This window comes from Hyperoodon ampullatus, assembly GCF_949752795.1.
Source record: "Hyperoodon ampullatus genome assembly, chromosome: 13".
In the NCBI taxonomy this organism is placed as follows: Eukaryota; Metazoa; Chordata; class Mammalia; order Artiodactyla; family Ziphiidae; genus Hyperoodon; species Hyperoodon ampullatus.
Window position 1 is genome coordinate 70,068,727 of NC_136926.1, and position 144,179 is coordinate 70,212,905.

The window sequence follows — 144,179 nt, forward strand, 5'->3', positions numbered from 1 at the left end:
CTTGCTATTCAGTTATTCCTCATGCTGTATTTTTCAAAACATCCAATTTTTAATTGAATGTTTCTAACTTAAAAGTTCTTTTTATTGAAAAGTTTTAAAATTCTGAAGATATACACAGAAAACAAAACAAAAATGTATCCCACTAATTGAATGATAACCACTGTTAATGTTTTGGAGTGTTTCAAAATCTCTGATAAATGTCTATGAATGTACTTATGAGATTAAAGGATATGGTCTCCAAAATATGCATTCTGAGCTTGGAAATTATATGACCCACCAATTTTTATGCCCACATTAAAAAAAGAAAAATAAAGCAGGGTTAGCCTTGCCCAGTGATGATGGAAAAGGTCTTTAGGTGCCAATAATTTGCTAAAAGTGCATTAGATACAACGTTATAACAAGATATTACAATTATATAATATAAAAATATAATGTTACAATGTGTTCTATCTCCTACAAACAGAGCTACCTTCCCCTGTAGTCGGGTCTCAGAGTCTCCCAACAATTCATGTGTAGGAGCCCAGAAGTTCAACCGTCAACAACGACCCACCTAACCAAGAAGAAGTGAACTTGGATGGCCAAGTAACTCGGTTCAAGTTACGAGGAAATTAAATCAGTATGAAGAGGTGCCTAGAAATCAAGGAAATGCATGAGAATGCCTAACAGAGATAGCCTAAGATAAAATCAGACCGGTGGCCTCCAAATTTCCTTCGTTTCACCACTATCAGGAAAAGTATTTTAGCATATGCTTTTAATATAGGGGATCTTATTATAATATGTGTACATGTATCACTGCATTGGTATACTCTAAACGACAGGAAAAATAAATATTTTTAATGTGATGAAATTAATTTAAAAATAAATGTTAATGGGGACTTCCCTGGTGGCACAGTGGTTAAGAATCCGCCTGCCAATGCAGAGGACACAGGCTCGAGCCCTGGTCCAGGAAGATCCCACATGCCGCGGAATGACTGAGCCCGTGTGCCACAACTACTGAAGCCTGAGCACCTAGAGCCCATGCTCTGCAACAAGAGAAGCCACTGCAATGAGAAGCCCTCTCACTGCAATGAAAAGTAGCCCCCGCTCACCACAACTAGAGAGAAAGCTGGCGTGCAGCAACGAAGACCCAACGCAGCCAAAAATAAATTTTAAAAAAATTAATTCCTTAAAAAAAATTAAAAATAAATGTTAATGTTATTTTTCCACACACCAGTGGATCATTGCATATCCTGGAATACTTTCACTCTCTTATTTAGAAACTACTGATGAGTTGACTGAGGCAGTCTATGTTTTTAAGGATTGTTCCTGCTTCTTTTCGATTCAAGCCATTTTGCCTTACGGAGGTTTTGCTCATGGTAGTAAATAAAGTCTAATTTTTTTTTTCACAGTTTTACCTGATCCAGATTTTTTTTCACATAAGAGTCAATAAAAGACTGATAATGCCCAAAGTGCTGTGCTGGGTCCCATATCACAAAGTCATTTCATGTCATTCCCCAAAACCAAGAGAGATTAAGAAACTTCTCTTTTCAGATGAAAGGATAAAGAAGATGTGGTATATATATAGACAATGCAACACTACTCAGCAATAAAAAAGAATGAAATAATGCCATTTGTAGCAACATGGATGGAACTAGAGATTATCATACTAAGTGAAGTAAGTCAGAAAAAGAAAGACAAATACCATACGATATCACTTATATGTGAAATCTAAAATATGACACAAATGAACATATCTATGAAACAGAAATGGACTCACAGACATAGGGAACAGACTTGTGGTTGCCAAGGGGGAGGAGGGGTGGGGGAGGGATGGATTGGGAGTTTAGGATTAGCAGATGCAAGCTATTATATATAGAATGGATAAACAATAGGGTCCCACTGTATAGCACAGGGAACTATATTCAATATCCTGTGATAAACCATAATGGAAAAGAATATGAAAAACAATATATATATATGTTTAACTAAGTCACTTTGTTGTACACCAGAAATTAATACAACATTGTAAATCAACTATACTTCAATGTTTTAAAAAAATAATCACCTCGGGCTTCCCTGGTGGTGCAGTGGTTGAGACTCTGCCTGCCAGTGCTGGGGACATGGGTTCAAGCCATGGTCTGGGAAGATCCCACATGCCACGGAGCAGCTAGGCCCGTGAGCCACAACTACTGAGCCTGAGCATCTGGAGCCTGTGCTCCACAACAAGAGAGGCCGTGATAGTGAGAGGCCCGCGTACCACGGTGAAGAGTGGCCCCCGCTTGCCGCAACTAGAGAAAGCTCTCGCACAGAAACGAAGATCCAACGCAGCCAAAAATATAAAAATAAATAAAATTAAAATTAAAAAAAATAATAATAATCACCTCAAAAAACCCACAAAACTTCTCTTTTCACAAATCAAATGAATAAGTAATTAACTGTAGGCATTAATAGGCAATTCAAAAAAGAAATAGAAAAATTAATCAAATCATTAAAAGAATAACCAAAACAATCTTGAGAAAGAACAAAGTTGGAGTACTCATATTTTCCAATTTCAAAACTTCTCCAAAGCTACAGTAATCAAGACAATGTGGTATGCTACCACATATATATGGAATCTAAAAGAAAAAAAAAAAAGGTTCTGAAGAACCTAGGGGCAGGACAGGAATAAATATGCAGACTAGAGAATGGACTTGAGGACACAGGGAGGGGGAAGGGTAAGCTGAGACAAAGTGAGAGAGTGGTATGGACTTATATATACTACCAAATGTAAAATAGATAGCTAGTGGGAAGCAGCCGCATAGCACAGGGAGATCAGCTCGGTGCTTTGTGACCATCTAGAGGGGTGGGATAGGGAGGGTGGGAGGGAGATGCAAGAGGGAGAAGATATGGGGATATATGTATATGTACAGCTGATTCACTTTGTTATAAAGCAGAAACTAACACACCATTGTAAAGCAATTGTACTCTAATAAAGATGTTTGAAAAAAAAGACAGTGTGTTACTGGTATAAAATAGATGTACATATCAATGGAATAGGATTGAATGTCCAGACATAAACACATACATTTATAGTCAATTGATTTTTGATGAGGGTACTAAGACAACTCAATGGGGAAAGAATAGTCTTCAACAAATGATGCTGAGACAACTACATTTTCACTCCCCAAAGAATGAACTGGACCCTTCCTTTACACCCCACATGAAAATTAACTCAAAGTGAATCAAAAATTTCAGTGAAAGAGTTAATGCTATAGAACTCTTAGAAATCATGAAATAATATTTAAAATCACTGACAATCAAAAATTAAAATAATTAGAAATTATTTTCATCTCTCCAACTGATTAAAGAAATTCTAAAGACTAGTACAGGCTAGGTTTGGAGGAAAAGGAACTCTGATGTACTTTTGATGATTATGTAAATTGACAGCTTCTGGAAAGCAGTTTGGTAACATGGGCCAATGTTAGAAGGTAATCCACTTTGACTTAGTAATTCCACTCGAAGGAAACTATCCTTTCAAAAAAAAAATTGATAAGAATACAAAATTGTATGTGTGAAGATGCCCATCTAGGCATTGTAAAGAAAAAGAAAACTGGGAGTAAAATTGCCCATCAGTTAAGGTTTGGTTAAAAACATGTATCCCACAAAATAATAAGCAGCCATTAAAATTGTTGATGAATACTATATGTTATTGAAATGGAAAGATGCAGACAATCTATTATTAAGGTTAAAAAAAAAAAGTAGGCACCCCCAGGCCAGATAGGGAATACAGAAAAGAGAAATTAACACCCAAAGGGAGTATCCAAGGCGCTAAAGTTGAACATTGTGTTCCTCTCTGCTTTTTCATGGGTCAGACCTGTCTGTATACATCTTCCAATATGTTAAAGGTTGATTTTTCCCTTATCAATATTTCCCAGGTGGAAACAATTTGAACATTGGGACCAACAATCATAGGCTAATGTAATAATTCTAGATTGTCTGGCAGATACTAAGGAACGTGGATGCATGATTAGACAGCTTTTTCCAAATACTCTAGCCAGTGGCAAGAGGTTCTGATCTTTGGATAATTGGGACTGATGACCCTAAATTACCAGATAATCCCAAAGATTCTAAATCTGTTTAAGAAAAAGAAATAGTAACAGCCAACGTTCTCAACTAAATGGTGGTACTCCTTTGTAGTATAAAACATGAGTCTGAGGAATATTTCCATGTTCACGCTTAGTTAGAACCCTCTGGAGAAAGGGGCTGTCTGACCCAGGGATATATTTATTCCTCCCAACAAGTTCCCAGGGGACAAACATCTGTCAATACAACTATAGCCTAACCTCCCCCAAATGGAGCAAAAGTCAATAACTATGTTTCCTAGCTCCTTCAAGAGAGTGCTTAGAGTATTAACACAGCCCATAAAAGATTAGAGATCAACTGTTTTAACACTTGTCAGCTGCCTGAGCTACATTTTGTAACAATTTTGGTCTTACCTCCAAGAGTCACCAAAAGTATTCCCTGGATGAACTACCTTATGCTAAAGTCCAAGGTATCAAGGAGCTTGGAAAGCCCCAAAGCAAGAAAATGCTGAGGACCTATCTCAGACACTCTCCTTCCCTCCTAGGTCTTAGCCCAGAGCACACACTCTCATAAATTATCCATGTATCTCCCAAGCAAAAAGGAGCTAGAAATTCCAGGGAATCACTCAATCAAGTGTATATTTAGTTTCACTTCTGAAATGCTCAGTTAAATGTGGCTGTAGAGAGGAGACCTTCAAGATGGCAGAGGAATAAGACGTGGAGATCACCTTCCTCCCCACAAATACATCAGAAATTCATCTACAGGTGGAACAACTCCTACAGAACACCTACCAAACGCTGGCAGAAGACCTCAGACTTCCCAAAAGCCATTGGGATGACAGGGTCTTGGTGCACTGGCCAGGTGTCAGGCCTGTGACCCTGAGGTGGGAGAGCCGAGTTCAGGATATTTGTCCAACAGTGACCTCCCGGCTCCACATCATAGCAAACGGTGAAACCTCTCCCAGAGGTCTCCATCTCAATGCTAAGACCCAGCTACATTCAACGACCAGCAAGTTCCAGTGCTGGACACACTATGCCAAACAACTAGAAAGACAGGAACACTACCCCACCCATTAGCAGGGAGGCTGCCTAAAATCATAATAAGTTCACAGACATCCCAAAACAAATGACCAGATGCAGTCCTGCCCACCAGAAAGATAAGATCCAGCCTCATCCACCAGAACACAAGCACTAGTCCCCTCCACCAGGAAGCCTACACAACCCACTGAACTAACCTTCACCACTGGGGACAGACACCAAAAACAACGGGAACTACAAACCTGCAGCCTGTGAAAAGGAGGCCCCAAACACAGTAAATTAAGCAAAATGAAAAGACAGAGAAACACACAGCAGATGAAGAAACAGGGTAAAAACCCACAAGACCAAACAAATGAAGAGGAAATAGGCAGTCTACCTGAAAAAGAATTCAGAGTAATGATAGTAAAGATGATCCAAAATCTTGGAAATACAATGGAGAAAATACAAGAAATGTTTAACAAGGACCTAGAAGAACTAAACAGCAAAGAAGCAATGATGAACAACAAATACAATGGAGAAAATACAAGAAATGTTTAACAAGGACCTAGAAGAACTAAACAGCAAAGAAGCAATGATGAACAACACAATATGAAATTAAAAATTCTCTAGAAGGAATCAATAGCAGAATAACTGAAGCACAAGAACGGATAAGTGACCTGGAAGATAAAATAGTAGAAATAACTACTGCAGAACAGAATAAAGAAAAAAGAATGAAAAGACTTGAGAACAGTCTTAGAGACCTGTGGGACAACAATAAACACACCAAGTTTTGACTTATATGGGCTCAGAAGAAGAAGAGAAAAAGAAAGGGACTGAGAAAATATTTGAAGAGATTATAGTTGAAAACTTCCCTAATATGGGAAAGGAAAGAGTCAATCAAGTCCAGGAAGTGCAGAGAGTCCCATATAGGATAAATCAATGGAGAAACACGCCAAGACACATATTAATCCAACTATAAAATTTAAATACAAAGAAAAAATATTAAAAGCAACAAGGGAAAAATAACAAATAACATACAAGGGAATCCCCAAAAGGTTAACAACTGATCTTTCAGCAGAAACTCTGCAAGCCAGAAGGGAGTGGCAGGACATATTTAAAGTGATGAAAGAAAAAAAACCGACAATCAGGATTACTCTATCCAGCAAGGATCTCATTCAGATTCGACGGAGAAATTAAAACCTTTACAGACAAGCAAAAGCTAAGAGAATTCAGCACCACCAAACCAGCTTAACAATAAATGCTAAAGGAACTTCTCTAGGCAGGAAACACAAGAGAAGGAAAAGACCTACAATAACAAACCCAAAACAATTAAGAAAATGGTAATAGGAACATACATATCGATAACTAACTTAAATGTAAATAGATTAAGTTCTCCAATCAAAAGACATAGACTGGCTAAATGGATACAAAAACAAGACTTGTATATATGCTGTCTACAAGAGACCCACTTCAGACATAGGGACACATGCAGACTGAAAGTGAGGAGATGGAAAAAGATATCCCATGCAAATAGAAATCAAAGGAAAGCTGGAGTAGCAATTCTCATATCAGACAAACTAGACTTTAAAATAAAGACTATTACAAGAGACAATGAAGGATAATACATAATGATCAAGGGATCCATCCAAGAACATATAACAATTGTAAATATTTATGCACCCAACATAGGAGCACCTCAATACATAAGGCAAATGGTAACAGCCATAAAAGGGGAAATTGACAGTAACACAATCATAGTAGGGGACTTTAACTCCCTACTTTCACCAGTGGACAGATCATCCAAAATGAAAATAAATAAGGAAACACAAGCTTTAAATGATCCATTAAACAAGATGGACTTAATTGATATTTATAGGGCATTCCATCCAAAAACAACAGAATACACTTTCTTCCCAAGTGCTCATGGAACATTCTCCAGGATAGATGATACCTTGGGTCACAAGGCAAGCCTTGGTAAATTTAAGAAAACTGAAACCATATCAAGTATCTTTCCCGACCACAATGCTATGAGACTAGATATTAATTACAAGAAAAAAATCTGTAAACAATAAAAACACATGGAGGCTAAATGATACACTACTAAATAACCAAGAGATCACTGAAGAAATCAAAACCAGAAACAAATGACAATGAAAACATGATGACCTAAAACCTATGGGATGTAGCAAAAGCAGTTCTAAGAGGGAAGTTTATAGCAATACAATTCAACCTCAAGAAACAAGAAACATCTCAAATAAACAATCTAACCTTATACCTAAAGCAATTAGAGAAAGAAGAATAAAAAAAAACTAAAAAGTTAGCAGAAGGAAAGAAATCATAAAGATCAGATCAGAAATAAATGAAAAACAAATGAAGGAAATGACAGCAAAGATCAATAAAACTAAAAGCTGGTTCTTTGAGAAGATAAACAAAATTGATAAACCATTAGCCAGACTCATCAAGAAAAAAAGGGAGAAGAATCTAATCAATAGAATTAGAAATGAAAAAGGAGAAGTAAAAACTGACACTACAGAAATACAAAGGATAATGAGAGATTACTACAAGCAACTCTATGCCAATAAAATGGACAATCAGGAAGAAATGGACAGACTCTTAGAAAAGCACAGCCCTCTGAGACTGAACCAGGAAGAAATCAAAAATATAAACAGACCAATCACAAGCACTGATATTGAGACCATGATTAAAAATCTTCCAACAAACAAAAGCCCAGGACCAGGTGGCTTCACAGGAAAATTCTATCAAAGATTTACAGAAGAGCTAACACCTATCCCTCTCAAAATCTTCCAAAATATAGTAGAAGGGGGAACACTCCCAAGCTCATTCTATGAGGCCAACATCACCCTGATACCAAAACCAGACAAAGATGTCACAAAGAAAGAAAACTACAGGCCAATATCACTGATTAACAGAGAGGCAAAAATCCTAAACAAAACACTAGCAAACAGAATCCAACAGCATATTAAAAAGATCATACACCATGATCAAGTGGGATTTATCCCAGGAATGCAAGGATTCTTCATTATATGCAAATCAATCAATGTGATACACCATATAAACAAATTGAAGGAGAAAAATGATATGATCATCTCAATAGATGCAGAAAAAGCTTTTGACAAAATTCAACACCCATTTATGATAAAAACCCTCCAGAAAGTAGGCACAGAGGGAACTTACCTCAACATAATAAAGGTCATATATGACAAACCCACAGCCAACATCATTCTCAATGGTGAAAAACTGAAACCATTTCCACTAAGATCAGGAACAAGACAAGGCTGTCCACTCTCATCACTATTATTCAACATAGTTTTGGAAGTTTTAGCCACAGCAATCAGAGAAGAAAAAGAAATAAAAAGAATCCAAATCAGAAAAGAAAAAGTAAAGCTGTCACTGTTTGCAGATGACATGATATTATACATAGAGGATCCTAAAAATGATACCAGAAAAGTAGCATCTAGTAGCATCCTAAAGATGATACTAGAGCTAATCAATGAATTTGGTAAAGTAGCAGGATACAAAATTAATGCACAGAAATCTCTTGCATTCCTATGCACTAATGATGACAAATCTGAAAGAGAAATTAAGGAAACACTCCCATTTACCACTGCAACAAAAAGAATAAGATATCTAGGAATAAACCTACCTAAGGAGACAAAAGACCTGTATGCAGAAAATTATAAGACACTGATGAAAGAAATTAAAGATGATACAAACAGATGGAGAGATATACCATGTTCTTGGATTGGAAGAATCAACATTGTGAAAATGACTCTACTACCCAAAGCAATCTACAGATTCAATGCAATCCCTTCAACCTACCAGTGGCGTTTTTCACAGAACTAGAACAAAGAATTTCACAATTTGTATGGAAAAACAAAAGACCCCGAATAGCCAAAGCAATCTTGAGAATGAAAAATGGAGCTGGAGGAATCAGGCTCCCAGACTTTAGATTATACTACAAAGCTACAGTAATCAAGGCAGTATGGTACTGGTACAAAAACAGAAATATACATCAATGGAACAGGATAGAAAGCCCAGAGATAAACCCATGCACATAATGTCACCTTGTTTTTGATAAAGGAGGCAATAATATACAATGGAGAAAAGACAGCCTCTTCAATAAGTTGTGCTGGGAAAACTGGACAGCTACATGTAAAAGAATGAAATTAGAACACTCCCTAATACCACACACAAAAGTAAACTCAAAATGGATTAAAGGCCTAAATGTAAGGCCATACACTATAAAACTCTCAGAGGAAAACATAGGCAGAACACTCTATGACATAAATCACAGCAAGATCTTTTTTGACCCACCTCCTCGAGAAATGGAAATAAAAACAAAGATAGACAAATGAGACCTAATGAAACTTAAAAGCTTTTGCACAGCAAAGGAAACCATAAATAAGACCAAAAGACAACCCTCAGAATGGGAGAAAATATTTGCAAATGAAGCAACTGACAAAGGACTTATCTCCAAAATTTACAAGGCGCTCATGTAGCTCAATATCATAAAAACAAACAACCCAATCCAAAAATGGGCAGAAGACCTAAACAGACATTTCTCCAAACAAGATATACAGATTGCCAACAAACACATGAAAGAATGCTCAACATCACTAATCATTAGAGAAATGCAAATCAAAACTACAATGAGGTATCACCTCACACCAGTCAGAATGGCCATCATCAAAAAATCTATCAACACATGAAGAACCTAAGGGCAGGACAGGAATAAAGACACAGACCTACTAGAGAATGGACTTGAGGACACAGGGAGGGGGAAGGGTAAGCTGGAACAAAGTGAGAGAGTGACATGGACATATATATATGACCAAATGTAAAACTGATAGGTAGTAGGAAGCAGCCGCATAGCACAGGGAGATCAGCTCGGTGCTTTGTGACCACCTAGAGAGGTGGGATAGGGAGGGTGTGAGGGAGATGCAAGAGGGAGCAGATATGGGGATATATGTATATGTATAGCTGATTCACTTTGTTATAAAGCAGAAACTAACACACCATTGTAAAGCAATTATACTCCAATAAAGATGTTTTTAAAAATGTGGCTGTATGTTCTTAAAGTCAAAAACAAACAAACAAACCAGACCTGAATAAAGTGAATGTTCCCAGCAAATACCACGTCTTCAAGGGTCAGCTATCTCCCAAGGAAGAGGAAGAGGGCTGCATGTCACGTAATTCCAAGAATCACTAATGCAGAATCTTTACCTTCTGAATTCTTCTTGCCAACAACTCTATTTTGAAACCCTATGGATTATTGGGTATGGTATTTTTAAAGAGAATCTCTACTTAGGCTGACACATTTGGGAGAGGGAGTTATTTATTGTTGCATGGGAAGCACCTGAGTTCCCATATTTCTGTCCAACAGGAGATCCATTTTCAACTCTACTTCTGATCAGGAAGCCAATTTTTCTATCAACAGCAGTGAAATCCTCTTCTTCCAAGCACTAAGTGTAGCTCATGGAAAACACAAGAGCCAATGGCCAACGCCTTGAGAACAATTGGAGCAGAGGATGATAAAACTATAGGAACAAATGGCTATTAGCCCATTCTTGGGATAATAATAATCAATAACCAACAGTTTTGCTGAAAGTATTATTCATCAAGAATAGAGTGGATAAATACTGTAAGTAAAATAAATAGGAGCATCTTCTTCAAAACAAAAACTTAGTATTTTCAACTAGCTAGGGCCATGATAGAAGCAAGTGAAATCTCTGGGTACACCAATATGGAAAAAGTGCAGTATAAAAAATACATTAGAGGATAACCAAGATTTATGTAATGGTGGGACAGATGTCCAGATTAGTCAAGAACAGGGCCATTTCTCTTTACATTCACTCCTCATTTCCTTAAGAGGAAGAATCAGACCACAGCCCTACTATATATCACTTTTAATTGGTTTTCCATAATTACTTTAAGAGTATAGAAAACCTGTGCTTCTTTCATCTCAAAGTACGAGTTCAGTCATTATGAACTAATACATCTTCACAGATTTCTGAATTAAAAACTACGTCCAGATAGCATGAAAAGGGGATATCTGAATATGGTGGACCCAAATGACTATGGCAGTCAGGATTTTTGTACCTGGTGGGGAAGGCACCAGCTACAGAAAGAATAATCCTAGAATGTCACCCTCTTCTTAATATGTTACCTTAGCAGGTTTTTAATCTAAGAATACTCTTTGCATTTAGTTTGGTACTTAGATGACAAAGATGTGATTCTGATTCTTCCTTCTAAGCAAGGCCTAGAGAAAAGAAGTCCTATATCTTAAAACCTGATCTGCCTATGTGAACAAGCAAGGTTTCCAGCAAGTGGAGTTCTTTGTACTGACTTAAGTGACTTAGTGTACAAGGGGGGTCAGCCACTGAGATAAACGACAGTCTCAGGAGTAACTGTATAGTCAAAGCATTTCAATGAAACAGCCGCAGTTTTTTTCCTCCTCTTCCTCCTCCTCCCTATCTGCCCTCCTCCTCCTTTTTCTTGTCTTTTAGTGATTCCAATGCTTCAGAGTTATTAATATTCAAATACAGTCACAATTTCTAAGTCAAATACTAATTTTTAGTATCTGATATTTTAGATGAATAATGTTACTGCTGCCTCTCTAAAAAGAGAGAACCTATGAGTGTTTCACCCACTTTTTATAGACTTTGCTCAGATGTCAAATCCCTGTTCCTTTCTAAAGGTATCAGTAACTGTGCAGTTGATTCCCAAGTCTTTCATCCAACAAACTTGTGCGAAATACTCCTATGTGCTAGGCCCCACGTGCATAAAGATGAGGAAAACAAAATTCCTGCCCTCCAAAATTTTTAGGGGAAACCATCAAAAACACAGATTGTATTATAGAAACGTAAGTAACATAATAGAGCTCTGAACAAAGGCATGAGAATATGGAGGAGTTGATGATCTGAGTGTCTGTTTTAATGTGGTTTACCAGCTGTAGATAACATTCTGGATCCAAGAAATAGTTCTATGCCATTGTTCAGGGTTCTGCAGGAATGCATCTGCTTTCCCTTTGCAGGATTTTACTACCAGAGAGGATTACAGGCTCAAACCAAGCATAATACCACTATTACTATTCATCACGCTAAAAGGTCATTTTTCTGGGATTCATCCTTAGGTGTCTTCTCTGTTAATTCAATCCTGGTGAAGTCTTTGACTTCATAGGGATGTGAAGTGATAGATTTATATGAGTTGGTAGATGAATAAAAAGAAGTCATTCCAGATTATAGACTTAAAGAAATTAGAATGAAATGGAGAAAAGAAATGAAATGGGTGGTCAACAGCTCATTCAGAAATATATTAATAAGATGCCCAAAACTACTACCTGTGCAATCATGTCTCAAGTTATGTATTACATGCCATCTCAGAAACTGGGTTGTGAATCAACATTTGAGTCAAATTCTATTTGAAATGTATCCCAGGGCAATTTAAAGAAATAATTTAGTAAATCTCCTTCTAAAGCAAAGACTCTTACAATGTGAATAATCACGTCCTCATTTTATGTCTTGTAAGCTGGAGTTTTGTCAAGTTTACTTAATGCAAGGCAAACCACACCTTGTAGTTTATGTAAAAAAAAAAAATTACTATGAAGGAAATGGCAGCACACTGGCCGACTTTATGTCCATATGCATTCTAGTCACTAGGTTCATGAGATCAGTTGTTCTAGTTTTTAAATCACTTGTACCAGGTAGACGAGTACCCCAGGACAGAGGCAGAATAGGAAGAGGAAAACTGAGTTGTAGACAACAAAGGTAAGGAAAGAAAAGGAAAGGAAAAGAGAGGAGAGGAGAGGGGAGGGGAGGAGAGGGGAGGGGAGGAGAGGAGGGGAGAGGAAGGGAAGGGAAGGGAGAGGAAAGGAGAGGAAAGGAAAGGGAAGGAAAGGGAAGGAAAGGGAAGGAAGGGGAAGGAAGGGAAGGGAGAAAAAGAAAGAAAGGAAGGAAGGAAGGAAGAAAGAGAGAAAGAAAAGAAGAAAGAAAGAGGGAGGGAAGAAGAAGAGGGAGGAAGGAAGGAGGGAGGGAGGAAGAAAGAAAGGGAGAGAAACAGGGAAAGAGAAAGGAAAAAGGGATTATCTAAGCCATCACTTATCAAAATTTAATGCACACGTGAGTCACCTGTATTTTGTTAAAATGCAGATTCTGATTCAGGGGTCTGGGGTGAGGCACAGAGGTACTGCTTTCTAACAAGTTTCTGGGTGGTACCAATGCTGCTGGTCCATGAACCATACTTTAAGTAGCAAGGGTCTAAACTGAGTCTCTAAAATAATGGTTAGAAGGATACCTTATACTATGCAGTTTATCAGCAACTTGAACATCCAGGCAAAATGACTTTGAGGTCTTCAAACCATATCAGTGACAGAAAAAGATCAAGAGAAAAAGGGAACTCACTGAGACAATATTTCCTGTTCCTCATTTTTATTTTCTATTGCACTTCCAACCCCACCCCCACTTTTGCTGGGGAGGGCTTTATTTGAAGCAGGAAGTGAGCTACCATAACACTTTTCAGAGGAGTCTTCATAGTATTTCATAACAGCAATGAAAAGGCAGGGCATAGTGGGGCTGGTCAAAGGTTTTAGCTTTGATCTCGTGCAATATCATTTCACTGAGCCACCCAAGCTCACTCTTCGAGCAAAATTAAGGCAGTGTCTTTTACTCTGGCTCTCTCCCCCTCCTGAGATGCCTCCGGAACAATAGTGCTATATATGTAAAGTTTTTCCTTTGAACTAAGGCAAAGGGAGTACATAAGCCCCAGAACACCTTTGGGTTCCAAGCACTGTATCAACTTTGAAACTAACTATGAGACTATAGCTCTACATTTTTAGAAACACATATTTACTGAAAAATTGTAGGTATGCTATTGCACCAATTTTTTTTAAAGCCTTGGCCCAAATAAAAGCTTATAAAGAACTTCCCCTTATCAGGGCCTCAGGATAATTTCTACACCTTGATTTCCTCAATAGCCAAAGAGAAATACATAATTAGTTGTACTTCACGTTGCCATTATAAGGCTTCCACTTCTACATGGTTTAGAGAATTCCCTAAAACCACAAATCAGCCATAACATTCACTAGGATTTAACTACCTACATAGTAGAAGTAAATTGGCAAAAAGGATACACAAGGGCTTCCCTGGTGGCGCAGTGGTTGAGAGTCTGCCTGCCGATGCAGGGGACACGGGTTCGTGCCCCGGTCTGGGAAGATCCCACATGCCGCAGAGCAGCTGGGCCCGTGAGCCATGGCCGCTGAGCCTGCGCATCTGGAGCCTGTGCTCCGCAACGGGAAAGGCCACAACAGTGAGAGGCCCGTGTACCGCAAAAAAAAAAAAAAAAAAAAAAAAAAAAAAGATACTCAAAATCAAAATAGCCCCACTTAGAAATTGCACATAGCTCTTCTCCAAGCTGATGGAAAAATATCTTGAAGTAGAAATAAATCAGTATATCAGAATTGTTATTTCAAATATATATCAGGCAAAACTAGGATATGACCACAAATGATCTTGCAAAATGGCATGCCATGCCAATTAGTTCTACATTTATTTCTTCTTAAAATCTCCTGTGATGTATGTTCTATGCTTCAAAATAAATCTGGGTTAACACAAACCAATTTCTATTGCTAAATACCCTTTCCAGGTCCATAAAACCACTATAAGTGAAAGTACAAGTAAAACCACCATAAGACTATACATATTCACTTAGGATAGTTATCAGTGTTATACATACTAATATACCCTATAGAAGCTTATAAATATTAAAGATATACAGAGAAAGATACAGGAACATAATTTTTATGTTACATTTTTTATTAACCTGGTCTTTCTTTATTGCAAAACATACCCTGAGTGTTTCAATAGCTATGACATATCTGCCCTCTGGTGGAAAGATGGGTTTAGCATGTCAGGCACCACTGTTCTGGATCCTGCAACAGAAATTTGCCTGCAACAAGAGGGACATCTTTGGGCTTCCCTGGTGGCGCAGTGGTTGAGAGTCCGCCTGCCAATGCAGGGGACACGGGTTTGTGCCCCGATCCGGGAAGATCCCACATGCCGCGGAGCGGCTGGGCCCGTGAGCCACGGCCGCTGAGCCTGCGGGTCCAGAGCCTGTGCTCCGCAACGGGAGAGGCCACAACAGTGAGAGGCCCGCGTACAGCAAAAAAAAAAAAAAAAAAAAAAAAAAAAAAAGAATGAAGGAAACAGAAGAAGGCTGGGAGAAACTAGTTTAATTAAGGATGGAACAACCCAGTCTTCACAGAGAATAAACCCTACAAAATCTTTAGTTGTATAAACTTCTAACATACAAGCAACCTGTCAGCATCTTCATAGCATTTAATTGTTCCCACCACTGGAATTCATGTTTGGTGAGTATATTTCAATAGGGCCTTTCATTCAGGTACCTGATTTCTCCGTTGTGTAAACTCTATCACAATTCCTGTGATACTGGTCCCATAATTTTCCACCTGTAAATCTTTCCTTGCTACTTCTTAATGTCATTTCCTCCACAGTGCCTGGCACAGAGTAAGGGACCAATAAGTTTTAAACAAGCACATTTTTATGAGTGAAATATTTTTTAAGGCACAGAAGGAAAACCATTTGAAAAACTCCCATAGAAATCAGGTCTACCTTCACCCCTCCTGCTGTTCCACCTATTTCTTTAGAATTAATAGACCATCAGGAATATCCCAGGAATGGGATGTATCAAAATCACAAGATGCTGAAATTCTCTTCCATAATTCCTGCATTATCCAGGTTTTCTAAAGTAAGCATGTAGTTACTCTTAACATCAAAAGCAAAAGCATTTCAAATTCTCCCAGCTTAATTACTTTCCCCAAAACCATTTCCATCTACTTTTTTATTCTCTGTTAACTTGGGGCCACCGCCCTCCCAGTCACCTACTGTCAAAACCTCAACTTTCCCTGGATCCTCCCTCTTTCCATTGCTTGCCTCCCCTATGCAAAAACATCTTCAGATTTCATTTGTTTTTTTCCCCTCCACAAAGTCTCTTGCAAACATCTTTCTTTCCATTCCTCTGCCACTCAACATCCTTATGACCTAATCTAGACTCTAGCTCCATCCTGAAAAAACTGCAAAGCTAACCTTAATTTAAATATATATGTATACATATTTGCTTTGTTTTGAGCAAATCACTCCACTCAAAACTGTCACTGCCTTGAGTAAGAAGTCCAAATGTTCTAGCCTGACAGCTTGGCTTTCACCTTCCCCTCTGGCTTCTACACCCCACCACTCCACCCCAAGCATCACCACCTTCTGGGAACCCTCTGATCCAGACAGATGGATCTGCTCTTGGCTCCTTTATACAAACCCTTGGTTCTTCCCTCATTATATTCATGTTCACCCCCTTTTCCACACTTCAACATTTTCTCCTACCTCCTCTCACCATACCAAATCCTCCTCTTTCTTCAACTCCTATAACAAGGTGCCCCTCTCCAGAGATTCTGTGACCCCTCACCTCCTAATGATTGCATTCTCCTCTGAAACTATGACATTTATAGTTCATGTTAAACATCTGACAGTTTTCCTTAGTGTGACTGTATGTCCCGGTGTGTGGGGGACCCTCTTATTTTGCACCTGTATTTCTGGTGAAATACGTAATAGCGCCCCCTTTCATGCTCAAAAATGTTTCCGGGGCTTCCCTGGTGGCGCAGTGGTTGAGAGTCCGCCTGCCGATGCAGGGGATGCGGGTTCGTGCCCCGGTCTGGGAAGATCCCACATGCCGCGGAGCGGCTGGGTCCGTGCGCCATGGCCGCTGAGCCTGCACATCCAGGAGCCTGTGCTCCGCAATGGGAGAGGCCACAGCAGTGAGAAGCCCGCGTAACGAAAAAAAAAAAAAAAAAAAAAAATGTTTCCGCCCAGATGATAAAACATGATCACCCTACTTATCAAACCCAGCTTTGCGAGAATATTGCCTCCTGAGCAGGACTGTCCATGACTCAGTGATGAGAACTTTATCACATTCCTCTGACACCTCTGCACGTGCTGCACACTTGCCCAAAGTAGCAGCTCAAACAGCCCTTGAAAATCAACGGGTCTTATTGGACAGTGGGCAAGCCAGGAATGCTTATTTTGCTTATCAACAGTCTGCCCAACAGATAATTCTATGGGGAATTACCTACTCTACTCCTCACCACCCTCCCCTACACACACACACTCACACGCACACACACTCACAGTCTGGCCAGAGTACATGTCTGAGCTCCTTCCACAGACCCTATCTTTACTGTGTGCCTCACTCCAGGTGGGTGGGGCTAGGGGCACCTCTGTGTCTTGCAAAACCCAGAACTTCTAGATTGTAAATATCTTTACTAAGGATTGGTCTGAAACATAATCCTAACAGTTTGTCACTGATGACACTCGTTTCCTGTTTTAGCACATCCACTGGCTCCTTCATTCACAAAACAATTGACGGGCATCTGCCATGTGAGAGACACCATGCAAGGTGCTGTGGACTCAAAAAATAAGCAGACGTCCTTCCCTGTAGGAACTTAGAATTTTGGTGGCCGAAGAGACACCCAGTCAGGACTCTGTGTGGCACGTGCTATTGAGAAATGTATAATATGCTACGGGGACACAGAGCAGAGAATACCTAATTCTGATTGGTCTACTTGGATGAGTTGGAGAAGGTTTCACAGAAGGGACCTTTGAGCTGGGGGACCAGAGAATTACGAAGAAAAGCCACACCAGCAGATAGTTGCAAGAACAATGTCCTGCACGGGAAGGGGAAGCTGGGACGAAGCGAGAGAGTGGCATGGACATATATACACTACCAAATGTAAAATAGATAGCTAGTGGGAAGCAGCCGCATAGCACAGGGAGATCAGCTCGGTGCTTTGTGACCACCTAGAGGAGTGGGATAGGGACGGTGGGAGGGAGATGCAAGAGGGAGGGGATATGGGGATATATGTGTACGTATAGCTGATTCACTTTGTTATACAGCAGTAACTAACCCACCATTGTAAAGCAATTATACTTGAATAAAGATGTTTAAAAAAAAATGTCCTGGAAACATGAACTAATTCAGTGTATAACGAACATGCCAGGCATGAGGGCTGGATGTGAAGGGGGGAAAGGGCAGAAAATATGGCTGAAAATGTGGACTGAAGCCAGGCAGCGCCTCGGATAACATGCTCAGAGTTTTGAGCTTTACCTTACAGGCAAAGAGAAACCAGTAAAAGTTTATTAAGTTGGGGAATGATGTGATTAAATTTATGCTTTCTTGCAGAGAAATCCAGAATTCATATACAAGAGGTTAAGGGCTGCTTTTCTGTAAGGAGAGGTTGGATAAGTATACTTAGAGTGTCTGTTTTCAGGGTATGACGGGTTGGGAGGTGTGGTTTAATAAAGACTATGGAGAAGCTAAAGCCCTTCCCACCAAGTAATTACCCATTCTACCCGTTTGTCATTTATCATATAGAGTCTTTGTTACTGGGTGGATTTTGAGGGGAAAGCAGTAGTGATGTGGGGAGTAGGAATGGGGTGGGGGGAGATTGAAAAAAAAGAAGAGAAGCTTCTAGCTTGGGCCACTAGATGGATTATGATGCCGTTAACAAAGTTGGAGAATACAGCAGATCCAGATTTAGGAGGTATGATGATGAGCTTGGTTTGGGACATGCTGAATTAGAAGCACTTGTCAGCATTCCAGATGGGAAAATCTAATAGGTTATAGAACTATCACTGTTAGGGGTCAGGGGGAAGATGTGTTCTGGAGATAGAGATTGGGGTGTTTTCAGCTTATGAGTACTCATTGGAACTGTGGGAAGGGATGATGTCATCCAGGGAAATGATGGATATCAAAATGAAATGGAATCAAGGATTGTAGGAGAGGCACAATCAAGGCAGGCTGAACGGGAGGTATCATCCATCCTGTCTACTTTGATCAACTGGTGGTGTCTGCTTGGAGCCCTGAGAGAGCATGCTAGGGCCACAAACAGGTGCCAGGATGGATTCACAAGGTCGTTAGTGGGGAAGGAAGTGGTGACACCGGTGCCATGAGGCTACTGGGCCAGGTTTAGGAGGTTGTGAAACGCAAAAGTGCAAAAGGCCAACAAGAAAGCACGTCGGAAAGAAATGTTCAACACTAGCAAGTGCCCCAGGGAGAGCTCATAGAATTAAGGGCTGAAAAAAGGGACGCTGGAATTTGGACCTTCGTGATCTGAGAGTTGTCTCAGTGATGTAGTGGGGGCAGGACTGAAGAAGGTTGAGGAGTAAATGGGAGGAGTTGAAACTACTTCAATAAGGAGAGACTACGGCTCAAGAAACTCCCAGCATCCTTCACACGCTACAGTGCCTGCCCAGGGATCTCAAGTTCTCCATCGCCACCTGCCGGTTCAGTGTGTCTTGTGCCTGTTTATCATTCTCTCCCCCAACACTTCCACACCATCTCCACCGCGCCCTAAAATTGAAATATCTTTTGATAACATAACAAAAGAAATTAGGACTTTTCAACGTTGAAAAACAAAGGCCAAAATGACAGATGTATACAAAAGGGAACACGCACACAGACACACACACACACACATACACGGGTTCTTTTACTACAGGGGAAAAAAGGGGGAGTTAAAGTGAGGTGAAAGGGCAACAGGCTTCTGCCCACCCTGGGGGTGAAGCTTGGAAAGGACAGTGGGCAACCTTCCAGGTTCCAACAGAACAGGTGAAAAGCAACATATTTGAAAACAGCACAAACAGTCCTGAATTTCAAATTAGAGCTGCCTTTGATGGTACATGTTTAAAGTTACATTAAAGGAAAATGGCCATCTGGGGGACTGTTCTGGAGCCAGCCTCGGCAGGAAGTAATGGGACCGGTCCCTCATTATGATGAAATAGGGACAAAGCTGTGATTGAAATCTCTGGGATTCAGCTCAGCTGCGAGCCTTGGCCATGTTTTACGTTGCACTGACCCCTAGAGGTTCTTCATTTCCTTCAGAACATGCTAGGCGTTTGGCCCAGGGGAAAAGAAATAAATAAAGTATGGGAAAAGGTTGCTTCGCTTTCTTAAAATCAGAAAGGGTGTGGAGAGTAGCGGTAAAGCAGAGAGCGGGATCTCACTGCCAAGTGCCATCAATTAAAACCGCCTTAATAGGAGCAAACTTCATCAGCGTATTTCTCATGACCCGAGCGCCAGCAGTTAAGCTTGCTGCTGTATTAGTCAGACAGATTGGAAACAAGCGCTTACTTTTTTTTTTCCGGACGCGCAGGCTCAGCGGCCATGGCTCACGGGCCCAGCCGCTCCGCGGCATGTGGGATCTTCCCGGACCGGGGCACAAACCCGTGCCCCTGCATCGGCAGGCAGACCCCCAACCACTGCACCACCAGGGAAGCCCAGCGCTTGCATTTTAAATGTGCAACTTTGATTTCCTGCCCCTTGTAGCAGCTGAGACCCTTAGGCTAGCTGCCAACCATTCCAGTCCCTTCCAACACAGGGAAGGCAGCCGGAAGCTGTGTTCCTGCGTGGAGGCTCCGGGCTGCCCGGGATGCGGCATCCCTCGCATCACCCCTTGCCTTGCTTCATTCCTCATCTAGAAGAGAAGGTTGAGTCACACTAGGTTGAAATACCAGCGCTGCCACGGAGGCTGGGGGCGCGGCGGACACAAGTTGCAGCATTGCCACCGAGTGGGGGGAAAACAGCTGTGGCGTGTCAGCTTCTCCCAAGAATCTTAATGACACACTTCTGGCAACTGAAATTTTGATTTGTAATACACAAATCACCCAGAGATCTGTCCCCATATATAGGGGGATTGAAGGAAAAGAAGCACATGGAACACTGAGGGAGCTGAGATTCTGAGTCTGCAAGTCTAACTTTGAGGGATGGGCGATTTTGGGGGTGCATTCTAGGGTTGCAATAAGGAATGAACCCCCCGGGGGCAGACAGTCCACGTCGATCAGTCCAGAAGGAGCTGGGATTGTACTCTGAAATTCAAATGATCCGCAGTTATGGTCAGGGAATCTACATAGTGTCACAAATAGGGACAAAGGAAAAATATAAGGAACTTTGGAAACAGCTCCAAAACCATAACTCGATCACCCTCTAAACGTCATGTAAAGCCTCTTTATCCTTGAAGCAGCCCAGACCTACCTAAAGGGGCTCTCCCCTTCCAGGACATCTCTGGTTTAAAGCGGCTTTGTTTGCACCTGGTCGTACACCGGGGCTCAGGGTTACCTGATTGGAACTGGAGGATGCTCCCCAAAGGGGTTGCCAACTAACCTGGAGAGGTCATTGCAGTCCATGGATGAAGCAACATGGTGTCCACTCCCCTCGGTCCTCGATTGTCTTGGTCTGAGCAGGCAAGAGTGCGGATGAGGTTTCTAATCTATTTTCCTCTGGGCAATAAAACTCTCACCTACAAGATCGCTACCTTAAAGCTCCTTTCCTCAGCAGTGGTAATCGTTAACATCTCAAACAAAGCCAGCGTCTCCAGAGCATACACCTGGGAAGAGGCTGAATTTATTGAAAAATGGTGAGTCTGAGAAATACAATCGCAGATAAATCTCTTTATCCCTATGAACTGTGGAAGAAGGAATTTTAAGCCGGTATATACGTAGGTGACTTTTTTAATTTTTAAAAATGAACACCTGTGGGGGGAGAGGGGATGACTTCTCACCTAGACACTTGATTTGACACCAAAATTAGAAACATAGACGGTAATTAAACAACTCGTGTCTTGTGGCTAAACCAGTTACCCATTTCACGAAAATAACAACTGTTAGTGTCACTATCCTTGACGTTATCCATTTGGAATTTCAGGCTGTCTTTACTACTGATAGTCTAATAATTGATCAGGCAGTGATCTGATTCGATGGGGGACTAGCTGAAATAATTGGATTGACAGTTTCCACAGATGAGCTTACACACCATCTTTTGCCCATTAGGATCTCATGCATTTCCTTCAGTAGATCCATAGAGCATCATAATTATTCACAAAATTTTCCAGTGCCCCACAGCAGTTGTCACTCAAAAAGTATGTCCAGAAACCAAGGAAAAGAAATACATAAGTATGTGAGCATTTATCAAATGTATCCACCTTACTGCCAGTCTAAGGGTTCCCACTTTCATATACAAGGAATCCTGATGCAGTCAGTCCTAAGACTTATAGCACTGATTGTGCCTTCAAATATATCCCTTTTCCCCATGTGTAGTTTGAGTTCTAAAAAAGTATCAGAGCAAGCACTTGCTACCAACTTGTAAGCCTTCATAGTTATGTCTATAATTTCTAAAAAAAACCTGGGAGAATACCAATCTTCCCAAATTACAGGAAGATGTGATTTATACTTACTTTCCTTTTCAATTGTGTTTTGTTAGTTAAGCACCTTTTGCCCAAGGGAATGAGGCATTCCTAGTTGCCCTCTGGGCTTGGAAGGTAGAAGAAAGTAGAAAATACAGCAGCTAAGTAGGCGGAAAAAGCAAGTGCTAGTTGGCTAACTCCTCTACCCACCCCAGTCCAAGGATTCAATTTCTCCTTTAATTTCATCTTTTGGACTAAAAATGATAGAATGTTGTTGGTTTGCATTCTCGGGAGTTCCCCTGGTGAAATTCAAAACCGGCCCCAGTATGCAGAGGACAAGGAATGACCATAGGCAGGCTACTCCAGATTGGTAGGTGGCAGGTGTAATAAGCAAGAGAACTTACCTACAAGGCTTGTCTTGAGCCGCTGCAAGATGAGTAACTCTCCGCACCTGCCCACCAGAATCTTAAGTTTATATAAAGCCCTTAATGGAGTTCAGTCACATACCTGGTCCAGGTGGTCTCAATCAGACATTACTCTCTCAAGACTTGTTCCTTGAAACTGCTGCTAATATGAGAAGAGTGGACGGGTGGAACATACACCCCAAGGACAGGGGACGGGGTGAGGAGCCTCTGATGTCATGGTCAACTCGTGGCCATATCCTCTCTGTGACCTCCTCCAATTGTATTTAAAGAAGCCTAATGCATGGACATACATACACTACCAAATGTAAAATAGCTAGTGGGAAGCAGCCGCATAGCACAGGGAGATCAGCTCAGTGCTTTGTGACCACCTAGAGGGGTGGGATAGGGAGGGTGAGAGGGAGACTCAAGAGGGAGGGGACATGGGGATATATGTATATGTATGGCTGATTCACTTTGTTATACAGCAGCAACTAACACACCATTGTAAAGCAATTATACTCCAATAAAGATGTTAAAAAAAAAATATTACCTTCCTCACAGTGTCCCTGTGAGATTAACTGAGTTCATATGTGGAGAACTTGAAAGAGTGTTGGGTACATTATAAGGGCTGTACAATGCTGTGTATGAGTGTGTTGAATGTGGAGACAAAATGTAGAGTGCTTGTTATTTATGGGAAAGGTATTCTAACAACACCACCCGTATGTCAACCCCTAGACCCTAGCATTTTTTGCACTACAAACGCACTAAGAGTCTGATGGAAGTGTGCTCATAATGTAGAACACAAGTTTTGCTTTATGATTTCAGCATGTTTATGGACCCCAAGTAGTCCATGGGCTCTAGATAAGAAGCCTCGCCTTATGCTGAAATCAGGTTTACAGTGAAAACATGATGACACAATGAGCATTAAGATATTTTTAAAACTTCAGCATCTAAGATGTGGTATCAAGGATGTAGGGAGCTATGGACTGAAATGTGCCCCCCCCCCAAATTCATGTCCATCTGTCTAGTCATAGCCCCCGGTACCTCAGAAAGTGACTCATTTGGAGATAGGGTCTTAAAGAGGTAAATGACTTAAAATGAGGTCATTTGAGATGACCCTAATCCAATCTGATTGGTGTCATTATAAGAAGAAACTGGACTCAGCCATATAGAGAAGGAAAATGATGGGAAAACACAAGGAGAAGATGGCCATGTACAAGTCAAGGAGAGAGGCCTCAGGAGAAATCAAACCTGCTTACAGCTTGATCTTGGACATCTAAGCTCCAGAAGTGTGGGAAAAAAACATTCTGTTGTGTAAGCTCCCCACTTTGGGGTGCTTTCTAATGGCAGCCCTGGCAAACTAACACACAGGGTAATAGAAACAGTGACAGCATTGGGGTGTGCTGAACCGAAGAGCTGAAAAAGTTACAAAAAAGAAGGGGGACACTTATTCCTTTACACTTAGATGTGTGAATATGGAAAAGAGGTGAAGAAAAACAGTTGCGATTATGAATTTTACTGAGACCTTGTTTGAAATACTACATCCTTGTTTTGAAATTCTCAAACTGTTATCCCACATGAGACTCTATGAGACTGTCCGAATGAACCAACAATAAATACAAAACCTTTGTATCCGGATGAATTTAATTACGTGGCAAGAGGAAAAGATTCCATAGGCAAGTGTATGCAAGCATGAATGATGTAGATGCAGGTGTTATGTTTCTGAGAGGGGGAAAACTGTCGCTGTCCTTTGTCAAAACACTAGTCACGTTTGGCCAGAGAGCAGAGATTGAAATCTCCCTGTACAATACTCAAGCTACGGCCATGCATAATTGAAGGTAATGGTAGGGCTGCTACTGCAGGCAGAAAGGACATGAATGTTAGCACCAAATGTTGCTTCTAGGAAAATAAGAGCCCAAGTCTGTAAGCCAGGTTGTTTTTCTCTTTCAGAACAGGTCCTGAAACAAAGCCCTGCGTGCCGTGGTGATGACTAAAGAGAGGGAAAAGGAAGAGGAGAGAAAAAGCAAAGAAGGAAGAGCAGCCCCATCGTGTCAAGGCTTCCCTTTGATCCAGCCTGGGCAAGAATTGCCTATTAGCTCTGGAAAAGACTCAGGACAAAATTCTGAAAGATTATGGTAAATGGAAGCTCAGAAGAGTTCTCTTGGAAACTCAGCACTGACTTTTCAACACGTGCTTCTTGGAGCACATTTCATTGTAAGTATTTCGTGGACATGGATGCATGAGCTGGCAATGCTCCTCTTAAATTTTCTTGAATAAAAACAATTCAGGAACTAGCTTGCATACATTTTGTATATGATTTTTAGAAAGAATGTAGCATTCAGGAAATATATTACATTGATGACTTATTCCCAAGAGTACAGAAAGTTTCCCATTTACCCTGCCTGGGTCATTACCTCGGCTTGGCCCATCTGAACCTGAGCTATCTGGACAGCCAGTAAAAAATGAAGGTAATGAGGCTGCCTCTCCAACCAAAGGCTAGGAAAAGTGAAGCATTAAAGAAATAAAGCATGCCATTTGAGTGAAGATGCAAAATGCTGCAGAAGCAGCATTTTCTAAAATATCTAAATGTGGCTTCTTTCAACATGGGGCTCTTGCTCCTGTTTTCTTTCAGATTTTTTTTCTTTTTTTTTTTAGGGTACGCGGGCCTCTCACTGTTGTGGCCTCTCCTGTTGTGGAGCACAGGCTCCGGACGTGCAGGCTCAGCGGCCATGACTCACGGGCCTAGCCACTCCGCGGCATGTGGGATCTTCCCGGACCGGGACGCGAACCCGTGTCCCCTGCATCAGCAGGCGGACTCTCAACCACTGCGCCACCAGGGAAGCCCTCTTTCAGATTTTGACACAGGCTTTTTCTTTACAATTTTCTTTACCATTCCCTGTTTAAAAAATATATATATATATATTATTGAATATGAATTAATATATATATATTTCTATTTCAAGTCATATTTTCTCACCTTTTCTCATTCTTTTCTCATTCCCAGGTCCACTACTCCACTCAGATATCCCTACTTTCCACTCATTTGAGTTCATGCCATTTCTCTCCGTTCTGGGGTTTTTACAGAAATGTTGCCAAAAAGGTTGTTCTCCCACTTTAACATAATCCATTCCTCTCTAGAATTAGGGCACTCCCTCATGCTGTTCTTTCTGTGAATATGCTAACCCGATCCACAGAGACAGAATGGAGAGGTGAAAATGGTGTCCTGAATGGACTCTGGCACCAGCTGGGTGGCCTTGATGAAGGTCCTCTAAGACTCAGTTTCCTTATCTGCAAAATGGGGATAGTAATGTCTTTCTTGCAGGGGATATTGTGAGTCTAAAACGAGTGTATGTAGACATCTGTCATTATTATATGTTATTTCATAAGCTATCTTCTGGGAGTTCTCCAACTCAGTAAGGACTGATAAGCCTTTTCCATGGAAAGAAAAACAGATTGTAATAGGAAACAGAGTAATGCTTCTCCTGGAAGTGTTTGGTCTGTGTCACTTCCCTCTGTGCCAGCAGAACTACATGGAAGAAGGTGCAGTCACTGCAAAGATCATCTCCCTTCCTTATGTGGCATCTTAGTGTGATCACAAGGGTGACCCTGGGTTTATGCCCCATGGATCCATACCCCCACTCATTTGTATCTTCATACACAGTTCTAAACATAATTGGATCTTTTGAAAGCCCATCATTGGGTCAAACTGAAAGTTAATTATTAAGTTCACTAGTCTAGCCTGACAATTTTCCATTAAACACCACCACAGAGTGTGAAGTCAGAAGTCAGCATTTTTCTTCAGGAATTAACCAAAACTGCCACCAAAACCATCCAACAAAAGAAAGAAACTGGTCACAAGGAAGGAAAGAAATTTAAAAACTGAAATTTACAATAAGGGAGATGCTATGGTAACATAAGTTCCATATTTGACAACTGCTGACCAAGATCCATCTGGAAAGTCTGACTCTTCATGGAGATTCAGGAGGGTCACACACTGATAGATGAGAAAGGCAACACACTCCTTTGCAGCCAGATCAGCTGGATCCACCCTCTGGATCTACCCTCTGGATTAGCGGTATAGGAGATGTTGCAGCCAGAAAGCCCTCCTATCCATGTTTGTTTAGTACTAGAGCAGCCAAAGAAATTCTGATTGCCAAGGGTGAAAGTAGCTAAAACAAGAAAAATGTCACTCAGAATACTTGGTAGGGAAATGTTCAGGTGAATATACAGTTATGATTCCAAAAGAATATCATTAAGGTTATATGACAGTGTTTTTTCTTTTCCTCTTTAGACCCACAATGACTGTGATTACCAAGCAAACAGCATTCCCATATTATGCTGGGTTAGGCCAGAGGACAAAGATGGTGTCTAGCTCATGTGCTGCATTTGGAGAGTATTTTGTACTTTCGTTACTGTATCCAGCACAATCCTGAGCATATATTAAAGTGCAACTCTCTGAAACAAAAAGCAGAATGATTAAAAACAGAGCAAATGTCTCCTATTTGAATTTGACTTACATTGAATTTGGAAGTTCACTATGCATAGAATATGATGCTACTCTTTTGTTTGAACCTCTCAACCATAAGATGTGTTAAGATGATCAAGTTTTGATCCTAAAACAAAGTGGAGTAATGTCCTTCAACAGATGAATGGATAACCATGGATGAACAAACATCCACAGCAATAAAAGAATGAACTTTCAATATATGACTTATTCTCAGTTGTATTATGCTAGGTGAAAGAAGTCAGTCCTGTAAGGCTACATACTGCATGATTCATTCATATGACATTCTAGAAAAAGCAAAAGGCTATGGACATAGAGAACAGATCAGTGGTTGACAAGGGTTTAGGGTAGGGAAGTGGTTAACAACAAAGGAATTTGGAAGGGTGATGATGATAGAACATTTCCGTATCAACTATGGTGGTGGACATATGACTTTCTTCCTTTGTCAATACTCACAGGCCTGCACATCAAAAATTTTAGTGTCTATAATTTTTAAAATAAATATTTTTTAAAACCAAAATTACATGTAATCCTCCAGGCAAGCAGGAGCACTTTAGAATTCTCTACCCACCCACCCATCCACCAACCCCAATTCACATCTAGAGAGTGACATGTACTTGAAAGGCAAAATGCTCAGATATATCTACATTTTGACCATATGTACCTTGGAACCTCAGGACCCCCCAGAGATCATGACTCTATTGTAGAAATAATGTGTCAAGACTTGTTCTCCTGTCCTATAACCTCACTTATTGGTTTATCCCTTTTACTAGATTTTTATGACTAGCATCATAAGATTAGCATCAAGAAAGTTCTAATGTGATATAGATGAAAGGATGGATTTTTTAAAAGGTCTAAAAAATATTGAATTAGAGGTAGGAAAGACCTATTACTTTGTAATTGCTGCAATAATTATTATTGTTAAAGGTTAATGGAGATTATTGCTTTTTCCTCCTAGGAGGTAAAGTGTTTGCATGATTACTCAGTCTGTGGCCTTGTTGTTTATTCCTACACCATTTATTTGCTACAGATTAAGAAAAAAGAAAGCAATTATTTCTTAATTATCTTATATAACTTGTGAAGAAAAAGCAACAGAGAGATACTCTTGCTTATTTTACATTACAAGGGCAAGGAATTATTCCTGTATAATAAGAGCAAAGTTGAAAAATAAGGTTTTAGTGAAATGGCACAAAATGCTAATTGCTGTTTAAGTATGATCATTCTATAGCATATCTAAATATTAATTTGATTATCACAGTTCTTTGCTGAAGGCTCTAGTAATAACCAGGTTAGTATTTGTTATTACTAAAATACTTATCATGAAGTGTGTAGTAAAGAATTTGGCCTTGCCTAGAGAAAAGAGTGGCCATTGCCCTTGGCTTCTGGGAGGTAATCTATGTATACCTGAAGGGAGTCTCTCTTTTTATGGGAAGTCCTGGTCACAATAGATTTTAGAATGGGGCTGACCACGCCACACTCTCTTAGGGGGAGAGGGGCTAGCCACAGCAGAAAGAACCAACCGTGTGAATTGGGTAGAGGCTTTGGGTCAAGCAGTATCGTGGAGACTGAGTTTGACCACGTGGGCAATCAATCAATCAGCCATGTCTAGATAGTGAAGCCCCAATGAAACAAAGAACCCTGAAGCTCAGGTGAGCTCTCTGGGTTGGCAATACCCAGTGCGTTTTATCACGTTGATGCTGGGAAGGTAGTGTGTCCTAACTCAGCAGGGAGAGGAAAGTGGGGATTTTGCAATTAATGCCGGGTATTAAATTGACAAACTCACCCCCAAATTCACTGCTCACATCCTGGAGGAACTTAACACTAGTTAAGATGAGAAACATTTGAGGAATGCGCCATATGGAGTCACGTACAGTGTGTCAGTCAGAGTCATGCTATCTGGAAGGGATAGATTGGAGGGAGGGATGCATGAGAAGCACTCTGGAAAGCAACGCGATGTTCTCGGGCTTAAAGAAGATATAGGACTTGGATGATTGTGAGAAAAACAAGCTAGTTTCTTTTACAAAGAAACAAGTAAAAATGAAAGCACAAATGTGGGGAAAGCATGACACAGAAGAATAGTGAGTCGTTTGAAGCAGGTATTGTGGTTGACTCCTAACAGCCATGTCACTCCCATATGATTAATCTAAGCCATTTGGGGTAATTCCAACCCCCTTTTTCAGTGACTAGTTTAGGAATGGGCAGGTACCCAAATCCAGCCAGTGAAGTAGGGAGGAAAGTGTTTGGGGCTTTTAAAATGCAGATGTAGGAAGAAACAGTCTATCTTCTTCCTCTGGCCACTGTCATGTCTAAACATGTCATCTGGAACCATCCTGCTACTGAGATGAGGATGTAGCTAATACATGGAGGGGAGGCCAGAATCAGAAGACTACACAGAAGCAAAGCTGCGGGGCAGCTTTGATGGTGTGCCCTGGGTGTCTGTCCTCCACTAGGATTGTCTTTAATATACATTTAATATTTAAACCACCTAAGACTGATTTTTCTGTTACTTGTAGCTAGCAGTATGTGACAGACAGAATGGCCCCTTCAAAATGTCCATGCTCTAATTCTTAGTAGCATCAATATAATAGGTTCCATGGCAAAAGGGATTTTGCAGATGCAGTTAAAGTTGCAGACCTTAAAATAGGAAAAATTATCCTGGATTATCTGGGTGGACTCAGTCTAATCAAATGAGCTCTTAAAAGCAGAGAACTTTCTCTGGCTGGAGTTGGAGACATGAGGCAGAAGGGGAGATGAGAGATACAAAGCATAGAATGGATTTGACCCACTTTTACTGGCTTTAAAGATGAAGGGAGTCATGAGCCAGGGAATGTGGGCAGCCTCTAGAAGTTGAGAATGATCCCTGGCTAACAGTCATCAAGGGGGACCTCAGTCTTATACTGCATGTACCTGAATTCTGCGGACAACCTGAATGCACCTGGAAGCAGATCTCCCCCAGAGCCTCCAGATAAAATCTCAGACCAGTCAACACCTCCATTTCAACCATAATACTCTGAGCAGAGAACCAGCTTGTCACAGTGTGCTGGGATTTCTGACCCACAGAAACTATGAGATGATAAAGAGATGTTTTAAGTTTCTAAAACTTTAGTAATTTGTTACCCCAGCAGCAGAAAACAAATACACAGTGTCTGAGCTGATGAAGGGGTTTAGTTAGGAGTATCCTCAGGTGAGGTGTGTCGACCAAGGGCCAGACGTCATTTGAGGAATACACACCTGGTCCAGAAGGATAGAAGCCCACTGTAAACATGACCGAGAACATCAGATTATCTAAGAGGTATAGGTGAAACATCTGGCAGCAATAGGCGAAATGGAATGGAGCTGGAAAAACTAGAGGCAGGGACAGCAGATAGAAGTCACTGCAGGAATCCAGGCAGGGGTTAACAAAAGCATACGAAACCATGAGAATGAGAAGGAAAACTGGGTGGGGCTTCCAGTGACTAATTGAATATGAGTGTTCAAAGCTGAGTCTAAAGTTTGGGTACGTACTAATTAGCAATGGCTGCTGAAGATCTAGGCATCTGATCTTAATTAGGAGCATAAGAGTGGCACCAGTACATCTGTGAATGGCTATCGGGTTAGCCAACCTTCTCTGTCTGCCACACATCACATGGTTAAATAACCAAATAAGAGGTTTCCCTTTTTTGGGACTTCCCTGGTGGTCTAATGGTTAAGACTCTGCGCTCCCAATGCAGGGGGCCCGGGTTAGATCCCTGATCAGGCAACTAGATCCCACATGCTGCAACTAAGAGTTCTCATGTCACGACTAAAGATCCTGCGTGCAGCAACGAATCCCGCATGCTGCAACTAAGACCAGGCACAGCCTAAATAAATACATTTTTAAAAAAAAAAAAAGAGGTTTCCCTTTTTATTTGAGAATATGAGCCAAGATTTTTATAGATATTTGAATAAGCAAGTACTAAGTGGACATATTTGTGAGAGTGTACATTTCTTCACTGTCACATTTGTTTCTTCCCCAAATGTCCTCTGCGATATCTCTATGCCAGGTAGAAATCTCCTTGAGTGGTTTGAGTTATCTCCATTCTTTACCTCTCACCTGTATTTCCTCTTGCCTCTCAATTGGTCTTTAAGGATATGGCAGTGGAGCCTATCAGATTTCATTTTAAAAAAAAATTCAGAAGAACAAAGATTGTGATCATTCCCTTGAATGAATTTAAAGTTCCAGGAAAGTTATACGTGTTTTTGACTCATTGAGTAATACTGCACTTCTCCCCAGCATTAAGTGTTTTCAGGGTTAGGTGACTAATCCATCCCCTTCTCACAGCAGATTCTGATAAACTAAAATCTGGCTTGCTACAAAGAGCCACAATGTTATTTTTTTTAAATAACAGTCATAGCTGTAAGCCTGTGGTTTTCTCATTTACAACATTATACTAAGTGACTTTATGTTTTGGGGCTGATGAAGAAAGGCTTTAAAAGAAGGCATTTATTCCCTTCATAAATAGAACATTCTACCATGCTGCTATTCATATCTTTCCCTTTAAGTTTCCAAATGTTTCTATTTTCACACAACTAGCTATTGTTGGGTCCAAGGCTCTTCAGTGTAAATCATGCTGCGATCAACAAGGCACTCTGACAGCTGGGCACCAACCTCCCACCAACACACCCAACTCCCCGCTTTGGCTCTCTCTTGCTCCAAGAGGTATCTGTCAAGTCAGCAAAATTCAGGATAATTCCCCCCAAAGCAGATTCCAATCCAGAAAAAATCATCGGGGTGTGTTTTGAGGGAAGGGGTTGGTATCATTTATGAAATACGGAAACTGTGATATGTATTCCCTATTGAGAATTTTATGAAAGCTCTGGATACTAGCCCAGGAGAAGGGCACATCGCCACAAAACTTTGCACTTCATGGCAAGAGGTTGGTGGGCTCCTTGACTCCGGGGTACATGAACCCCAGATGAGGAGTCCTGCACTGGAGTAGTGGTCTCAAAACTCTTTTACTTTTTTTTTTTTAACATTTTTATTGGAGTATAATTGCTTTACAATGGCATGTTAGTTTCTGCTTCATAACAGTGAATCAATTATACATATACATATGTTCCCATATCTCTTCCCTCTTGCGTCTCCCTCCCTCCCACCCCCCATCCCATCCCTCTAGGTGGTCACAAACCACCTAGCTGATCTCCCTGTGCTATGTGGCTACTTCCCACTAGCTATCTATTTTACGTTTGGTAGTGTATATATGTCCATGCCACTCTCTCACTTTGTCACAGCTTACCATTCCCCCTCCCTATATCCTCAAGTCTATGCTCTGGTAGGTCTGTGTCTTTATTCCCGTCTTACCCCTAGGTTCTTCATGACCTTTTCTTTTTCTTTTTTTTTCTTAGATTCCATATATATGTGTTAGCATACGGTATTTGTTTTTCTCTTTCTGACTTCACACTGTATGACAGGCTCTACGTCCAACCACCTCATTACAAATAACTCAATTTCGGTTTTTTTATGGCTGAGTAATATTCCATTGCATATATGTGCCACATCTTCTTTATCCATTCATCTGCTGATGGACACTTAGGTTGCTTCCATGTCCTGGCTATTGTAAATAGAGCTGCAATGAACATTTTGGTACATGACTCTTTTTGAATTATAGTTTTCTCAGGGTATATGTCCAGTAGTGGGATTGCTGGGTCGTATGGTAGTTCTATTTGTAGTTTTATAAGGAACCTCCATACTGTTCTCCATAGTGGCTGTATCAATTTATATTCCCACCGACAGTGCAAGAGTGTTCCCTTTTCTCCACACCCTCTTCAGCATTTATTGCTTGTAGATTTTTTGATGATGGCCATTCTGACTGGTGTGAGGTGATACATCATTGTAGTTTTGATTTGCATTTCACTAATGATTAATGGTGTCGAGCATTCTTTCATGTGTTTGTTGGCAATCTGTATGTCTTTGTTGGAGAAATGTCTATTTAGGTCTTCTGCACATTTTTGGATTGAGTTGTTTTTTTGTTATTGAGCTGCATGAGCTGCTTGTAAATTTTGGAGATTAATCCTTTGTCAGTTGCTTCATTTGCAAATATTTTCTCCCATTCTGAGGGCTGTCTTTTGGTCTTGCTTATGGTTTCCTTTGTTGTGCAAAAGATTTTAAGTTTCATTAGGTCCCATTTGTTTATTTTTGTTGTTATTTCATTTCTCTAGGAGGTGGGTCAAAAGGATCTTGCTGTGATTTATGTCATAGAGTGTTCTGCCTATGTGTTCCTCTAAGAGTTTGATAGTGTCTGGCCTTACATTTACGTCTTTAATCCATTTTGAGTTTACTTTTGTGTATGATGTTAGGGAGTGTTCTAATTTCATACTTTTACATGTACCTGTCCAGTTTTCCCAGCATCACTTACTGAAGAGGCTGTCTTTTCTCCACTGTATATTCTTGCCTCCTTTATCAAAGATAAGGTGACCATATGTGCGTGGGTTTATCTCTGGGTTTTCTATCCTGTTCCATTGATCTATATTTCTGTTTTTGTGCCTGTACTATACCGTCTTGATTACTATAGCTTTGTAGTATAGTCTGAAGTCAGGGAGCCTGATTCTTCCAGCTCCATTTTTCGTTCTCAAGATTGCTTTGGCTATTCGGGGTCTTTTGTGTTTCCATACAAATTGTGAAATTTTTTGTTCTAGTTCTGTGAAAAATGCCAGTGGTAGTTTGATAGGGATTGCATTGAATCTGTAGATTGCTTTAGGTAGTAGAGTCATTTTCACAATGTTGATTCTTCCAATCCAAGAACATGGTATATCTCTCCATCTATTTGTATCATCTTTAATTTCTTTCATCAGTGTCTTATAGTGTTCTACATACAGGTCTTTTGTCTCCTTAGGTAGGTTTATTCCTAGATATTTTATTCTTTTTGTTGCAACGGTAAATGGGAGTGTTTTCTTAATTTCTCTTTCAGATTTTTCATCATTGGTGTTTAGGAATGAACGAGATTTCTGTGCATTAATTTTGTATCCTGGAACTTTATCAAATTCATTGATTAGCTCTAGTTGTTTTCTGGTAGCATCTTTAGGTTTCTCTATGTAGAGTATCATGTCATCTTCAAACAGTGACAGCTTTACTTCTTCTTTTCCGATTTGGATTCTTTTTATTTCTTTTTCTTCTCTGACTGCTGAGGCTAAAACTTCCAAAACTGTGTTGAATAAGAGTGGTGAGAGTGGGCAACCTTGTCTTGTTCCTGATCTTAGTGGAAATGGTTTCAGTTTTTCACCATTGAGGATGATGTTGGCTGTGGGTTTGTCATATATGACCTTTATTATGTTGAGGTTAGTTCCCTCTATGCCTACTCTCTGCAGGGTTTTTATCATAAATGGATGTTGAATTTTGTCGAAAGCTTTCTCTGCATCTATTGAGATGATCATATGGTTTTTCTCCTTCAATTTGTTAATATGGTGTATCACAATGATTGATTTGCGTATATTGAAGAATCCTTGCATTCCTGGAATAAACCCCACTTGATCATGGTGTATGATCCTTTTAATGTGCTGTTGGATTCTGTTTGCTAGTATTTTGTTGAGGATTTTTGCATCTATGTTCATCAGTGATATTGGCCTGTAGTTTTCTTTCTTGGTGACATCTTTGTCTGGTTTGGTATCAGGGTGATGGTGGCCTCGTAGAATGAGTTTGGGAGTGTTCCTCCCTCTGCTATATGTTGGAAGAGTTTGAGAAGGATAGGTGTTAGCTCTTCTCTAAATGTTTGACAGAATTCGCCTGTGAAGCCACCTGGTCCTGGGCTTTTGTTTGTTGGAAGATTTTTAATCACAGTTTCAATTTCAGTGCTTGTGATTGGTCTGTTCATATTTTCTATTTCTTCCTGGTTCAGTCTCCACAGGTTGTGCATTTCTAAGAATTTGTCCATTTCTTCCAGGTTGTCCATTTTACTGGCATAGAGTTGCTTGTAGTAATCTCTCATGATCCTTTGTATTTCTGCAGTGTCAGTTGTTACTTCTCCTTTTTCATTTCTAATTCTATTGATTTGAGTCTTCTCCCTTTTTTTCTTGATGAGTCTGGCTAATGGTTTATCAATTTTGTTTATCTTCTCAAAGAACCAGCTTTTAGTTTTATTGATCTTTGCTATAGTTTCCTTCATTTCTTTTTCATTTATTTCTGATCTGATCTTTATGATTTCTTTCCTTCTGCTAAGTTTGGGGTTTTTTGTTCTTCTTTCTCTAATTGCTTTAGGTGAAATTTAAGTTGTTTATTTGAGATGTTTCTTGTTTCTTAAGGTAGGATTGTATTGCTATAAACTTCCCTCTTAGAACTGCTTTTGCTGCATCCCATAGATTTTGGGTCATCGTGTCTCCATTGTCATTTGTTTCTAGGTATTTTTTGATTTCCTCTTTGATTTCTTCAGTGATAACTTCGTTATTAAGTAGTGTATTGTTTGGCCTCCATGTGTTTGAATTTTTTACAGATCTTTCCCTGAAATTGATATCTAGTCTCATAGCATTGGGGTCAGAAAAGATACTTGATATGATTTCAATTTTCTTAAATTTACCAAGGCTTGATTTGTGACCCAAGATATGATCTATCCTAGAGAATGTTCCATGAGCACTTGAGAAGGATGTGTATGTTGTTGTTTTTGGATGGAATGTCCTATAAATATCAATTAAGTCCATCTTGTTTAATGTATCATTTAAAGCTTGTGTTTCCTTATTTATTTTCATTTTGGATGATCTGTCCATTTTTGAAAGTGGGGTGTTAAAGTCCCCTACTATGATTGTGATACTGTTGATTTCCCCTTTTATGGCTGTTAGTATTTGCCTTATGTATTGAGGTGCTCCTATGTTGGGTGCATAAATATTTACAATTGTTATATCTTCTTCTTGGATCGATCCCTTGATCATTAGGTAGTGTCCTTATTTGTCTTTTGTAATAGTCTTTATTTTAATGTCTGTTTTGTCTGATATGAGAATTGCTACTCCAGCTTTCTTCTGATTTCCATTTGCATGGAATATCTTTTTCCATCCCCTCACTTTCAGTCTGTATGTGTCTTTTGGTCTGAAGTGGGTCTCTTGTAGACAGCATATATACAAGTCTTGTTTTTGTATCCATTCAGCCAGTCTGTGTCCTTTGGTGGGAGCATTTAATCCATTAACATTTAAGGTAACTATCGATATGTATGTTCCTATTCCCATTTTCTTAATTGTTTTGGGTTTGTTATTGCAGGTCTTTTCCTTCTCTTGTGTTTCTTGCCTACAGAAGTTCCTTTAGCATTTGTTGTAAAGCTGGTTGGGTGGTTCTGAACTCTCTCAGCTTTTGCTTGTCTGTAAACGTTTTAATTTCTCCATCAAATCTGAATGATATCCTTGCTGGGTAGAGTAATCTTGGTTGTAAGTTTTTCTCCTTCATCACTTTTAATCCTGCCACTCCCTTCAGGCTTGCAGAGTTTCTGCTGAAAGACCAGCTGTTAAACTTATGGGGATTCCCTCATGTGTTATTTGTTGTTTTTCCCTTGCTGCTTTTAACATGTTTTCTTTGTATTTAATTTTTGATAGTTTGATTAATATATGTCTTGGCATGTTTCTCCTTCGATTTATCCTGTATGTGACTCTCTGTGCTTCCTGGACTTGATTAACTATTTCCTTTCCCATATTAGGGAAATTTTCAACTATAATCTCTTCAAATATTTTCTCAGTTCCTTTCTTTTTCTCTTCTTCTTCTGGAACCCCTATAATTCGAATGTTGGTGCGTTTAATGTTGTCCCAGAAGTCTCTGAGACTGTCCTCAGTTCTTTTCATTCTTTTTTCTTTTTTCTGCTCTGCAGTAGTTATTTCCACTATTTTATCTTCCAGGTCACCTATCCGTTCTTCTGCCTCAGTTATTCTGCTATTGATCCCTTCTAGAGAATTTTTAATTTCATTTATTGTGTTGTTCATCATTGCTTGTTTCTTTAGTTCTTCTAGGTACTTGTTAAATGTTTCTTGCATTTTCTCTATTCTATTTCCAAGATTTTGGATCATCTTTACTATCATTATTCTGAATTCTTTTTCAGGTAGACTGCCTATTTCCTCTTCATTTGTTAGTTCTGGTGGGTTTTTACCCTCCTCCTTCATCTTCTGTGTGTTTTTCTGTCTTTTCATTTTGCTTATCTTACTGTGTTTGGGGTCTCCTTTTCACAGGCTGCAGGTTCGTAGTTCCCATTGTTTTGGGTGTCTGTCCCCAGTGGCTAAGGTTGGTTCAGTGGGTTGTGTAGGCTTCCTGGTGGAGGGGACTAGTGCCTGTGTTCTGGTGGATGAGGCTGGATCTTGTCTTTCTGGTGGGCAGTTCCACATCTGGTGGTGTGTTTTGGGGTGTCTGTGTAGGCAACCTCTCTGCTAATGGATGGGGCTGTGTTCCTGTCTTGCTAGTTGTTTGGCATAGGGTGTCCAGCACTGTAGCTTGCTGGTCGTTGAGTGGAGCTGGGTCTTGGTGTTGAGACGGAGATCTCTGGGAGATTTTCACCGTTTGATATTACGTGGAGCTGGGAGGTCTCTTGTGGACCAGTGTCCTAACCTTGGCTGTCCCACCTCAGAGGCACAGCCCTGCCGCCTTGCTGGAGCACCAAGAGCCTGTCCTCCACATGGCTCAGAATAAAAGGGTGAAGAAAAGGAAGAAAAAAGAAAAGAAAGAAAGAAAGAAAAGAAAGAAGAGGATAAAATAAAATAAAGTTATTAAAATAAAAAATAATTATTAAGAACAAAATTTTAGGGCTTCCCTGGTGGCGCAGTGGTTGAGAGTCCGCCTGCTGATGCAGGGGACACAGGTTCGTGCCCCGGTCTGGGAAGATCCCACATGTCGTGGAACGGCTGGGCCCGTGAGCCATGGCCACTGAGCCTGCGCATCCGGAGCCTGTGCTCCGCAACGGGAGGGGCCACAACAGTGAGAGGCCCGCGTATCGCACACACACACAAAAAAATTTAAGTAAAAAAAAAAAGAGACGGACAGACAGAACCCTAGGACAAACTATACAGACAAAATCTCACACAGAAGCATACACATACACACTCACAAAAAGAGTAAAAGGGGAAAAAATAATCTATCTTGCTCCCAAAGTTCACCTCCTCCGTTCGGGATGATTCGTTGTCTATTCAGGTGTTCCACAGATGCAGGGCACATCACGTTGATTGTGGAGATTTAATCCGCTGCTCCTGACGCTGCTGGGAGAAATTTCCCTTTCTCTTCTTTGTTCGCAGAGCTCCCGGGGCTCAGCTTTGGATTTGGCCCCACCTCTGCGTGTAAGTCACCGGAGGGCGTTTGTTCTTCGCTCAGACAGGACGGGGTTAAAGGAGCAGGTGATTCAGGGGGCTCTGGCTCACTCAGGCCAGGGGGAGGGAGGGGTACGGAAGCGGGACGAGCCTGCGGCGGCAGAGGCCGGAGTGACATTGCACCAGGCTGAGGCGCGCTGTGCGTTCTCCCGGGGAAGTTGTCCCTGGATCCCGGGACCCTGGCAGTGGCGGGCTGCACAGGCTCCCAGTGGGAAGGTGTGGATAGTGACCTGTGCTTGCACACAGGCTTCTTGACGGCGGCAGCAGCAGCCTTAGCGTCTCATGCCCGTCTCTGGGGTCCGCGCTGTTAGCCACGACTCGTGCCCGTCTCTGGAGCTCCTTTAAGCAGCGCTCTTAATCCCCTCTCCTCGCGCACCAGGAAACAAAGAGGGAAGAAAAAGTCTCTTACCTCTTCGGCAGTTCCAGACTTGTTCCCGGACTCCCTCCCGGCTACCTGTGGCGCACTAGCCCCTTCAGGCTGTGTTCACGCCGCCAACCCCAGTCCTCTCTCTACGCTCCGACCGAAGCCCGAACCTCAGCTCCCAGCCCCGCCCACCCCGGCGGGTGAGCAGACAAGCCTCTCGGGCTGGTGAGTGCCGGTCGGCACCGACCCTCTGTGCGGAAATCCCTCCGCTTTGCTCTGCGCGGGAATCCCTCCGCTTTGCTCTGCGCGGGAATCGCTCTGCGCGGGAATCCCTCCGCTTTGCTCTGCGCGGGAATCCCTCCGCTTTGCTCTGCGCGGGAATCCCTTCCGCTTTGCTCTGCGCGGAAATCCCTCCGCTTTGCTCTGCGCAGGAATTGCTCTGCGCAGGAATCCCTCCGCTTTGTTCTGCGCATCCTTGTAGCTGTTTTATCCTCCGCGGCCCCGGAGCTCCCCCGTCCGCCACTTGCAGTCTCCACCCGCGAAGGGGCTTCCTAGTGTGTGGAAACCTTTCCTCCTTCACGGCTCCCTCCCTCTGGTGTAGGTCCCGTCCCTATTCTTTTGTCTCTGTTTATTGTTTTTTCTTCTGCCCTACCCAGGTACGTGGGAGTTTCTTGCCTTTTGGGAGGTCTGAGGTCTTCTGACAGCGTTCAGTAGGTGTTCTGTAGGAGCTGTTCCACGTGTAGATGAATTTCTGATGCATCTGTGGGAAGGAAGTTGATCTCCGCGTCCTACTCTTCCGCCATCTTCTCCTCCCTCAAATTAAGAGTTTAATAACAAACCCTTTTAATAATAATAAGCCCTTTCAAAAACAAAAGTATATGTCCCCAATTTATGAATATTTACTTATAAATCATATACATGTACTACTTTCATAATGTATTATATCTTTAATTAAATACTCACAAATTAAAATCTCAAACAGATGAGATGAAAACAAATATTAAAAGGTCAGATATTTTCCTGTAACTGAACAGGACCCTTTGGGGTCTTCCTGGGACAGACCCCCTCCTCCGTATCCTCAGCTGCAGCTCCTCTCTGAAGTATTTAGAAAATAGTATCTGATGCAGATTTCCTGAGTTTTTCAGATGCTAAAACCACCACCAAATGGAAGAAATTAACTACTTGATGATCATGAGCATGTAGCCCCCATAGCTACTGGCACCTAAGGATTGATAATGTCGACCCTTGTGACACTGCCCTGTTACCTGTTTTGAGCACTAGCTGCCCTAGACTCCTTGTCTAGCACCCTGCAATAAACATTGCACTTTGCCTCACCAAGACCCAGTGTCAGTAGATTGGCTTTACTGCACTCGGGTGGGTAGACCCAAGTTTGGTTCAGTAACATTCCCACCCCCATTGAATGCTTTTACACAGCTCTAGATGCACGTGCCCCACTTTGCAGCCCCTTCCCCAGGCCCTGCGGTCCAGTTGCATCTTGATGCCAGACTTCTCACAGCATCAAGCTCATGACGCAAAAAATAGAGAGTACTATAGCAGAAAGAAAATGCTAACCCCCTCAGATAAAAATAACTCCCAACATTCTGCGACTGAGAAGCTGCACCTCTTCCCACCTGTTATAAAAGATTAATCTTAGTAAAGATTTCTCAGCAGAAGAATTCAATGGAAAAGCTTTGACTATTCAGACTGAAAAGAACCAGGTTTCGCATAAAGAGTCACTCTGCCCTGTGTAAGCTTTCAGGCTACAGTCACGCTGTACTTGATAAACCAAACTGTTTTGTTCTCTGTCACAGAGAGAAAGGCAGCTTCAGATGTGAGTGGAGAAGAGTGTTGGAAGGTTGCATGGCGTTCTAGAAACAGAAGACCTCTGCATTCAAATGCCCCTCTCTGTATCTTACCGCTTGAGTAAGTAAGTCATTTAACCTGTCTGCTTCTTAGATTCCTCAACTCTTAAATGGGGGTAATATCATGTGTATATGACATGGCTTATATGTAGCTTGAAATTCAAACATGACATTCATGGAGGTAAACATGCTCTATAAATCATAAAATGCTATATAAATGAGAGGAAATAACAACTTGGGTCCTCCAGTCATAAAAACAAAAGCCAAATATTTGACACAGTAACTTACATGTGCCCTTCTGGAAAAATCAGTATGCAACTGGAAATTTTAAAGTCCACCCCAGACCCTTTGAGACATGCAGGCTTGATAAGCCACTGCTGTGATTCGCAATCCCATAGCTAATGCTATTTTGACTGATGTGATGACTCCACCTGTGGATTTGATAGCCACTGAAGTAGATTTCGTATAGGGGTCATATATGCATCCCAGCAGTGAAGGCGGGCAGGACAAGGGAGCTATGACAGTCTTAGTGGAGGTTCGGAGGCTATGGCCTCACGAGGTCAAGTGTGGCCGCCACCTGATTCTGTGGAGAACCCTTCCAGACCTTTCTGTTCACTAAACATGCCAGCAGCATGACTGAGCACTTTGTCTCAGTAACAAATGAAAGCAGTATCACTGGATAAGCTTGAAAGCTTAGGGGCCCTAACCCCAGTCTGAAGCTCCGATGTCTGGGAAACACAGGTCCTAGATGTTCTCCATAGATTAAGTCATTGAAGATAACTTACACAAACAATTTTAAAGCTTCAAAATTTATTGCTGTACATTTTTGCATAGCATTTACTATGGAAATACTAATAGTGCAAATATTTATTTTGGACTTCGTAGCATTTGAGGGATCACAAAGCTTTTTGATATCTTTTGCAATCATTTATGAAGATCTATATTGTTCAACTTATTTTAGAAATTCAAACAAGTCATCTTCTATTCAAAGAGATTACATAATGCTTTCTAGATCTCCTCTCTAGCACAAAAAACTACCCCGGAAGCCGCCAGGGGCATCCCTTTCTGTAATAATACATACGTCTTGCAAGATTTTTCCAACTGCAAGACGCTCTGTTCACTAATTCATTCAACAAGTATTTATTGACAAACCGTTACATGCCAGGCACAGCGCTAGGCTCTGGGGACATGAGGATGAAAAGATGCAATCTCTGCTTTCACTGTGCTTACAGTCTAAAAGTAGAAACAGACATCCAAACAAATTTACAATACAATACAGTAAAGTGCTTCCGTGGAGGTATTGACAAAGTGCAGTGGGAATTTGGAAGAGGGGGAAAAGAACATCTGCCTGGAGAAACCAGGGACAGCTTCAGAGGATGGAGCTGTGACTTGACCAGTGCTCAGGAATTGGCCGTGTAGACAGGCAGGCAAAGGGAACGACAGGCGCAAAGACACAGAGGCCCAAGGGGCACTTCAAAGGAGCAGGTGATGTGGTTTTTCTTGAGCCGAAGGTGCAGTGGGGACAGTGGCAGGATAAGCTAGACAAGTAGGCAGGCATCAGATCGTGAAGAGGCTTTTGATCATTTGTCCATTTATTCAACACGCACTTATTGAGTGCTCACTGTGTGCCAAGCACTAGGCTAAGCGCTGGGGTGATAACAGGGAAAAAGACAGACACATCCTTGCCCTCATGGAGCTTACATTCTAGTAGATAGACAGACAAAAAGTCAACAGATAAAATGCAGATTTAGAAGATTTCTACAAAGGAAATACACAGAGTGCCAGGGCAGAAAATGAAGTATTGCGGGTACTTATAAAGTGGAGGGTAGTTAGGGTTATCAGCGAATGCCTCTTGGAAGTGACATAAAATGACACCTGCAGAGATAATAGCGAGAGCGCCCACTCCAACATGAGCCCTCATTATGCGCCAGGCACTGTGCTAACGCTTGACAAACAGTATCTCCTTTCGTCCTCACAACGACTCTATGAGGTAGGTATTATTATTCCTATTTCACTGAGGAGGAACAGGCTCAAAGACATTGAGCAACCTGACAAGTCACACAAATGGCAAAACCAGGGTTCAGACACAGGTTCTCTCCATTTCAAAGTGCTCCTTTTTAAGCATGATTCTAAACTGCATACACAGAGAAGTGAGGAATTTCGAGCAGGGAAATGATAAGGTCACATTTGCTTCCAGGACCATTCTGATGACTACATGGAAGAGAAAAAGGAGGGATGGAGAGGGAAGAAGGGAAAGGGGACAGGTGAAAAATAAAAGGAAGCCGCTGAAAGAGCAGAGGAAAGGAGGCAGTGGTCGCAGGAACGGAGAAGAGATGTAGATGAAGGTGTGAGAAACGTGGTTAACAATTCTGACAGGATTGATGGGCTATTGGAGGCAAGGGGAAGAGTGGCATTTGGGGTCACACCTGGGCTTCTGCCTTGGGCAACTGGATCAGATGATTTGCTTTTACACGAGTTAGGGAATGCAAGATGGTGGTAGGTTTGGGGGATAAGATGATGCATTTATTTTTGGACATGTCCGGCGGGTATACTGGGAACACCTGGACTTATGGGATAGTTCCCAGCTAGACACCATGTAACGGCTTTCAAACCTTGTTCTCTACCTGAGCAATGTATATAAGGACAAAAATCAAAGTTTTGTACGTGTGTGTTTTTCCTTTTACAAAATTTGTTTATAAAGGCATGTACATCTTGGTTGGATTGCTTTGTGAAAAGAACATATGATCACCAAGGTGAAGTAAAGACTCGTGAACTTTGAGGAGTCTAAGCAAAGCCTTTGGACATTCATTCTAACTAGTCATAATAACTCTTAAAAAGAAATCAATATTATTGTAATTTCCCACTGCCACCCCAACTGGGACAGTCGGGAGGGCCCAGAGCGGGCACCCTCTGCCACTTGTCTTCCCAGAGTCTGCAAGTATCTCTGCTTATTTGCTAGCAGGATTACTCTGTGGAAATAGGTGGCCTAAAGCCCAGAGATCAAAGTTGCATGTAAATCAGGAATTCCAAGAAGGTGATATCTATGTAGTTTTGCATAAGGTCCAGAGAGACAGCAGCTCAAACCTAGCCAGTCATATTGCTTTCACCGTTTTCTTTTCTTTCCCCTCCTCGGAAACCGGAAGGGTGCTGGAGGTAGTGATAAAAAAATGTACAAGTGACATTTAGAGGGGTTTGGTCACATCCTTGATCACATCATTCTGCGTCTGATTTTGAAAGAACTCAGAGTTAAGAAGTGCATAAACCCTTCGTACAGAAAGAAAACATGTTTGCTCTATTTCTCAAAATGTACTTAAATTTGCTTATAACCACTCCCTCCTTTCTTTGGCATCAGATTACCTTAAGTATGTTTTGATTTTTAAAACCCATTTCTCAATGCTATGCCAGTTTTAGTAATTAGAGATCAAGGAATTTAACTGGTAATGAAGTTAACACTTGTGAGTTTCAACAGAAAAAAAGATGTTAATACTTTGGAGGCCGGGTAGTAATTAGCAAAGTATTACAATCTGGTTCATTAAGCAACTCTGCCCAGAAAAATGCCTCTCTTTGTGGCAAAGGGTCTGACCTGAACCTGTTAACTCTGTAAGCCAGTAGACACTGGAAAATGTAAAATGTTCTAGAAAAACAGACATGGACTTCCAGTAACATCTGAAGCACACCTGTGTACCTAACTCATGCCCAAGGGAAGAAAATGCCTTATTTTTATAGAACTAACCAAAGTACTCGTTACAGGCAAGGGAAAAAAATTACCCATGCTACACAACAACTTATAATTCTGGTGAAAGCAGCGCAATTCTCATGATATCCAGAGGCATACTGCAAATGTATGAACTATTTGCTACTACCTCCATTTCAAACCTAAGTCCCAGGGATCACAGTTGAATGTGAACCAGGAATCCTAAGGAGGGGCTATGTATTGTGTGCTCCTTAACAGAAAGAATTCCAATCAGTCTGTGAATAGAATCATTTATTTGTCTTTACAGTGATGATGGAAGAATGTACAGGTGTCCTCTTTCAATAAAGTATAAAAATCTGTTTATATACAGTGAAGTCACAATAAGCTTTCATTGGGAAATTTATTTGGTACTCCTGATCCGTTCATATTAAAATTGCGGGGGGAGACGAATATTTCACGTTAAGTGCTACATTTCCAGTAGATTGCACCTGGCATGAAAAGCTCAGCTTCATCTTCAGGGTCCTGCTTGACAGATATTACAAAAGGCTAATTTTAAGTCCTGGGACTCAAAATAAACATCATTTTTGAATAATAGATATATACATCAAAAATACATCTAAAAAGGCATTGGTTAGTGCTATTAAAAAGCTCTATGTGCTTGGGTGCATTTTTTTCTTACAGGCAAAACCCAGTGGAAACGTTTTTGTTCAATTCTAGGAATTTTCTCTTGGGGAAAGTCGGTCAAAAGTTACCTGTAAGAAAAAACAAACAAACTTAAGTGATTCAGTGATTTCTCAGGTGAGGTCAGCAAAACCTGGAAAAGCAGTTAGAGGCCAAATTTCACTTAGAATAGGATTTTTAGAGCCTGATAGCATTTAGTTACAGCACTTTGTACATAAAAAGTACTCAACATTTCCCTTCATTGTTTCAAGTGTTTTATTTTGAAAATAACCCTTAATACTCACTTCATTTTCAAATAAATCATATGTACCCCTTTGTATGCTTATGAAAATATTTTCTATCATTAATTAAATCAGCATAAAAAGAGAAATCACAGGGCATACAAATGAAGAAAACATAATAGACGTAGCCAAATCCAAACATACCTTGAGAAAATTTAGGAAAATTTCTAACAATGATTTATTTTATTTCACAATAATTTATTTTACTTCTCAGACTTTACGGATGATAGAAATGTACTGAAGTTTTATTACTGCTTAACTTGGGTGAAATGGTACTGTGCAACTGCCAATTCAACTACATATGTATTTGATACTCTAGCTCATTTGTAGCTAAATGCTTTAACACTTTTGTTCTTATAGTTATCTTCTTCTTGCAGTCACTCCTAAAATGTTTGATAACCTGGGCACTCCTCTTGAGTGTAAAATCTTAAGTAGCACAGCAAACCTCAACCTGCTATTGATGGTGTGTGTGTACACACAGACACACACACGGGCGCACGCACACACGCGCACATGCATGCACGCACGCACACATGCCTGCTCGCCCCGACCAATAACAGCCTCAGCTCCGTCCTCCCCGACGGGCTCATGTGTTCCGGCAATCTCTGGAGCAGATTCTGGCGGAAGGGACACATGCAGAGGTGGGCTGAAACCACAACTGAGCCCCAGGGGCCGTGTGACTAAGGAAGAAGAGCTGAAATCTCTCCTTGCGACTGCACGAAACTTGGAGTTACACCTCCGCTGACAGCTTCCTAAACTCCTCGCCTGCCAAATATATATATACATACAAATTAAGGTCCGTTTTGCTAATAAGGACCATCAGAAAGAGCATCCATGTCATAATGCGGTGAACAGACCTAAACAGAACCGCATGTTACAGGTTCCATCTCTTAGCAGCCATGTGAACTTGGCCACGTCCCACCTTTAGTCAAGCCAAGTCCTACCTATCCCACAGGTTATTATGAACACCTAATTAAGTCTTGTGGCAGTGCTCTGGTTTATTAAACACTTCAGGTGTACGTGGGGCTAAATTAGTGATTTAGGTAAATTTAATTTTGATAATTAAGAAGTACATCTAAATCTTCCACAACCTACAAGTCTAATGGCCTGGTCTAATAATACCATTCTCAAGTTTAGAATATGATACACGTAATGCAGATCTCTCCCTAGCACCATGCCAAAGTGATGGCTACTCTTTAAGTACATATTAAAACTTTAATCCCTCAACTTTAGTTTGTTCGTGCATTAACCACAGGCTCGCTTACATAGATTAGGGTGCTGCCCTGATGTCAACCTGCAAAGTAATCTGCAAAGTAAGTGAGGGTCTCGTAAAACCTCAACTACATGACCCCTGATTATTCTAAATTGTTTTCAGGGAAAAAGTCTGAAAAACAACAAAAAGCTCTGGAGAAGAAGAGGGCTTTCCCAGAGTCAGTTCTGATGTGGTGCAGGCGCAATGGTCCAGATTCCCACACTGCACTGAAGTCTCTGGAGAAAAGAAACACGCTGCAGACTTGCCTCTGAGAGACTTTACACACATTAAGTACGCTCATCAAAGTCCATAAAACACATCCTGATCGGAGTGGAAAACAAGATTCAGTGTCAACACGGCATCTTCCTGTCCTCAATATGGAAAACAAAACAAAACCACTTGAAATAGCACTGAACTCGATTTAAAAGGTTCTGCGTTGTCAGGAAACTGTGTGACCGAAATGTTGCTGCTGTCCCTGACTATGTAAATGGAAGACACTGTGATTATCACCTGATCTGTGTCACTGTGGCATGGGCCACTCCCTGAATTAAAACAAAGCACTGATGGGAAGGAAAGATCGTGTTAACAATGAATTCATCCCCCTGCATGCAACACCCTCAGTAGGACCCTCTGAACAGGACCCCTCCCCATCCACCCAGTGGCTCCAGTAAAACACCTGGAGTCATTCACCCCACTCTCTCACCCTCACTAACAGTCAGTCACCCAGTCAAGTCGATTCTACCTCCAAATACATCTCAAATTGGCCTTTTCCTCTTTTTCTCCACATCTGCTGCCGAGACCCTCGTGAAGCCACCATCACCTCTTGCGGGACTACGGCGGCCTCCTAACTGGTCTCCCTGCTTCTAAGCTTTCCTTAGAAAGGACATCCTTTTTCATGCAGCAGCCGTAGGGATCTTATAAATAAGCACATCTAATCACTTTACGCAGCCTTCAGTGGATTCCCAGTGGTTTTAACGATAAAGCTCAAAATCCTTAACAAGAATCCACAAGGCTCACCATGGTTTGATTCATCTCCACACTTTCCGACCCTCCCCAGACTTCCTACGTTCCAACCATAGTGACCTTTCCTTCGGTCCTTAAAGGAACTGAGCTGTCTCTGCTGTTTCTTTGGAGGAGAACACGTTTCCCCTAACTTCTCCTGCTCACTCCTACCCGCCTTTCAGGCTCACCGTTAATGCCACGTCCCCAGAGTCTTGTCGGCCCTCACATCGCATTAGCTCCCCTGCCGGCGGCTCTCCCAGCACCATCATTTCTCCTTTATCGCACTGATCACAGTTGGTGATCATACAGCTATGTGAGCATTTGTTTCATACAACTGTATGGTAAGCTCTGTGAGCGCGGGGACGTCCCCAGGACCCAGCACTGAATGCAGGACCGACTATGAGGACGAGGTGTGAGGGGCGGAGACGGGCTCGAAGGGCGCCACGCGGTTAGACTCCCACTCGCTCCGCTCGCTCTTCTCGGCCCCTCCCTTTCTCCTTCCCTCCCAACACCACCACCCACCGCTCAGTTTTGCCTTCAGAGGATGCAAATAAATAATTGGCTTGGGGGTGGCAGAAAGACATGGCCCCCAAAACGAAGCCGGAGAGAAGTTGGGAAGCAAGCTGCCACATAAACCCTCGGAGGTTGGAGTGTGATCATCTGAAGAGAATATGTACCCGGTGGAACAGAGACTGTGAGACTCCTACGTGAGTTCAGGACAGGGTCATGATTTGTATTTTTTAAGGTAAATTATCATACTTTAAAACGTCCTCTCATTCTCCCTGCTCCAAGTCTGTGCTAGAGAGAACAGAAACGGAGGGAAAAAAGGAGGGATCTTTGCCTACTTTGTGACCATAATTTTACAGAGGGGACAACAGACCCCAGAGAGCTACAGTGGTAGAGGTGATGGCGCCTTCATCTCCTGCAGCTGCTTCTCCCTCCCTGGCAGAGTCCTTTCCTCCTGCTTCTGCTTTTCTCTAGTGACACCTTGGAGACCAGATCCCTTGCAAGTGGCTGCAGGGGTGTAAACATCTTCACGTAATGAGAACAAAAGGATGCATGCTTATATGGTCCTTAAATACAGAGGGGGCCAAACAACAGCACACGCACAAGATTTGCAGAGGAGAAGGCTTTGTAGGCACTGCTGAATCAGGCTACAAGGGCAAAAGCAAGGAAATAAAAGACCTTAAGTTCCACGTCTCTCTGGTGTTGCTTTACCTGATGCTAATCTTAGGCTTCATCTCCACTGTCCATTTCAATGTCCATCTCCTCCGTATCAGCAGCCCGTGACAAGATGTCTGCCATCAATGCTTCTTCCAATTTCTTACGTACTTGTTGTACTCGCTCTTCCTGTTTCCTTTTTAAAAACAGAGTAAAAAGATACTAAATAATTTGGCCAGTACTGGAACAATGAAGCTGCCGAAATGGTTTAGCTTTACTTCAAAGTCATGAAAATTCCTGAGAAACATACATTTCCTTCTCCTTAGACTTTGCAAAAGTTGCTTCTACCTTCACAAAACCAAGTCACATGGGGAATGAACTCTGTCAAAAAGAGGGACATTCAGACAGGCAGATAGCCCTCATCTCACAGAGAATTCCAGCAGGAGTAGATTTATTTCAGTGACCTTTTCTACAACTTCACAAACTTCAAATATGTGAAGATTCAGGGTTATTCCTATAAAGGATAATTAGAAGTAATTTAAAAGCAGGGAAGGAATACAGAAAATAAAGAAGGCGAAGAGACTTGCTCAGTGAAGCACTGAGAAAGACGGAGGAGGTGGAGGCATGATGGGCTGGGATCTCGCTGCCGCTCTCTGCTGCGTCAGGGGAAAGGTAGTTGGAGTTCTCCCCGGGTTCCCCGGCCTGCTGGGAGCAGGCCGTCAGGAAGGAACCAAGGCCACGTGATCCTGTACACCAAGGACAGGGAATGAAAAGACTCCTGAACTGAGATGAGCTGAGTAGGTTAAGAATATGCCACAAGTTTCCCTGTGTCTTGGGGACTCTAAAGGAACCTCAAAAGTGAGAGTTAATAACACCGAGTCATAAAAAAATTCAGAACCATTAGGTGAAAAACAAAGCACAGGAAGAAAGGCTATTGGTATACAATTCATCTTAAAAAAGCAGGAAAAAACGGAGACTAGCTCCTTGACAGGGCAAGAGAGGGATTCCTAAAACAGTTCTAGCAAATGAAGATGGTAAATAGAAATTCGCCTCCAGAACCCAGTGGAGAGGCAATGGTTGAAGACACAGGGAAGGGACGAGACTGGCTAAGTAAAAGACTTAGAAAAAAGCAAGAAAGGGAGAGAGGCAAAGGCCCAGCTGGGACGATGAGCCTTGATTAGAGAACGGGACGAGTCACCTCCTGAGACCAAAGGAAAGGTGGTTAGGATGGATACACAATGGGAGACGGAGCAGCCCTGGGACAAATAAGAGATGCAACAAGGAATACTGGTGGCTCTACTGAAAGAAGTGATTTTCTCCATCATTAGGTGAGGAAGACAAATTGTAACAATGCCCCAAACCTGGGAAAGCAGAAGGGTAGAGGAGCAATGTTCCAGAAGACTCCACTAAGATGCCCTGAGTATTCACCCCTTGGGCACTCAACCAGTTGTAAAGTCGTGTTTACTGCAGTCTAGTCCCCACGTCTCTCTATCTCATGAGACCATGTCCAAGGCAGTAAAATTAACACATACTGTGTAAAAACAGAAACTTTAGACGTCATCTTTACTCAACTCTAAAAACAGCACAAAGAGATAAAAGGTTTGGACTTATACGTTTTAAATGAATTTTCAAAAAGAGGGGATCTGTCACTGAATTAATCGAGCTCTGTAGCCTCGATCATATTAACAGAAACTGAAGTTCAACCGAGTTTCATGCAGTGGAGCGGAGTCATGAAGAACGCAATGTTTCTTTCTTATACAGTTAGCCCTGCCACTGGCTCAGTGACTCCGGCTTTATGATAAATGGCGTATCAGTCTCATGGCAGTCTCTCATGCCTAGTAACAGAGTATGAGAGTCTGCCAACTGCCCTAAAGTCACCCCATCAGGAAGACAAAGAAAATGGAAGGAATGGTGCTTTTGGCTAGAGAAGTATATCTGAAACTCTTGACATTGGCCACTGTTTCTCTTTTGTCTTGAGCACTGCTTCCCACATTTATGAAAACTGAAATTAAAGCATCTGCTGGATGTGGTAGGCAGAATTCTAACACAGTCCCGAAGATGTCCCCACCTGCCCCTGCTTAGATGCCTCGTAAAATTCTCTCCCCTGAGGGCAGGCAGAACTTATGAATATGACTGAGCTATCCTTCTATGATTAGGTTACTAATAACTGGCCTTGAGTTAATCAAAAGGGATTATCATAGAGGGCCTGATCTAATAAGAAGAGGCTTTAAAAGGGGCTGGGCCCTTCCAGAAAGAAGCAGGAGAGGGGATATGAAGGGAGCCATGGGGCAAGGAAATGCTGGCAGCCTTTAACTGCTGCGAATGGCCTCATCCCACAGCCAACAAGAGAACAGGGGCCTCATTCTTACAAGTACAAAGAAATGAATTCTGCAACAAACTTAGGAGAAGCCCAAGCTCCAGAAGGCCTGCAGTTCTACTGACACTTTGATTTCAGCTTTGTAAGACCCCGGGAAGGGAATCCAGTCATGCCTGTCCCGGACTTCTGACCTACTGAACTGAGAGCTATATATAGGTATTGTTTTAAGCTGTGAGGTTTGTGAGAACTTGTTACTCAGTATTAGAAAACAAATATACCTGTGGGTGAAAACAGTATCAAGACTGATGAAAATATATATGCTTAATGTTGAGATTCTTAGTTGAAGGTTTAATACAAACAGATTATTGGCTACCCAATTGGAGAAAGGCTAACAATTCCATTTGCAGTCATGTGTTTTGAACCTGTACTAATTCAACAAGAAATGTTTGCTTAATAATTTCTGTTATGACAATGAAATCAAATGGACAACTTGTTAGACAAGTTTCCCCTAAAAGGAAAGCATGCACATCTGGCTTTGAGACAGCTTCGTCCACTGTCAAAAGATCTGGTGTTGAAGCCGTCAGCATTCCCAGGACATCACTCAGAGAACCTCAGTCAACCCCCATAATGACCCAGCGGAATCCCTGCTGATTAACTGGGTACTCATTCCAAGACAGACAGGAATTTGTCTCCTGAGTAATTTCCTTCCTCAAAGGTAAGAACTGTCCAAAGAGCAAGTTGATTCCCTTCCTTGATTTTACATTTTGTTTTTCTTAAAAAATAACACTGATCGTAAATTCTATGTAATAAAGGCATCTGAATGCAACTTTGAACCATTCTACATCTTTGCAAAAGAAACTACTTTAAAACCCAGGAAAGGCTTTCCAATTATAAACCTAGCTAGACTCAGGCATTTAAAAACATTCTCATGCCAACTTTCATGGATTTAGAAAAAAAATACAAATATAATACATATTTTTTTATTCCAAAGTGCCTTCTTCCGGTTTGGTCTAGGAATAATACTCCAGTAAAGCTTTCTGGTTTATATTCAGAGGATAGAAATAGTGAAGTGTACACACTGCCCTATATTTAAAGAAAATACAGTATACTATACAATCATTCTAGAGTAATAATACTGAAGTTCATAAATCCCATATAAGAATTTCTTTGTGGTCTTAAATATCTGGAATAGTTTTGTTTCTCCTGAGCAATGGTTTGCTTATACTCCTTGGGCATTATCAATCTGAGCTATATGTCTTCCTTTCAAAATTTGCTGCTAAAAACCTAATTTGTGGCCCAGCCTTAGAAAGAGTAAAAGATGTTAAAAGATGCACCTTGTGTCCGCTTCTCATTCCTGGCTCTGTTTTATTGCTTTACGCTTTGCTTTGTCTTTCTTCTCATTTGCTTCTTATCTGGCTTCACTGTGTGTGTCTGTGTGTGTGTGTGTGTGTGCATGTGTGTCTCTTTGGAGCTACCTTAAATCTTTACTTGAAACAGGTTGAAGTAGAGATAAATAAATCTCTAAATTGAGCTTAAGTGAGGTAAATATAATCAAGATAAGTAAACTGAATTTTGAAAACACAACTGAACTTAAAGTAGCACGGCAGTGATCTGCTACTGCAGACAAACCAATGCAGTTAGCAATCACAAAAGGCATAACTGAATGAAGGGGTTCTTAGAGCAGAAAGGCAGAACCCCAGATTTCATAAGACATTGCAAAAATGATGTGGAGAGAGTACAACTGATCTGTCCTTTGGACATCATCGTGATGATATGCCTTATACACAGTACTGCTACCTTTTTCAAGCATGTATTTGTTTTAAATGTTCTCTATCACCTTTCATTAGTTTCACAAAAGCTCTGTAAAAAAAAAAGTATAACTTTCTGATTGATTCATCACTTACTAGATGTGCCACGGAACCTAACAGGCAGTATAAAATGTAACAAGTGTAAAAGACAAGCTTTTGAAGTCATGTTAAGCTGCCTTACCTAATGTCTTCATCTGTGACAATGAAAGCCTTGCAGAGGGGTTGAGATGTGTTAAGCCAAACAGCGGGGTTCTTTTCCACAGCAGCGGAGACTTGCCCTGTGATCGGTGCAGAGCTTGTGTGCAAAGCACTGGCAACAGCAGATAAAAGGGTCTCATCATTACTACCTGGACCAACTCCTGCAATTAGAAACATATATGAGTTAAAGGAAATTTCTAGATGTGCTGAGCAAACCTTATGTAACCTAAAACAACGGATATCTTTATATTCATTTGGGATCAGCTATTTAAAACTGACAAAAGCCAAAGCAGCAAAGGATAATAGCATATCTATTTAGTTATTATACACCAAAGAATTAACATTAAAGAAACAGTAACAAAATACCTGAGTATTACAATAAAACTTTAACATAACTTAAAAACACATTTTCCAAAGTATTAAACTTTTAAAAAGTTGGCTACATTTCCACAAGCAAGTTCAATTATTTTAATGATCTAAGTCCCTTCTAAGGTCATATTACACTCCAGTATCCCTATTAATGTGTCCCTAGGAGCCTGGAATAGTTTCCCCTATAGCTGTTTAACATTCATTTCTAGCCATATCTCAAAACTTATCTTTTTGTGTAGGGATTTCAAAGGAAAAGCCAATGCAAGTATGCTGTACCTGCACCTTTAACAGCTTTCTCAAATACCTAACAAAATATCCAAATTAAGAGAAGTAATAATTGCACACCTTGACTACATGTAGGAGACTGGAACCATGGCTACATTTAAGTGCATTGCTTAAAGTCCTAAACTTGTTAAACCAGTTAAAGCAATAATTTCCAAGAGCATAGAGGGATGAGACAATATTCTAACCATGAATTATGAGGATTTTTGAGCAATCTACAGTGTATCAAGTTTTAGAAGCCAAAGTTCTAATACTTGAAAAATAATGCTTCTCTAGAAGTTGGAATTAACATATGATATGACAAGCACACCAGCAGCTGAGCTCTCCACCCCAGATCCCACTCCCTCCTGTCACTGGACCAAGGGGCATCTGCTCCCACTGCTACTTGCAGCAGCAGTTTGGGGAGGGAGAGGCAGAAGGAGAGCTGTTGGCTGCTCTTCTGGTAAGAGGAGGAGAGAAAGAGCATGCGCTGGGGCCAGATGCTGCTTTGAGCAGGAAGCTTGGGACATTCTGTCATTCAGCTGCATTTGGTTCTAAAAGCAGAACATGGGTTAATTTACATGACGAACCTAACTAATCTAAAGCCAAAATGTACACGCAGAAAAAAATCTTAAGTAAGACACTGCCCTGACGCATCCCTGCAACGTACAAGCTTTTCAGGTACATTTCCTCTGGGTTTACTAAAACCCAAGAGGTACCTCATCCAGCAAGGCATACAGTCCCCAAAGCAAAGACTTGTCTCAATCATGTCTGACTCCACTGCACCTAACACAGAGCCTGGCACATAGTAGGTACTGCTCAACTGAACTTGGATAATACCTTGAAGACCTTTAGGTAGTTCCATGGTTTTTATAATTTGTTCAGTTACATCTGATGCACTAAGTCCTTGTAGCCTCTTCTCCCAGAAAAGCTGTAAGGCAAAACATCACTGTTAATAGATACATTCTTGGGACAAGAAAGTAGCACATCGATGCTGTTGAATAATGAAATTGAAATCATTTCAGTAGTTTCCTAATTTCCCCACTTTTTCCTTACAAAAAGCTAAATGATATTCCAAACGTGACTTCAACACATCATAATTCTTTCAAGTTATATTACTCAAAAACTTTTGTTATTCTATGCAACCTATTCACTTGTTACATACAATAGATTGTTATGTGCTATGTACTATATATAGTCCTTTATAAGGTATCTTCCAAAGAGTATAACTTGAATTTTTTAAAGATTCATTTGGCATGAAAATTTAATGTTATAATTTACCAGGAAAGAGAAAAACTATATTATGTAATACCTCTTAATCCAATATTGTTTGGGAAATAACTCCTCCACCTATGTGATTTTTCCAAGACACTGAAGTTTAGCCCTTTAGCATACTTTAAGGGGAGAAGGGCCATTTTTTAATGGAAACTTTCCTAAAATGTCTTACATACTTCATTGCTTTTTAAACAGGATGTAATGTTCATGAGTGACTCTCTTCCTGTTGCACAGAGCCTGGGTTGCCTTAGCCACTCGGGGGCCCCAGGTCACCCTTCTGACACCAGTGAGCACACTGAAGTCTCTTCACACCCTCTGGGGCTAGTGAGGTACACAATTGCTTATTCAAACACTAAATGGTCCAGGACAGTTCTGTTTGATTTTATACCCTTCCTACACTTAGTTCTCTCTCCTACTTGGCTATTACTTCTCACTAATATCATTCATCCATTCGACATGTATTTATTGAGCTCCTACTATGTGCTGTGCTTGTCCTGTGGATGCAACAGTAGATAAGATAGACAGTGTCTTTGTCCTTAAGCCTCATCTCTTTTCTAGTCTGTTTCATATTTACTACAGCCCAAAAAACAGATAAAGGAATTCCTCAGGATTCGATATATCTGTCTTTAACCCTGGATACCCAGGGCCTGTCACGTGGTAAATACTGAAAAAATATTTGTGTGAATGACTGAATGTGGGAGTAAATGGACTCAGAATCAGGATCTTGAGGGACACACAAACCCAAGTTGAGAGCCCAGCTATAGATGTATGACCCTGGATGAGTTCTATAACCTCCAGAGTTTCAATTTCCTCTTCTGTAAAATGTGGCAGCAATGACTATCACATAAGATTACTGTGGAGATTAAATAAAGCAATATATGTAAACACCTGTCACAGAGTAGGAATAAGGTTCATTACATTTACTTTTAACAAATTTTGACCACTCTGAGGGCTTTTCAGGCTTATATTCTAACTTCAGGATATATGAAAAGTATCAAATAATCACCTTCCAGACAAATGAAAAGATACAGTAAAATAATTCTATTTATGGCAGAACAATAATATGTTAAATTACATAATAACCACAATGCTAGCACCAAGAGTAACCTGCTTCACTGTCCTTTGAAGACCTCTGGTATAAGGTTAACAGCTCCTTGTATCTCCACACAAATTACATCAGCAGCAGAATATGTGGTCAACACGTATGAGGACATGAATATATCAACCGTCATGGGAAAAATAGTTAGGTGAAGGTAATAATTAATGAATGTGATAAATGTCCCAAGAAAGCCTTCCTGCTTTTCCTCTTTGGGGAAATAACAATCATCTATGCTTTGACTATCACAACTATAGGAAAAAACCAAGAAAAACCAAAGTGCAGTTAATTCCTAATGAAAAAGCATACAGAGGGAGTCAGTGAATATGAGATTAGTAAGTGCTTTTATAATAAAATTATATATATGTATATATATATATATATAATTTGTAAAAATAACACTGCAAAAAACCAAGTTTGAAAACCTTGTACAGAGATGATTACTAACAAATTACATCTAAAAATTCCAATTCTAGATAGCAAAAGTTAAATTGTTTACCCTCTATAATTTTTAATGTTTAAATTCCTATTAATTTGAAGGAAAAAAATTTAGAAAGAAAAATTTTGCAAAATAAATCTTGGATTGAGAAACAAGTGTACAGCTCTAGATTACAAATCCTGGTACCACTACGCGTCATCTGATAGCCCTCAACTAAATGTGAAGTTGAAACTGAAAGATTGATGAGCTCTTTATAAATGAAATGCTTATGCCATGAAAATGGAGATACATGTATTCATGAATGTATAAGTGTGTATGTGTGTATTTCTCCCTGCCCCTACCCCCCACCCCCGAGAAGTGGGGAGGTAGTGGGAAAGTTCAGAGCAGGAAAGGAGGCTAGTTTGAGAAAAGAAAATATTTAACTGGTCAAGGGTACCACTGCCCTCCTCTCCATCCTGTCCACCATGCGTTCAAAGCTAACAAGCTTGCCTAGGTTCCATGAGGACTGGAACCATCTTCATGAGCTAGATGTCTGTTTACATTTCAATATGTCCCTAACTCACTTTCTCTACACCCATCTTCTCAGGTTCCTACTTGTTTTGTTTTGGAGAGGGGGGATTCTTTGTACTTTAAAATATGTTTAAAATTTACACTGAGCAGGCATTATGCTAAGTGAAGGAGTCCAGTCTTTTACATATTGTATGATTGAATTTATATGACATCCTAAAAAAGAAAAAACTATAGGGACGGTTGCCAGGGATTAGGGGTGGAGGGAGGGTCTCACTGCAAGGGGTTAGCGCAAGGGAATTCCTTGGGGTGCTGGAATTGTATGCTCTGTTTTTTTTTTATAAACATAAACTTTATCCCACTGATACAATTACCATTTTTTTCCCCAAGCCAATTGCTCAAGGAATGATCAACATGCGCTATCTCCATTCTCCCAGGCCCAGTTCAACTTTATTACCCCACGCCCTATTCCATGAATTTCCATTAAATTTACTGTAAAACTTAGTCAGCTCCTCTCACCAAGTTCAGTGACCTTTCTCGTTATCTCTGGTTACTTTATAGCCCTGAACGCTTTGGAGGGGTACAGCGAAAGGGAGAGGTCTTCCTCTGCCTGAAATTAAAATTTCTGATCTACTCATTTATGTATTCCACGTGTTTACTAGGTGATTAACTGTGGTAATCTGGAGTTCTTTTTATTGAATTTCCATTAGAAATCTAAAGACAGAAATATCGAAAAGATGAATCTCCCTAAATGTGTAAGGAGTCCCCCACTAGGACAGCTGTCTTCTCCACCCTACTTTCATGAACACTATTGCTTTCATAAATCCTAATCCACCCAATGAAAATCTGATTTCACCTGCCAAATCCAATAGTTTTCACGGCTTAACCCTGCTGCCTTGGGTGAGGTCAAATAATCAATGTAACACTTTTAAGGATCGAATATTTGGAGAAACTCCCTAATGTGCTCTCCCTCTCAGCTATTCTATCCCTTTCTAACCCCCACTAATCAGACCCTCCTCTAATATCATGTTTTCTTTGTCACCCTCCAGTATATAAGAGAACTGGAGAGCTCCCATGTGTGCATCGCTTTATATTGCCAACGATCTGGGCAATGCCCTATCCAACAAGCCAGTTGATAGAGAAGCACAGGATGGGATTAAAAGTTGTCCAAAACCATAAAGAGTGCCTAAAATATCACTGACAGGGACTGTGCAGCTTTGGAGAAACCATCTTACTAGAAAGTGGAGTTCATCTCTACACCTTTGCTCCACACATGAATGCAGGAAATACCTCTATAACATCATTGGAAGCACAGCTGCAAGTACTTTATCTATCTTAGAGTCCCAGAGGACAAGCATGATGATGTGTTATAACTGGGACTTCGGCAGACTCTTTCAACGTGCCTTACAAATGATATCCAAAGATGAGGATGAGGAAGAAACGGGGATGTCAAACAATTCCTCATATCATACACAAACACACATCCCAATTCTGATGTGCTGGGATGCAAGGCTGATCATGTTTATTAGGACTGTCCTCCATCACCCTGAGCTTAATAATATGTACTCTGAAGGGATCTGTGCTCTTCGGAGGAAGTCAGAACAGAAGGTTTTATTGGAAAAAAGCAGTAGAGAACCAATCCAAATTACAGATACTCTTTTAGTGCCCATTATACACAAAGCACTTTGCTGGGCACCAGGGATAGTTATTAGGGTAACTGGCAATCAGGCAATCACCGCCCTCTAGCTGCTTACTGTTTGGTGAAAAACTAGCAAAACTCTATGAGGTAGACTGTAATAATTGCAATAATGAAGATACAAAATTAACTTCAATTTGGGAGAATATGGAAGGGCTTTTAGGAAGAGGCAGCATTCAAGTAGAAGAGGAAAGACTACTCCAAGCCAAGGAAATAGCTTAAGCAAAGGCAGGGGAGTGAGACGGAGAGTATGGGCCAGTATTTCTAAATGTTTTTTATACACAAGAATAACCACGGTGGCTTATTTTACATGCATGTTCTAAGACCTCAGCCCCAGAGATTCTGTTCAGTAGGTCTGGGGTTAGAGAGCTGGCTTTTATTTTATTTTTTTAACCAGTTTCTTAGGTGATTCTGATACAGGCCGGGGATCTCAGTTTGAAAAAGGCTGGTCTGGTCTGTGCTGAGAGAACGGCAGTACACACACAGGGCTGTGTACACTGATCACCAAGACCCCCGAGTTATTCCTGATTCTACTAGAAGATAAAAAACACATCATGCTATCCTCTCCTCACAGAGAACAGGAGGAAGATATTTGCCTTTCTATTTTTCACTGCAGGAGGACGTGTGTCAAAGTATATTTAAGAGTATACCAAATTATTTAGGTGTAAACAGAAAAAGGGCTTGCCCAAAGTTCTGTTTATGCCCAGGCATATTCTCTTGGTGGAATAAGAGGAGAAGGAGGATGACAACTCCCACTTACCCACTGAACCCTTTCCTTCAGCCTGGCACTGTGCTCAGGGCTTTACATACAGTAATTCGGTCTTTCCTACAGCATTTTGAAGACTTCATTGGTCCCACCTACAGTAACTCACTAAAGGTGCACAACTAGTCAGTGGTGCAGCTGGAATTAAAACTCAGGTCAGTGTGATTAAACAGTCCTGATCTTAACAGTAAAAGCTCTGGAAGAACACTTAAATGCATGGCTCTGTGTTAACAGTAACAGGCCTGAGACCCTTGTAGTCATGAAATCAAAGGCAGATGAAAGATCAGTAACTGCTAAGAAAACTGTCAAGTTGCTCTTAATCCATTTACCAACTAAGTAATGCTGTGTAAATTGCCCACTGTAGGTGACTGGTGCCGACACCTGCCTCCTCCTCATGTAGAATTAAGAGGCCTGGCCGTGTAATGTATTTTGGCTAAAGCTGGCACAGGGTTTCAAGATGATATCAAGGGACATCCCTAGTAGTGCAGTGACTAAGACTCTGCGCTCCCAATGCAGGGGGCCCGGGTTCGATCCCTGGTCAGGGAACTAGATCCCACATGCATGCCACAACTAAGAGTTCGCATGCCACAACTAAGGAGCTGATGAGCCGCAACTAAGGAGCCTGCCTGCCGCAACAAAGACCCAGTGCTTCCAAATAAATAAATAAATAGATAAATATTTTTTAAAATATTTATCTATTTATTTATTTATTTTTGGCTGCGTTGGGTCTTTGTTGCTGCACGCGGGCTTTCTCTAGTTGCAGCGAGCGGGGGCTACTCTTCAATGTGGTGCACAGGCTTCTCATTGCAGTGGCTTCTCTTGTTGAGGAGCATGGGCTCTAGGCACGCAGGCTCAGTAGTTGTGGCATGCAGGCTTCAGTAGTTGTGGCTCATGAGCTCTAGAGCACAAGCTCAGTAGTTGTGGCACACGGGCTCAGTTGCTCCACAGCATGTGGGATCTTCCCAGACCAGGGCTCGAACCCGTGTCTCCTGCATTGGAGGATGGATTCTTAACCACTGTGCCACCAGGGAAGTCCCCAAAATAAATAAATATTAAAAAAAAAAGATGATACCAAACCATAATGTGGGGTAGCTCACATGATAAAAACCAAAGAATTGGTATAAAATATATTCTCTACAAATTAGCTTTCTTAGAATTAATCGCAAATATCGATGACATTGAACAAGGCATTTTTTATTTGGTGGATAAAAATTAAAGACAGAAACCCGTACTCCAAGAAAACTCTTTCAGGTAAGTCACGCTAACAATGGAGTGTTAGCTCCAATGGATGTTTCATAAAACAGGAGAGATGGAGTGATTTATGAAGCTTATAGAATGGAAGACTTTTGAGTTTTTTCTGTAAGAGTACTATTTTAGGTTACTTATGCGAATACCTATTTCTCATGAACACAAGGAAAAGCATCTAGATCAAATACACATTTTCATCCACCATTATATTTCATTTGAAAAGCACTGTGTAGTGTTTTAAAACAATTCACTGATTAAAAGAAATTGACCTCCTATGTATACTCATGACCTTAACTTGAGAGTCAACTGGACAGTAGGAAGATTGAACTTCTGAGTAGCTGATTGAACGGGACTGGCCTTCAGAGTCAGACCAACCTAGGTTCAAATCCATTCTTTGTCATTTACTAGCTTTATAAACTTAGACAAGTAACATAGCCCGTTTCAGCTTCCTACCCTATGGAATGGGACAATAAAAACAATCTCAAATGGTTATGGACACTACATGAGGAGGTTTTATAAACACCTGAAGATAACCCATAGAGAGCAAATATCAGTTTACTACTTAATTTTACCCACGGCGTCTAGCACACTGTTCATCACACAATAGCACCTAGTAAGTAACTGGTCATCTTATTAAAATTAACAAATATAAACACAGCAAAAAGAGTCAGCTCGGAAAGGTGCATATTTACAAAGGAAGACTGAGACATGCATTCCAGTCTGCCAGTCCCGCCCAGATTTTCAGCGGGGGCCTTCTTGCTACTCTAAGTATCTTAAAACCCTTCCACTTCCTTTTCTCATCCAAGCCAGTCTGCACCCCTCCTGGGCCCAAGGTTGGCTGGGAGAACTCTGGTAAGCTACACAGTTTGCGAGGCCCAGTACGAAATGAAAATGTGAGGCTCTTGTTCCGAACGTTATTAAGATTATTTCATGATGACAGCACAGCACTTGACCAGGCACGGGCCCTAGTAAGGAAGTGCTCAGGTCACATGCCCAGGAAGCCAGAGGGATGGTAACTACCGTGCCGGGTGGAAAGGAGGAGAGACCAGCAGAGACAGGAGACCCCCGTGCCGTGTAGCAGTACTTAGGGAAGCGCTGTGGTATGATCTCATTCTGTGAATTCCTGCAAAGCAGCAGGGCAACAGAAAATTGTTCTGGCCGGATCTATGCAATAACGAAGGAAGCTTCCCCTCACTCCGCGTCAAAACAGCCCAAGGATTTCTCTTCCCTCTTGTCACTCCTCATTTGGAGGACTGGAGAGAGGACCCCCTGCCAAAGCCTCTGCGACTGAGCTGTACGGTAGGAAGGAGGGAAGCCCAGGGAATGAGGAGATCATAATGCGGAAGAAGGACGGAAGCCTCAAGAGGGATGAGAATTTTGTTCTATTTAAAGTACAGTGAGTGGATAACATGGAAGCTTTTCATTAAGATTTCCTGAAACTGCAATTTTCTTGTTATTTTTACTCCATCTATTTCCATCTTGTGACGATAGGAGAGCCCTTAGAGAAACCTCAAAGGGCTATGAGCTTGTTTCAAGAACAGAAGGTAGAAAAGAATCTGGAAACAAACGACCTTTCTGTTCCTCAGTGAAGCAAGAAGGCAAAAAACTCAAACCAGTAGCAGGAGCCTAGAGCTGAGTTTCTCAATCTTGGCATTACTGACGTGTCAAGTTGGATAATCCTTAGTTCTCAATGTTTAGCGACATCCTTGGTCTACACCCACTAGATACGAGTAGCACCACCCCAGTTGTAACAGCCAAAATGTCTCTGGACACTGCCAAATGTCCCCAGGTATTTGGGGTCGGGGCGGGAGGACAAAATCAGGTCTGGCTAAGAACCAGGGGTCCAGAGGAAGAGAAAGGGGAGAGGAGACAGGAGGTTTACAGTGGCAGGGGCCCAGATCTCACAGCTGAGACAGAAGGGAGACCCTCCCCTGGCATATGCATCACCACACCAGCCCCTTTCTCGACTTTCAAAGAGTCTCTATCCCAGCTCTCCATTCCCGGCCCTTACCAGAACCACACTAAGTGGCCTGGAGCTGGGTGCCTCTTTCGTCACTGCCAGACAGCCAGAGGGTGAGAAAGATAAAGCAGAAGTGGGAGAAACACTTCTTAAGAGTTGAAATTGAACACACTTCCTGATAGAAACATGGTTATAAACAGTAATTATTTTTAGTAATTCAGACACACTTTAGATTTAATTGTCTTTTATGGGCTGGTCTAGGACACTAGAACCATATTTCTGTTGGAAGATGTGGAGTTCCAGATGCCTGAAACACGACATTTTATATCCCAACCTGTAAGTTGAAAAGCATCTGTGTGTACAGATTTTAGAGGGAGTTCTCTATTATTACCACAGGATCAGAGACCATATGTATGTGCAAAGATGTCACTGACTACTGAGAAAAACACAGCGCCATTCAGAATGACTTTAGGTGTTCAAATATAGGTATGGTAACAAAACAGAACCATGGGTTGATCTTGAACATTTTAACTTCCACAAATTCTTAGTATGTAGCTATCAGTAGGGCCTGGCCAATATTAAATTAGTAGTCCAGGGAAAAAGCATCCCACCAAACTGAGCCATACAAAAACTTAAAAACTTAGATCTTCATATAATTTTCATATCTTGTCTTAAATTACATCTTCCCTTCCCTTTTGAAATTATAATCTCCATTAGGAAAAATCAAACTGACTATATAGAACACACTGAGATTTCAATAATGAAACTAAATTCATCTAAAACTGCTATATATTCAAACTTCTATTTCTTACTGCTCATTTTAAATACCACAAGCTGAATATTAGCTCCTAAGCCAAGAAGCCTGTAATAATTGACTCCACAGCTGACTAGAAACACCAGCAACTGAAGCCTAAAGGCCCCAAATTTCTTCAGTTATCCTCCCTGCCCCACGGATCGCCCCTGGACCATTTCGCCCTTCCTTTGCTATTCTCCTGTCTCAGAGGAGTCAGTATCCTGCCGTCTTTCTGAGAGCTTCTCTACAATGATGCTGGGTCGTATCTTCTCCTGTCTCCTTCTGATCCCGCCCAGCAATTTAAAAAATCCTCCTCTCACACTTTCCATTTTACCCCTTCTTCTCCTTGGGCTTATTCCCCGGAAGTGACAGATACACTGGAACATGGCTAACATAAAAAGTGTCCTTATTTAACTACATCTCCCTCAAACCATCTGTCTTCCTCCTTCCACCAGGAGAGAAACTTTCTTATTTCCTCACCTTCCATTCATTCTTTCCTTCTAACCTCGACCCTACTCCTACTATTATATTAACACTGACCTGCCCAAGGTCACAGTAACCTTCTAATTACCAAATCCAATTCCTGATTCAAGCCTCCTTTGCCCTACTTCACTGCTGCCACTGCCTGCTGTCAGAAGACTTATGCAAGTCTGCCTTTTATGATGCTTCTCTGTATGTTTCTGTATTTTCTATTACTGTTAGGCAACAAATTGACAAAAGACTTCTAACAAAACAAAAGACTTCTAACAGTAATTATCAAAGAAATAAGACTACAAGCAATTTTTCTAATAAAAACAAATATTTAAAATGTATGAGATGAAATATACCGGGACTTCCCTGGTGGCACAGTGGTTAAGACTTCGCACTCCCAATGCAGGGGGCCCAGGTTCAATCCCTGGTAAGGGAACTAGATCCCACATGCAGGCCGCAACTAAGAGATCACATGCCACAACTAAGAGTTCGCATTCCACAACTAAGGAGCCCACCCGTGTGCCGCAACTAAGGAGCCAGCGAGCCACACCTAAGGAGCTCTTGAGCTGCAACTAAGGAATCTGCCTGACACAACTAAGATCAGGCACAACCAAATAAATAAATAAATATTTAAAACAAAACAGAACAAAACAAAATAATTATCAACATTAAAAAAAAAAGATGTAATATACCTTTTAAAGTATTTGAGCACAGAAGTGTTAATACTTTGTAAAGTAGAAGAACCAAAAGTTACCTTTAAAATTTAACCATTTTATGAATTTTAACTTGCACAGTCTTCATCTCTGTCAAGAGCATGATGCAAGACACTCAAATTTCATGGGATGAATTTGTGGCTAAGTAGAGGGAATACAGGGTAACAGGAAAACCACTGGTTTAGAAGTTTAATGCTTTGGTCCTGATTCAACCATTAAATAGATGTGCTGTCTTAGGGAAGTCACTTAATCGCCTTTGGATGTATCTTCACAAGTAAAATAGAAATACTAATAACTGCCTTATCTACCTCAGAAGATAAACACTGATAAAAAACGAGGAAGTTCTTTGAAAACATAAAAATTTTATTGTATTGTTTAGAATATTTTCCAATGTTAGGATTTCGTAAATTCGATGAATATCTTATTCACTTTTCTAAGGCTTTTGCTAAATCTAATCAAAGAACAAAGGAGCTTGTCATGTATTTGCAGACTAAACCAAAACCCCAAAAATGTACACTTTATATTCAGTGATTCATGAAAAGCTAAATATGCAAGACACTGGGTTAGGGCTACACAGAAGAACAATGTTTCCTGCCCAGAAGGAATTTGCTGTCCAGTTTATAAACTGCTCTGTTTCAAATCAACCCCATATGATATCTGAGTTGCTAGTTTTGGTCAGCAAAAACAACTTAACTTAAATACCATGGCCTGCAGACATCAAAAGACAAACATGAGCTACCCTTTCATTTTGGGGAGTGGGCTAGGAAGAAAGGTCTAGATAATGACAAGAAAATTATTATGTAAATCAAGGAAAAGCTTGACTCATGTGGCTGTGCAAACTACAGTGAGATCGCTTGTGAAGGCAAAAGATAACAATGTGGGCTGGAGAGGAGAGAAGGATGAAGCAAGAGGCAGCGGAGCTGAGGAGGACGGAGGTGCAGGAACCGTCCGCTGCAGCTGCTCGTCTGAACGCTGTCATGACGCCACTTCACTTACACAAAGTGGGTAGGTAATACTTGCCAAGTACCTGAAAAGGTACTGTTACCCTAAGATAACCATGGAATAAGAATACTTGCTCATGAGGCCTATAAGTTTTTCATGTGCTACTCCCACAGGAAAAGTTGTAACAATTTTCTTATTAATATGCAAGTCCATATAAGGATGTAGCTATGTTCCTTTATTTCTTGTATGTCACATTTCCACACAGTTGAAATTATTTGTTCAGTGTTTGTTTTCCTTATTAGATTGAAAGTTTTATAAGGAGAGGATGCATGACTGATTTGTGTGTTTGTACAGCACCTGTAATAGAAGCAACAATATACTCTGTTTAATAAATGAATTAATGATTTCAAAACCCACTCAAGTGCAAGAACTTTAATCTCTGATAGAGAGCTATCACTAGTTGTTTATCAGAAGAGCTTCCCTGAAACTAATTTCAATAGTATAAAGTAATTCCTCATTTTTATAGTGGGACATTAATAGATAATATTTCCTTTTTAATATCAATAAATCAAGAAATAGAAGTACATACGTACTATTTAAAACATGACACGAGCAATGATTAGAACTAAAATCAGGTTACAAATCCTCAAAATTATCAGAAGTATGAATTTAAGTGGAAAACCCAGACCTCAGAACAAAAATATTAATACCAGAAAATGACAATAAAATATTAAAAACAGTATATAAATAGAATGATAGAATCAAGACCAAACATATCTATAAAATCAATAAATATAATGGTCAACTCAGCTATAAAAGAAAAAAAGACCCTCAGGTCAGATAGGAAAAAAAAAATCAACTGTATGTTTTATGGAAAAAAACAATTTCTAAAAATAAAGGGACTCAAAACGCTGACAATAAAGAGTAAAGAAATGGAAAGCAAATATAGACAATGAGAAAACAAAGCCTCCAATATTACTAGAAAATTACTTCAAGGCAGTAAGTGTCAAATAAGACAAAACTTAACCCATTATAATTAACTAACTTCCATAAAATAAATATTATCTTAATAAATTTGATGATAAAAATAGGAGTTTGGTTTTCCATGGGGAAATGTGCATGTATAGACTGAGTTCAAAACTTGTTAAGAAAGCTCTCCCCAATACTTCATTCCACCTTTCACCTAGATACTACCAACAGAGAAAAGAGGGTATCACAGATACTACAAACATTAAAAATATTACTAGAAGATATTATGAACATCCTTATATCATTAACTTGAAAATTATGCAATGCACAAATTCCTAGAAAAACATGTTCTCGAAGTTGGTATAGGAACTATGAATATTCATCCATGTACTCATTAAATAAACTGAATCTGCAGTTTCAAGGCCTTCCACTTAAAAACAACAACAACAAATTAGGCTGAGACGACTTCACAATTCAGTCTTCCAAACATTTAAAGAAAAGTACCAATCTTCCACAAATTCTTCCAGGGAATATTAAAAGAGATATCACCTCCCAGCTTATTTTACAAGGCCAGCAAAACCTTGATACTAAAGCTTGAGAAGAAAATTATGAGAAAAGAAAAATGCACATCAATCTCTTGTGACTATAAATGCAAAAAATCCTAAACAAAATAACACCAAATCTAAACAATGATAACACAACATGACCACACTGAGCTTAATACAGGAATTCAAGGTATGTTTAAAGGTTTTTCCATCTAAAAAAATCAAGTCTTGCAATTTACCACATCAACCAATCACTGTAATTCACCCTATTGACAGAAAAGAGATCATTATATCATTTAACTAGGTAGGGAAAATAATTTGATAAAATTCAATACCCACTCATGAAAAATATTCTTAGTAAACTAGGAATATAGTGAATTTCCTTAATTTGGAAAGGGTATTTACCAAAAAACCTACAGCAAGCATCATATTTAATGGAGAATGATTAAAAACGTTCCCTGGTATTACAATAACAGACAAGGATGTCTGCTATCACTTTTATTCAAGAGCATATTAGCATTCCAAGCCAGTGAAATAAGACAAGGAAAAAAAAAAATCAAAGGTTTAAGGATTGGCAAGGAAGAAAACAACTCTCGTTTGCAGATGATATGTTTGTTCACGTGCAAAGTTGGAGAGACTCACTATCTAATAAATGAATTTAGGAAGATAACTGAATACATAGTCAATATACAAAATTCAGCTTATTTCTTCATATTAGCAACAGATAACTAGAAAAAATTTAAATGTAATCAGAATAGCATTAAAAAACATCAGATATCTAGAAATCAATTAAAGATGTAAGATGTCTAGACTGAAAACTATAAAATCTTAATGGTGGGATATACAAGGTTAATGAATTGTAAGACTTAATATTGTAAAAATATTAATTCTCCCCCAAATTGATCTATAGATTTAAATACTGGCAGGTTTTGAAGAAGACTAGACAAGCTGAGTCTAAAGTGTATGTGGGGGACTTCCCTGGTGGTCCAGCGGTTAAGACTTCACCTTCCAATGCAGGGGGTACAGGTTTGATCCCTGGTCAAGGAGCTAAGATCCCACATGCCTTGTGGCCAAAAAAAACCAGAACATAAAACAGAAGCAATATTGTAACAAATTCAATAAAGACTTTAAAAATGGTCCACATCAAAAAAAAAACTTTAAATAAATGAATAAACAAATAAAATAAAATGTATGTGGAAACACCAACAGCCAAGACTAACCAAGATAATCTTAAATGAAGAATAAGAAAGCTGGAAAACTTACACTACCAGATATCAAGACTTTTTATAAAACTACAGCAATTAAAAGAGTGCAGTATTGAGAAACAACAAACAGACCAATGAAATAAAACAGAGTGTAGAAACAGATTCACATGTACAAATAGGGCAAAGGAGCAGAACAGACCAAAAACAGACTTTCACAAGACTTTCACACTTACACATTTCATTTATGACAGAGGTGACAACACAAAGCAATGGAAAAAGAATGGTCTTTCAGTAAATGGTGCTGGATCAATTGGATATCCATATGGGAAAAAAATAAGTCTACCTCACATCATACACAAAAGTCAATTCCAGATGGATCATAGACCCAAATTCAAAAGTAAAACAAAGCTTTCAGAAGATGACATGGGGTATATATTGATAACCTTGGGGTAAGCAAAAATTTCTTAAACACGTCACAGAAATAAAAGGAAGAGACTGATAAAGTATATCCTTTACTTTTCGTAAATCATCATTGAAGTATTACATACAGAAAAGTGTAAAAAAAACATAAGTATACAGCTCACTGGAGTTTCATAAAGTAAACACTCATGTAACTACCATGCAGATCAAGAAACAGAATATCACTAGCACCCCAGAAGCCCCCACCCCACACTCTCCCAGTCTCTATCCCACCTCCCAACTCTCTTAAAATTATGAACTTACATTTACCAAGAAACTCCATTAAGGAAGTGGAAAAGGTAAGTCACAAACTGGAAGAAGATACGTGTGATAGATATATCTGACAAAGTACTGATACTCAGAATATACAAAGAACTCCCACAAGTCAATGAAAAAAAGATAAACAACATAACAGAACAATGCATAAAAGAGTAGGCACTTCAAAAGAAAGGATATCTATGCAGCCAACAGACATACAAACAGTGCACAGTATCATTAAACACCAAGGAAATGCAAGGTAAAACTGTAACAAATACACCTAAACACATACCAGAATGTTCAAAATTTTAAAGACTGATAATACCAAGTGCTGACAAGAATTTGAAGCAACTGCACACTGGTGGTAGAAGGGTAACTTTGTATAATCACTTTGGAAAACTATATGGTAGCATCTAACAAAGCTGAACATATGCATACTCTATGACCCAGGACTTCTACTCCTCTATAAGCTCAAAACCAAAAACACATACTACAATATTCACTGAAGAATATCCATAATAGCCAACAAGAAAGACAGAAACTAAAATAACAGCAACGGAACAGTCAATGCAGGGAACAGAGAAAAAACAAATATCATACAAATAAAAAATTTCCCTATAATTAATAGATTCAGAGAGGAAAGAGTAGAGGTTGTATCCATAAAGCAAGAACAGCAAAATTTTATATACAAAAGCCAAGAAACAGCTGCTGGAAATTAAAATTTGATCACCAAAATAAAAAAATCAAAAAAAGGACTAAAAGTAAAATCAAGAAAATATCCCAGAAAGTAAAACAACAACAACAATAAGACAGAAAATACAAAAGTAGAAATAGTAGAAAAAGTAGAAATAGATGGCTAATACACAACTCATACAAAGAGAGAATGGAAAGTTAGGGGATTCAGGAGAAAATGGGAAAAAATGACACAGGAAAATTTCCCACGCAAAGGAGAGTAGTCACGTCTATCACCTACTAAGTGCCTGGTGAATGAAGAAAGGCCTACAGGCACATATCAGTGAATTTTTAAAAATCATAAATATACTAAACTTTTTAAGAGAGAAAAAAAAAAAGACCATAAAAGAGGAACAGAGATTGAGCATGGCACTGAACTTCTCTCTGGCAACTCTAAAGCTAGAGAACAATGAAGCAATGCCTTCAAAACTTCAGGGGAAACGATTCTCAATCTAAGATTTCATACCCAGACAAACTTGGCTGTGTCCAGCTGGAATAAAGTTTATTTCCAATGTTCAGGTTCTCAACTTTACCTCCCATTTTATTTTATTAGAAAACTACTAGAGGATTTGTTACAAACTGAAGGCATCTACTGAGACAGAGGAGGACAGAGTTCCGGAAAACAAACTCCCCACACAGAAGCACAGTAAAGAAAATCCTCAGAGCTACAGCTACACAGCAAGACCAGAGAATGCATTCAGACTGAAGAGGAGAGGTGGTTCCAGGAAAGACACAAGAAGGAACGCCATGATTTCAGCATAAGGAAAGTATTAGTGATGGGCATGTGGCAGAAACAAGCATGAGGAAAGATGAACTCTGTTATAAAGAAAACGTAGGGACTTCCGGGTAAGATGGCGGAAGAGTAAGACGCGGAGATCACCTTCCTCCCCACGGATACACCAGAAATACAGCTACACGTGGAACAACTCCTACAGAACACCTACCGAACGCTGGCAGAAGACCCCAGACCTCCCAAACGGCAAGAAACTCCCCACATACCTGGGTAGGGCAAAGCGGAGAGATTCCCGCACAGAGGAGCGGTGCCGAGCGGCACTCACCAGCCCGAGAGGCTTGTCTGCTCGCCTGCCGGGGTGGGCGGCGCTGGAAGCTGAGGCTCGGGCTTCGGTCAGAGCGCAGGGAGAGGACTGGGGCTGGCGGCGAGAACTCAGCCTGAAGGGGGCTAATGTGCCACAGCTAGCCGGGAGGGAGTCCGGGAAAACTCTGGAGCTGCCGAAGAGGCAAGAGACTTTTTCTTCCCTCTTGGTTTCCTGGTGCGCGAGGAGAGGGGATTAAGAGCGCTGCTTAAAGGGGCTCCACAGACGGGCGCGAGTCACGACTGAAAGCGCGGAGCCCAGTGACGGGTGTGGGACGCTGGGGCTGCTGCTGCCGCCACCAAGAAGCCTGTGTGCGAGCGCAGGTCACTGTCCACACCGCCCTTCCGGGAGCCTGTGCAGCCCGCCACTGCCGGGGTCCCGGGATCCAGGGGCGGCTTCCCTGGGAGAACGCACGGCGCACCTCGGGCTGGTGCAACGTCACGCCGACCTCTGCCGCTGCAGGCTCGCCCCGCACTCCGTGCCCCTCCCGCCCGCCCGGCCTGAGTGAGCCAGAGTCCCCGAAGAGGCTGCTCCTTTAACCCTGTCCTGTCTGAGCGAAGAACAGACGCCCTCCGGCGACCTACACGCAGAGGCGGGGCCAAATCCAAAGCTGAGACCCAGGAGCTGTGAGAACAAAGAAGAGAAAGGGAAACCTCTCCCAGCAGCCTCAGAAGCAGCGGATTAAAGCTCCATAATCAACTTGATGTACCCTGCATCTGTGGAATACATGAATAGACAACAAATCATCCCAAATTGAGGAGCCAGGAGTCAGTGCTGTGCCTCTGAGGTGGGAGAGCCAACCTCAGGACATTGGTCCACAAGAGACCTCCCAGCTCCACATAATATCAAACGGCGAAAATCTTCCAGAGATCTCCATCTCAACACCAGCACCCAGCTTCACTCAACGACCAGCGAGCTACAGTGCTGGACACCCTATGCCAAACAACTAGCAAGACAGGAACACAACGCCACCCATTAGCAGAGAGGTGGCCTAAAATCATAAAAAGTCCGCAGACACCCCAAAACACACCACCAGACGTGGACCTGCCCACAAGAAAGACAAGATCCAGCCTCATCCACCAGAACACAGGCACTAGTCCCCTCCACCAGGAAGCCTACACAACCCACTAAACCAACCTTAGCCACTAGGGACAGACACCAAAAACAACGGGAACTACGAACCTGCAGCCTGCAAAAAGGAGACCCCAAACACAGTAACATAAGCAAAATGAGAAGACAGAAAAACACACAGCAGGTGAAGGAGCAAGATAAAAACCCACCAGACCTAACAAATGAAGAGGTAATAGGCAGTCTACCTGAAAAAGAATTCAGAATAATGATGGTAAAGATGATCCAAGATTCTATTTCCCAGATGCAAAATCTTGGAAATAGAATAGACAAAATGCAAGAAACAGTTAACAAGGACCTAGAAGAACTAAAGATGAATCAAGCATCGATTAAAAACACAATAAATGAAATAAAAAATACTCTAGATGGGATCAATAGCAGAATAACTGAGGCAGAAGAACGGATAAGTGAGGTGGAAGATAAAATAGTGGAAATAACTGCTGCAGAGCAAAATAAAGAAAAAAGAATGAAAAGAACAGAGGACAGTCTCAGAGACCTCTGGGACAACATTAAACGCACCAACATTCGAATTATAGGGGTTCCAGAAGAAGAAGAGAAAAAGAAAGGGACTGAGAAAATATTTGAAGAGATTATAGTTGAAAACTTCCCTAATATGGGAAAGGAAATAGTTAATCAAGTCCAGGAGGCACAGAGAGTCCCATACAGAATAAATCCAAGGAGAAATACGCCAAGACACATATTAATCAAACTGTCAAAAATTAAACACAAAGAAATCATATTAAAAGCAGCAAGGCAAAAACAACAAGTAACACACAAGGGAATCCCCATCAGGATAACAGCTGATCTCTCAGCAGAAACTGTACAAGCCAGAAGGGAGTGGCAGGACATAATTAAAGTGATGAAGGAGAAAAACCTGCAACCAAGACTACTCTACCCAGCACGGATCTCATTCAGATTTGATGGAGAAATTAAAACGTTTACAGACAAGCAAAAGCTGAGAGAGTTCAGCACCACCAAACCAGCTTTACAACAAATGCTAAAGGAACTTCTCTAGGCAAGAAACACAACAGAAGGAAAAGACCTACAATAACAAACCCAAAACAATTAAGAAAATGGGAATAGGAACATACATATCGATAATTACCTTAAATGTAAATGGACTAAATGCTCCCACCAAAAGACACAGATTGGCTGAATGGATACAAAAACAAGACCCATATATATGCTGTCTACAAGAGACCCACTTCAGACCTAGAGACACATACAGACTGAAAGTAAGGGGATGGAAAAAGATATTCCATGCAAATGGAAACCAAAAGAAAGCTGGAGTAGCAATTCTCATATCAGACAAAATAGACTTTAAAATAAAGACTACTAGAAGAGACAAAGAAGGACACTACATAATTATCAAGGGATCGATCCAAGAAGAAGATATAACAATTGTAAATATTTATGCACCAAACATAGGAGCACCTCAATACATAAGGCAAATACTAACAGCCATAAAAGGAGAAATCGACAGTAACACAATCATAGTAGGGGACTTTAACACCCCACTTTCACCAATGGACAGATCATCCAAAATGAAAATAAATAAGGAAACACAAGCTTTAAATGATACATTAAACAAGATGGACTTAATTGATATTTATAGGACATTCCACCCAAAAACAACAGAATACACATTTTTCTCAAGTGCTCATGGAACATTCTCCACGATAGATCATATCTTGGGTCACAAATCAAGCCTTGGTAAATTTAAGAAAATTGAAATTGTATCCAGTAACTCTTCCGACCACAATGCTATGAGACTAGATATCAATTACAGGAAAAGAGCTGTAAAAAATACAAACACATGGAGGCTAAACAATACAATACTTAATAACGAAGTGATCACTGAAAAAATCAAAGAGGAAATTAAAAAATACCTAGAAACAAATGACAGTGGAGACACGACGACCCAAAACCTATGGGATGCAGCAAAAGCAGTTCTAAGAGGGAAGTTTATAGCAATACAATCCCACCTTAAGAAACAGGAAACATCTCGAATAAACAACCTAACCTTGCACCTAAAGCAATTAGAGAAAGAAGAACAAAAACATCCCAAAGTTAGCAGAAGGAAAGAAATCATAAAAATCAGATCAGAAATAAATGAAAAAGAAATGAAGGAAACGAGAGCAAAGATCAATAAAAATAAAAGCTCGTTCTTTGAGAAGATAAACAAAATTGATAAACCATTAGCCAGACTCATCAAGAAAAAAAAGGAGAAGACTCAAATCAATAGAATTAGAAATGAAAAAGGAGAAGTAACAACTGACACTGCAGAAATACAAAAGATCATGAGAGATTACTATAAGCAACTCGATGCCAATAAAATGGACAACCTGGAAGAAATGGACAAATTCTTAGAAATGCACAACCTGCCAAGACTGAATCAGGAAGAAATAGAAAATATGAACAGACCAATCACAAGCACTGAAATTGAAACTGTGATAAAAAATCTTCCAACAAATAAAAGCCCAGGACCAGATGGCTTCACAGGCGAATTCTATCAAACATTTAGAGAAGAGCTAACACCTATCCTTCTCAAACTCTTCCAAAATATAGCAGAGGGAGGAACACTCCCAAACTCATTCTACGAGGCCACCATCACGTTGATACCAAAACCAGACAAGGATGTCACAAAGAAAGAAAACTACAGGCCAATATCACTGATGAACATAGATGCAAAAATCCTCCACAAAATACTAGCAAACAGAATCCAACAGCACATTAAAAGGATCATACACCATGATCAAGTGGGGTTTATTCCAGGAATGCAAGGATTCTTCAATATACGCAAATCAATCAACGTGATACATCATATTAACAAATTGAAGGAGAAAAACCATATGATCATCTCAATAGATGCAGAGAAAGCTTTCGACAAAATTCAACACCCATTTATGATAAAAACCCTGCAGAAAGTAGGCATAGAGGGAACTTTCCTCAACATAATAAAGGCCATATATGACAAACCCACAGCCAGCATCGTCCTCAATGGTGAAAAACTGAAACCATTTCCACTAAGATCAGGAACAAGACAAGGTTGCCCACTGTCACCACTCTTATTCAACATAGTTTTGGAAGTTTTAGCCACAGCAATCAGAGAAGAAAAGGAAATAAAAGGAATCCAAATCGGAAAAGAAGAAGTAAAGCTGTCACTGTTTGCAGATGACATGATACTATACATAGAGAATCCCAAAGATGCTACCAGAAAACTACTAGAGCTAATCAATGAATTTGGTAAAGTTGCAGGATACAGAATTAATGCACAGAAATCTCTGGCATTCCTATATACTAATGATGAAAAATCTGAAAGTGAAATCAAGGAAACACTCCCATTTACCATTGCAACAAAAAGAATAAAATATCTAGGAATAAACCTACCTAAGGAGACAAAAGACCTGTATGCAGAAAATTATAAGACACTGATGAAAGAAATTAAAGATGATACAAATAGATGGAGAGATGTACCATGTTCTTGGATTGGAAGAATCAACATTGTGAAAATGACTCTACTACCCAAAGCAATCTACAGATTCAATGCAATCCCTATCAAACTACCACTGGCATTTTTCACAGAACTAGAGCAAAAACTTTCACAATTTGTATGGAAACACAAAAGACCCCGAATAGCCAAAGCAATCTTGAGAACGAAAAATGGAGCTGGAGGAATCAGGCTCCCTGACTTCAGACTATACTACAAAGCTACAGTAATCAAGACAGTATGGTACTGGCACAAAAACAGAAAGATAGATCAATGGAACAGGATAGAAAGCCCAGAGATAAACCCACGGACATATGGTCACCTTATCTTTGATAAAGGAGGCAGGAATGTACAGTGGAGAAAGGACAGTCTCTTCAATAAGTGGTGCTGGGAAAACTGGATAGGGACATGTAAAAGTATGAGATTAGATCACTCCCTAACACCATACACAAAAATAAGCTCAAAATGGATTAAAGACCTAAATGTAAGGCCAGACACTATCAAACTCTTAGAGGAAAACATAGGCAGAACACTCTATGACATAAATCACAGCAAGATCCTTTTCGACCCACCTCCTAGAGAAATGGAAATAAAGACAAAAATAAACACATGGGACCTAATGAAACTTAAAAGCTTTTGCACAGCAAAGGAAACCATAAACAAGACCAAAAGAGAACCCTCAGAATGGGAGAAAATATTTGCAAATGAAGCAACTGACAAAGGATTAATCTCCAAAATTTATAAGCAGCTCATGCAGCTCAATAACAAAAAAACAAAGAGCCCAATCCAAAAATGGGCAGAAGACTTAAATAGACATTTCTCCACAGAAGATATACAGACTGCCAACAAACACATGAAAGGATGCTCAACATCTTTACTCATTAGAGAAATGCAAATCAAAACTACAATGAGATATCATCTCACACCAGTCAGAATGGCCATCATCAAAAAATCTAGAAACAATAAATGCTGGAGAGGGTGTGGAAAAAAGGGAACACTCTTGCACTGCTGGTGGGAATGTGAATTGGTACAGCCACTATGGAGAACGGTATGGAGGTTCCTTAAAAAACTACAAATAGAACTACCATATGACCCAGCAATCCCACTACTGGGCATATACCCTGAGAAAACCATAATCCAAAAAGAGACATGTACCAAAATGTTCATAGCAGCCCTATTTACAATAGCCCAGAGATGGAAACAACCTAAGTGTCCATCATCGGATGAATAGGTAAAGAAGATGTGGCACATATATACAATGGAATATTACTCAGCCATAAAAAGTAATGAAATTGAGCTATTTGTAATGAGGTGGATGGACCTAGAGCCTGTCATACAGAGTGAAGTAAGTCAGAAAGAGAAAGACAAATACTGTATGCTGACACATATATATGGAATTTAAGAAAAAAAAATGTCATGAAGAACATAGGGGTAAGACAGGAATAAAGACACAGACCTACTAGAGAATGGACTTGAGGATATGGGGAGGGGGAAGGGTAAGCTGTGACAAAGTGAAAGAGTGGCATGGACATATATACACTACCAAACGTAAGGTTGATAGCTAGTGGGAAGCAGCCACATAGCACAGGGAGATCAGCTCGGTGCTTTGTGACCGCCTGGAGGGGTGGGATAGGGAGGGTGGGAGGGAGACGCAAAAGGGAGGGGATATGGGAACATATGTATATGTATAACTGATTAAATTTGTTATAAAGCAAAAAAAAATAAATAAGAATCTAAAAAAAAAAAAGAATACGTAGCATACAATTCTTAAGACTGACAACAATAAAGAATTCTGATGCTGATGATAAAAGACATTACTTGCCAGAACCATGAATAACTTTCAGTCATAATAATGTAAACACTGACTAGTTAACCTATTTAACTAAAAATGTAATATAACTATGTTGGGAGCATGAAGAAGAGAGAGGACTATGTACTCATGTACCATTGTGGGAAGTCAAGAAGTAATGTCTAAAATTAATAAATAAAGAAATAGGATTATAAGTTTATTATTCAGAAATATAGAGGTAATTATAAAGGGAAGTGACCAGAATTGAGATTAAATGCTTCTGGAAATGGAACTAAAAGACACAAAAAGTAGGAAACTACTGTTATGAAACACAAGTTTTTAAGCATTGATTTTTTTTTCATCTATATTCCTACGTTTCTTAGAGAAATACAAAAATCTCAAAAAATGCCATGGATCTACCCATATTGGAGAAATATTTTTAAGTGATCTAGAGAAATATATGATGATTAAAGGTCACTATGAATGAAAAACCTATGGATTCATTAATTTTTTTAAAAAAATTCACATAATCTTTCAGCTGCAACTCTTACCCCCATAAAACTGACAAGTCACCAAACCGGTTTTCTCTATAGGGCTCCAACCAATCATCCTTTACCTGGACCTTTTACTTCCCACAACTGCTTTAAGAGTATACATTTTCTAATACTTATATTCATATTTTATTATTTAAAAAACATTTCCACATTCCAGTCAATGACATTGTTTTCCCAGTTATGTTAAATTTTAGAACTCTCCTCATAGGCACAGCTGATTCATAGACGAATTTTGTCAATTATTTTATGACCAGCATGAAACCAATCTTATCATCTATGCCCTAGCTTCCTATACTTTCTTCAACAGTCTCCTGGCCTTAAGTCAGTTATCATATTACATACAAGAGCCAGATTAAAACCTCTGTCTAGGGACTTCCCTGGTGGCGCAGTGGTTAAGAATCCACCTGCCGGGCTTCCCCAGTGGCACAGTAGTTAAGAATCCATTTGCCAATGCAGGGGACACGGGTTCGAGTCCTGGTCTGGGAAGATCCCACATGCCACGGAGCAACTAAGCCCATGAGCCACAACTACTGAGCTTGTGGTCTAGAGCCCTCGAGCCACAACTACTGAGCTCACGTACTGCAGCTACTGAAGCCTGTGCACCTAGAGCCCGTGCTCTGCAACAAGAGAAGCCACTGCAATGAGAAGCCCACGCACCACAACGAAGAGTAGCCCCCGCTCACCACAACTAGAGAAAGCCTGCACGCAGCAACGGAGACCCAACACAGCCAAAAATCAATAAATAAAATAAATAAATTAAAAAAAAAAAAGAATCCGCCTGCCAATGCAGGGGACATGGGTTCGAGCCCTGGTTCAGGAAGATCCCACATGCCACGAAGCAACTAAGCCCGTGCACCACAACTACTGAGCCTGCGCTCTAGAGCCCACGTGCCACAACTACTGAAGCCCGCGCTCCTAGAGCCCGTGCTCCACAACAAGAGAAGCTACCACAATGAGAAGCCCAGGCACCACAACCAAGAGTAGCCCCCGCTCGCCGCAACTAGAGAACGCCCGTGTGCAGCAACGAAGACCCAACACAGCCAAAAATAAAATAAATAAATTTAAACCTCTGTCTAGAATGTCCTCCCCATGCTTCTCTTCTTTCAAAGACCATATATTCTCTCACTCCTCTGTTTTTTTTTTCATTGCATTTACCATGCCATGACACATTATATATGTATTTATCTGTCTCTCTCCCTATCACTCTAGAAAGTAAGTTCCATGAGAGCAGGGACTTGGTTTTGCTCACTGCAGTATTCCCACAACTTAGAAAAGTGCCTGGCACAAGTTGAGGGCTCAATTCATGATTTTTGAATTAAAAAAATTCACTCATTCATTCATTCGACAAATGTGTGTTAAGCACTGACGTAATGGAGACACTATGGATAAAGCAATGAACAACTAATACAGTTATGATCAGAAAACGAGAAAGGAGAAGCACTAAGGAGGGTCTCTAAACCTAGACTTCATGAATCAGGTTTCTTGAACAGATGAAGTGATATCTAAGTTCAGGCTTGAGGGATGAGTAGGAAATAGCTAATTAAAGTGGGAAAGAAAGCAGCATGAAATATGATCAGGGAATGCAAGGGCAGGGTGCAGAGGGGGAGATGAATAGCACATTCAAAAATCTGCAGTTTCACATGATTCAGTTGTAGAACAAGGGAAGAATGTGAGGCCAGAGAGATACATAAAAGCCAAATCATGAAGGACTTTGTAAGTTATGTTAGGTGTTCTGACTTTAAAAGTCATGTTTAGTTTTTTTTTTGACCTAAAAACTAACATGAATCATCAAAACGTTTTCAGCAGAATAACACTATTAGACCATTATGTCAAACAGATCTTCAGGATGCAATATGAAGAAAGAACTGAAGAAAGTAAGACAAGAAGCAGAGAGATGAAATGATAGTTACTTGGTAGAGAGATGGAGCAAGTGAATATTTAGGAGGTAGAGTCAACAGGACTTGTTGGCTAATTAGATTTGGGGGTAAGAGATGGGAAGAGTCAAGGATGATGCTCACGTTTCTGGCTTAGGCGGCCAAGTGGGCAGTGGTACATACAGTGAGATAAAGCATATAGAAGAAAGAGCTGGTTTGAAAGGATGATGGCGAAGTTTGGGAAGATGAATTAGAGATACTGGTGAGACTTCTAAGCAAACAATGTTAGTAGACTGAGTGATACAAACAACTGAAGCTCAGGATAAAGATGTAAATTTGGAAATCATTAACATATAGATGATAACTGAAGCCATGACAATGAGTGAAATCACCCATGGAGGGTCTACATACAGAGAAGAATGCACAGTATTCCCTAGGAAACCCCACCATTTTGAAAGATAGACACAGAAAGAACATAGGATGGGGATTGAGAAAAAACAAAGAAGGAGGAAAACCAAGAGAGTACAGTGTCACAGAAGAAGACAGTATTTCAGAAGGCAGGAGTAGTCAAGAGTGCCTAATACTAAAACAGGTCAAGTAATGTAAGGACTGAAGTTTACTCAACCAGTTTAATTAGGATCATCAATAATCTTGATGGGAACAGTTCAAGTGGCATAGTGAGAACAAAAGTAGTATTTCAGAGATATAAAAACTAAGAGGTAAAGTAGATAGTAAATACACACAACTCCAAGAAGTTTGACTGTAAAGGGAAAAGAAAGAAAATGAATTCTAAAGGAAACACAGAGTAAAATAAATAAATTAAGATAGGGAAGATATGAATATATTTAAATGCTTTGGGGAAGAAGCCAGTTTAGAAAAAGTTGAAGATGAAAGGTAGCTGACATAATCCATTGAGTGAGCTGTCTGAGAAGGTAGGAGGGAATGTATCTGGGAAGCACAGATATTGGTATTAGCTTTAGGTCACAAGATATGGTCAAGTTCAGTTCAGAGGGATAATAAAAAAGCTACTTCCGGGCTTCCCTGGTGGCGCAGTGGTTGAGAGTCTGCCTGCTGATGCAGGGGACGCGGGTTCGTGCCCCGGTCCGGGAAGATCCCACATGCCGCAGAGCGGTTGGGCCCGTGAGCCATGGCCGCTGAGCCTGTGCATCCAGAGCCTGTGCTCTGCAACGGGAGAGGCCACAACGGTGAGAGGCCCGTGTACCGCAAAAAAAAAAAAAAAAGCTACTTCCTTGTTCAAATCCTTTAATCATTTCTCACTTACAAATTTAAACACAAATGCTTTAGTCTGTTCAACTTCACAAATATTCAAATAAGTGCAAATTTAAAATGAAATAGTTTTTATATAATGAACTACCAAGAAGAAGAAATATTGATAATAATACTATAGAAGGTAAGCTGAAACTGAACTGCAGATAATTTGTCAATAGACTTTTAATTTGGTACAAGTCTTTGGAAATCAACTTGCCAGTATGTATCAAAAATCATAAATATTCATACTAATTATATTTTTGGGAATCTAGCCCAAGGAAATATTGAAAAATATAGGAAGGAACTTACATACATAAGGATACTCACTTGAGTACTACCTATAATGGTGAAAAATTGGAAATAATATGGAAATGATAAAGTAAATTGTATGCTAGTACAATGCACAGTTTTTGGAATAATATACAGTTGATTATAAAATTATAGCACACAAATTATATAAAACATGGATTAAATGTGTATAATACAATGTTAGGTGGAATGTTTTAAAAGTATGTATAGGGCTTCCCTGGTGGCGCAGTGGTTGAGAGTCCGCCTGCCGATGCAGGGGACGCGCGTTCGTGCCCCGGTCCGGGAAGATCCCACATGCCGCGGAGCGGCTGGGCCCGTGAGCCATGGCCGCTGAGCCTGCGCGTCCAGAGCCTGTGCTCCGCAACGGGAGAGGCCACAACGGTGAGAGGCCCGCGTACCGCAAAAAAAAAAAAAAAAAAAAAAGTATGTATATATACATGGCATCTTTCCAACATCACCCAGAATAATGCTTTTAAATAATACTGGACAACATATCATCTATTTCTTCTGCCCAGGCAGCCAATTTATCTGTCTAGAGACAAGGAAGATAATATCCTCCATGACTCTGTGCTTTAGCTTATCTATTTCTTAATCATAAAAGCATTATACTAAAGACTAAACTAGAAATAACAGTCAGGGGTTAGGAAGAAGAAAATGTTAAAATGCCTGGAATGAACAGCAATTTTCAGGGTTATAATAACTGAATACTAAAATATTTTATAAACTTTTCACACACTATGTCTTTAAAGTACACATTTTAAAAATTTATCTTTCACCTAGAAAGTTTCTTCTAACATGTAAAAATAGTCACTCTCGGTTATTATCAAAAAGATGAGATTTAAGTGCTGGCAAGGATGTAGAGAAAAGGGAACCCTCATTCACTACTGGTAAGAATGTAAATCGGTACAGCCATGATGGAAAACATTTGAAGGTTCCTCAAGAAATTAGAAATAGAACTACCATATGATCCAGCAATCTCACTTATGGCTATATATCCAAAGGAAATGAAATCAACATCTCAAAGAGATACCTTCACCCCCATATTCACTGCAACTTTATTCACAATAACCAAGTTATGGAAACAAACTAAGTGTCCATCGATGGATGAATGGATAATGTGTGTGTGTGTGTATACATACATATATATATATATATGTATATACACACACACACAATGGAATATTATCATCCATAAAAAGGAAAGAAATCCTGCCATTTGTGATAACATAGATGAAACTTGAGGTCACTATGCTAAGTGAAATAAGTCAAACAGAGAAAGCAAACACTGTGTGATCTTGCTTATATGTGGAATCTCAAAAAACCAAACTCATAGAAACACAGAGTAGAATGCTGATTGCCAGGGGCTGAAGGTGGGGAAAATGGGGAGATGTTGATCAAAACGTATGAACTTCCAGTTATAAGATGAATAAGTTCTGGGGATCTAATGTACAGCATGGTGACTACAGTTAACAACACTGTATTATACACCTGAAAGTTGTTAAGAGAGATCTTAAATGTTTTCACAATCACCACCACAAAAAAAAAAAAGGTAATTATGTAAGGTAATAGATGTATTAACTAACTTTTTTCTGGTAATCATTTTGCAATGTATACATGTATCAAATTGTCACATTGTACACCTTAAACTTAACGATGTTAGATGTCAATTACATCTCAATAAAGCTGGAAAAAAATCATTAAAAAAAAGACATTCTGGAAGGGAGTAAAGGAAAGTTTCATATCCTTTGAACAAAGAATTAGCTAACAAAATAAAAAGAAAAAAATCTAGGATCAAATGGAAGATTTAAATCCACTTCTTCGGTGATTTAAATGTTTACTTTTGGGTAAAAAAAAGAATATTCTGTAAGAAATGTAATTAATATTCAAAGACTATCAGAAACACTTAAAGCCTATAGGCTTTAATTAAAAGGAAAAAGTAATGGCTCAAAAGATGAAGTTTCTTTGATTTGAGGATAAAAAAAGAGAAAAAGCAAGAGACCATAAAGTGTCAAAGATGACAGCATTAAAGAAATAAGAAAGAAGCAGATATGTGAGTTCTTCATATATTGAAAGAAGGAAGCTAGGAAAGACACCCTTAACAGCAAAATCACTATTCAATTAGATTAAAAAGAACTTGGGGCATGTTTTACATATCTGGCCAAATAAGGATATTTCAAAGATCTTACTGTTTGGGATAAGAGTCTTATAACTGGTAGAATTCCCTCCACCCCAGTCAAGATTTCTTTTTAATCTAATGACAAGACAGTACATGTTAAATATGCCAATAGTATATATAAAACAGGCTGGCTAGTTACCCTATCATAACCAGATTTTACAAATGCCATCTCTACCTTATAATTTTAATTGTAGGCAGAAATCACTGCTGAATTCTGTTTAATGCACTTTTGTTTACATACCCTAATTTGCCCTTTTAAAACTAAGGCATTTTCAAGGAGTCAGTACATTAGAATTTCATAATTTATATATTTTATAGAACTCAAATTAGACTGCCATATTAGACAGAACTAGGCATATGATGTTTGTTATATAAAAACAGAATTATGAATTTCTATGATTGCTTCACATCTAATCACTTCAAACCAATTCAAGGTAAAAGATCTAAAAATCAAATCCTAGTTCTAGGTCTCAAAATGCAACACTCCGAAAGGAATTACAATACCACTAGCTTGAATATCTTATTAAAAGAATGTGATACAGTTAAGATAAAAACCTATCTGCAGGAACCTCAAAAAAATAGAAACCTCATTGTCTAATTTATTTACTCTATGATCAAAATAACTTCTCCAAATGAAGTATTTGGCAATTTATATTACTAATCTAGTTCAATGAAGCTATGCAAAAGGTAGCAAAATTGGAATAATCATTTTTGCCTATGTATTTTATGCCAACTATCTCCTCAACAATAATAGCTCACTAGCAGTCATCTGCCATATGTATGTCAAAATATAATTAAATCAACATCTTTCCTTTACTTAAAAACCTGAATCTAAACTGGAATAGTCAGGATGACAGATCATGATTTAAAAAAACATTAATACCAAAGTTGTCTCTTTAATATTTTCCTGCGTGTACTCAATGCACAGTCCTATATTTTGAAATCCTGTTAGTGAGACAGTAGTCAAATATTATCTCAATTCTTACGTTCAGGATAAAGAAGGGGGAGAGACAACTAATGTCTTAGTGTAATCAAAAACGTCCAGCACCAATTGTCAGGTGACAAGAGGATAATGTGAAAAACAGTGTAAACATTTGGAGAAGTAACCTCCAAAATAATTTTAACACTTCCTGTCTCTGAAAGCTAGAAGGAAGATAAAAACCCTCAAAAGATCTGGGTTAAAATGACATAAGTGGGGTTTTTTTGGTGGGGGCGGGAGATGATTTAGCTTTCTTGACATATTCTTTTCACTTGAGAACAATCTCATAAACGTTAATTAAAGAAGGAAAACTTACAACTACTCAACATGCCAAAGAATAAGAAGCAACTAATCTGGTTACTTCAGCTTTAAAACTCTAGGTTGCCAATATCTCTACAACCAGATAAACACCCAGTAAATATAATTACTACTGTTTTTAAAATCTGTGACTGAACTTAAGTGCAGAAAACAATTAAATTCCTGTTAAAATGACCATAATTGGCTACTCGGTTTGTCTTTAACCAAAGTATTTGTTCACAGACTATATTGAGAATGATTTGACAAGGAAAAGATGAGGATAAAATTTACTAAATACCATCTGTTCTCAATGAGACAACTCAGATTTTCAACATGGAACTAATATTATTAGTTATTCCACTTTCTTTATCTTTTGGGCTTTTTGAAGCAAACTTTCTTACCCAATTATATACTTGCAGATTTTTCGATTAATAAAAATCTTTACAAGGAAACGATTTTAACATCACCAAAAAGCCAAAGGACAAGATGTTCAAGACTTTAGACAGTATCTAAGAAAGAACACAATCAGGGAATGGCTCTGTCAAGGCAGGCAAAGTTCAGAGTGGCAGAACTCCTTCCCTGTTGGAATGAATATACTAAAACTGCCGGTGGTTTGGTGGCTATCACTGGGTGCAGTAGTAAAACAGAAGGGAAAAGCCTGGCACAGAAAGCTGAATGGCCCAAAGAAAACCTAAGTGGTGACAAGAGCCTAAAGGCACATGCAGGTACGCATCTTTTATATTGGATGTGATACACTTACATGGCCCCTGTTGAATCTCTTGGGGACCAACAGTAAAGCAAGTTTAGAACTTCAAATCTTGAGACATCTATAGCAAGATGCTGATCCAATGTGGCTCCAAATATCTTCTGTTTTCCTGGCTCACCTGAAGAGGAAAAAACACTACAGAGGATGTGGGAACTGAATTACTTTATGTAGTTTCTTCTAGAGCAACTGTCTGAAAGTTTTGGCCCAATCCTTTTTGAAGTCTGGAGATGAGACACTTGAGGGACTAGCGAAAAACAAAATTCAAATGAAAAGGTGGAGTGAGACATCTAAAAGGGGAATACGAGAGCAAAAGATACTGGCCGTAGGTAAATCAGTGTTTCTAATCCTTAAGTGGGAGGAGGCAGAGAAAGGAGAGAAAAAATGCACCGATGTTTCTCCCTCCGCTCCCTCACCCCAATTGCTACTAAAATTTCACAAAGTACCTAAACTTTTTGACCACAATTAGGGAGTGAGTGAGCAAGACTACTTGGAAAGTTTAAGCATTTTGTCAAGTCTCCCTCCCCTGGCTAAGTGGCATTATTAAGCAGCAGGGAGGCCTTTCAGATAATACTTTTTTTTCTAAGAAAAGATTCTGGTGGAATACAGCTTGAAACAATAAAGGAAGAGAAAAATAAATGCAATTTTTACAAAAATGGAAGTCACCAGACAATATACCATATTGACAAAGTTTATTTACTTCTGTTTTTCCAAAGGGGAGGGACTGCTTTCTTGTAATAAGAAATCAGAACAAAAAGTAGTTTCCAAATAATAGAAAATATTTTTAAACTAAGCAACACAAACTGCATGCTTCATCCCCTTAGGAAATATTATCCCTGGAAAGATAATCTTTAAAAAACTAAGAAGAGCAGAACCAAGTCTGACGTACATTACCACACAAAAGCATAAAAGTGGAGTCCATATAATTAATTTTAGATTTTTTAATTAACTTAATTTTTTTCTTAAAACATTTTACCTAAATGTTGTCTTATCAGAGTTATTCTCCAGCATTCATGTAACAGCCTAGGATATAAAACAATTTTCTTTCCAAATATATTCCATTTTAACCAGAGTTTACTTGAACTATATCTGGTAAAGATACCAGAATTTTCTGAAAAATAAGATTGGAGAACCAGTTAGATCCTTACCTGACGTGGCTGTTCATTCATTCGTTGTGGATCTGATTTCACTTTATTACTAGGATGATTTGTGACTTTGGTTACCGGTTGTTTGAAAATTGATGCTGTTTGTCTAATTGGCAATGTTGTATTCAAGTCTGGCTTACCCTGTGGATATAAGTGCGTTTTAATTAATAAATATTATATATAAATACAATTAGATGAATTTTTATTAATTCAATATGTATTACTTTAACTTGGATTATTCCAAACTTCTCAATCTCAGCATTTTAAATACTCTGGAGTACACTTTAATCACTTTATTATGGAAGACTTATGCAAAGTTTTCTCATAATAAAAAGCTTTCTGTATTCTTTTAAATGTAAGAAAATTCTTTATATTAAAATTCATAATTAATTTGATTAGCAAGATACTAGGAACTTTTAGGTGAACAAATATGTTTAAGGTTAGGTTACACAAAAGGAAGGAGGGTTTTCAGGACAATAATCAAAAAGCAGTCATTTCTACATTCTGAGAATGGAGGAAACTAATAGCACACTTGGCCATTAAAATATAAATAACCTCATGAGCTGTCAGGGGGCCAGGCTTACATAAAACCACAAAGGTTAACCTTCCCTTTTATATTAAAAAAAAAGATAATTAGAAATGAAAGTTGTAATTCCACAGAGCTCAATTTAGAAAAATGTAATAAAATAAGGAAATATTCTTTAATATTTTATAGCACATTTAATGCTTTTTAAAAAAAATGAAAATTGAAGTTTCAGAAGGGCAAGCAATATACTTATATATTTTTAATCAACCAGTAAAAAAATTGTTATGTTCTAATGAAAAGCAAATGTGGCACAGAATTGCTATTAAGCTCATTTGAAATACTCTAACATCAGGTGGGGTCAGAGGCGAGGAAAAAGGGGAAGAAAAAGAACAAAATGTGATTTAATCACTGTGTATTCTGAGTCTGGCAAAAACCATAAAGGCTCAAATACACCTGAAAGCAATACACATCAGATAATTTTAGTATAGAAGTATACTTGATAAATCATCTACAAGATATTCAATGAACTTTTATAACTATCTCCAAATAAAAATTATATCAACTTTGAGACTCCAGAACAGCAGTTCTCAACCTTGGGCATGCAGCAGAGTCACCCAGAGGGCTGATTAAAGCAGATTATTGGGCCTCACTCCCAGAAATTCTGATTCAGGAGGTCTGAGGTAGGACCTGGGAAACTGCATTTCTATTAAGGTCCAGGTGATGCTGATGCTGGTCCAGGGACCACACTTGGACAACTACTGCTCTAAAACAAAGACTGCAAGTTGGTGGCGGGGAGACCAGGTCTAACCCATAGATGTGTTTTGTTCAGTTTTTAGTTTCCTTAGTAAATTAAGCCAACATCTACAAATAAAATTCACATAAAAGGCAGAATTCTAGCTTCTCTTAAAAACTCAAAGATCTAGAAATACTGGACTGATGTGGCCAAGCAGGCCATTATTGATTAGTAATGGCTGCCACTAGAGGTGTCAAGGTTTGTTCTTTTGCAAAAGTCTTCAATTCACATTTGCAAAGCTGTCTGAGCCCTACAGGTACTGAGTTTGTGATCTCTGCTTAAAGAATATCAGGATGACTAGAAAGGTAAGGATCACAATAAATTAATCTGATCATTATTACAATTACAGTATTATTTGGACTATTAAATATGCCTCTACCCCCAGCCCCAAACACACACACACACACACACACACACACACACACACACAATATCTTTTGTACCTACTGGGCATGCTTGTCATTTCTTGCACTCAATTTTCTCCCCATGTATGTGCTTACCTTTAAGAGACATATTCATCTTTAATAACTCTAATATTATTTCTCAGGCATTTCACTTTCTTATCTTTATGGTTTTCCAAAAAACTTAGAGGTGTGGAAACTTGACCAACAGGCTGCAAAATAACCACTTAGTATGCCATCTCTGAAAAGTGTGAGGCCCAGAAATGTGTATTTTTTAAAGCTCTCCTGGTAATTCTGTGATGCGCAGGTTTGGATCCCTCTGATTTATGACATCTAGAGCATTCTGAGGCCCTAAGTGAAGCCATCCAACCTATAACATAGTCAATATTCAATCCTAAAGAAGCTTAATACATAAATGCCTATGAAGAACTTATCCTGTCACTAATTAGTTATAATTAGTATCTTCCACTAAACAATATCTTGTTTGGTTTTTAATGTTTTTGTTCTTTAATAAAGAACAATAAACTCTGCTGGTATTATAACGAAGATGGCATCAGTAGACAAAGAAGTATATAACAACTGTTTGTATGAGCAAACACAGTCGAGCCTGTAAGTTTCTCATTGTTACAAAGAATGACTGGAGGAAGCACAGACTAGCCTAAACTATTCAAAACAATAAAATCCTGAATCCACACAGATTGGAAGGAAGCATGGAACATGTAAAACGACCTGTGCTACAATGGTTAGATTGATATTTTTTTCATTAACTTATGTTTGTGGTACAATTAATAAAAATTTATTTATGGCTAAAAGTATTCAAAATATACCATTAACTTCCATTGTCTGACAATGAGACAATTCATATCCCAGTGGCATGGAATGAGATTATTCAAGAGTGTGCTGCCTTGCTCTTCTGTTGATCTTATTTTGGTTTTTATTATTTTTTCTCTTTTAAACTGGTCTGAAAGCTCTGAAGACAGAAATAATTTTTTACTAATTAATTTTGTATTCTACAGCAGTATCGTGTAGAATAATCTGAGAAGCTGGACGAACTGGTTTTCCCAGAAACTGTCACAAAAACAGTAAATTTTATTACCATTCTCCCCTGACTGTCAAAGAGTCACTGTTAATTCACGCCCAGTTGTTGTTGTCTGAGTTTTTCTAAATAACTACCAATCTGCCATGAACTTAGGAGTTACAAAGCAAACACTTTTTTTATGGGACAAGTTAAAGCTATTCATGTATTTGAAATCCTCCCTTTCAATACAAGAAAAAGTAAAATAGAAGTTCCTTATATCATAAAACTAAACTGACAAACACACACATTCTAATAAAGTTTCCAACCTTTGATAAATCTTCTCAGTATACAGGCTAGCGCTCAAATCAAAATTTAATGTATTTTATAATAATGTGTATATTAAGCTGGAAGTATTCAAATAACTCAAATAATTGTTGAGGGTTTATTCTGTCCCCCTAGGATGAATACAAAAATAAATCTTTAAAAAAATTTTTTTAACTTTTACTTCATCTCCTTCCAATAAATATCTGAGATGGCTCTTAAAACTCACAAAGGACAAATACGCAATAAATTAATTTTTAAAAATCAAGGAGAAAACAAATTTCCTTTTGAAACGGTTAACAGTGATTGATACTAGAGCTGAGCATCAAATGTGGATCTGAACTTTCTAGGGGTGTGGATGAAAAAAGAAATATTAAATTACATAGATATCACACTCAGAAGGGAGGAAGCGGGCTTCCCTGGTGGCGCAGTGGTTGAGAGTCCGCCTGCCGATGCAGGGGACACGGGTTCGTGCCCCGGTTCGGGAGGATCCCGCATGCCGCGGAGCGGCTGGGCCCGTGAGCCATGGCTGCTAAGCCTGTGCGTCTGGAGCCTGTGCTCCGCAACGGGAGAGGCCACAACAGTGTGAGGCCCGTGTATCGCAAAAAAAAAAAAAAAAAAAAAGAAGGGAGGAAGCATACAAATTAATGAGGAAAACAAAAGCTGTCCTGGTATTAAACCTAGAAAAAAAATTAAATACACTTAACATCAGAACAAATATTTAGCAGACTTCAAATGCTTTTTCTTTTTCCAATGACCTTCCATAAAAGCCAAGAACATATTTAAAGGACAACTCAGTGAAGATGAATCTGAAAAGGACTAAACCAGTGTGGTCGGATTACTGTGTAAACTTTCAGTGATCTAATGTGATTAAGGCTAGAAAAGAGGATAACTAAAGAGGTGATGCAGAGCATGTTTCATAAACCGGTCGTTTTCAAATACTGTTTCATTCCTACCCTTAAAAATTTTTTGCAAATATATATACCCCACCTACATTTTGAAGTATTTCACATTTTAATGTAAAGAGTTGGGGAGCAGGGGTGGGGAATGAATTGGGAGATTGGGATTGACATGTATACACTAATATGTATAAAATAGATGACTAATAAGAACCTGCTGTATAAAAAAAATAAATAAAATTAAATTTAAAAAAAAGAGTTGGGGCGGATGAGCTTACTAAGGTATTTTAAATACTGACACTTTAATAATAAACTGTTACATCATGTTAAATGTAGCTAACAGAATCTAAATATACCCACCATCAGCCATGTACACATAAACAAAATCTTCAATACATTTATTATACTCCTTTTTCCCTTTGAACAATTCTATTCCCAGAATTATTTCTTATTTTAAACTTGAAAACCTTTAATTAATCATTTATACATCATAAAGTTATTTTTTTAACTTTCTGTGACCTTAAAGTTCTTAGTGATAAAAAAAATTTTTTTTCTGGTTTATTACAATTATTAGTATATAACTGACCAAAAATAGTAAATTATACATTTTAATAATTATTAAACATAAGAGATAAAAACTATACATGAAAATTTTTTATTTAAAATTTAACTCCATAGCCTTAGATGAATAGTCCTAATTGCTAGAATAGAATAAGATTTAATATCGATTCTATTCCTATTCTTCATTTTTTGATAGATATAATACTAAGAAACCTTGTTCGCATAAATGAATAGTTTTAGTCTGTCAATTTTTTGGGCTTCTTTTGAGTTATATGTCAAAATATCACATAGCAAACCATCAAAAATTTCAATAATTGACATCTACATTAAGTCCTCTGTAAATTTTATTGCGGGCAAAGAACTGTACTAGTAGAAAGACTTGACTATTACCAAGTCATTCATTTTCTCAGTATCAACACCAATATTTCAAATTGTCCCTTTATTGGAGGTCAAACATTTTATACCATGGTAAAATTGCACACAAGCAAGAAGAGTATTACTCTTCTATAAAATGGGAGAGAGTTGACTATGGAAGAGGAACTGGGGAAAAAAGAACCTGTACCTCTATCTCAGGTACATTCTCAGAACCTAAGGATACAGAAATAATTCCTTTAAAACCACCCATGCTGTGTATACCATGTTAAGCCTCCACATAGCATAGTTTGAACAGCAGGAACTTAAACTATATATTCTAAATACCACTTTCCTCAGCCTAGATTTGAACAGCAGGAACTTAAACTATATATTCTAAATACCACTTTCCTCAGCCTAGCTTTGAAACTGTATGATAGTTCAGAACTGTACATATTCTATAAAAAGCACCTAGGGGATTCATTTTATCTTTAAAATGCATGCAAATTTTGCATTTTATTTTAGAAATTAGCCATGTTTGTTTTAATGTAAAAATGTTGCTCTCCTACCCAAAATGCTTCAACAAAACTGGACACCTCCAATGGAATACTACTCAGCCATAAAAGAATGAAATTTTGCCATTTGCAGCAACATGGATGGACTTGGAGGGCATTATGCTATCTGAAATAAGTCAGACAGAGAAAGACAAATACTGTATGATATCACTTGTATGTGGAATCTAAAAAATACAACAAACTAGTGAACATAACAAGAAAGAAGCAGACTCACAGATACAGAGAACAAACTAGTGGTTACCAGTGGGGGGAGGGAAGGGGGAGGGGCAATATAGGGGTAGGGGACTAAGAGGTACAAACTATTAGGTATAAAATAAGCTACAAGGATATACTGTACAACATGGCAAATACAGCCAATATTTTATAATGGCTATAAATGTAGTAACCTTCAAAAACTGTGAATCATGTATTATACACCTGTAACTTATATAATATTGTACAGCAATTATACTTCAATTTAAAAAAACAACAACAAACACAAAAGGAAAAAAAAGAAAACTGATCATTTAAGTATCATTTCAATTCTGTGGCTCTGCATATCCCCAAGAGATATTCATGCCCCAATTTGAGAAGCAAAGACTTTATTTTTCTAAGGTCACTTTCCTCATCTGTAAATGAGGGTAAATACAATAACTATTCATAAGATTCTTATAAAGATCAAACAAGATAATTCATGTATGATAACGAAAGCTCATGCAGCTTTCATTCAGTCACTGAACGAACACTGAGTGCCTACTATCTGCCAGGTACTGACCGTACGCTGGGTACAGTATCAGTCACAAAACACCAAAATCCCTCAGAGCTTACATTCTCAGGGTAGGGATAAGACGACAATTAACAAAATAGGTGTAGAGTTTATAGTTATGTTGGCACATGAATTCTGAAGAAATAGGAGCTATTTTTATTATCAGCACTAACATGTTATTGAACATGCTACTAAAATTTAGAAACTTGACCTATTAAGCTTTCTCATAAGGAAAGCCATCTGCTGCTTCACACAAAGAGGAGCCTGAGTGGTATCTTCAGGTCGAAACAAGATTATCCTCAAAACGTAATTTCGGATTTTCTCCAGAATATGCACAGTAGCCAACAGCTAATGCGTTTCCACAAAAATCAAAAGACAACAATGCAAAGTGCTTTACAACCCTTCAGTTTTTTAATAATTCACACACCATAAAATTCACCATTTTAAAGTATACAACTCAGTGGGGTTTTAGTAGATTCAGAAGGTTGTGCAAGCTTCACAGGTTTCTGCAAAAAGTAAAGAAAAATATACCTGGGATCTATGATTTTGTACCGAAAATCCACTTCATGTAATATCCTAAATGAGGAATAAGATATTACCTTTTTAAGGAGATCAATGAAATATTAAAAAAATAATGAAATGGGTGTACTATACTTTGAGCTCATTAAAAAAGGACATATACTTGTAGTTAACTGAAGAAGTGGAGGTTTGAAATTCATCATTGAAATCAAGTTTTGAAGAGTTTTGTTTGAAAAAATAACTTCTTGGAGCTTTAGTTAATATGGGTTCATTAAAGGACAGATGGCAAAAGATTAATGAGTTTCAACCAGAACAGCTCTACTCAAACTAAGGCATCAACTGCATGGAATTCATTATCTCCTTTACATCTATGTTGGCACTAGCTGAGTACACATCCCTAGAATTATGGAAACAGTCACCCAAGTAGTTTTCTGTAGGGCTTCATTCTCTCGTTGACCTACAGTCTACAAAGTCAGCTAACTCTTCAAGACCTATAAAACTTGGCGAAATTCACTCAATTGTTGACAGAAAACCAGGCATCCAAAATAAATCTTGACAAAACCATACCATGGGCACCTATGTCCCCAAATCCACCTTCATTATTAGCACAAAGGCCAAGCCAGACCCTCCCAAAAGCTCTATTGTACTTTGATACCTTTGAGGTACTAACTTATAACATGCTAAACCTGCTCTCATACTGAACAGTATACTCTCATCAGCAAGTCTATTGCTAACATGGCTAAAGTTCTTCTGTTCACTTTTTGCTTCCTAGCAATCTTTATACAATCCATACCTAAATACCTACCTCAAATCAGCCAAAAAATGGAACAGTGCTGTTAGTTGTTAATAACTTGTTATCTTCATTCATCAGCTAAAGATAAATAAATATCCTTTATTTATTTATTAAGGATATTTCTGCATATGAGAAAATCAGAAGTTCTCTGGAATACTAGATACAGTTGACCTTTGAACGACGCGGGAGTTTAGGCGTCAACCCTCCGCACAAATGAAAATCGGCATATAACTTATAGTCAGCCCTCTGGATCCGTGGTCCTGCATCCATGGATTCAACCAACTGCTGATCGTGTAGTACTGCAGTATTTACTATGGAAAAAAATCTGCATATAAGTGGAGGCATGCAGTTCAAATGTGTTGTTCAAAGGTCAACTGTAGTTCTAGTGTCTTTTTTTTCTTTTTTTTTTTTTTTTGCGGTACACGGGCTTCTCACTGCCGTGGACTCTCCCGTTGCAGAGCACAGGCTCCGGACGCGCAGGCTCAGCGGCCATGGCTCACGGGCCCAGCCGCTCCGCAGCATGTGGTATCTTCCCAGACCGGGGCGCGAATCCGTGTCCCCTGCATCGGCAGGCGGACTCTCAACCACTGCGCCACCAGGGAAGCCCCTCTAGTGTCTCTTGCTACATCTTACTCTTTCTTTATTCATTAAACGACCACTGTCCAAGGCATCATCATCCCAGCCTGGGTAAATAGCCTCCTGCTATGACTGGCCCCCAGCTCTCACTTCTGCACCTCTACAGTATATTCTCCACACAGCAGCCAGAGCGCATATCGCTCCCTACATAAAGGCCACAAATAAGCATTCCATACCACTCCTTATGGTGGCTTCCCAAGTCCTGTCATTAGGTTTGTCTTCTTCCTTGACCTCACCAAGTACCCCCTCCCACTCACTAACCTCCAGCCACCATGGCCTACTTTCTCCCCTTATATGCTAAATGTAACCAGCCTTAAGGATTTTGCACTGGCTATTCCCTCTGGTTTTTAAAAAGCTGGCTCCTTCTCATTCAGATCTTGGCCAAAAATCACACCCTCCAAAAAGCTTTCCTGATCACTCAGCCTAAAATAGCCACCTAGTCAATCTCAACCATTCTTACTTAATTTACTGTGTAGCATTTAATACTTAAATTGTGTATTAGTTTGTCATACCACTAGAATAATAAGCTCCACAAACACATCATCTTCCTCTACTATATTTCCAGAATCTGGAATAATGTCTGAGCACACAGAATGTGCTAAAAATTTTTTGTCGAATAAATGATGCATAAGGTGTCTGTTACATGTAAGGTCTTGTTATGCAGCCCTTACTCCTGAATACTCTTGTCAGCCTGAAACGTACCCATGCTACGTTAAGTGGAAATTACTAACTCAACATGGTCTACAATATCCATGTCAAAATTATTAAGCATAGTCATCTGTATTATATACCTCAAGATTACCAATGTAAAATAATCCCCAGACTTGTTCATTTATTAGTATTTAACATGAAGTTATGCTTGTAGATACACAGCCAGTCCTACACAAACATCCCATGGGAAAATAAATCCTCAGATGGTGTTTTTGGCAAAGTCACTGTCAATTATAGAGATGTTACACCATAAAATAATGGGAAATAGAGTACAAAAAACTTATAACTCAGGGCTTCCCTGGTGGCGCAGTGGTTGAGAATCCGCCTGCCGATGCAGGGGACACGGGTTCGTGCCCCGGTCCGGGAAGATCCCACATGCCGCGGAGCGGCTGGGCCCGTGAGCCATGGCCGCTGCTCATGCGCGTCGGAGCCTGTGCTCCACAACGGGAGAGGCCACACCAGTGAGAAGCCCGTGTACCGCAAAAAAAAACAAAAAAAAAACTTATAACTCAGCAGACTGCCAACATGAGATTAAGACATCAAAACAAACTATGTACATTGGCAGAAAGCATGCCATATTGCTCCTAGAGAGCCACGGTTTAGGAAAAATGTTCTTCATTATGGATCTGAAAACTTCAATCATCTCACTATAACTTACTGGCCATAACAACTTCTCATCTGTATAGTAAAATAACCTAAAATTTAGCAGTGGTCTAGATAAAGGAGACTGGTATGGAGATTAAAACCTTGGGCCAAAGTGTAAGGTCAATAGGACGTCAACAGATAAGTTATAGAGATGAGACAGGTGATCTCTTGGTTGTTACACCAACTCAAAGTAACCCCCTCCCCAAACCTGCTCTTCTTGTCCTACTTCCTACTGACCCCCAAGTCACCCCCAAGTGACTCAAGCCAGAATTGTAGCTAGCACCAACAATTCCCTCTCTCTACAATCATCAGGTACTCATATCTACTAATTTCTGTTGACTGAGTCTCACACATTTTCATACCTCCTAATACAGCATTAATTCAAGCCATCATTATTTTTCTGGACTAAAACAACTCAAACTGCTCTCCCTACTTCCAGTCTTCCCTTTTCCCAAATCACACCTACTGGATATTCACCTATCCAATACCCAATCTGACTTCCACCATTACCACCAGCTCACTTAAGTTTCTCAACTTGCACAAATATTGCTCCCAAGATGTATTAGCTCTCTACAAGAATTTGTTATTATTTTGTTGAAGATAATTAAAGCAAACACCTGCTAGATGGTTTGATTAAGTACTTAGGACACAACCATACAGAATCCAATGCTGTGTTTATAATCACAATAGCATACTACCATAAACCAAGGTAATTCATGAGAAAATAATGGCAGACTTATACAATTAATTCCTTCAAGAGAACATAATGCTCTTTATTTCCAAATGTTTCAAATTTGTGAAATGTGATGAAAGAACTGAGTCTTTCCAAGGTATTAGCAGTTGACAAGTCAGGCTAAAATATTAATTTGTTCCATACCATATTCATATTGTGAGCAAGCTGTAAAATATATGCCACATTAATGTTAGGGAACTTGAATTTTATTAGTTTTGTAGATTTAATTCATAAACATTTCAGTGTTGTTAAGAGCTGGAAACACAAGGAATTCAGTTTAATACTTACACATCTGAAACATTAAAATAAATTTCTAGCAAGAAAACCAAGCTACTCAAGTTCCTTAAACATATCCTGCACTGAGAAACACCGTACTCTTCTTTACCCAATCTTAAGACTGTTCTCTAATTTTTAAAGAAATGTATCTTTTTAAGAAATTAATTTCCTTCATAAAATGTTGAGGATCATATCTCTAAAACACTGAAACATCTCCTCTTTGAAAAAGCAAAGCCTGCATAAATACCTAGACAATATTCAGCTTTCGAAGCAAAAGTTGTATTGAGAGGCATAGCTCTAGAACTGTGCAGTCCAATATGGTAGCCACTAGGCACATATGGCTACTTAAACTTTAAATAAAACTAAAAGTTCAGTTATTCAGTCACACTAGCCACATTTCAAGTACTCAGCAGCCAAATGTGGCTGGTGGCTAAAACATCTCCATCGTCACAGAAACTGCTATTGATAGTGCTGCTCTACAACTTCTCTCTCTGAGTAAGCTTTGAGAAAGCTGCTCATGACTTCAAATATCAGCTCTAGGTTGATGACTTCCAAATCTTTCTCTAGTCTTTTTCCATTAATCTAATGGAATATCTTTAGTAACATACTCGATATTTGAATTCTACTTTATCAGCTGAAGAGATGGAAGTAGCGGCTGGAAATAATCAAGGCAGTGGAAGAAAATCAATAAGGTACAACGTAATCAAGAATGGAACAGATTTTCAGGGTAAGGTTAAGACTGAGTTTGAGACAAATGGGAATAGGTACTGCAAAAACCTTAGTAAGTATCAATCAAAAGATAATTTCCACTCCATTGTACCCACTAATCCTAAAAGAATTTAAAACCGTTTTGCAAAGATCTTCAAAAGATATTTTTCCAAACACACCTGAAGATATTCACCCAGTAAATTCCCCTTTGATATAAAAGATACATTAAAATCACAGTTTATAATCAGTCAATATAAACTACAATTCAGCCTGTTTCAAAGTTTATTTTGTTCATTACATTTCTAATTCTTTAAAGATACGAGTCTTTAAAAAAATTTCACTCCTAAGTATACAGCCAAAGAAAACGAAAGCACTAATTTGAAAAGATACATGCACCCCAATGTTCACAAGCAGCATTATTTACAGTAGCCAAGATATGGAAGCAATCTAAGCACCCATCAACAGATGAATGGATAAAGATGATGTGATATATAAAGATATACATATAGATAGATATACACACACACACACACACACACCCGAATACTACTCAGCCATAAAAAAAAAGAATGAAATTTTGCCACTTGCAACAATATGGATGGACCTGGAGGGTATTACGCTAAGTGAAATAAGTCAGACAGAGAAAGACAAACACTGTATGTTATCATTTACATGTGGAATCTAAAAAATAAGACAAACCAGTGAATACTAAGAAATAATAATACAATTAATAAAGCACTTCAGCCAGGTTCACAACTACATAGCTAAACACTACCTCAGATTCCTGTTTATCACTTTAAATCTCTCAATTTTCTTTATACTGTATTATTATAAAAAATACTTAATATAGTTATTATTAATTACCCACAAACATGTTTTCTGCTTTATAGAGATATTTAATGTTGGTGTTACTCCAAAAGAGAGCGTACTTAAAAAAAAAAAAAGGAGAAACTCCATCTTCTGTCTACTCAACTAAAATAAAATCAGATACAAAAATAAATCAGGCCCCCCAAAATTCAGACAGAGAGCTTCAGAAAACAATGATAATAAAAGGCATTTCCAAAATATGTATGGTATATTAATTTATTCAGTAAACATTTATGACCACTGTAAACTTCTGGAATGAGGTGAATAATACACAAACATTCAGCAAACATTTATTAAGTACCTACCGTATGCTAGGCTTTGGACTAAATATACCAAAACAAAACAAAAGACATGGACCCTGCCCTCAGGGAGCTCACACTCTAGCTGAAGCCGACAAACAATCACAAATACAATGGCCAAGCACCAGGGAGGCATTATGGAAGGAAGGACTGGTTCTGCCTGGAGGATGCAGAGCGGGCTTCACAGAGACGGAGACAATGGAGCTGGGCCTTGGATGAGGAGCAGTTCACCAGATGGAGGGGAAGGGGGAAGCACATTCCAAGCAGAGGAAACAGCACATGAGCAAGCAGAATCTTGAAAGCACATGCCACGGTGCAGGATGACGAGCAGTCCAGCGCAGCTAGAGCGGAAAGGTGCATACAAACTAAAGAGACGAATTAGTTTTAGGTTTTTAGTGAATCATAACTATCAGGAAGTATATCTTCATATTACACTTAGCGCAGCTTAACTGTGATTCTGGTAACAACAGAGTAGCTTGAAAGCATTCCATTCATTTCATAAATATTTAAGCCCCTTCAAAAGACAGCCAGCACTGTTCAGAGTTTTAAAAAGGCAGTTTCAGAAAAATAAATCGTAATTTTCCTCCGTACATTTAAGCAGCAGAATAAGCCCAGAATAAAGACTTTCTTAAGCTGAAATCACCCAGCTTCGCCTCTACACACTCAAGGTTCCAACCTGAGCGCCCCCGACTCCTACCACTACCTCGTATCGTCCTTAACACCTTCAGAACCATCAACCCACGGTAACACCATAGTTAAGCGATACGGAGGCAATTCCAGCCTTCCCTTCCCGCTCTGCCTCTAAACATGGTACTTGCCGATGCCCCTTTGGAAACCATGCCAGGTAACTAACGCAGTATGTGAGGAAACAGTGCATTCTCACCTCCACACCATTTTTTTGGAAATCAAACTATTGTTTAAAAAAAAAAAAAAAAAGATAACTGTTAAGCTAAATTCTGAAAAAAAAAAAGAGGGATATGAAGCAGAGACCCCATATTCTCCAGGAAAAGTAAAAGGTGAGGAGGAAGAGAGCTTGGGTCAGAAAAGTTTCCTACACTGGCCACCAGACAACACTGTTCACTGAGGTAGCTCGCTGCTTAGGAAGCTACAACGGGAACAGGAAAGGAACTTGCTAGGTGATTTCACATAAATTCCTGTTTACTCCTCACAACAACTAAAGGAAAGATTTTATTACCTAAATTTTACAAATGAGAAATCGGAGGCCATCAGAGGTTAATAAAGTGGCCCATGACTGCATGAGCTGGTAAGTGGCAGAGCCAGCATATCAAACCATGCCCGGCCGGGTTCCTCAAATGAATGCGGCACTCCCAAGGGGCACACAGGGCTACTACATCGGCCAAATACCTAGAAAGAAAAGCCCTTCCTTTTCCCTCCACCATTTTCATGGTCAGTGTGACACAACGGTGGTGGCAACACACGTACATGTGTTTCTCTGAAATTTAGAGGGAAAAAAACTGGGGAAAAAAAAAAAGGTTATCTAAGATTAGTTGTTTCGGGGCCACGAGGAGGTGGGGAGCTTTCTCTGTAAAGATACTGGGTGCTTTAATACAATTAAATTAGCATCAGAATTCAAATGCTACTCATTTAAATTCCTGTACAATAAACCATCAACTAAGCAACTCAGTTAAAGTAAGAGCTAATGGAACAATCTCCAATCACAGTATTAGAATGAGAATATTATTCCTAAAGGTCACTATCCTCAACATCATCAAAAAGTCAAAATAAAAACTGCTCTTTCTCAAATCCTAATCCTGAAAATTAACAGGTAAGTATAAACGATGTGGTAGGTAAGGTTACTTGCGCCACAATAAAATTTTGCCTCTTTTTGGGCAACAGGAACTATTTTAAGGGGGGGAATAAAGGAGACAATTAACATCAACAAAGAAATCTTTTGTAAATAGTCTCAATGGGCCAAAAGTGTGATGTATGTTGGCCTAGACAGATACTGAAATGTTGTTTTCAACTGTGCACAATTTTACTTAGGCTATCTCTCTGTAAGCCAACTACCAGAAAATTAATCAGATATATAAGTCAAAATGCTTTGGAGGGGGAGGAGAAAAAAAAACTGGGACATTCAGACAACCAAAATTCCAGTGACATAGTACAATGTAAGATACTTTGGGGAGAGCCTGTGGAATAGCACTCATTTGCTATAAGTAAATTAACCAACCTTATTTTGATTGAGAGGATCATTCCGCAGTCTCTGTTTGTTCTTCTGTAATTTACTAGGCATCATCTTTCCAGTTCTGAAGTCAAAACTGCTGAGGTCAACAGTATTTCCCAGGTACCTTGCCAACTGAGGTTTGCTTCTGAACTTCTTACCACTTGGACTAGAAGAAAGATAACATTAATTGTACAAAAGACAACAATATTTACCCTAGATCACTACATAAACCTTTTCTTCATGCCTTCTTTTCTGCTCCCAATTATTATCTCATCACGATTTTACATATTTTTTTTCAAAGAAATATTAGAAGTTTTAAAGGAACTTAATTATAACTTTTTATCTCCTGTAAAAAGAGATAATGTGCCACCTAATATAATACTCCACTAGGTACACCCCTGGAGCACATAACAGATGTGAATACCGATTACCCCACTGGTCACTCACCCAGCAACCATTAACAGAATCCCAACCCAAACAGCATGCACAACACAATGTGCACACTGCAAACGTCTTCAACCTTTCAAATTTTCCAAATTGATTCTTGAAATTTTTTTTTCTGTATTACATATACACAATGCCAACAGTAATCACAAAGAACTTCAAAATAAATTGTTCTGAAGTCAACAAATCTTGTTAACAACACATTTACACAACACTTGGAACCCATATAATCTTTGCGCTACCAATTTGAACTCATAACATTCACAACAGAAAAAATAAATTATTGAATTTCTGACAATATTTAAATGCTCCCTAACGTTACTGAAAGGAGAAAACTAAGGCAAACATTTGCAAAAGTGTTTGTATGATGCTGACATGACTTTTGTTAGCCTAACTCTTATCTGAGAGAAGGATATCAAGACTAACTTACCTCCTATAAGAAAAACTGTCAAAGCTGGAAAATGACAGAAGTCCCGGAATTATATAGAGGGCTAAACTAAACTAGTCTTTCCTAAAAAAGTTTTTCCCATATTGCACTGAAATGTAAGAACAATTTTATAGGAAGAATACCCCAAAGTCTCATCTAAAAAATTTTCTGAACCAAATGTGCCAGAATAAACTGCAGTGGGATATGTCACCAGAAGAGAATTGTGAGAATTCTCAAATACCTCTCAAAGAAGCCAACATGTCATATTGAGAACTTAACCTTGCACCAACTGACTACAATAAAAGAAAAATAATTCAACAGGAAGACAAAAGAGAAAAGGCTGGAAAACCAAGCATTTTACATTTCCCTGGAACAGCAAAACTTCTCTCTGGGTCAAGTCCAAATCAACACACCCCAGTCTGTCACAAACTCCATGGTATTCTGCCACCACAGACTTCAACACAACTGAAGATCGTATCAACATTCTTTTTCCACAATCACATGACGTAGCTATTCCTGAAACACAATTCAAGGTATAGAATTCAGCCTACAGATGAAGATAACAACCAGTTAAGACCAGAATGTAACAGGATAGAAAGAACCAACAACAACCAGAACACAGCAGAGGAAAGAATACAGAATTATGTATAAATAAACCTCAACTCCCATTCTAATCCAGATTTCCAAATATGCTCAGTATCACAAAATAAAATAGCACGTAACCCTCAATACTGTTTAAAACTTGAATCATTTCTGCTCACTGCAAACTTCCACCCCCAAACCTGATCGTCTTGTGTTGCCCTCTATTGTAGCATCATTGTCTATTTAGCAACTAATCTTCAAGCTAGAAGGCCAAACACAATGTTCAATGCTCCATCCCTCAGCCCACACATCCAATACCAAGTTCTAAATGTTCAGAGACTCCCCAGTGCTGACAAAATAGTTTTGCATCCTTAACAGAACATCAAAAACCTTCCATCTGTTCAGGTTTTTTTTTTTTTTCCCCTGACTTTTTCCTACCAGCCTTTAACACACCTCACATTCTAAACTCAACGTCACCAAAATATGCCATGTACCTTTGACTTCCAGCCATGTCTTTCCAGGTGGAAGGTTGAGCATAAGCAATATCCTGTCTATCATAAAACTATTAAATCCTCCAAGCCCAGCTGAAATGTCACTGCATCTATGAAGTTGTCTGTGATTCTGAAAGCCCACTTAGAAATAATTTGACTATCCCTCAATTCTACTTCATTACAATTCTAAACATTCCCTTGATTAGTAAACAACCCAAAATTACGATTCCCTTATTAAGACCCTCAAACATAACGTATATAGGCTAATACTGAACAAAGTAACTTCTGAGAGCAAAAAAAAAACCTCTCAGTTGAATAGTTAAGAACATGGTTTTCATTTGCAGACACAATGGAACAGAAAAGTCTATGCTTATATAAAACTTACATTGTCTGGAATTTAAAAACTGAACTGGAAAATATTTTCATGGTTAATCTTATACTACATAAGAAGTGAAGTATTACTAAAAAACCCAAGTTAATGAAAAATTGGTAAAGAGTACCCTGTTATTATATCACTTATATAATTACGAATAATTTTAATTAAGCTAAAATAGGCATATAGTCCTTATAACCAGATATTCCAGTTACTGGTAAATAAGATTCTGATAAACTACTTGATATACAGATACAAGCAACTGTAATGCACAGCTACAAGTACTGGTCATACACACTGTTGCCTTCAGAACGTGCTACAAGCCATTTTCTTCTCCATAACTGCTACAGTTTGTGTTTGGTGCTTTAAGGAAAGTCAACCTGGCTGCCCCAGGGGATTTTAAGACCAGGGACCTTCCTCTGCAGGAGATGAACGCAAGCATATTAGAAAGGCAAGGCCCATGGGAATAGTTAAGCAGAAATTCTGTCCATAGGGACTATTGCACAACGGCAAAATGACTCTGGAAGTGGCCGAGGAAGTCAGTGCTAGATAAACAAAATGACTGTATGTCACTAAAGTGACTAAGTTATCATCTGTCTGCCCTCTAAGATGGCTGCTGTTAGGTAACAGTCTCAGGCACACCAGGACTTAATGTGACTAAGCTTTTATTCTAAAAGCATCAAATTGTAACTCAGGGAAATTATTTTTTTTTTTAACTCTAGTAGACTAGTCAAGGATATTAGTCACTTTCAGTTTTCTCTGCCCAAAGCGATTACTTCTAATCCTGGTAATGAAATACTAATATTTCACTTTCAACCACAAAAAATTTCCCTACCAACTGCCCCCTAGATCTGCCTATCCTGAGCCAACCTGTGATCTCACCTTTAACTTGTCCTCCCCACTAAATACCCTGAAGAAAAGTAACTATTAAATGAAAATCAAAAGCATGAGTTACATTTTTCCGGTTCATATTAGAACATTTCATCACTTGAACTATGTCTTTGCTTGCCTTCATTTTGATTAAGCTGTTTAAAGCAACTTTTTTTAAATTGAAGTATAGTTGATTTAAAGCACTTTTTAAACCTAACTCTACCTTAGAGGTTTCTAACTATAGATTATCAAAAGGAAAGAAATTTTATTTGGCATCTGACTTTCAAATCTAAAAAAACTTTATTGAGATACCAGAAAGACTTAAATAACGGTCACCTTAACTTAGTAGTATTCCCATTATGTCACTCTATAAACTCATCTGTAAACGGCATTACTGGAGCAAGACAACTGTAATATGCCCTGCCAGTCTATGATATGAAAATTAACTCTCTGAAGACCGCTGCTTGCATGTGAAACTGCACTCTGAAAATGGCTAGTAGAGCAAACGTATTTTTTCATGTTACTTTGGTAAAATGGACAATCATGATGTCCAGTCAAACCATTATGAAGAGACCAGAGGTCTGAGCAAACACAAGTATACCTTCAAACCAGTTTCTAACAGGATGAACTGTGGGGGTGGCGGCAACCAGAGTGGAAGCAGATGGACTGGCCTATCGGCAGGAAGGAGCATCGTGGATGGCAGATGGATAGGTCTATGGCTCAAGAGCAAGTTCTAAGGCGCATGGCTCTCCAACTACATCAGGAAGTGCTTTGTGGGGAATAATAAAAATTCTAGAAGCTACAGCATTGGAAAAGTTTGAGAATAAAGAAACATCAACTTTCTATTTTTTCTATCCCTCTAAGTGTTAAAGTTCACTTGTTACTTACAAGAGTGTTAAGTATTGAAAGAAAGATTTCTCTAACTTTAAATAGCAATTGTCTCCAGAAATCAAATTTTAGCTGAGACTAAAAACCTGAAATTAACATTATCTTTTTGTACCTTAGTACAATCAGAAAACTGCCAAACCAATTAATTCGAAGAAATATATACCAATTTTTTCAAAACTACATGACATACACACAGGAAAATCCATCTAAATGTCAGCTCCCGGTCCCCCTTAACTCCTTTCCTCCCAAACTTTAAATGTAGGCCTTTCCTAAAATGAACATCCTCAGCCCTCCTCTATAGTTTGTTCCAGGCAGAATTTATCTACTCTTATCTATCTTACTATCTCCCATCTCTGATCAATTATGAAATCCAGTTCCTTCATAATCACCTTTGAATCCATCCTTCCTTTCCATTTCCATTGCCACTGCCTAAATCAAGTCTTTATCACCTCAAGTCTCAATCACCACAATAGGCTGATTTTCTATTTGCTAGCCTCTTTGCATCCTAAACTAGCCAGACTGCTCTTCCTCAAACACCACTATTACCAAAGTGCCAGTTTAAATGCCCTCAACGGACTTCAACCCATTAGCAAAAGGGAGCCAAACATTTTAGCCCTGCATTTGAGATTCTCTGTCATCTAGTCTTCTCTTAACCTTTCAACCCTATTTTCCACTCCTCTTACCCAGTGACTTCTGCCATATTGGTTTATTCAAGTCTATTCTGAATCAATAGGCTGAATGATTTCCCTCTTCAGCCCTATGCAAACCATGTATTTCACTTGGTCCAGCATGCGTGTCTCCACCCCCAATCCCCAAGAGCCCAGAAACACTAATCCATCTTATACCTCTTCCATAAAGCCTTAACAGAACAAAGTAATAGGAATTACGTAAATAATCATGAACCGCCTGTTGGCATCTCTTGTAGTCTAGTTTGAAATACTGAGTTCTGTATGGCTGTAAAACTTCTACAAGTTCGAATCTTATCTTCACAAATAGCATACTGAAGTATAGTTATTAATGAATGAAATGATAGGACGTCAAATGTGCTTCAAAATAATGAAGGCTGAGTCAGGGTAGTAGATGTGGGTATGGATGAAATAAGGCTGTCAACTGTTGAACTGGATACTTGGTAGTTCTTTATATAATTCTACTTTTGTATATACGTTTGAAATGTTCTATAATAAAATTCTGAAAATATAAACATTAAAGTATGCAAGCTATTTCCCCATGAAAACTGAAAACTAGTTTTTTTTAAAATATGAAGAGTTTGGGCAAGTAAATTGGAGCATGAAAGAATTTCCTTAGCAGCTGGGGTGGGGGGTGGGGTGGAGAATTATTTTTAAAGTATCAACGAGAAAAAAAGTCTATTTACAATTTGGCTACTGATAAGATAGGACAGCATTCCACCTTTTCCCTCGACTTAAATGTTTAAGGAATCACCACATAATTTTAAATGGTATGAAAGACCTTTAGTAGATTTCAAATTCTGTACCAATCATCCTTATTCCATAAACTAGCATTTATTTAACAAAAATTATATGCAAAGAGTATATTATTGGTAGCAAATTCTATTATCTCTATATCATGGTTACGCATATGGTTAAAAATTCAGGGTGATCCACTAAAAAATAAATGAACATAGAATTCTACCTAATCTCATCCCACTGCCACAAGCACTCACCTTCTGAAAAAGCAAAAACACTGGTTATTTTGGTTGAATTGGAGACTGAACACTGCTATGACTGAACACTGGAAATGTCAGAAATTAAGCATGTCTGGAAATTATTTCAAAATGTAATGGGAGAGGTGGGAAGGGGACTGCATATTGATGAAACGAGACTGGCCAGGAGTCGATAATTGTTAAAACTGGTAGACAAGTACAGGAGGAATTCATTACACTTTTCTAACTACTTTTGTTTTTGCATATGTTTGAACTTTCCCATAATAAAAAAATATACACATAGATAGATAAGAACACCCAAAAAACAAACTATATTTCTTAAAAAAAGGCTAGGGGTCTCTGGAAAAGGCCTTTTTAAAGAAATGCACACATCACTGCACACATGTTAAAAAGAATTTTAAAAAGAATTCTAAGGGCATTCATTTTTGCTTTAATCTATGTATTCTTTCAGTATAAACAGAAGAGGAAAAGAATACCAAGATACAGTAGTCAAAAATCACCAAGAGGATGATGTTCTTCTTCCTCACATTTGTAAATCACTAATAATTGTTCCTGACAAATGCTAAGTGTTCATTTTTTAAGATCTAATTTTAAATTATATTTACTATCATTTGCACTTACACACTGCCTATGTAGTCAAGTTCCCAAACAAATGAGTTTGAAGTCATACTCTAATAAGATAAGGCAAAATCATAAGATCCACATATATTATTCAAATTTCACCCTATTTCATACTTCTACTTCCTTGAGAAGTTTTAGTTTTTAGAAGTTCTGACAAAATTAAGTAAAACTTCATTTTTCAATTTGCCTAGTTATTTCTTAGTGGAAATGGCAAACAACAGTAAAAGATCAACAGACAAGAGCTGCAAGTAATACCTATCAAGTCAAACAGTAAATCCATGAAATAAGAGTCGATGACTTTTTTTTTTTTTTTTTTTTTTTGTAGTACATGGGCCTTTCACTGTTGTGGCCTCTCCCGTTGTGGAGCACAGGCTCCGGACGCGCAGGTTCAGTGGCCATGGCTCACGGGCCTAGCCGCCCCACGGCACGTGGGATCCTCCCAGACCAGGGCACGAACCCGTGTGTCCCCTGCATCGGTAGGCAGACTCTCAACCACTGCGCCACCAGGGAAGCCCTTGATGACTTATTTCTGATTCATCATGCTGGGCTAAGAAATCTCAAATACAAGCTAAACATTATGAATCTCTATTAGTCCCACTATAAAGTGTAAAACAAAAACAAAGCAAAAAAAAATCAACTTCACAAATAATCTGCTTCTGTTCCGCTAATTAAAGTTAAATTATGAAAACTTAAATTGTGACTATATCTCACAAATGAAATTTTAAAAGCAGTTTGAAAAAAATCATACATCAGTTTCTGTTGGAGATTATTTTTAGAATGTACGTGTATCGGTTCCTTTTGAGCTATGTATTTCCTCTACTACAGGTATTATGCGTGTTCTGGCAGGTGAGACTTTGCATGTCAAACTCTAAAAATCGGATGTAGGACAGATGGCAATGTTGCAACCTAACAGAAATCCCTCTAGTACATCACAAAAAGATGTGATGGTACAGTTGAGAAAAGAATTATCAGAGCACAATTTCCACCACAACCTGTCTTTTATTTCTGGATTCAGGCTTCAATCAGGCATTATCAAGAAAAGAGACTAAAAGCAAGTTAAACTTTCAATTATGCAATAGGAATTTAATAAATATTGTATTTTGTTCCTTTCTCCAACTAAAGGGATTTTTTTAATTGGTCTGTAGGATACATTTCAACTATATCTCAATTCTGAAAGAAACATATAAAGCTTTTCCCAGGAACCATATAAAACTATCTCATAAGCTGCACTTAGCTTGCAAGTTACAATGTGATTTCTTCTAATTTAAGTGAAAGCTTTTAAAATGAAGAAGATCTATATAGCTTGCTCCTCGGCGAATGTGTTGCCTATCTGAATATCTGATAAATAAGAGGGGCAACCCTAGGATAAACAAGAAAAAGAGAAAGAGAAATATTTCTGAACAAAATGGTCACGTCTGTTACCCAGAAAAAAACTGCTTTAATTATGTTAATTTACTACAATTTTTCCATTTTTTTTCCCCCTTCAATATTACATAGAACTGGAAGATCATCTTTTGGTACAATAGCTTCACTGCGAAATAGGATTTAAAATGTACCCCTTGTCAACTTCAGGATGCAAGCATAATAGTAAATAATTACATTATTTTAGTGGTACACCAAGCTTAATAAAGTAGATTAGGCAAGAGATGTTGCAATATTTCAGAATATAACTAGAGATCTCTATGTGAGGCAGCAGCAGAGCAGGGTAGCTAAGAGTTGTGGGGTTAAACCACCTGCATCAGGATTCTAACTCTGCACCTACTGGCAGTACAACCTCAAGCCTATTACTTAACTTCCCTGTCCTAACTCCCCACCTACAAAATGGAGGTAACTGTACAGCACAACATCACAGGTAATATAAAGCAAAGGCTAAGAGGTCATTTAAGCCCTGTTTTACAAAACTGTACATGCCATACGTCAAACACTTATTTAGTATCTGTGTGTTCAGCATTGTCTCTGGCTGGAGGAAGACAGCTAGGGGAGAAAGCCACAGGTCCTAGGGGGACGAACAACAGGGTAACACAGGAGACACCACGTTAACTACACAGGGATGACCAGAAAGAAAATATTATGGAGAAAGACAGTTTCCTGAACGTCAACGAGACTTCAATTAAGAACTGTGACCCTTGCAACTATACTCCAATAAAAATTATTAAAAAAAAAAAGAACTGTGACCCTTGGTCCACTGAGCTAGTTTTTTCCAACAAGACTACAAGGGAGAGTCTATTATTTTTAAACCAAAAAAAAAAAAAAAAAAGAGAGAGAGAGGGAAAGAGCCTAGTTGAACTTTGACATCCTCAATGATTCAGAATTCATGCCCTCAAAGACCATACCAGCCTTTCATAACAAATGAGATATGCCTACAGACTTTTTTAAACCTATTTATATGTTCAGTCCATACAACTTGAGTTATTTAATGAACTGTTTTCCTTAGTTAGTCCTTAAACATATCCAAAGCTTTAAGGGATCTACATATTTATTTTGGTGTTCTAGAATTGAATCCTTATAGCACTGTGAGGTACAGGTACAATCATACCCACTTTACAAACAGAGAAACCACAGCACTGGGAAGTGTAAATGACATGCCCGAGGCTGCACCATTGGCAAATGCACAGGTAGAATACCAATTCCAGACCTTAACCCCCTGTGCCCTGCTGCTTTCCCTAGAGACTCCTACTTTTATCATCTCACTCATGATTTAAAGTCCTCAATTATATTGCCTCTGAGTCCTCTTCTTTCCAGATGAAGGTGCAATCTCTTCAGTCTCTCATCATGCATCTGCTACTTAATGATTATTTTAATTGTTCTCTGGCTCCATTTTATCTTTTCAGAGAAGTGACCAGGTGTGAATGCATCATAATTTGATAAAAGAGTCAAAAATGGTTACTATTATGTTTCCAGTACCCAACCAGATGATATTTTATGGCAGCAGCTGTAGCAGTTTACCATGACTCCCAGGCCTTTAACTCAGTTATAACCAGAAGTCTAGAACCCAACAAGACATCGATACAGAGCTCACACCAAGGTTAAGCATAGACTTGATTTTTAAAAAGGCATAAGACAGCTACTAAAGGTTCCTCTGCAGAGGAAAACAATATTTCAAAAATATCAATCTGCAAGTGCCAAGAACCAAAAACTAGAAATGACAGGAGTCAAGTAGACCAGTAAGAAAAGTATTGTTCAAATAATGGGCTCATATGATGGCAATGCACTTTTTCAGAAACTATACCAATGGATCCAACGCTTGATCAAACCACACCCTTTAAAAAAACAAACTTTGGATGATCATATATAAACTGTCACAGTACTATCAGTAACCCTGACAGAAGGCATAATTATATTGCCTAACTAGCAACCAGAGGCATACCTTCCTATTAGAACTTGGCAATCTCAGGAAACAGCAAGAAAAAAATTCTACCAAAATTTGAGGCTTTCTCAATGAGCTTAATTTAAGTCCAATTAATAAGTGTAAAGGCTTCCCTGGTGGCGCAGTGGTTGACAGTCTGCCTGCCAATGCAGGGGACACGGGTTCGTGCCCCGGTCCGGGAAGATCCCACATGCCACGGAGTGGCTGGGCCCGTGAGCCATGGCCGCTGAGCCTGCGCGTCCGGAGCCTGTGCTCCGCAACAGGAGAGGCCACAACAGTGAGAGGCCCGCGTACCACAAAAAAAAAAAAAAAAAGTGTAAGACACACCCTGCGTTAACAGGCACAGATTTGTTTAAATTAATCTTCCCATGGGCAAGCTAAATCAGGAGTTAGCATTATTAGAACCTGTGTGCACACAACTCTGTGCAGGTGTTCACATTACCAACAGAAGAGCTGACTCTTAACCCACCTATTAACAGATATGGCTAGTATTTTGTGAGCTACTGGTTTTTAATGAGTGGCAGGTATATGGGGATGCTAATATGCAAAGCAGTGACAGTGCGGATTGCAAAATAGTGTGTTCACCTCGAATATGAGTAGGTGACTTCCAGCATTCATCACTGAAAGCAGAAGTCAAAGTCAGAGTAACTACTATATCACAAGTATCACATCACACTCTCTGTGTTCTCCTGTCTCAGAATGTAACCTCTCAGAATGAAATCAAGACTGGACGTTACAATCTTGTAGAGTAACTAAGCTTTGTAGGTAGACAACAAACAATAGACAACACTCCCTCCAGCCGTGAACTAAGCACATGTGGCACAACTCTGTTCAATGTGTCTTTTCATTTGTCATAAACAAGTAAAAAGCAAATCATGTTGCACTGTCTCATAAAAAGACTTTAAGGGACTTCCCTGCTGGGTCACTGGTTAAGAATCTGCCTGCCAACTCAGGGGACAAAGGTTCGAGCCCTGGTCCGGGAAGATTCCACACGCCGTGGAAAGCCCGTGAGCCACAAATACTGAGCCTGCACTCTAGAGCCCGCGAGCCACAACTACTGAGCCCTCGTGCCACAACTACTGAAGCCTGAGCGCCTAGAGCCCGTGCTCCGCAACAAGGGAAGCCACCGCGATGAGAAGCACGTGCACCGCAATGAAGAGTAGCCCCGGCTCGCCGCAACCACAGAAAGCTGGTGTGCAGCAACGAAGACCCAGTGCAGCCAATAATAAAATAAATAAATAAATTTTTTTAAAAGACTTTAATTTTATAAATTTATTAAATAAATTTATTTTTAAAAAGACTTTAATTTTATAAATTAAAAGCCCAGTGCGCGTGCTTCTCATTGCGGTGGCTTCTCTTGTTGCGGAGCATGGGCTCTAGGCATGCGGGCTTCAGTAGTTGTGGCACGTGGGCTCAGTACCTGTGGCTCATGGGCTCTAGAGGGCAGGCTCAGTGGCTGTGGCGCACAGGCTTAGCTGCTCCGCAGCATGTGGGATCTTCCTGGACCAGGGCTCGACCCTGTGTCCCCTGCACTGGCAGGCAGACTCTTAACCACTGGGCCACCAGGGAAGCCCAAGACTTTAATTTTAGAGAGTAGTTATTACTATACTGGTTTGTGATTCTTCACAGGATGAATTTGTTTAAAAAGTTTTAGATTGATTATATCAGTTTTTCTACCATAAAATAATCTATTGAGCTTGTATAAAAAAGTTAACATCGTAAATTTACAACACATTAAAAAAAAAAAGGTGACCACACATCAGAATGAGCACTACAACAATCTGCCTTTTTAAAATAACTTTTCCAGGTACTGCAAGAAGAACAGCAACAAAAAAGCTTTGCAGCAACCAAAAGTAAGTTCGAACAAATACATCATCCCAAAACCAAACAAACCATATCCCAGGAGAAATGCCACAGGGAGTGAAATTCAAAGTTGAAGATGCTCTACTGAGAATAGGCTAGTCACTTACTCCTCAAGGAGTTCAGTCCCAGACACAGAATGTTCTTGTCACATATAACTGGCTAAAAGACATCAATACAGAGTTCACATAAAGAAGGTTATGCATACTAATTGCTTAAAAAGAAAACAGAAGCTGTTAACGAAAGAATATGCAAAAATGAACTGTGAAAAGCACTAAATGAAACAAGTGAACTTGAGAGTAACCATTTGTTCCACAATAACTTTCTTAGTATTATTGAAATAAATTTAATATGTAATGATGGGGAAATACAAGATTATCACCTTTGTATGTTTAAAATAAGTTTTCTAATTATCATTTAAGATTTCAAAATGAGTCGTCTCGGATTAAGTGACAAAATAAGTTCTAGTGCAACACCACTTTCATTTTATTTTTTTTTTACTTCAATAGGTGAAATAACTTCACTGAAACTACTCTTCCATATATTTGAGCAACTATCAGGAATATGTTCATATTTACATGTTATACCAGTAGTGATTGCATTCTTGTGTGTATATATATATGTACATACTCATATACACATATACACGTATTTTTTTAACCTCTTAAATCTATTTAAGAGTATTTTCAATTCATAAACATTGTATTGTGTGTGTGCGTGTGTGTATACTTTTACCTAAGGGTAATGTACGGAAAAAAGGACATCCTTCCTACAATACTCCAATGGCTAAATGGCAGACGACAACTACTCCAACACCCATATATCGTCCCTGAAAATGATTCAATTAGCCCACAAACATGGCCCTCCAAGCCACTGAGTATAACATGTTTATATTTATATTCTCTTTGAGAAATGGGACTGTGTATAAGAAAAGTTAGTAAATTTGTTAAGAAAATTCCATTGGTATCAATAGCCAAAGACACTTCCCTGAGCTTACTGGGTCGGACAGCATGACCACAGGATTCACCATCAAGCTGAAAACCTGTTATCATTCAGACCAAGTTTTCTCAATCCAGCACTTGTGACACTTGGGGCCAGATAATCCTTTGCTGCGAGGGCTGTCCTGTGTATCGTAGAATGTTTAGCAGCATCTCTGGCCTCTACCCGCTAGATGCCAGTAGCACCCCCTTCCAAGGTGTGACAACCAAAAATGTCCCCAGACATTACCAAATATCCCCGGAGGACAAATTTTGGTCTAGGAGTCTAACAACGTATTACAGTGTTTGGTTTCAAAAGGGAGTAAATTCTGCAACACCAAGAAACTACAGGCATTCCAAGTGGCTACTTCATAAGAAACTTTCGTGGATCCCACAAAGCAACTGAAACCTTGTTACTGCAGATACCTCATTCTTCCACATGTGCATGATTAAACACTCTTGTGATGATGAATCTGGGACAGGAGCCAACAGTGACTGGTTTTACAGTTTCGACGAATTACACCTTCTTTTAACCCTTCAGAGGAATAATCATCCCTGCCAGAGTAACCCTTCTTTCCGTAAACCATTTTCCCCAACACTTTACCCATAAGAGGCCCTCCTATGGGCTTTCACCATTCAGACATTGTGACTGTCACTGCACTGGGGTCAACTCTCACCCAAGGGCTCGGGCACCTTCTACTACCAGGACAGTCTGTCTCTGCCACTCCCCTCTGGCCCCTGCTCTCCTCTTGACATCCCCTACCCAGGTCAGCTCTCGACCCTTGACCCCGGCCTGACCCTGCCGCCCCCTCCCCGCCCCCAAGGCGGTACCTGAAGTAGTAGACATCGCTCTTGCCGGCACTGAGCCCAGATTTTCGGATCACTTCCTCCTTCTTCCATCCGGGGGGGAGGGCCGGGCAGTCCATCCTCTTCCCGCTCTCCGTGGCCCGGGGTCCCCTGGGCCCCGGTCCCGCGCTCCCCGACGGGAAAGGGACCGGCTCCCGCCGGGGGGCGCCGCCGCCACCGCTGCCGCCGCAGCCGCCGCCGTCGCCGCCAAGGCCGCTGCCGCCACTCTGGGGACGGCCGCGGCCCCGGCCCCGGCCCCGTCCCCGTCCCCGGCCACGGCCCCGGCCCCGGCCACGGCCACAGACGCCGCCGCCCCGGCCCGCCTGCTTCCACCGCCCCCGGCCACGGCCGCCGCCCCGAGCGCCTTCCCTGCGCACGCCGCTCACCGGGGACGGGGCGAGCGCGCAGCCCTGGCCCCCCTGCTCTATGGCGGAGTCGCCGCCAGCGCCGCTGCCGCCCGCCGCGCTCTCCCCCTCCTCCTGCTCCGGGCAGCAGCGGCCTCCCCCCGGGTGCGCGCGCATCCAGCCCCCTCCCCAGCCGGCGCTGCGCTTCTTCCGTAACCGAGCCCTTGGAATCCCGGAGACCCGCCCCGCCCGCAGCGCGGCGCGCGGGGGACGCGCGCAAGCATCATAGAGCGGGCGCGCACAGAGAGGCCCTCCCGCCCGGGGCGTGGCCCCAACCACCGCCTCTTAGGTCCTCCAAGCGGTCAGGGCGGCCATCTTGTCTCCGCCTCCTCGATGACACGCCCCACAGCCCCACCCGCTCCGCCCCCGGCCGCGCCCTTCCGGCCCCCACCCGCACGAGGCGGGCGATTTGGGCCCACAGTCACTTGTAGAGAAATGTCAGGACTGCGGTTTATTTGTTTCAAACTGAGTTAACCTCTCTCACTGTATGATTTTACCTACGTTTGCTTCCCAATTAAAGAGCAACAAACAAAATGTATGTCATATTTTATGTTTACTATATAAATATGAGACTATTCATTTAACGGCATAGAAGATACCCCCTTTCCTGCCTCGACATCTTAGCTTGCCAGGGAGCTCAGATTGATGGATTGAGTCGAAGTGTCCCCATAGAGGAGTATCACTATCCTCCAGAGTCTGGCTTCCGGGCCTTAGGACCCTGGATTGATTATTCTCTTAGAACTTTGTAAGGCTACACGAAGGTAAGTGACAACTTGGAAAGTTCCCTCCTGTTCTACAGGTTTTACCGCTAAATTCCCCATAAAATGACCAGAATTCCTGAATCCACCTAGAATTTACCAAATTTCTCAGGATCTTTTCTTAATTTGTACTTCCTTGTTTAATGACCTTTGACAAATATCAATGGCCTTTGACTTGGTAAATACACCTTTATCTTGAAAGACCAATTTAACCCACTGTCACCAGCCTTTAGGAATCTGGATGGAATTCATCTGGACCTGCCAACTCATTGTTCAGGAGTGATTTTTAAAGAATAATACCAAATTGATTAAGAAAACTGATTTCCATTTCGGAGGAGCACAGTTTCTATATCTTTGTTTAACCTTTTGAAATTTAAGATGATATATTATGAAATGTTTGGAATACTGAAAATAGTGTTCAATTATCTTCAGTTTTTGCATACGTAGGACCTAAAAGTTGAGGGCCAAGTTTAATGGATAGAAAATATTGATTAATATACAATAATGGAAAATCTAAATTTATTTGATTTGCCTTTACAGATTATTCAAACACCAGCTCAAACACACAAACTTGTCTGTCTCTGAGCTTGATCTTAGACTTCTTTTAATGTCCTTGAGTTGAGATACGCTAAGCTATAGCTTCCTCCATGAAATCTGTCTAGAAATGTGTCTAGCAAAGAGTTGGAAAGTCAAGTTCTCAGGAGAGAGGTCAGTGCTGGAGACATGCATTTAGAAGTCATCTTGTGAAAGTGACAATTGAAGGAAACCCTGCAAGTAAATAAGATCGCCAAGGAAGAGTATGCATGGTAAAATAATCAATTAATTAATTAAAATATTTAAAATAATAATAAAAAAAAAGAAAGAGGAACCAAGAACTGAATCTTAAGGAACACCTACGTTTAAGGCTCAGGTGAAGGAGTAAAAGTCAGAGAATTATGAGATCAAGGTTTGGATAACAGGGAATTCCCTGACGGTCCAGAGGTTAGGACTCCATGCGTCCACTGCTTAGGGCCCAGGTTCAATCCCAGGTCCGGGAACTGAGATCCCACAGGCCACACGGTTCGCAAAAGAAAAAGAAAAACAGAAAAAAAAAAAAAAAAAAAACCTCTGTAAGAGGAAGGGCTATGATATTCACACCTAATTAAAAACAAAAGGATAAATGTGAGCAAAAATCTCAGTAGAAGTGGTAGTTGAGATAAGAGATGGGAAAAGATATACTTTTGGAAATTTTTACCTTTCCATGCTGTGTCTAACAAGGCTATAGATGAAATGATGTAATGGATATAAAAGCACGTTTAAAAGAATAAATCACTATCATTTTAAGGTAATTACTTTGACTTCTATTAACAGATTCTATGTGCTAAATCCCACTAGACATAGTGGAATGTTCCCTCTGTTAAGAAAATCTCATTTAGAGCATTTCAAAAGCTTTTCTGGTCACATTTGAATTTTTCTGTTGTGATACCATAAACCAAAGTACAAAAACAAACAAACAAAAAATTTTATTCTCCCACTAAAAGAAGAAAATAGTGTAATTAAGTAAACATTAAATTCTCACAGGGATTAGATTGACACCTAAAACTATTGAGGATAAATGCTAAATACCTAAGAGATAGGTCCTTTTGTTTCCCTTAAAATACTGGACAAATAATAACCCTTTTCTAATTCTGGGAAAATGCATTTTGTATCACTCCTCGAAGAATAGCAACATTGTTTTTCTCAGGCAGGACAGCTGTGACCAAACTTTTCAATTTTCTCTCTCTTACAGTGGAAAAGGTCTTGCTGGCTTCACCTAATGGAAAAAGTGAAAAACAAGAGAGAATTATGTATGAAATCTGGCCCATTAAACAAACAATAGAGATTTAACCACCTCTGATCTCTTACTCCCAGGTGTAAAAGCAGGTGCTGAAACTCCAACTGTCACCCCTGGAAGACTACCTATTCTTTAAAATATTTTCGCTTTGTTATTTCCAGGGAAAGCTGAGTTTAAGCCACTACAGAAAATGCAGTTTTCAAGAAAAATAGGTGTTAGTTTGGATTTTTATTAAGAAAAATAGAACAAATTCAGGGAATGAAACTTAAAAGAACATGAAGTAGTGGCTGGTTTTGAGATCTGTATATTAATTAACAAATACATAACCTGCATTTGAATTTTCGAGTGTGATAAGATACTAAGTAAATGAAGGATTTAAATGTTGGAAATTCTTCTTGTTTCTAATGAGCATATTTGCATCAAGTGATAACAGGGGCATAACTTTCCCTCTCTTAACAGAGTCCAAGCAGTATGGCCAGAATTCATCAAGACATTAAATAAGAGTGAGGGCATAGCCGAAAACCATTTTCCAGCTCTAGTTAGCAGGTTTTATGATTCACTGAGTTGGCCCAACTACCGTTCACCTAATTCCCAACTAAAACAAAATGCTGCTGGCATGGCATGTCAGGAAACCGAATGACACTTGCAAGTATATGCAGTATAAATAAAGTTTTTTTTGCTTTTTTTTTTTTTTTTACCTGCCACTTGGAATGACTCCAGAGGAATCTTACACTGCATAGTTCAAACTAAAAAGAGAAGAGTTAATTACCTGAAAGGCAAGAGAAAACAAGGAAAGGTAAGTTTTGTACCAAGGGAAATTATTTCAGAAGATAGTGTCTGGTATTTTTTAAATTTTCTGCTGGTTGTTACATTAGCCATAGGTAAGTGGCTGGTATTAAGTGTTTAGGATTAAGGGGTGGAGAGATGCTTATTTGATTTAACATCCTAAAAAATAGAAAACACAGTACTAGGAGTAGAAAGAAAACCACATTTAGGTTTCAGAGTCCTAAGATACCACTTAACACGCCAAACAGTGGGTTTTTTTTTAACTTAATTCTGGCTACAAAACACCAGAAAGCTCAAGCCCAAATTCCCAAAGGGTGGCAGCCACAAACCTCAGGCGACTTGCCTACACTGCTCACCCCAAGCTCGGGAAACGTGCTCGTGCCCACATCGCCAAGGGTCTCAGGCTCTGCCGGCCAAAGTCCCAGGCCAAGGCTCAAACCAAGGCCAAGCCAACTGCAGCTGTGGCTCCAGCTCCGGCTCCAGCTCAGGCTCAGGCTCCCAAAGATGCCCAGGCCCTCACAAAGGCTCCAGAGTAGAGGCCTTTGTGAGGCCAGAATGTCTTGATGAATTCCGCCAATGTGAGGACAGAAGAACCGGTGTGACCCCTGGGCTGCATGGGGCTGGTGTCCTCCTGTGCTATTTGTACAAATAAACCTGAGGCAGGATCTGTCAAAAACAAAAACAGGGCTTCCCTGGTGGCGCGGTGGTTGAGAGTCCGCCTGCCGATGCGGGGGACGCGGGTTCGTGCCCCGGTCCGGGAGGATCCCACATGCTGCAGAGCGGCTGGACCTGTGAGCCATGGCCGCTGAGTCTGAGCGTCTGGAGCCTGTGCTCTGCAACGGGAGAGGCCACAACAGCGAGAGGCCCGCGTACAGCAAAAAAAAAAAAAAAAAAAAAAACCACCAGCATGCTAGGACACGTGATCCAGAGAAATAAGGGCTGACAATGGCTGCTGTTCACAAGAAGTGAAGTCGTAACTGAATAAATCAGAAAACGCATCTTGCCAGGAGATTTCGTGCTGTTAAGTGGCTTTCCCAATGTCTCACATATGTCTCAGATGTAGCAGAGCTAGGGCTAGACCCCAATCCTCCTGACTCCCAAGTTTAGAGCTTTGTCTACTTAGCTGCTTTCAAACTGCCCCATTGTCTCTGGTTTTCTCACCCTTGAACTTGTTCCTACTTCAGAGTGGAAAAAGCTCCTTTGCTTCTACCCCCATCCCCACCCCAGCACCTGTCTCTGGCTAATTCCTATTTATCCCTTAGGTCTCACCTTAGACATCACTTCCCCCAGGGAGCCTTTTCTGACCTCCCCTAGGCCTCCTCCCCTGCACCCCCCTGGGTTGTGTGCTGGATGCCACACTATCCTTAGGTATTTCCCCCATCCATTTATTGTACTTTATTGTAATTTGTTATTTGTCTTTCTTCCCCTACCAGCCTAGAAGGCCATTCTTCATGTTCACCATGGCATCCCCAGTACCTATGACTGGGCTTGCCTGGAACATGGGAGAGGTTATTAGATACTCGATGAATAAATCAAATGAATGCATTTTGTAAAAACTGTGCACTCTCAAAATAATGGGTAGCATATTTTATTCTCAATGGAAGTGTATAATCACATGGATTATGTGAAATCAGAGTATTAACAGCTGTTCTTATCTTAGAAAATATGAATAGGTTTCCATGTCCCAAGAGTTATTTAACAATAAATTTGACTTAATTAAAAATGAGGCTTAAATTTATTTTACAAACATGTTTAATTATAAAACAATTGTAAGATTTTTTTTAGGGTAGTCGCTCCTACATGAATTGAAAGTAACTATTCATCAGTTCCTCAAAAATTTTGAGGAATATATATCATAAAAGGATCACAAAATAAGAGTCTACTTCTAAACAACCATTCTGGAATTGGTATATTTATCTACAGTTGTTTCTCCTCTTTGACTTCAAATAACTTGACTCCTCCTAATAGTCTGAAATTATATGCACACATATATTTCAATGTCTTTTTGTTTATCTTGGAATCTTTTACAAAGTTCTCAGAGTGTTTTTTGTTTGTTTGTTTGTTTTTGAGTTGCTAATTTCTGCCTTACTCCTAATCTCTGGTACTTTTTAGCATAGCTTAAAAAAACTAAGAGCAAGCCCATGATTTGGCCTTTTGATTCCATTCTGAAATACTTTCAGATTTTATATCCCAACCTTTCAACTACCTCGACTCCCCAGCAAGTTAATCACTATTGTACAGACAATCTTGGGTCCTCATATTGCTTATCTCCAAGCATCTATTATAAATGTCACCTATTCTTCTACACAGCCTGGAAGTCTGTCCTCTGAGATGGAAGGTGGGAACAGCAGTGATCCAGCAGCTGTCTGTCAAGATCTGTGGCAGACACATTGGTTGGTCTAATGCAATACCCACTACCAATCTCCCTTGCCTGCCTCTATTATAAAGACGAAAAAAATCTAAGTACTAGCTATCCCAGTGTAGTTTAAATGAGAACAGGGAAGAACTGGCAGTGGTTCTGAGAAAGTCTTTACTTCTCTATTAAAGCAAAACAAAAACATGATGGGCACCACCCTTGTCCCTTTGTCCCTACCTTAAACATGGACATGATTTCTGAAGCCTTGACAGCCACTTGCAACGGTGAACAGAAATATAAACAGCAGACATCCTAAGAACAGTGGAGCCAGAGGATGAAGCCTGAATGGCCTTATTGAGCAGCTGAACCAAATCTTGCAAACTCTTTATCACCAGACCTTTGTGTTATTTGAGAAACTAGACCATGTTTGGATTAAACCACTTTTGGGTTTTTGGATAACTGAAGTAGAAAGCATTCTTTACTGAGATACGGTTCCTACCTTCAATGAAGTGTGTGTATCTTGCTGGAAATTGGGCAGCTCCCAAGCTTAAGATCGCTGGGTAAGAGATTGCAAAGGGTAAGGGAGAGAGTCAGGGAGAAGGGAAGAGAGAAAGCAAAGGAGAATGGATGGTAGGCTTTGCCCCTAACAGTAGCAGACCAAGAAAGGCCTCCCTTTCATACTCGGATAGAAGGAAAAGCATTCCAAGAGATCCCCATTACTTCGGCTCTAATTTTTATCCCCTTGCTTCACACAATGACAGGTCCAGCTCCAGAGAGTACCTGGAGTTCAAGTTGTCTTTGAACTTGATCATTTCATTGCAACTGTCATCTGAGCCCTGAGTAGAGTAATAAGTATGGGGAGTGAGAGCCTAGTCAGTGTTTCTACAGTTGAAAATTCCATTTCAAGAAAATCTTTTGTTTAAAAAAAAATCCCTAACGTAAGAATAAACACCTGGTGTCTGAGTCACGCCACCTTATTTCACTGCCCAAGATCTAGTTGGTAACAGTGCTATTTTGAATGACATTGACTAATGACAAAGGGAGGGACAGATGCCAACTTAATATGTGAACAATGAGGTTGTGCCATATGAAAGCCAAATAACTTCAGGGCACATCGAATAAAAAGTTTTGCTCTCTTTCAATCAGAGAAAAGCGGTGGGAAAGCTTGTTACTTGACGAATACAGTGGTGTTTATAGGCCAAAACCCAAACTATCTGACTAGTGGCAATCGGTGCCATGTTCACTTGAAGTCAGTAATTTGGCTTCAGGGAGGGGGAATGGACTTTGGAGGGTTTGGGAATCATCCACAATAGTAAACTGAGTTAATTTGCTAATTTTACTTATATTTAACTTATAAATTTGTTCTTTTTTTTTTTTTTTTTTGCGGTATGCGGGCCTCTCACTGTTGTGGCCTCTCCCGTTGTGGAGCACAGGCTCCGGACGTGCAGGCTCAGCAGCCATGGCTCACGGGCCCAGCCGCTCCACGGTATGTGGGATGCTCCCAGACCGGGGCACGAACCCGTGTCCTCTGCATCGGCAGGCGGACTCTCAACCACTGCGCCACCAGGGAAGCCTCTAACAATATTCTTTATAGCAAAAGAATCTTGTCCAGAATCATAACAGTGCATTTGGTTTTCATGTCTTTTTAGTCTCCTTCAATTGTGGAACAATTCTTCAGTCTTTCATTGATTTTCATGACCTTGAAGCTTTTGGAGATTACAGGTTGGTTATTTTGTAGAACGTCCTTCAGTTTGGGTTTGTCTGATGTTTCCTTGTGATTAAATGCAGGTAATGTGCAACTTTGGCAGGAACACCACAGAAGTGATGCTGTGTTCTCATTACATCCTATCAGCAGACACAGGATTTCTATTTGTCCCATTACTGGTCATGTTAACTTTGATCACCTGATGGTGGTGTCTAGCAGGCTCCTCGACTGTAAGGTTACATTTTTTACTTTTGTAATTTGTACGTATTTTAGTATATAGGCTAAAAAAGTTTTAATCATGGTAAAACACACTAGAATATGTTATAAATCAACTTTTAACACCTTGGAGGCCATTTCAAGTTGTTGGCATAACTTACGTTTGCATAGAGCCTAGCCTGTTGCTTACTATCTTTCTCAGGTTCTTACAATATAATTTTGAGTGATTCTTTATAGCGTTTTCTCTCTAGCTGAGCTGAGTTTTCTGAGCTAATCTGAAATCACTCTCAGCTATATCTCTGAGCTTAAAGAATTTTTAACACTGAATGACAGCCCTGAAGTGCTCACAGTATTTATTTGCCTGGGAATAAAGCATCTGTATTCATTTTTCTATTGCAGGATAACAAAGTACCACAAATTTCGCCTTTTAAAACAACACATATTTATTATCACACAGTTTCCATGGATCAGGAGCCTGGGCATGGTTTTCCAGGTCCTCTGATTTTGAGAATATTCCAGGCGTTGACTGGGGCCAGGGTCTCAATCCGAAGCCCAGTCTTCTTTCAAGCCCATGTGCTTGTTGGCAGTATTCATTCCTTGTAGCCATAGTACTCACAGTGGCCTATTTCTTCAAGACTCACAAAAGGGTCTCTGGCTTCTGCTTCTGATCTCAGGACCCTCTTTGAAAGGGGTCACCTGGTTAAGTCAGACTACAAGGATAATCTCCCTTTTGATCAGCTCAGTGTAAACTAATCAGGCACATTATTACACCTTGCAAAACCTCTTCACCCTTGCCATCCAGATTAGATGCTTGAGGCTCTTGCACTGCTTCACTGGCGACTGAGTTTGTCACTCGGTTCTGACTCAGCTTTTTCTTTTCTCAATCTTAATTTAAGTTTTTGCCTGTCTGAACACATAAAACTGTACAAGTAAAGACACTGTTACAGCCTGCATGCACCATTGTGAAATATCAGGCGAGGCTCGGGTACGTTTGCTTTATGTGTGCTTACCATGGAGTTGTGCAACGAGAGTAAATGCACAGCCCCTGGGGTTGTGATCCTTTCCTGTTAAGTGATTTTAACACTTATTGTAAATCTTTTGTGCTTTTTGCCTGCCTTTTTCTCTTTTTTTTGGTAAGGAATGAAATCAGTTGTTAGGTATTATTGGGAATTCCACTCAGGGGCAAACTTTTATTAACATCCTCTTAAGCTTCTGGAACAGTTTAATTGAAGAGTTTTCCAGGAGCGCTGATAACAAAATACCACTTGAAATTCCTTCTCTGTATGAATCTGGAATTTCTGAAAACTCGGCAATCCCAACAAGATATAGAAATGGATGCTGAGGTAGATAAATCAGCAACGATCATCCAAGCCTGTGTTTTATTCTCTAGTTACATTATACTCGTTGATAAGGATTTTAAAATGTAATCTTATAAAATAAACATGACTTATGGTCATAAGTTTCTGCTTTTATCTACAGCAGGGGCAGTGATTGAGGTGGGTGTTCTGTGTGAGGTTTTGCTTGATTAAGGAGTCTATTGCTTTAAAAATATTTGAAAGCCACAGAAGAGTTTGAACAAGATAGTATTGAGAAGACTGGATCTTCAGCTAGCAAATGAATCTAGGAAATTCAGGAGCTTAATCAAGTTAATAATTTAATTCAATTCTTTCTTGAATAGGACAAATGGAGCTTTTATATAATTTGATCATTTGTATATCCACCCAGTCTGATGACAGGGCTACTGACATCACCTCCTCTAGCTAAGGTTTGTTGAACCTGATCAAGACCCCGTTCATTCTCTGCTACAGAGATATACAATAGCCTTTCTTCTGTCGCTGAGTAAGCCTTAAACCTGAATAAGTAAGTCTCCTACCATTAAGATCTGACTAGACGCATTTTACCAGACAAGGTCCATTCTTTCAACTGTCAGCTGCAGTTTTAGTTAACTGTAGGCTGCCTAAAATCCATAATACAATTTTCCAAACGCAGTGGATTCCTTGGTCTGTGCCTCCTATGGGCCAAAGACTTCCCCTCCTGGACTGGGGTCAGGAAAGAGCAAAATCTAAATGTCCTAAAATGTTAGGTTTCTCAGGGGGTTTCGCCCCGAATCTTATTGAGGTACCATTGAAATGTACCAAACCACACACATGTGGAGAGTACAATTTGATCCATCTTAACGTATGCACACCACAGTCAACATAATGAACACTTCCATCAGCTTCAAAAGTTTCCTTTGCCTCTTTGTAATCCTTCCCTGCCTCCACCCCCTCCCCCAGAGAACCAGTACTCTGCTTTCTGTTATCACAAATTAATTAACATTTTCTGAAATTAAATGGTATCATCCACTATGTCTTCTCCTTTTGCCTGGCTTCTTTTCACTCAGCTAACTCATTTTCACATTCACCCCTGTGGTGACCATCAACTGTCCATTCCTCTTTATTGCTGAGTGTATGGATATACCACATTTGTTTATCCATTCAATACTTTTTTCTTTTTTAAATTTTTATTTTATTTTATTCTTTTATTTTTTAGGGGATATATATATATATATTTTTTAACATCTTTATTGGAGTGTAATTGCTTTACAATGGTGTGTTAGTTTCTGCTTTATAACAAAGTGAATCAGCTATACATATACTTATATCTCCATATCTCCTCCCTCTTGCATCTCCCCCCATCCTCCCTATCCCACCCCTCTAGGTGGTCACAAAGCACCGAGCTGATCTCCCTGTGCTATGCGGCTGCTTCCCACTAGCTATCTATTTTACATTTGGTAGTGTATATATGTCCATGCCACTCTCTCACTTTGTCCCAGCTTACCCTTCCCCCTCCCTGTGTCCTCAAGTCCATTCTCTATGTCTGAGTCTTTATTCCTGTCCTGCCCTTAGGTTTTTCAGAACCTTTTTTTTTTCTAGATTCCATATATATGTGTTAGCATACAGTATTTGTTTTTCTCTTTCTGACTTACTTCACTCTGTATGACAGACTCTAGATCCATCCACCTCGCTACAAATAACTCAATTTCCTTTCTTTTTATGGATGAGTAATATTGCATTGTATATATGTGCCACATCTTCTTTATCTATTCATCTGTCGATGGACACTTAGGTTGCTTCCATTTCCTGGCTATTGTAAATAGAGCTGCAGTGAACATTGTGGTACATGACTCTTTTTGAAGTATGGTTTTCTCAGGGTATATGCCCAGTAGTGGGATTGCTGGGTCATATGGTAGTTCTATTTTTAGTTTTTTAAGGAACCTCCATATTGTTCTCCATAGCGGCTGTATCAATTTACATTCCCACCAACAATGCAAGAGGGTTCCCTTTTCTCCACACCCCCTCCAGCATTTATTGTTTGTAGATTTTTTGATGATGGCCATTCTGATATCCATTCAATATTGGTGGACATTTGGGTTGTTTCCAATTTTGGACTATTACAAATAAACCTGATATGAACTTTCACGTACAAGTCTTTATGTGGACATATGTTTTAATTTTTCTAGGGTATATAGCTAGGAATGGAATTGGCATATGGTAGGTGTTATGTTTAACTTTTTAAGAAACTGCTACATTGCTTTCCAAAGTCACTGCACCATTTTGCATTTCCATGAAAAATGTATGAGAGTTCTAGTCGCTCTACAGCCTCATCCACACTTGGTACAGTTTTTAGAAGATTAGTCTTTCTAATGGGTGTGTAGTGGTCTTAAGTTACATTTCCCCAATGACTAATGATGTTAAGGATCTTTTTGTGTGACGTGTTCAGATCTTTTGCCCATTTTCTTACTGGGTTGTCCAATGTGCTTTTGAGTGTGTCTGGGAAAGATTTGGCATTCAAATAATCCACTTCCTCAGGTTGAACATTTTGGCTGAGAAAATGATAAGCTAACCACTTTGATCTCTACCAAATTTGAGGGGACTTATACTTTCCTCTCTGTATATTAAGAATCTGTTCTGGACTGCTCAATCTGGTCACCTAGTATGTTAGATGTCCCCTATCTCTATAGTTAGATCTTTCCTGCCAGGGCATGTGCTGCTTGTTACAATTTGGTGCCCTCTTTATTTCACATACCTTGTAGTAGATATTAGTATTGGAGACATGAGCACTAGAATTAGTGCAGGGGCTGTTGAAAGCCTCCTTGCAATCAATGTAGAATGGAAGAAAGTTTTTTTGTGTGTGTGTTTTTGTTTCTATGGTTATCCTTCTAGGGAGAGAATGTCAACTTAAACAAAATTTTCTCTAACTGTATCAATTAGTAAATGAGATATTGCCAGTAGAAATCTAGGGGATACTTTTTAAATAACTCATCTTTACCCTTAGACTTAGAATTATCTATTTAAAACGTGACAGGTAAATTGAAAAACAATTAAGCTCTCGCTCTCTCCCATGCTCAGGGTAGATTCTTTGGACTCTATAGACGGTGCCATATCTCCTTACTCTAAATCTTGAATAGCTGTCTCTGAGCTGAGCTGTGTGCATACTTAGACTTTGAAATCTGTACTACCTGATAAAACAAAATACAGATAAAAAAGATGGAGTCCCGGGCTTCCCTAGTGGCACAGTGGTTGGGAGTCCGCCTGCCGATGCTAGGGACACGGGTTCGTGCCCCGGTCTGGGAAGATCCCACATGCCGTGGAGCGGCTGGGCCCGTGAGCCATGGCCGCTGAGCCTGCGCATCCGGAGCCTGTGCTTCGCAACGGGAGAGGCCACAACAGTGAGAGGCCCGCGTACCGCAAAAAAAAAAAAAAAAAAAAAAGATGGCGTCCCATCCAAAATAAGAGCGGCGATCTATTTTTCACACTATTGCAGATGTGTGTCTGGGGGTGGTTTGTTAAAGATTTGCTCTGAACATTTTAATAATGAAGAGGACTTGTACTCTGCTCTCCCAGAGGCGGTGTATTTACTTTCCTTCTCTCTTTTACTCTCTTCATCCTCTCTTTTGTCTTCCCCAAGGCAAGAACAGTTATTTATTTAATTAGTGGGGAGAGCCTGACAATCCTAAAGCCAGGTGGGCTCAACCTTTAGAATCCTTCCTGGACCGCCTCCCCCGAGGCATTGTGGGTTCACTGTGCTTCCAGGTTCTAATTAGTAAGTTGGCAGGTGTGTTTAGCTTCCCGCAGGCCCTGACAGGCCTCTGTTCTCTGAGAACCGGCTTCTTACCCTGTTCCTGGGTGGAAAAATCAGCGCGGCTATTCACATTTGGTTGTTTTTCTTCAATTCATGGTGGGTAGGGCAATATGGGAGGTAGGGGAGGGGCCTCAGAAAAAAGCTTTTTACTTCAAACCTAGTTTTACTGCTAGTAAAATTTTGAATCAAAATGTCTTCCATCTCCTTGGGGCTGTGTTTGAGTTAGCAGAGTCTGGAGGGGATTTGAGCTATGGCCTTTGAGATTCAAAAAAAGACCTTGCATTGGCTTATGTGAATGTGTGGTTCCATTCTGTTCCCTTCATGGAAGTATGGCCCAGTTCAGAGGTTCATGGCCAGCTCTGTTTTTTGCCCCACCTTCTCTGACATGCCTTCAAAACCAGACTCCCTCCACTCTCCCCTAATACTTGAATATTGAGATACCTTGTAAAAAGTCTGGGTGTTACCCAAGCATTTGCTGAGACTTGCAAAAAACAAAGGAAAGCATAAGAAAAAAAAAAAAAACAGTAAATTTTAAGGTAAAGAGGGATGATTTGAAAGCATTAAATAGTTAAAGTCTGATAACATGCTGTTAACTTGTATATCTACCTCAGCAATTTTTCCTGAATAATGGATAAAGGTGACTCAGGAACAGGGTGACTTACTGGAGGAAATATTTAATGCCAACAAATCTGGTTTCTTTCTAAAGCAGATGCCTTCTGCTTTTGTTTACTGAGTTAAAAACACGTATCATATTTTTATAATGTGCATTTTTCTCCTCACACTGTATATTTTTTGTGTTTAGGATCATAACCACAGTGGTTTTGCCAACCACAGTACTTTTTAGGAATTTAACCTCCATAATTGATAAAGGATTGCCATATTGCTTTTATATTGGGGGAGAGGAGGGAGTTATTAAATTAAAAAAAGAAAACTTAAATGACCTGGTTGAAAATCATGGGCTATCAAATTCTATTATTTATTGAAATTTCCCTCAGATCTCAAAAAACAGATCAATAACAACCTACAACTGATGTTATCCTTCTCAGGTTTAAACTTCCATGATTAGTAAGCCAGAAGCACAATCTGGATGAGGCTATTTGAGAACTCAGTGATTTTCAATCTTATTATAAATGTACTATCTGTAAAAATATGTGTAAAATCTTGGGTCTTAGCACTCAAACCTTTGCTGAGAACGGTAGAATAACTCTGATGTGTGAGATTTTAGAAGCCCGAGCCCTGACAGAAATTTTGGAGGCCTTTTTCAGCTCTAACATCCTAAGATAATTGCTCTGAACTTCGCAGACTGCAGCCTTTTCTCTTGAAACCTAGGAATAACTCTTCATGTATTTCACTGGAATAAAAAGTTTGATTTAAATAGGGTACACAGTGAAGACTTTTGCTATCAAAACAGTTCAAAAATCTTCTTAGATTTGTGAGCTTCAAACTTTGTATCCCTTTGTACCTTATTAAAAATTCTATCAGTGGGATTCTGTTTGAACAGACACAGAATAGATTCAACCCAGTGTCCAGGAGGATATTCTTCCAACACTCAGCACTATAAACAAATGAATCTGTTGCCTGTTTTATCTAAAAAGTATGCTAGTAGCCTCTTCAATAATTGTGTCTCAATTTTTAGAACAATATTGAATTGAGCTTTAGGCAGAACATGCCACTGTTAACCTGTTATACTGTGTTTGCATGCTTGTAATAAAATCAGTTGACAAATGAAGATTATTGACAGCTCATATTGGACATTTATGGACCTTGAACTGAGGGCTAATCTGTTCAAGCTTTACATAGATCCTATATGTTGATGCTTTTACAAAGCCTGAACCTCAGTGAGCAAGAATGATTTCTTAACAGATACTTCAAATAATGTCAAATAAAATTCTGTCACCTATAATCCCTGTACATTTTCTTTAAATTGTCTCTCTCTTTCTAAACTTGTATTTTTTTTTAATACTCTGCACAATTAGTGCTTTACAATTTTTTAGCCCTTGGGATGGTGTTCTTTACAACCTCAAAGCATAAGCTTGAGGAACCTGAGAGGTAGACTCTGTCTAGGAAGATAGTTTGTTGAGATTAAAAACCACTGGTTTAGGAATTAAGAAGCCTGGCTCTGCCAAACGGCTCAATGACTGTGAAAAGTTATTTAATCTTTCTGATCGTTCATTTCCTCTTCTGTAAAATGACCCAGTCATTTTAGTCTCTATGATCCTTTCCAATTCAGAATATTTGAATGTATACTGTTTTTAAATACCCTGGCATTTCTCATAAAGCCCTTTCACGTACATGTCATTTCATCCTCAAAAGAATCATTAAATTCGATCAGGCTGGTCTTTGCAGAACAGATAGAGAAGGTGGGTAACATTTTAACTGTGGTAACGAAGATTGTGGGAAAGTAGGTGATTGGCAAAGATTACCTATCTGATAAATGGCATAACTGGAACAAGAACTCTGGTCTTTTGACTCCAGCAAACGCCTGTGTAGGCCACAAAAAGATGCAAGAGAAAGCATGACTGTTTGGAATCATTAATTGTGTGCATGAATTTCTTCTCCTGGTGATACGCCCTTGAGCTACTTAAACCACACTAAACTCAAAGTAAGTAACAGAAATAAAAGTAACAAAATGACCAGTACTTTACTGTGATATGAATATGGGGTAATTACGAGGGATTGAAAGATAACAGCTGAGCTGTGGGTGGGTAAGTTTGAGGCTGCAATGTGGAGCAACGTTATGATTCAGTATGGCCACTCCTTACCGGAAATGTAGAGATAAGGTATAGGCGGTATAGGCGGTAGGGGAACAAAGTCATGAGGAAACACAAGGAACTGGGAAATTCTCACAACTTAGCTAGGTAAAGTAGGAGAACGCATAGACTCAAAATATTTGAAAAACAATGGCACACGAAAATCACAAGTACGTATCATGTTGGAATGAACTAAGACTAGGAAAGGATGTAAACTTGGTTAGATTGCAATAAAAAAAAATGTTTGTGACTGCAAAATCGTATGCCAAAATGTAGTAGGATTTAGGAAATGCACACTGAAAAACTAAGGGGTAAAGGGAATGACGTGTGGACCCTACTCCCAAATAGTTCAGAAAAAAAATGTATGGGTGTAGATCGAACCAGAAAACTTTCTGCTTTCTGTTGCTCTCTGACACAATTATTCCTGTGGGTGGAATAAAACTCCACCCAGTTCCATAAGGATATGGGAGATAGACAAAGGTTATAGATGGAGGTATTAGCGATGTTTATGTCCTGGTACGTGACCCCATTCTTGAGAGGGATATGCTAAACTCCTGTCTTGCTCAAGGTTTCCCTGGAGATCAACTGAGCTAATGAAGGAGAAAGTACTTGGTAATGACAATGGAATAATAAAAGTGAAAGCATTCCTGAACTGTGGCAATATATCTGTAATGTATACACAGTTGTTACTATTAACCTAAAAGAAAACCAAGGTTAGCATTGGGAAAAAAATCATCAGATTGGTAGACTTGCTTTTTTGATACTATAAACGCATAATAGACAATTGAGTTGCCCTAATCCTGATAGACACAAATCCACTGCTCTTTTCTCTTCCCAATGACTCATGAAGTATATTAGTTTGCCAGGGTTGCTGTAACAAAGCATCACAAAGTGGGTGGCTTACACAACAGAAATGTAATGTCTCACAGTTCTTAAATTCGGAAGCCCAAAATCAAAGTGTCAGCAGGGTTCCTTCTGTGAGGGAGGGAAGGATCTGTTCTAGGCCTTTCTCCTTGCCTTGTGGATGCCTGTTTTCTCCTATGCCTCTTCATCTAGTATTTTTCTACAAGTGTCTGTGCCCAAATTCCCTCTTCTTATAAGGACACCAGTCATATTGGACTAAGGTCCACTCTAGTGGCCTCATTTTGACTTGATCACTTCTGTAAAGACCTACTCTCCAAATAAGGCCACATCTGAGGTACTGGGGCTTTGGACTTCAACATATGAATTTTGGGGCAAAACAATTCAACCCATAACATGAAGAATGGTTCCTTTTGTGAATGTAGGTCCTTTTCTTAAAGACCGAATTCTTTGATGATCCGATGGGTTCAGTGAGAGATGGTTCTCCCTTCTTTACTTTCTTAGTTTCAAGGCAGGTCTCATTTCCACTGCTGAATCTGTCTCATTGAAGTGAGGGAGAAGAGATAGGCTTGCCCTCCACAATAGTGCAAAGGATTGGCAGTGAATTCAAAGACCTACCAGGTGGTATTCCAGGCATACCCAATGGGGTGTTCCAGTCTTTCAGTATACAGATCTTTCCCCAAGAATTTAGTAATAATAGATGAGAACCCACCTTACTACTTTCTGCAAGAATGTACAAAAAATATTTTTATAATGAACACATCAGTGACAGAACACTTACAAATACTAGATATCAATACGTTCTGTCAGAGAACACACTTTTTAAGACACATGAGGCATTGAAGAAGCCTTGTGTGTGTGTGTGGCCAGAATATCTATAAATCTGAGAATTATCCTATTCATTTATTTTTAACCATTACACTAAATTTTTTTTGCTGTTTTAATAAAAGCACTTCAGCTAGAATATTCATTGCAGCAGCCAGCCTTTTCCATTGTTCCCTGAGTGCACCCCCAAAGTTTAAAATATAGTCCTCATTTTCATTTGTCATGTACTAACACATGCTCTACACCTTAACTGCAGGCAATTACTGAAAATGTCTTTGATGCAGTAAGACAAGCTGTACCTAATTCTCCTCTTCTGACTCTGCATAGTTCAAGGATAAACTCTGGAAGTAAAAGGGGAAAAAAAAGGAAACCCCCCCAATCCTTTTTATGAAACCTTCCTTCAATTTTTATTCAAACAGTGACCAGTTGACTTCTCCTGCTACCAACAATTGCTAAATAGTGGTGAAAGCTGTGTAAGAAACTATCAGTGAAGCACACGTGAGATGCTCTGAAATAATCCCTAGAAAAGACTGGAAAATGTGCTGTAGGCTTTGTGTGCAGCAGTGTGTGAGAGTAGAGGCCTGAAACTGAAATCCTCAGTTACTTTTTGCAGTAGCCCGATGTCCAGCCCATGCACTTGTTTATTTTTGAATGCCTTTCCACTGTGTAAGAAGCTGAAAGTGTACCTGTTGGGCTTAAACCAACAGTAAGCAATGGTGGTGACACTCACTGAATCCCAGCTGAGTTGAATTATTGGTACAACAAATATAATGAGAAGGAAAGAATCTAGCCTCTCCTGAACCCTTACTTGGTGACAAGGTCAGCGCTTGGCCAACTTTAATGTGTGTACGAATCACCCAGGGCATCTTCTTAACAAACATATTCAGATTCAGCAGGTCTGGGGCAGGGCCTGAGATTCTGCATTTTTAACAAATTCTCAGTGACTACTAGCTTCTGGTCCCCAGACCACAGTTTGTGTAGCATAAGCCTAGATCCTTCATATTTAATACAATAAATTTGAGGGATAGATATTATTATTTTTTTAAAAGCTGACATTGAAGGAGAGATTAGAAAATTCATAAATGAAGAAAACTGTAATTTGACTTATAGCAAAGTTCCTATTCTTTCCAGTACTCTAATAGCATCCAGTAAGAGCAACAAATGCTTTATTTTAGTTTTAAAAGTTTGTGTCTCAAGTATGCCTGGTCCCCTGTAACACTTGTCTAAATTTCTGATCCTCAGGCCCCACCCCAATCTATTAAATTGAAGTTGCTAGATGGCATGCCTAGGAAACGGTATTTTAAACTGGTACTTAGCTGATTCTTGTGACCAGGCAAGTTTAGAAAACAATGGTTACCTAGGTGATACTGTAGTTTTGGAACTGAAGTGAGGAACTTTGGTGTTCTAGCTTTATTCGAGAGTTTGAGCAGAACATTACCTGCTCAGAACCTTTAATGCATTTCAACTTCACTGAGAAGGGCTGCTGGGGCACCGGAATGAAACTTGTCGGTTTCATGACATAAGGGATATGTTTAAACCTGTATCTTATAACAGGGTGCTAAAGTATAGTATCTAATTATGTCACTCTTAATTGTAAGGTGAAAACAACAACAGCCACAAAGTTTTCTTTCCCTCTTTACCAGGTAAATGATCTTTGCTACCAATCCAGTTACAATCGGTATTCTAGAATAGAAGCTCATTGGAATAATTTTTCCCATGTCCAAACTACATAATTAACTTTTTTAGTAGAAACTCTCAATGCGATTAAAGTAAGGTTGGTTATTTATTTCTGCTTTGAAAAGTTTACTTTGCACCAAGGAGATTACCCATGAGTTTTTCACTATAGCTCTGAACAGGAAATGAAGGGCCAAAGTAGACTTTTTAAAGTAAACATTGAGTTACTTCTTTTAGATCACTGATATTTTTTCTGTTTTTTTTTTTTTTTTTTTTTTTGCGGTACGCGGGCCTCTCACTGTTGTGGCCTCTCCCGTTGCGGAGCACAGGCTCCGGACGCGCAGGCTCAGCGGCCATGGCTCACGGGCCCAGCTGCTCTGTGGCATGTGGGATCCTCCCGGATCGGGGCCCGAACCCGTATCCCCTGCATCGGCAGGTGGACTCTCAACCACTGCGCCATGAGGAAAGTCCTTTTCTGGCTTTTAAAAAACACGCTTAGTGTACTGCAATACTATATGTGATTAAAAGGCACTTTAGCATCTTGGTATAGTTAAGTTAATGTACTTAAAGATAATTTATTAGCTTGATACATTCTGCTATTAATGGAACCTAATAACTTAATAACTGGAAGACCTTGAATTTTCTTATATATTTCTATATTTTTAAGAAAATCTGATTATATATATGACCAATTTTCAAATGAAATATCACATTTCCTTTTAAAATTAACAGGGTATTTCAAATATGTAAAAAGACTTGTATACTGAAATCTCACTATGACACAATTCACTAAGGGTGGAATTTGCTGCAGGGAAGTTCAACCAATATAAATATTAGTCATTTGGAGACGCTCAACTTGAATTTCAAACCTAGATTGGGCCAATTAAGTAGTTTTTCTGAGCCTCCATTTCCTCATCTGTAAAATAGGGACATTTCCTTGCTGGGTTATGTATTAGACTAGAGGTAGAGGAATGTGCAAGCATGTGGTAGGTGATTAATGAATGGTAATAATAAAACGGCATCATTGCTGAACTGCTGAAAGGACTTCTTTTTACTGATTATCACTTTTATAGTAATCTCAGAGAATGAATTCCATCACCACCCGTTTAGCAAAATTCCTGCGTATGTACTTCCTCCCTTGGATCACAGTGAAGTCACATGATATCTACATTTTACTTATTCAAATTCAACTACATGCACTTGACATGAAAGAGAAAACATGGAAAGAGGGGAAAAATCCCCCAATTTATAATTGTCTAGGCAATTCAGCCCAATATTCCACTCAATGAGCATAAATATTCTGGTGTAAATATAAGATGAGAAATGTGGGGCTTCCCTGGTGGCGCAGTGGTTGAGAGTCCGCCTGCCACGGAGCGGCTAGGCCCGTGAGCCATGGCCGCTGAGCCTGTACGTCCGGAGCCTGTGCTCTGCAACAGGAGAGGCCACAACAGTGAGAGGCCCGTGTACCGCAAAATAAGTAAATAAATAAATAAATGTGACTCTTTCTCTCCATTGGTCTTGCTTCCATTGGTTCATGCCTCTCAAAGCGTGAACACTTCACTGTCCAAAGTATAACTCTAGGATCTTGACATATACATTTCTGTACAAAATATTCCTAAAGTGCAGGCCAACAACTGCACTTTATCTGCTGCTAACTGAAGAAAGAATGCTCTCTGTTTCAAAGCTGGAGGGAAAACTGGCTCTATTGGAACTATTGAGAAATACTGTGTCTCTCTTTGAAGTAACAACTTCCTGAGGAGTTTTCCAAAAATCTCTTATTTTGAAATAATTTTAGACACAGAAGTTACAAAAATAGTTCAGAAAGTTATTGTCTATCCTTCAGCCAGTTTCTCTGTGTTAACAACTTTCATCACCATAGTCTAATTATCAAAAGCAGGAGATAAAAGCCTCATACTACTGAAAATAGACACTGTTGTTCATAAATTGTTAATGTGGCTACATTGAGAACACAGGTTTTGCTTCCATCACTGTAATTTTATTGCAGTGGTGACAGTGAGACCTGCAACTTTTTTTTTTTTTTTTTTGGCTAGGCTCATGAGTAAAAATTGGATATAACAAGGCTTTTCAGTACTAGAAAAGATGAAGGAATAAATAGCAACATACTCACTATATTTAACATCTAGGGTCCTAAAGTAAATCGCTCGAGGAAATTGGATCCCAAAGATTACAGGTGGGGAATTTTGAAGTGTGTCCATATTCCACTGGAGATCAAAGAAGCCCAACTAAAAGAATTGTGGGCTGACTCACATGACAACTTCTTTTTTGAAAGGGCTATTTTATCTTGAAGATTAAGAGTTTGGAGGAACTAAGGTGATTGGCAGTGGAAAGAATCAGAACGTGTGAAATTCCTTAAAAACTTATTGACTTAATTTTGTCTATGTTACACATAATTAAAAAAAAAAAAACCCTTTACACTTTGTGCGGAAAAAAAAAATCAGGAGATAAACATGTGTATAAAACTCTTAACCAGGGCTTCCCTGGTGGCACAGTGGCTGAGAGTCTGCCTGCCGATGCAGGGGACACGGGTTCGTGACCGGGTCTGGGAAGATCCCACATGCCGCGGAGCGGCTAGGCCCCTGAGCCATGGCCGCTGAGCCTGCGCGTCCGGAGCTTGTGCTCCGCAACGGGAGAGGCCACAACAGTGAGAGGCCCGCGTACCGCAAAAAAGAAAAAAAAAACCAAAACTCTTAACCAAACTACAAAGCTTATTCGAATTTTGCCACATTTTCTCCAATGTCCCTTTTCTGTCCCAGAATTTGATCCAGGCTCCTACCTTTCATTTATTTGTTCCATTTTCTTAGTCTCCTCCAAACTGTGATGATTTCTCATTTTTCTTATCTTTCATCTGACTCCAGGAAGATAAAGAAAAGTAAATCAAGTCATTTTTAAGAATGTCTGAAGTAGGTATCGATTTCTTAGCTAAAAAATCCTGTGTAAATCCCAAACCAGGATATTTTCTACAGAGGATTATTTATCAGTTTGTCATTACACAAGTGAATGTACCAGGTGCCATTTACTGGAATGAATATAACTACCTGAGTGACAACAAAAGTAACAAACTGTTCTTGCTTTTGGATAGTGACTATTTTAGAGTCGGAGCCATTTCAGGCACTGGTGAAAGAATCTGTTGATGGTTCTCCATTTCTAACCCCTGAGATGGATTGGAGATTCAGCAATTTTGACTTCAGGTGCTTGATTTCTCAATGATCTTTCTGGGGCTTCCCTGCTGGTGCAGTGGATAAGAATCCGCCTGCCAATGAAGGGGACATGGGTTCGATCCCTGGTCTGGGAAGATCCCACATGCCTCGGAGCAACTAAGCCCGCAAGCCACAACTACCAAGCCCGTGCGCGGCCGAGAGCCCTTTCTCTGCAACAAGAGAAGCCACCGCAATGAAAAGCCTGTGCACCGCAACGAAGAGTAACCGCCGCTGGCTGCAGCTAGAGAAAGACCGCGCACAGCAACAAAGACCCAACGCAGCCAAAAATAAATGAAAATAAAATAAATAAATTTATTTAAAAAATAATCTTTCTGACTTTATTTAAAAGAAAAATGAGGTAAAATGTATAGATAAGTAAGAATCATCTCATGCAGAAACTTTCTAAGCAGTGATCATTTTAACAGCAGTAATTATCTGTTTGGTGCCAGTATATGCAAAAGTATCCTTCAGTTATAAACATTAAATGGGCATGAGAGCATCTTTTAGGGAATTTAAAGTATGGTAACAGAAATGGAAAATAATGGTTGAGACCTCAGAAGTTTAAAAATTTTGTAAACAGAATTCAAAGGATAGTAGTCTTCGATCTATATATATATTAACTAATAAGATAGATTTTTCATTGCACTTTTGAATATCAGTAGCAACATATATGATTTTTTTCCTCAACCTTAGTGAGGTATAATTGCAAGTAAAAGCTATATATATTTAGGTTGTAAAACGTGATAATTTAATAAACACACATGTAAAATGATTACCACAATAAAGTTAATTAACATATCTATCACCTCACAGAGTTATGTGTGTGTGTGTGCGTGTGTGTGTGTGTGTGTGTGTGTGTGTGATGAGTCTGGAGGACTTTCTGTTTTCAGTTTTTTGTTCTTTTATGTCTAAGATTTGAAAAAATATTGTGGTTCGTTTAGAGTCTGATTTGTGATTACCTATTTTTTTAAGTAAACTTTTTATTTTAGAATACATTTTTGTTTACAGAAACATTGCAAAGATAATCAAGAGAGTTCTGGGGCTTCCCTGGTGGCGCAGTGGTTGGGAGTCCGCCTGCCGATGCAGGGGACACGGGTTCGTGCCCCGGTCCGGGAGGATCCCGCGTGCCGCAGAGCGGCTGGGCCCATGGGCCATGGCCACTGAGCCTGCGCGTCCGGAGCCTGTGCTCCGCAACGGGAGAAACCACAACAGTAAGAGGCCCGCATACCGCAAAAAAAAAAAAAAAAAAGAGAGAGAGTTCTTACATAACCCTCGCCAGTTTCTGCTGTTGTTAACATCTAACACTACCATTGTACTTTGGTTAAACTAAGAAAGCAGCATAGACACATTTCTTAAACTTGAGATTTTATTTAGATTTCCCCAGTTTTCCCATTAATATCCTTTTTCTGTTCTGGAATCCAATCCAGGGGGCCACATTGCATTTCGTTGTCACGTTTTCTTAGTCTTTGCCAACCGGTGACACTTCCTTTTATCTTGTCTTTAGTGATCTTGACACTTCTGATAGAAACTGGTTAACTGTTCTGTAAAACACCCCTCAGTTTTGGTTTGTCTGAGGTTTCCTTATGATTACATTGAGGTTACATATTTTTTGGCAAGAATTCCACGGAAGTGATGCTGTGCCTTTCTGAACCCATCCTATCAGGGATGTATGGTATCCACATGATAGTTTGGTTAAGTAGTGACTGCCAGGTGTCTCCACTGTAAGTTTACTATCCCTCCCTTTCCATCTTCTATTCTTTGGAAGCAAGTCACTGTCTAGCCTACCTGCAAGAGGGAGAAGAATAAGCTCCACCTCCTGGAGGGGGGCTTATCTCCATATATTATTTGTAATTCTTCTATAAGGAAGATTTGTCTACACAGGACTTCTAAAATCTAACATTACTAAATTATCCAATTGATGTTGAAATAATGCTATTCATTTATTGCACCCATTTTGGGTAGATACCAATAAAGTACAAGGCATGCTAGGTCCCTAACCTAATATATCCTAGTAGGAGAGAGAGATTAAAAACAAGTAAACAGGAAATGAAAAAATTACACATCGGGATAAGTGTTATAAATGATACTCAGTATGTCGCGAGAGAATGTGGTAATTCTGAGGTAGGTCACCTGAGAGAGTGCGGTTTGGAAAAGTCAGAGGTGTTGACATTTGAATTGAGAACTGGAGAAAGCGAACAAGCCAGTTCTACAAAACCTTTCAAATGGCAGAATGGTCTGGAGGCAGGAAATTGTCCTATGACGTTTCATTTCACGTGTCAACTTGATTGGGCCACAGGGTGCCTGGGTATTTGGTTAAATACTATTCCGAGTCTGCCTTTGAGGATGTGTCTGCATGGGATTTACATTCCAATGGGTGGACTGAGTAAAGCAGATGTGGATGAGACTTATCCAATCTGTTGAAGGCCTGAACAGAAGCAAAAGGCTGAATAAGGGAGAATTTGCTCTCTCTACCTGACTGTGTTAGAGCTGGGACATCGGTCTTCTCTTGTTTTCAGAAGAGGACTTGAACTGGAATTTACACCATTGGCTCTCCCGGTTCTTGGGCCTTGGGGCTTAGACTGGAACCATATCATCAGTTCTCCTGGGTCTCCAGCTTGCTGACTTCAGACTAACATATGTCCCCAGAACAGAAAGGGGGCTGGGGTGACCCAAGTACAAGAGAAAAACATAAACTGCTATGAGAAGAAGCAGGGACAAGAAGGAAGAATGATAAACTTCTATGAAGCCTGCCCCAGTGCCGTCTTGAGGACCATGTGAGAAACGGGTTTGAATTTTGCTCTAAAGGTTGTGGGAAGCCTTTCAAAGATTCTCAGCAGGAAACTTAAATTATATATTACATTATTTAAAGATCATTCTAGGGCCCACAGATGGTAAAGGGCAGACGCTCTGAGGCCAGAGCTGTAGGCTGAGCTGGAGATGTCTGTGTGTGGCCTGCGCTGTGTCAGCCTGGATGCAGAGAATTGAAGGGGTTCCAGAGAATGTTTGGTGGTAGAACTGACAGGTCCCCTGTATCACGGTGCTCTCTCAAGTGGTTTTTATTAATTTTAAAAAGATAAAGATAACATTCTTACAGAATTTTAGGTTAGATTTGCCCTAGGGAAGGGTGGGATCAAATTCCTGAGGAAGAGCACAAAGATATACTTACAAGGATGTTTGCTGCAGCAAAAAATCAGAAAGAAGTGTCCATGAATATGGAATAGGTAAAACAGAACGTCCATTAAAAAAGAACACAGTAGGGCTTCCCTGGTGGCGCAGTGGTTGAGAGTCCGCCTGCCGATGCAGGGGACACGGGTTCGTGCCCTGGTCCAGGAAGATCCCACATGCCGCGGAGCGGGTGGGCCCGTGAGCCATGGCCGCTGAGCCTGTGCATCCGGAGCCTGTGCTCCGCAACGGGAGAGGCCCGCGTACCGCCAAAAAAAAAAAAAAAAAAAAAAAAGTAGATTTTTGTGCATGGAAAAGAAATGATGTTCAAGAGATACTAAGTGAAAAAGCATGGTACAGAAGAGTCTGCATAATACAATTCCCCTGATGTGAATTAGAAGTGATTATCACTATGTCTACTCTATATTAAATATTATAAGAAAAAGTCTGATGAAGTGTATCAATATATGTTAACAGTGGTTAACTCTATTGACAGTGGTCATGTCACGGTGCAGTGGAGATTATGAGGGATTTTTACATTATACCTTATACCTTTCTGTCTTACCAGAATATCTTAAAAAATGGATGAGAAAAAAAAATTTTTTTATTTGGATGTGGAATTTTCCTTCCTTTCCATATAACTTATCTAATTAAAATATTCATCTTGGTAGTTACCACAAAAAAGTAACATAGAAATTTGTATTTACATTTTGGGACCAAAATACAAATGAAGAACAAGGTAATACCTTGCTCCTTTCCCTCCCACTTCCTGGAAAGAAAGAAAAAGCCCCAAAGAAACTGCTCATTACACCAAGGATCACAAAGGGTTAATTTGTAATTTGGTGATTTGTATGTAGTGTAGCACAGAAAAAAAAAAAATTGCACAAGTTTTCACAAATGAGACCAAAGGTTCAACATCATCCTGTGTCTGCTCTGCAGCCATTTCAATAACCCAGGAGAGGCGGTTGTTTAGAAACTCAGTTTTTCCTCTTCCTTCTGACCAAGTCACATCTCTGATGCAGACGCTCTTGGAGGGGAAAGGGGAAAAAAATTTTTTAAACCAGAGATACAAGCAGTACTTTTAGGATTAATAGGTACTTTAATGAAGTCTTTGAATCAACTTTAAGAAATAAGTCCTATAAATATAATTTTCCTTTATAAAGAGTATGGATTATACTCAAACCAGGAAAATGGAGAATATTATTAATTAAGTTGAAATTATTAATATTTCCAAAATGATGTTGAAAACATAGTTATTCATTTCCTTCAAGTAACATCAAAAATAAATAAGTGTACAAAGATTTTCCTATGTCATTTGTTTAGGCAATGGTTTTTGTGGTTTAGTAAAGAAAGAGAAACAGAAGTTCATTTGTGAAATAAAACGAAAGCTTTCTTTTTAAATTGTGCTTTATGAAAAGACTATTAATGCTTTGTTATCTCTGAGCACCAGATTATGGATTATTATGGATGACTACCATTTTCTTTTTACCTCCTTTCTATATTTTCCAAATTCTCCATAATAATCATAAATCACTTTTGCAATTAAAAAAATTGTTTCATTAAAGTTAGGTGTCTATAAATGTAACAGTGTATCTGATCAAGGTCAATCTGCTTGCACTTTCTATATGGCATCAAGTAGTTCTCTTTTTCTCAAAGACGGAAGTTTGCAGACCTTATTTACAAACTGGGACCAAATGACTTTTATCGTGATCACATTGGTCCCTACCTCTCTCTATCCAAAATGACAAGGCAATATCTATTGAGCACACCTTGACAAGCAACTTTTTAAAGGTCATTACTAAAATGACTATGCAGGCCTTTCATCGAATTCTACAGAACCACAAAGAAAGGTCAAAGCAAAGAGAAGCTGACTGTTAGAAAAACTCCAGCCTCTTACACCTTCTCTTAGCCACAATCACATGGTATGCAGCAAATATTTTTAGGTTACACTGAGAAAGCTTGAAACTGCAGCTTTTGTGTGCAATGTGCAAAAAAAAAAAAAAAAAAAAAAGAGAAGAGAGTTTTTTCATGACAATTGAAAATTTTATGCAAAGGGTGTGAGATCCTTGGATGAGCATTATTTAGTAAATACTGCACGACATGCACATTGTACAACTGTGTAAAATAATTCTAGCTTTCAACCACCTGAAGCCTTTCTTGTGCTTTCTGGTTTCAGCTTCTAAGCCATGTAAATTATTTCTGACTCATTAGCCTTTCACCCTGGGGGCAACTCACAAGCTTCATAAAAGTGTGAATATTTTTCTGAAATCTCTTTTCCAGCCAATGCATTCATTTGCTTTTTAGCCTCCGAATGTAAATCCCCATGGTGAAAAGCAACTAAATAATACGTGTCTCCCTCTCTTATATCTTCCCTTCTCTAAAACTGTCCTATTTATAATTAAAAGCACATAACCAAAGACCAATTCTACATTATTAGTTTACAGCTGGGGACCATAAGCTGAGGAGGGAGTTGGCAGCAGGATGATACAAACACTACTAGGCCAGAGCTCCCCAAGCTTGGCCCAACTGACACTTGAGACTGATAATTCTTTATTGTAAAGGGCTGTCCTGTGTATTGTAGCATGTTCAACAATATCCCTGGCCTCTACCCAATAGATGCCAGTAATCAGAGCTGCAACTCCCCAGATGTGAACACCAACAGTTTCTCCAAAACATTGCCAAATATCTTCTAGGGGACAAAATCGTTGTCCGCAATTGAGAACCACTGTACTAGATCAAAGACTACAGAAAGACTACAACAGGCCCTCTGTTCTCACCAATACAAATTGTTCCTTTGACCCCATGGCCAACCTCTATTTACCTAGCCATCACCAACATAAAATACAGATACTCATAAACGCCCTCACACTCTTCATCTCAAAGCCCTTGAAGAACACCATCTAGAGTTCTTCTGCTGAATAATATGTGGCCAATTTATCTAGGAGGAGATAAGCAGACGCTGGTAACTTTCCCAGCCTTCCCTGATATGGCCGATCATGCTTGTCACTTTTTTTTTTTTTAATTTATTTATTTTTGGCTGTGTTGGGTCTTCGTTGCTGCGGGTGGGCTTTCTCTAGTTGTGGTGAGCAGGAGCTACTCTTAGTTGCAGTGTGTGGGCTTCTCATCGTGGTGGCTTCTCTTGTTGGGGAGCACAGGCTCTAGGCACGCGGGCTTCGGTAGTTGTGGCACACAGGCTCAGTAGTTGTGGCTTGTGGGCTCTAGAGCTCAGGCTCAGTAGTTGTGGCACACGGGCTTAGTTGCTCCGTGGCATGTGGGATCGTCCCAGATCAGGGCTCGAACCCATGTCCCCTGCATTGGCAGGCGGATTCTTAACCACTGCACCACCAGGGAAGTCCTGTTTGTCACTTTTCAGGTATGTAAGTTCATAATGTCTTGATTTCTGAAGCTCATGAATGCCCCCAGTTTCTTTATCCATTACCCACACTGCAAACCCATGCTCCTCCATGAATATTGTTTCAACCATAATTTCCTTTCATTAAATGTTTATTCTGCCTTGCAATTGTTCTTCTCATTTGGCACTTAAATATGCAATTATGATCCAGGCTCAAAATATTTATTTCCTGAAATTATCCTAGATTTGGAGCCAATTAATTAAAACTGAGGGATGGGATTTATAGATTAAAAAAAAAACACTTTCCCTAATTCATCCCACTACAAAGCAACACATATTTGCACAAATAAATTTTATTTTTATGCCTCCGAATATATCCAAGTTGTCGTGTTTTTTTTTAAATCAGGCAGATGATTCAAAATTCTTTTACTGATAATGAATTGATATGAAACTGAATTTGAATTTACTTAGTTGCAACTTCACTTCTCACTTTAAACAA

General features: G+C 39.7%; 1 protein-coding gene across 4 annotated transcripts; it reads right to left on the bottom strand.

Annotated features, from left to right (window-relative positions):
• Positions 1-44,692: 44,692 nt before the first annotated feature.
• Positions 44,693-115,255, bottom strand: MBD2 (methyl-CpG binding domain protein 2). 4 transcript variants are annotated; one of them, XM_079718118.1, is made up of 7 exons: positions 114,662-115,255; positions 101,256-101,415; positions 86,691-86,828; positions 54,590-54,680; positions 53,103-53,280; positions 48,854-48,992; positions 44,693-44,941 (listed from the first exon to the last, which is right to left on the bottom strand). In XM_079718118.1, the coding sequence occupies exons 1-6, from the start codon at positions 115,195-115,197 to the stop codon at positions 48,866-48,868; spliced, it is 1,230 nt and encodes a 409-aa protein (XP_079574244.1). In that variant the 5' UTR covers positions 115,198-115,255; the 3' UTR covers positions 44,693-44,941; positions 48,854-48,865. The 4 variants fall into 4 exon arrangements, with proteins under 4 accessions (XP_079574244.1, XP_079574243.1, XP_079574245.1 ...); XM_079718117.1 differs by having other exon boundaries at positions 44,693-45,171; XM_079718119.1 differs by lacking the exons at positions 44,693-44,941; positions 48,854-48,992; positions 53,103-53,280; positions 54,590-54,680; positions 86,691-86,828 and adding an exon at positions 99,186-99,405.
• Between the last annotated feature and the right edge of the window lie 28,924 nt (positions 115,256-144,179).

Bases quoted from the DNA above. Each gene is read 5' to 3' on its own strand.
- MBD2 (XM_079718118.1), bottom strand. From the start codon at position 115,197: ATGCGCGCGCACCCGGGGGGAGGCCGCTGCTGCCCGGAGCAGGAGGAG. The intron at 86,829-101,255 runs GTTGGTTAATTT...TTATATCCACAG, and splicing joins ATCCTCTCAATCAAAATAAG to GGTAAGCCAGACTTGAATAC. The intron at 54,681-86,690 runs GTAAGGATCTAA...TTTGCCTTACAG, and splicing joins TGAATGAACAGCCACGTCAG to CTTTTCTGGGAGAAGAGGCT.